Below are 105635 nucleotides of genomic sequence, written 5' to 3' on the forward strand. Positions count from 1 at the left end.
GAAACAGCATTCTCCATACTGAAAAATTAGCATCACCACACTGGACTGAATCAAGAGGTCAATGCTTCCTTGTGAAAAGATGCTATTAATCCTGATTCAGGCCCTTAGAAGACTAAATATCCCACAACTGGCAAACCTGTTACCTACTAAGGCAAGGAGATAGTTGGAAAAGGCACACTACAACACCTGGTTAGCACAACTCACAGGTATCTTCAGCAATGCATCCAATCTAATTAATTATTCTTGTATTAATCTTTCAAAGGACAGCATTCTATTGCCTTATTCACTCTCAGTCTCTCTGGGATTTCATGAAAGCTCACACTTGAGAATGCATATAACTGTAAAATAACTTTCATTCCTTTATTCAAACTTCACATATACAGTGGACAAAAAGACATTTTAAAATAGATCCATATAATTATATGGATTTTTGCAACATATCAAATTCAGATCAAAATTAAGATATACACTGTATTCCATAACCAAGCTAAAGCTTAAGTGTATACTTCATTTTTGTAATAAAACCCATGAACTGCTCTGAATACTGGAACATTCACCAGTCAAATTCCACTGAGTTGGGAAGGCATTGACAGCAATTTGGAGATTCAGAATCCCTCTTTACAGGGGCTACACAACCACACTGTAAACAAGTACCTGAATTAGGCAGTTTCCCTTCTATTATTCCAAACAGCCTTCATTTTACGAAAGCAGTTGCTGTAAGTTGCAATGGATACAGGAAGATTTAGACCAGTGTTTTTCAGTATGCAGGTTGCCAACCCCGAATGAGTAGGAGATCATCAGCAGTTATCCTTACATAAAGGACAGCCAGACCCTAAACTCAGCTCATCTTCAGAGTCCTGATGTGGATTTGCTCACGGTTGGGTGTCTTTCCTCAGGTGCTACTAGCACAAGCACTCTTCATGCAACTGCAAAGGACCAAAAGTTTGAAACAAGAGCCAGAAGAGCGACAGAGGATGTGATTTTAAGAGAAAAGTTGGAGGGAACTTCCATATTCTCATTATAAGCCAAAAGAGAGCTCCACAAAACATCCAGTCCCGATGGAAGAGATAACAACAGCTAAATGCGAAGTTCCAATGTTCAAGTTAGCACATTTCCAGTGTAAAAACATTCCCTCCACCAGATGTTAGTACTGCCTAGTCAGAAACTAACAACTGATTCCATACACCACTCTTAAAAAATAATACAGCTCTTTTTCTAAAGACTTGGAAAGTACAGGTAATAACGTACTGAAATATAGATTAACAGGTCAACACTTTACAAAAAAAGTTATAAGACTTAAATAATCCCTTTTTAAACTGCTTAACACATCTGATAAATATCTTGCATGTCAATCTGATATATGCTGTACCATTTGGCTTTTGAATCCCAAACCTTTCCATAGGAGATACCACACCTAGAACACTGTCAAATAAATAGTGAAACCCAAAAGATGCTGTCTGTTTTGAAGCGTGAAGAGTAACAGTACATTACGCAAGATAATCAGCATTACATATACAGGGAATGCCATTCTGGTTGAACAGATTATGAAGCGGTATTCTCCATGAAATACTAGGCACAAGAATAAATCAATTAGACAGTTTTTTCTGTCTAACAGACAAATCTAAAATTAACATTCTTGGCAATACAACATTGTAACTGATATGCTTCTCAATATTTAAGAGCCTTAATTGCAAAAATTATAAAGTGATGTTTATATTTGTGTCTGACAAGCAGTTACAGTTCTGGACAGATTTCTTCTATGCTGTGTGTTCTACCTTCCAGGTGGTCACGAGTAGCATGTGCTGCATAAGAAAGATTACAGAAAACAGATAATGCTTCACACTCACCAAGTATTTTCAAAACATAAATATCCTCCCGAAACCATCTTCGCTTCTCCAAAGGCAATGCTTGCGAACCCATCTCAGCAATGTACAAGCCTTTAGTTTGAGAATGCAAAAGCTTCTAAAATAGTTAATTCACCCTCATGTTTTGAAGGAACAGCTAACACCACTGTTCAGCATACCAAGCAGGAATACTGTCCACCTCTGGAATTGGGAGGATTTAACCGAGCAGTTAAGAGAGATCAATTTGCAGAACTAACATATGAAGTTCCTGAAACACAAGCAAGCATAGTACTTTTCAGGTCAAATTTCATTTCCAGCCAAGACACTTCAACATGTTTAGCACTCATGTTTTAAACTCACGTTTAACAGCAAGAAATCAGAGAAAGCTCCTTGTCATTAGTGCTTTTCATATGAATAAGCCCACTATATAGTATGGATACATGCACCTGAAAGTTTAGTGACATAAAGCAAAGATAAAATAAAACCGCGTCAAGATTACTATAATCTTTAATAAAGGCCAGGTAGGCTCTGGCATGAGTTAAGACTTTGTAACAAGGGCAGTTTAACAAGCAAATAGTATAGCTAACAAGCAGAACCAATTTGTGTATGCTCCCAGCCTTCTCCTTACTCATCTTTAGGGTGATGCTCACCATGGTTAAAACACAATGTATTCTGTATCTACCAAGGGCCAAGAGGGCACACCCAGTCAGCTGACAGCTAAACTGATAAGCAGTATCTGAGCAGGGTTATCATAGCAATGAATGCTAAATGAGCCAGAGAGAAAGAACAATAGCTTTACTGCTTGTCAATTTAACTGCTATAGATCACACCCTTGTATCTTACGCCTTTGTGTAACAGAAGACAGGTCTGCACTGAAATCATGCTTGAATTCACCTATATCAGAAATCTTTCCGTCAGTGATTTTAAAGAGAATTTCTACAGGAAAAATATTTTTGAAGAGGAACAAAGGTCCCTTTCGCTGGCAAAGTCTTTTTACGTTGTTTGTGGAGTCATAAATAGGGAGTAGCCAGAGAAATTCCAGTGAGGCTGAAATGCTGAATCCCAGTGCGGTCTGCTACAATTTTAACTCTCTTTTCCACCAAAAAGATTGGCTGCTAGAATCCACATGCATGGGATAAGGTACAGCTACTCGAGGCAAGAAAGGAATGACTCATCCATTTAAAATGCTTGATAGCCCACAACAGAGACGGGCAAAAATATACAAACAGTTCTCACCATTACTGACTGGACTGGCCATCTTCACTTCAATCAGCAAGAAATCTCAGTCTGTAACCAAGAAGCGCAACTTACGTTAGCGGATCTGGTGGTATCTGACAGAAGCCTTCTTAAAAACCTAAGTCTTTAGCCCCTTCTTCAAAAGGGGAGTGTAGAGATTAAGAGAGTACTATTAATTTTACTCAAATACAAAATGGACAGGATCAAAGGGTAGAAAGAACACTGGATAACAGAAGCACAAAATTTTTAAGGCATCTTAATGGACAAAAAATAATGCCAAGTGAGAAGAGGGTCTCAAATTGCCTGAAAAACAACCCAGGACCCAGTGGAGCCCTAGAGTCACAGCAGACCACTAAGAAATGCCTCTTATGTCACATCCTTACCTGGAATGATCATCAGTACTATAGAAGTCATATTATTCCACTGGAATAAAATGACACTGCATGTCAGCTCTCCCTTACATAGATTGACAGTCTCAGACATAACAGAGGTGAGTAGTACCCACATCACCAGAGGATCTCCATAACTTCAGAAGAGCTGAAGTTGAATGGAAGAAATTGTCAAAAAGTAGCTCAATACAACATGCAGAAAAAGACATTTCCTTTGCAGTTCAAAGCAAGTATTAGAGCTGTTAGACAGTTCAACTGTGAAGCCAAAATAAGCCATCACAAAAATCAGCTACATCACCCAATACACCAAGCAAAGAAAACGCTCCTTCTCTGCTCTACAAGAAAGCACTTTAAAATACAATGATTTGAAGTTGAAGAGCTCTTCGAAAGCTATCCAGATGAATAGTCTTTCCACATGCTTAGTCCTAACAGGGAAATCTCAGGTACAAGAAAATCCATAGCACTTTGATGCACTTCCGTGAAGGAAACAACCAAACTGAAACACTGTTTTAAATACTCAGCTCCTTAATGTGACCAAAACCACAGCATGACCAAAAGCACAGACTAGCAAAAAATCCAGGTAGCAAGTATTAAAACCAGCTATTGGAGAAACATTCTGTAGCTCTAACATCCATTTAATTAATAGTTATGAATAAGATTCTTCTGTGCTCTCAGAAAAGTAATAACTTTTTTGAGATGGTATCTCTTTATTTCAGTAAAACTTTGGCATTACTAACACAGCTATGTTGCTGCATCATCTCAATGCAGGAATCTCTTAAAACACAGGCAGTGGCAGAAGACAGGTTTATTAATTTTTGTCCATATTCCATCATCCTTAGACCAACCCTGCCACAAATAATCACATGTGATTGGTCTGAGGGCATTCCATTCACCAGCTGCTACAGAAGTGAGACCAGTACTTAACCTCAGAAGAATTGGTTAAGTACAGAGACCAAAAGCTATGACAGTTGACACAGATTAGGAGATAACGAAACACTATGGTTTAAGCAGAATGATACAAAACAGAAATGAAGAATTGAGTATCACATCAAGTTAATGGAAATTATTTCTATATGCCACAGTGTGGAGTTGAACCAGTTAGTTAATGGGTTGATAAACAGGCAAACAGTTACATTTATGTAATCCATTGGCCATGAGCAGTCTAAAATTGATAATTACCAGTTGTGGCTCTGAAGCTGGTTATGAGGCAAGGTGGAATGGACTTCAACAATAGAGACTGAAAAATGCTGCAAAGGTGTGCCTTCTTTCCACTGGCGAATGCAGCTGGGGAGCGGAGTTGCCTCTGTTTTACAGCAAAGTGCAGACAGATGGCAGCTTCAAGCCATGGAGAAAGGTCATAAGGTTGCCTATTGGAGCCCTCCTTTCCCCTGGAGAGTGAAGTTCTAGTAAATAGCCATTATACGGCATATGTTAAGTTATGAAGTCGGTCCATTAACGGGTCTCAGACATGTACCAAATGACCCTTTCGGAGCCATTATAAAGGTATTAGTGCTCCTGTAATAAATAATGGGACTAAAACGTGCAATCCACAGAACTTAAAAACATGTAACTTTGCAAATCACCTTTTTATTGCGTGGAATTTTAACTCATTTTAGAAGAGTTCCTAGTTCACATGGCTGTGAAGAGCAAATGTGAATCAAGTTAAACCCATGCAGCATCTTCCCAAGTCTGCAGACTGTATGTCTCATAGCTTTGCCAAGCAATGGATGAATGAGGCTTACAGACTTCATTGCCACTAGTCTCATGAGCAACAGATGTCAGTTTTTTCTATTGCCAAAAACTTGTTTGAAGTGCTGTTACACACAGAGATGGGCAGTGAACAGCTCTAATTATTCACCAGAAGACCACCACAAAAATCAAAGACTTATTATATAGTCTACCCTTTTCACCCATAGAGAAGCTTAAAGATGAAAGAGAAGGTGTCAGCCTTTATAGTCTTATGAGTTTCAAGAGACAGCCCTGAAGCAGGTTCCAGGAACAGCTCCCAGCTAAAAGTCCCAGGCTTTCTTCCAGTAGCTGCACTGAAAGCAGAGCTGAGGGTCTTATCCCACGCTACAGAAATGAATATTACTGTTTAAGGACAAGTGCATACTGAAGTCCTAACAGCAGTTTTTTACAGTAAGACAGGCAGAAGTTCTTACGTGGGAAGTTAGATACATTTCTCTCAGCAGGGAGAACGCATTCATGCTAGCTCCCCTTTGCTGGCTACAGGATGGTTTGGGAGCAAAACAGGAGCTGAACCACAACATCAGTTCAGGCTCTCCTGCATGGCCACAGCTTTAAGTGCTTTGCACAAAGACAACTCTTCCCTTAGAAAGGATGATGGCAACTTCACTACCAAGAATCAGTTATGCGGGGGAAACAGTACAAAGCAGAGGTGTTTGCTTTTCTGCTGTCACAACAAACAAAGGCCTACATGCTATTTAGCAATACCGGTTGGTTTGGTACCATGCTACCTATCAAGACAGCATGCAGTAGGTGCACACTGAGCATTACTCATACTTGAGTGTACTAATTTCCCAACAGTTGAAAGGGCCACCGGTACTCAAACATGCTTTTTGATTAATCAGTAGCTCACCATGTTCAGTAGCTTCTGTATTCATTGTTTCTACATCTGCAGCATCATGCATCTCTTCATCCTCATCATCATCCTCTTCTTCACCATGTAGTTCTTTTGCAATAAGCTGTCTTGCCAGTTTGATGTTTCGTCCTTCATTGTAGTGCATTTTTCTCTTCATTTCGAACTGTTTCTTTTTCTCTGTGGGCAAACGCAAATATTTATTTCTTCCCTTTATAAAACAACTTATTTCCTCTCTTCAGAGAGGCATGAACTGCTTCCCAAGTCAAATTTATTCCTACCTTGCAAGTCCACTGATTATATGACCGAGAAATCACTGAATTAACATTATTTTCTTCAAGTGGAGTGTTCTTTTAAATAAGTCTGACAAAAAGGCTAGTAATTAATGGACTGAACAGCTGAAGCCCTTCTTTTAAAAGAACCTGTCTACAAGTAAGAGCAAATCTTAACCAAGAGAAGCATCTAGTAACAGCATACAAAATTCCAGACTTTCACACGCCTTGTTTCTAAGTAAACCTAAGGACAAATTGAGATGCACTGGTGGGACAGAAGACAAATTTTTGCAGATGTCTGACTTGCATCTGGCTAGCTACCAAAGGCCGGTTATGAGAGATATATTTACCACATGTAGAGGAAAAGATTTTCCACTTTCCCCATGGCCTGCAGCCTAACTTTGCTCCGTATATTAAACATTAGCAGGTCTAGCAGCAACGCATTGTAATTAAAGTAAACTTTGTTTATTGGCAGCCCCAACACTTTTTTTTTTTCTTCCCTTAGAATAGTAAGGTTACATGCTCAAAGTTGGGGCCAGGAAAGATGAGAAGCAATAGCTAGCTAATGCAAGCCCGAAATCTTAGAAGTATCATTGTTTGGTGGTTTCCACAAAATGTTCGAGCCCAAGCCAACACAAAACATCTGTTGAAGATCCAATTTGCTTCAGAAAAAATGTATACTTCCTGCTGGATCCACCTATCAGTTGCTTTGAAATCAATAGAAATATCACCCATATGTTTGCAAGCAATTAGTAGCATCTTAATTGCAGCCATATTCATTGGATCATTAAGTCTACCTGAAATACATTCAGATTAAAAACGACCCCCTCACCCCAAAACCAGAAGAGCTTCTTATTTGAGAAGTCTAGGTTTCTTAAGAGGCATTCCCGCATCTTAAGCTTGTATATAAAGGGGGCAGCCAGTAACAACAAATTCCTGTTTATATGTAGATCCCAAACAAAACAGATCTGATTAGAAACAAACAGCATATTTGCTCAATCTTTTACTTACCCTTCAAAGAACATTTATCTCCATTTCCAGATCACAACATTCTTCTGACAGTACTTGTTCTTCCCAAATATTTCTTACTGAAAATCTGCTGAAACCATTTGTAGAAAGAAAAAAACTCAAAACCAAACAAGTTATGCCTACCTCGTTCCTCAGGTGTTAATTCTTCATCCTCTTCCTCCTCCTCACTGCTTTCCTCTTGCTTTGCTATAATCTTGGGTCCTTTACCTTCAGCTGCAGCTGCCAGTCTACATAAATCATGCAATACAAAATGCAGAAACAGCGAGTTTTTCACTATTTAAAATACACAAAATTTCAGAACACTCATACAACCAGCTTTGTTCATTAGCTTCACCACAGTCATGTGTACTATCAACCTGAAAGAGGTCTGAAACACCAGATGCACACACAAACACTGAAAACTACCTAATTTGGCAATAGTAAAAGCTTGATTTCTAAATAAACCAGCAACACCTTTCCATAAAGAAAAACTACTCCAGGAAAGAGAAAATTATCTTAACATTTAATCAATTTTCTATGACAATACTTACTTTTTACTTAACACATCTGCTTTTAAGGGCTCGTTTGACTCTGAATCACTCACTGCATCCTCATCATCTTCCCCTACCATGCTTGGAAGGCAAAAAAAAAAAACCAACACACAACAGCCTTTATCAATAATTTGCTGCTTAAGATTTGCTTAACAGAACAGTCAAAATCTTACAACACTATTAAAAGACTCCTTTAATACTTTAAAAACTTCCCAAATCTAATTTAAATATTGATACGGCAACTTTATATTCTAGTACACAGATGTTAACTGAAATACACAGATGTTAACTGAAAAAAATAAAATCAATACAAGTCAGACTTATGCCATTCAAAGCCTAAAGCCTGCTAGACATAAACCTTCTAAAAAGTGACTTTGTCCTTTTTGACAGTTCTCCATGATAGCTATAAGCCTTTATTTAGAAGCTTTGTAAATCTGAACACGTTGCATATAACCAGTAGGCCTGCACAGTCTGTCAGGCAATCAGCTACAGTAAATACTATATCACCCACAAAGTCAATTTTGCTGTAAAACTACTATGTCACTTGGCATCACTTAGGACAGCAGTTTAGCAAGCCTACCTGTGATAAGGAGTACTTGGCTCATCTATTTTCATCAAGCCATAATCTTTGCCTGCTGGGTGGTACGTAGCTATGATGTTCATCTCATCCCACTTCTGGGATTTTTTACTGAAATCAGAAAACAAAGTTAAGTTTTCTTATATTCTAAGAACAATTAGTTCTGTTTGGCCACAGAAGGAATGTTTGCAACCTCTTTTGATCTCTACTGCCTACTAAGCACAAAGAATATTGTTATGACACAAAGGCATTTTCTAAGTATGGATATCAAATACTGTTCTATACATACCTTAGTGAAGTCGTGACAAATTAGCAGTGCAACTTAATTTTCATAACAATACACAACAGATAAATAAACTCAGTGATCTACGAAGATGTATTCTTATTCATATACTCAGAAAAATATCGGTCTTGTTCAATCACTGTCTCATTAACTGTCTGCTCGTTACAAGTTACTGTAAAATCATTCTTCTTCCTATTATAACCCACAACACTTCAACAAAACCAAGGAACTTCCACTTCACCTCTGTTCAGTGAGCTGCTATGACTATTAGCAAAACTGTTACATAAACAATACCAACCAACAAAACTTCCTGCAGTAAAATAAATAGCACTGAACAAGCTGGTTGTTAATATTTGTCATCCCAAATTGGCATCATAATTACAGCAGTGAATCAGTTCTGTTTTAAGCCAAGAGTTTCACATTTTAAACAGACAGGCGCCAGTGATGTGACATTATTTAGAAATGCCCTGATTAATCAGAGAATGTACCATTTCATGCACATTATTTGCCAAAACAAAAGCCCACCCAGACTGAAAAAATACATAAGCCACAAAGAAAGCAACTGCCTTGTAGCCAGAAGTCACCCCTCCACTGATCTAAAAGCCACAGAAATGTTTAATCAACAGAAACTACCAGGTTCCCCATTTTCTCCAAAACAGTTATTGCAAGCTTCATACAAGGTGGTCTTTCCCTTAGACTAAACCAATAAATTTAACTTTAGAATAGTAAAATAATTCCACTACTTAGTATTACCTTATGCAGTAACATATTCCTGTTATGAGTTATTATTTAAGGAAGTAAATGTTACAGGGCTTTGTGGGTTTGGTATTTGGTTTTGGTTTCTTTTCCTTTTGGGGGCAGACAGGACCCAACCAGGGGGCAGTTGGCTAGAAGACTTTAACTTAACTACTCATTTAAACACTGACCTTTCCAATAACAAATTTGAAAAACACATTCAATTTCAGTAACACCACAGCTCTTGAGCAGAATGTAATCCATAAAACAAAACTGATTAAGCTAAAGTCCAAGCACAAACTAAATCTTACATTTACAGAGGGCACTGCATAATACAACAGGAAAAAAAAAAACACTAAAGGGATAAAAAGAATAGATGCAGGAGCTGATGCTGAATCCTACATGCCACAGATTTACACTCCAGAAAAAAAATACAAATTAAGTGAGCTTAATCCCAGTAGCATATAGTAACCAATGCCAAACTCTCATGTTTGAGGCTTCAGATCTATTTTATCATTCTGTTCAAACACAAGGATTGCAACCTAAGCGGACAACACGTGAGTCAGATTGCCTACTCTGGCAGGGTGGAGAGTCATGAGCTTCATGATGACAAAGCTAAAGCTCTAGCCTAGGAATGCCAGTTATTCAAACCTGTCTATTTAGGAGTCGGAAAATATCAGCTAAACACCTGCTTAAAGCTCATCTATGACTAACGTAAGATGATCATATGGTTACATAGTGAGCACATGAGAATTTTTACTAGCCATAGCAGTTGCACAATGGTATGCAGCCCCTATAGACAGAACTTAGTTGAAGAGGAAATATGATAGATGGGAGAAACTGTTTCATGTTCACCGCACTTGCCCAGAGAGCATCAAGATTTGTTGCCTGGGCTCACAACTCAATACCTAATAGTAATATTGGCAACCTTAGAAGAATCTCTGGCATATACTGCTCTCAAAATTACACAGCCTACAGCTTGGTATTCAGTAACTTACAAATACAAAACTGAGGCAGCTTTTAGTGGTTGAACTTTTTGCATTTATGTCTTTAAACTCTGATTCCAACACTAAGAATCTCAACTGTGGAACACCTCCCAAAGCACAATTTAAAATTCAGCTAGGAAAAAAAATAATCATTAGAGGCAAGCAGACAAACATGTAATTTAACCCTTTTGTGTAAAAAACCATCATAGGAGAGTGACTAAGTGCTCTAAAAACCCACACCTCCCTTGATTGTCTCCAATTTAGCATGCTCAGGCATGCCAGGGCAGCATAACATTAACGACAGAGCTCAGGACCATCAGGAAAATGCTTCCTGACAGCTCTTCAGATGTAGAAATAGGAAATCTATTCTTCTCCAGAAAAATCAGATTTGAAAAATCTCAGAAGTGTTCATTTGTATTCTCTCACATCTTTAAATGTACGTAATCATTTATTTTCACGCCACACCTTGACTGGCAAGAACTTTCTGCAGCAGTAAAGGAACACCTCTCACTCTTCGTTTGCTCCTGCCATGGTAAACTCTTCTCTTGCCTGTTCCAACACAAGTGCTTGTGTGCACACACACACAGTTGCTTAGTTACTTTATAAAATATCACATCAGCCTGCTCAAAGGCTCTTACAGGAGCCTTAAGGCAGAAAATACCGTATACCAAAAATGCCAAGAATGTATCTACCATTAAACCATGATCTCAGCTCTCAGGATGCAGTTCCAGTGGTGTCCCAATTTCACAAGCTTCCCTCTTGTATCATATTTTCATTAAGGACGTTTTCCAAATAATTTTACCATCACTAACAACAGTCCAAGGTTAATAATGATGCAAATACATGAGAGCTCTACTGAACATGGTGCTTTAAAAGATGACAGCTGACACAATAAGCTCTTTCATCTTGCAGCTATTTTTAAAGGTATTCAGATGTGAATTTCTATGTTCGAAATAGAGAGGCTGCTGATAGAGGTGCATGAAGAAAACAGGTACCTGTATTTATACACTAATTTTTAATCTTCAAGGATAATCACAGCTGTACTATTTATCATTCTTTTAAGTATAAAATTATTTTGCTGAAGCCAGAAATAACACTGATTTAATGAAGCATTGCCAATCAAAAATAATACCTGCACACAAACCAGCTTTAAATATCCTGTACGGATCTTTCCAGGAAATTTTCTAATATCCATTAACTCGCAAGGCAATTTCAGAATTCATCTAATTGATTTTATTGACTCACATGGGTAAACGGGAAATAGAAGCTGGACTCCTGCCCACTCAACTATTTCACAAGAAATTACTGTATACTATAACCAATACACCATATACAGAGCTCATCAGCTTGTACTCTTAATTTTCTGATCATTCTTGAAGATGGTACAAAAGAGACTGCAGAAAGTGAAATAGAGGCTACGGACAGCCAGTTTTACTTTATGTCTGATGTGGTAGTAAACACCTTATACTACATTATATTAAAACTAAATAATAGTAAAAAAAAAAAAAATCACATTTGTGTAGCATATTGCTACTTACATTCAGATCCTTCAAAACCATCATCTCATTCTTTCAGTTGAAATAATTTCTCCCTAGAAAGCAGGACCAGCTCACACAGGCAACAGAGCAAACCAAAAACTTTTCATTCTTACCTTGTTGACATTAGACTATATTTGTGACTTAACTTGGCAAAGAGAAAAGGAATATTACTGTAATACTAAAAAAATAACTGCACGTTCATTTTATCATTATTCCTCTCCTTGCAATACCGAGTGAGGTCCCAAACACAGAAAACTGTCAGAAGCCATGTTACAAACACAAGAGCTCTGGTCAAACCCTGATTATCATAATGTGGTGGAGTCTCAGAGCAACGTCTGGCAGCACCTACTAGATGCTAACAGCACGGGAAGTGTGAGAATTCTCACCGGTCCAGCACAGCTGCTGGCTGGCTAAAGACCGCTTCTTGCAAATCTGGACTAACTCTGAATGTTACAATTAAACCAAGACTACCTTGTCGTTCAAAAACACAAACCACGTGGGCAGGCCAGTGCACATCCTCCAGTGTGACACCTTCACAACGAACCTTGCACAACCAAGAAGGCATCTTACTTATGTTTCAATCCAGGAGAGGGCCTCTCCCCAGGGAGACGCTTCTGGTTACAGAGAAATGAGCTACCAGTGAGCAAAGCGAGAATAAATCTCCCATAGCAACGTGTATTTCCCAAACTGTAACCATCCTGGCCGCGACTGTAAAACCTCTGTTTGCCTTTAAGAGCGAGCACTTACGGACCGTACCGCTTCTGCTGCCGTCCCGGGAACGGCAACGAGCCACACCGGCTCCTTCGGCTGCCCCGCTGCGTCCCTGGCAAGGCTGCCACAGGAGCTCCGCGCTCTCCCCGCTCCGGCAGCCCCGGCACCCCCTTCTCAACACCGGCCCCCCTCCAGGAGCTGCTGCCGACACCTCCGCGGCGCGGGCCCGCGCCCCCGGGCCGCCCCCCCGCCCGCCTGCTCCTGACAAACGGCGGGGCCCGGAAACCCCCAGCGTAGCCTGGCAGCCTCCGTCCCCCGGGACCTCGGACGAACGCGACGGCCGCAGGGGAGGCCCCGCCGCCCGCGGGGCTCGGCACGGCCCTCACCCGTGCTCATCCTCGTCGCGGGCCGGACTGGCCCGCCGCGCCCCAGGAGCCGCTCCGTCCGCCGAGAGCTTGCCGCCGCCCTTCTTCAGGATGCCCTTGATGGGCCCGCGCCCCGCCGCCGAGGCGGCCGGCACCGAGGGCGCCTCCATCGCCGCGCCACCCGCCCGCCCACTCGCTTCCGGCCGCCGCCGCCGCCGCGCGTCAGAACCGGCGGCGCGGAAGGGGCGCGGGCCCGCCTCCCGCCTCAGCCCGCCGCGCCCGCGCCCCCTGGCGGCCGGCGGACCGCCAACCCCGGGCGGCTGGGCTGGCGGCCCCGAAGGCCCTTGGCCCGGCGTGTTGGGCAGAGCGGCCCGCGCGGGCCCGTCACAGGCCTCCCGTGGCGCGGGGAAGCGGCAGCGCGGGCTTCTGCCGCCGCAGAGGAAGGCCGGCGTCCCTCGGCCGGAGCTGCGGGCCCGGGCCCGATCCGGGGTGACCCCGTGTCCCCTCCTGGGGGCTCAGCGCCCACACAGCCACCGCGCCACGGGCTGCCCGCACGGCTGCAAGGGGAGGTGGGCTGCAGCACCGCCGGCCGCACGAGGGAGAAAATAGGAATCTGATGAGCCAGCGATGAAATATCTGCCCAAAAATATGTGACACACCTGGGAGCCGCCGTGTAGCTGTCAGCATCCTGACCTGTCCATCCACCATCCCTACAGCCTGAGGGTGCGGCTGGAGCGTTTGGTGTTGGGGCGCAGGAACCGTGGCATTAGGGTGTGAAAGTGTAAAGGGAGAATAGGCTGAACACGGCAGTTGTTCCTGCCCCCTGCCAGGCCTCCCTCCAGCCCAGCCTCCTCCGGCTGGTAAAGAGCTCCCTGCTCAGCTCCTGGAGCCCTCCCAGTGCACGAAAGTGCTTTGCTGCACTCCCACACCGAGCAGGCTCCTACCACAGTAAGTGTAGAATGATTCCTGCAGGTTTACGGTGTTCTAGATCCACATCCTTGTTTCTCCATGTCAATAAAAGCAGCAGGACATGGGGGTCACTGCCAGCCAAAGCTGCGACATTGGTTTGCTGGCATGGTTCAGAGGATGGGGGAAGCCCACACATCCAATCCCAGAGAACTGAACAGACTTCCAGGCTCCTGGAGCAAACCGTTCCACTTCAGACACAGTTGCTTATGTTGCATCGTATTCCTGCTCTGGAGGTGCCACGGCCTCAGAGGAGGGGCAGACCCCGTGCACTGATCTCCCCACACCTGCTTGAAAAGCTCATGCAACTAGGAAGGTACAAAAGGCCCGAAGCGGATATTTTGATTCCATTTTTAATGAGCTGCATCAATGCTATTCAAGCACAGTTGTCGCAGTGCCTGGTGAGCACCTGCCAGGGCAGGTCCAGTGCCCAGCAGGCTCTCGGCACGTACAAAAGCAGTAAGCTGGATGTCAGGCAGAGCCTGCCATCTCTTAGTGTTTGGAGAAAAGTCTCCAGAAGAGAGGACAAGGGAGCATCCCCATCTCTTTCTGTCTGCTTCAAGGCACTCTCAGAGCTGACCCTTGGGAGAGCAGGCCCAGCCTCACTAGAGGCAAGAGAGGACACATACAGACACTGGGGGTGGAGCGATGATGAAACATTTTTAGACTTTAGATACAAAGAGCCAGATCTGATTTCTAGCAAGGAGACCTTCTGACCTGGCAGCCACATACGCCTACAGCCCCACACCAGAGAGCACTCAAGACCCCCTCTCTCAGTTCCCAGGCTGCAGGACCAACCCACTGTGTCTGGATGTCGCCGCTGGTAAGGCCATGCCCGCAATGTAGCTCAGACACCGTAAACTCCTAGCAGGCCCAGAAGCATCAAGACAAAAAAAGGAAACAAACCTGGGGGGGTGTGATGGAAGGTTTTTGCCCAGGACTAATACCCACACATCACATCTCATACCCTTTCCCATCGACATACTGGAGGACTCACAGCAACAGCAGAGCTTCATGTCTGCACTTCAGGGTTTCTTTTCTTCACTCGTTAGTTTTGAATGAGTCAGTTACTCTGCAAAAGTCAGAGCGAGATTAAAAAGGGGGAAGAACGATAGGGGGAACGACAGCAAGGAGTAACTCAGGACTGGCAAACTAGTGTTAGCGAAGGGATTATTACATTTCTCTGCTATGTAGAGAAATTCTAATGGGTAATAAAGCAACAAAGTTCATTGCTGGTCCGGTGCTGTGTGCCAGTAGTTACATCTCAGGGGGACAGTTATCTTGATCCGTGGGCATCATTTTGTCAGTGTCAATCTTGTAGGACTGCAGAACACTCTTCAGGTGCTCCACGGTTTCTGGGTGCATCTCAGGAGCTCTTGATATAATCCAGGCATAGTCAATGTGGAAGAGCCAGAGGATGTTAGTGCAGGAGTAAACCAGAGAGTAGTTTTCATAGTCAGTGGAGATGACCCAGTATGGGGCAGAAGGCATGACTAGGAGAAAGAAGGGCACCATGTATGCGATGTACAACCAACTCTGCACAGATCTGTGGCACCAGAGCCATGGCTCCTCGTGCTGTTCCCACTTTTGCTGCTCCTGAACTGTGTAATTGTGGTCAGTACAGGGAGCTATAATTTATAAAAGCCTATCAGGACTCCTACCTGTGCGAGGGTGCTCGCTGGTGGGATGGGCTGTATGGCTGAGAGCTGACACTGGCGATCTGAAGAGCACATATCACCATCTCGCTCCCCATCACCCACTGCTGCAGAGTGCCCTGCCTCATGGAACCAGCCAGAACCCAGGTGCTGGGAATCAGCATGGCTCAGCACATCCACCAGCACCAGCCACCCGGGCCAAATTCTGTTCTCCATCAGGCTGCTGCACCAAAGCATCTGATCTGATCTGATCTGATGAGGGACAGCCACTTCAGCATCAAACCATCAGGCAGAAAGTGGGATCGAGTGCAGTAGGCCGGTGTAAGTGCCCCATGATTTATTTCTGGTGCAATTAGGAGTGCCAGGTGCGGTTCTTTGGGGTCCATGTTTGGCAAGGACGGTTGGGGTTGCATGCACTGCAGGTGAAATGGCTGCAGGTGATGCCTTAGAAGTGCATAATTAAGTCTGGCTGTGCTCATGAACAATAATTGTATCTTCTTTGCAGCTACTCTTGCTCCACCCATTTCTCCAAATAACCCATTTGTGTGAGTGTTATGAAACAACCAAGGAAAAGGTGCGAGGGAGCAGAGTAAAAAGGGAGCCAAGGGGAGACTTCTGCTCACTTTCTACTTCTTTTTTGGCTGTGGACAGAGGAAAGTGCTGTACAAAGTGAGTAAGATGCACTGTGCTTCAGCGGGGCCCTGTCATGCATTACATTGACAAGGAAAGAAAAAGCAAAAATCCCCATATTATTAATGGTTATTAAAAGGTGCTTGTAAGCAGAGGCAGGGTGGGCTAGTAGCTATACCGCTGTGTTCAGAAAAACAAGCCTATTCCTAGCCCTTGCAGCGGCTGTGGGGCTACCTCCCCCACGTTCCTCCCTCCCTGTTCGCATCTGTGAAACAACCTAGAGGGATAGTGATGCTGCTGGTCTTTCTTGCTTTGAGATCAGCTGAGTGCTCCACCACTTCAGGCGCTGCTGCTGTAAATGTACAAGTATGACCAAACCCCTGCCTGCTGGTCACAACACCTGTACTAACCCTTGGCCATTGTCCCATCATGCTGCACTGAAGTCACCAGGGGAGCTTTGCCTCTTGCTTTGCTAGTTTTGCACCCCTGATGACCTGGCAGTGGTGTGTGCTCTGTGCAGGCACTGCCCTCCCACGATGGGGTCAGCGGGTACTGGGAAAACAGTGGGGGCTGCGACCCTCCCAGCTGCACACTTACACCAGTTAAAGCGGACGCCCAGCTTGGCCGGCTCCTTTACATCCATGTGCATGAGTTCTCCTTCGACTTCATTGATTTTGCCATTGGAACTAAGGGGGAGAACAAGGTGAGAAATAAGGAGAATGTGAAATAACTTTTTTTTTTTCCTTCTTCCACTAAATCATCCCTCCTGATGCATCCACCTGCCAAGAGGTGGCTGAAACATGTACCAGCTAACCACAGCATCCCTGGAGGGACAGCTCGCCCCTAGGGACGGCTTCAGCAGCACCCGGGGCACACCAGGTCCTGGGCTAGGCACAGCAGGGCAAATGCTCTCCCAGGTTAAACCACTCCAGCACCCCAGGGTGCCTCTGTCCCTGTGCCCCTGGCAGCAGGGTATCTTCAGTGCCGTGGGACAGTGACCGAGAAGAGGGAGAGCAAGTTCACTCTGCACAGAATGGGAGGATCCCAGCACTGATCTCGGATGTGCCAGGGAGCAGCTCGACTTCTGCTGCTTGTGGAAGACCTGTGTTCACGTCTGTTTAATCACCTGCATTTTTTCCAGGTCACAGCACATTCCTCTGCACACAAATTACCTGCCCCTGCTTGGTATGCCAGGGTTTGTTTCACTGCTGGTTCAGACCACTGGCAAGCAAGCCCTGTGACTCAGGCTGCCTGTTCTATAATTGCATTTTCCCCCAGATGCCTCAAGACCTGGATGCTGCCTGCAGGGCAGGAAAGTTTCACGCTTGTCTGTGGAACAGGGACACCCAAGGAGGGAGAAGCTAATGCTGCCAGCAGCAGAGGTCAGGGGGCTAATGCTGGAGCCATGCACAGTGCACACCTGACCCAAAATATTCCTGACATTTCAGGGTCCCCGGCTGCTGCCGTGGTGGCACGGTGGTCAGATGAATCCCCTGCAGCTTAATGCAGGCACAAGTGAATGGCCAGCTGTTTGCCAGGCGCTGCCCTAGCAGTGGAGCTGCAGAGACAGCGCTGTGCAGTCAGCGAGCGGCATGGACGCTTCTCTCTGCCGGACACCAGTGATGTGTTGCTACGTTGTTGTTATTGTGAGCCAGAACAAAGTCCCCATCCATGCCAGGAAGCGCAGGGGACAGCGCTGCCTTCACCACTCACTCCCTCATTCATTCAGCCACTTGCAGCAGCAGCCCACGACAGCCGGGGCTGCTGGTAGAGACAGATGAATTAATATATGCATCTGTCCATGCGAAAGGCCAGGAGGGCTCAGGATAATTGCAAAATATCATGTATAATAAAGGGAACAATCAGTGGATTCACTTTGCTCACTGATTTAAACTGGCAATGATTGCCGATCCCCTTACACAGTAGTTACTACCGGTGCAAGGTAAATGCTCCAGAAAAAGGCTGACAAATACTTGCTTAAGTAAGAATGAACGATGTGCTTCACCCTCCCTGCCCCTTTTCATCGGGTACCTTTACTCCAGAGCAGAGAGGAGCACAGGGCACCGGCACCTCTCAGAACGCAGGGGCATCAGGTGGTGGCTGTCGCCCCATAAACGAGCCCTGTGACTCCCCAGGGACAGGACCCAGGGCATCCAGCTTCTCAGCCATCACCAGGGATCCTGAACCAGTCACGGGGGAGAACCAAGCTATTTCACACTGGAGTAACCATGTGCAATTGTTTCTCATTACTCACCTCAGACGAGAGAGAGGGCTGGTGACGACCCCCAGCGAAGTGCTGGCAGAAACCAGAGACCCACACCTCTGCCGTAACCACAGCAAAGCCCATTATCCCAGAAGAGCTACTGTGGCCACAGGGTGCCTCCCCCAGCACCCCCGGACCCAGAAACAGGCAATTTAGAGAAAAATTACCCCCCGGATGGCAAGTGAGGTGACAGGAATGCCACTGCTGCAACGAGGACATGGCCTGAGCACAAACACTTACAGCATCTCCTTGTTGATCACTTTGAACTTCCCGTTCTCCTTCAGCGAGTAATTTGCCTGGATGCAGCTTCCTTTCTCGAAGCTTGAGGGCAGCTTCTCTATCTCGTACCATTTCCCCAAATACTGATAGAAAAAATCCGAAGAGACGCTTTTAGCACAAGAGGGCTGAGGCAGAGTGGCCTGGCTCATTTGCCGCCACAGTTTTGCCTGCTCAGTTTGTTTGAGTACCCATGTCGGTGGCGCAGGAGGCTGCGGGGGGTCAGCGGGGCCACAGACCCACACTGGCAGCTCCGGCACAGGGTGCTGAGACCAGACCTGCCGACCCCTCCCAGGCACCCAGCAGTTTGCCATCCTCCTGTGCCCCCTTAGCCTAACTCCCTACCCGCTGTGAGATTCTTAGAAGTTTTTCACACCTTGTTGATATCGAAGTCTTCTTGCACTGGTGGATCTGGGCATGGTCCCATGTGAAACATTTGGCCTTTCCCAAAGCCGAGGAGGCTGAGCAGGACCGAGAGCTGCACTGCTGTGCCCAGCATGGCTGTGCCGGGATGCAGGCGGGAAATGGACCTGGAGAGAATGAAAATGGCTGAGCTGGGTGTGAAATATGACAAGAAGGATAGGACATGTGCAGCAGGGCACCCTGGGGGCACAGCAAGGAGAAAAGGATCATGAGAAGAGCACAAAGGCACTGTGCCAAAGAAGTCCCCAGCCCAAAACAGCCTGAAACCCTGTGTGTGCTCAGGCTGTGCCCAGCAGCAACACAGGAAGCAAGGCAATGCCTGGTGAGAGCACTTGTACCCATCACGCACATCTGATACCTAGCAAGATGCAGGGGTGATATATGCCCAAGGACACACAGGAGCATTGTCATCTGTCCAAAGCCGAAGGAAGGGGAAGCTATAAGATGCTGGAGCACAACGAAAATGCTCCAGAGCTGGGACAGAGCCTGGGCCCTGGGACGTGGAAGCAAGCAGTGTGGGCATGCAGGAGCCTGCAAGGCAAGAGGGACATCCCCACGTGTGCCAGGGCTGGCTGGCACTGCAAGGCGGTGGGAGGGACAGTGCAGCTCCCTCCGGGGGCGTCTCTGTGTGCCAGGATGTACATGGCACTGCAGGGTGGGGAAGTTGGTCAAGACTCAAATAAAACATGAACTGACCCCCAAAAGCATGCTGCAAGAAGGGAAAGGACGCATTGAACTGCGGAGCAGAGGCAGGAGCTCTGTTGCTCACCCCCAAGCAGCCCCTGGAGCCGGGATGCTGCCCATGCGCTCCAGGTTCTGCTTGGGGCAGGTCGGCACCTACAGACCCTGCAGCACGGGGCTGCTCTACTTCCCTGGCCAGAAACTCCTCCACAGGAGCAGTGGCAGCATTTTCGCCAGGCTTAAAGGAAAAGCCCTATCTGTCTCCAGCCACACGGCATGGGCCCCGCTGCAGACACAAACACAGTCCCCATTTTGAATCTCTTAATTCAGAAACGTACCTTGGCTGACGAGGTGCAGTGATGCTCTGCAGAGGAGCAGGGCTGCAAGGAACAGCTCTGTGGTGAGCTCTCCGCCTCGTCGTTTTATAAGCGTGCAGGGATCATCATTATTCAGCACTAGCACAAGCCACTCCCTGGTCCTCGACGTGTTTTGTTTTTTTGGCAGGCCAGTCAGCTGCTTTAGATCTGCAGCTGGTACGAAGCTGGAGATGGGCTGTGACTTGGCGGCTCACCCAGGCGAACAAAGGCACCCCATGTGTCTGGGTGTCGATCCGCAGCTGCAGAGCTCTTTGCTGTTTGGCCACTCACAAGAGCACCCGGACCTGGGTGCAAACAGCAGGGGAAGGGGAGAAGTGCCGCAGCCTTTGAGAGGGGTTGGGGACAGCAGCAGCTTCCATCCTGCTCCCCTTGGCCCAGCAGCAGTCATCACCACGCTCCCAGGAGGGGATGTGCAACCTCCTTTGCCAGGGGCCACTTGAGCCCTGGAGACCCTCCGGGCCACCGCAGTGTCCTCGTCCCCATCACTGTCACTCACAGGAGTACATGGGGAGAATTAAGTAGCAGGAGGCTTTGCAGGCTCATCTGGGGAGCTGCAAGAACTCTCAGCAATTTCTCCTCTAGACTTTTAAATCTCGCTACAAGGAAAGATGCCGGGGCAATTAGTTCTGTGCTGACCTGGCGGTTTTTCCAACAGGTGCCCAGTAAATGACTTTGACAGCAGAGCAGCCACCTGTGAGGGCAGCCAGTCCCAAGAGTTATGCAAGGAAGGATGAGTAATAGACAGGATGCTCTCTGTGTTTAATTACATTTTCTTTTAATCTAATCTCTGTTGAGACTTTCACTCTAGGTGTGTTTTTACACACTGCTCCATGTGCCATACACACACACACACACACACACATACTCTTGAGCTCCTGGCTGCCTAAATGCCACCAAGAGCCACAAGTAGCTCAGTCCTGTCCCTTACTGGGGCTGTGCTGCCAAGGGGTGCCCTGAAACTTGGCCACAGCCAAGGTGCTCCCAGGACCTCAGTGGCTGAGCATGGTTCACCCAATGCAGACCCAGAAGCATTGGCCAGGGGTGATAGCTCAGGGGAGTCCCCGCTTCATGGCCCTGCCAGCAGCGCGTGGCACGGGACAGGGGAGCACGCAGGGGCTCTCCCTGCCTGCACACTGCTCCCTCAGCGGTTTGGCAGCCACTGTGTCTGTGTTCGTGACGGGTTTTCTCTGGCTGCCTAGGTCAAAGCCAGAGGTGTCCTGCAGACCCTCTGCAAACCTCACGTTCATCTGCATTTCTTGTTATACAAACAGGTTAGAAATCAGAAAAACCCTGGACAGACACCCTGACCCGAACGGTACAAGTGCTGCCATGCTGCAGTGCACTGTGGAGGTGGGATTCCCACACACAGCAGGCCGGCAAGCTCAGTTTTTCTCCTGAGCTTGGCTGCCTGCATCCTGCTGAGCAACCAGAGGAGAAAGCAGTGCAGCATGGCCAGCCTTGGCGGCAGCACAGCATTTGATACATGTGCATGAGGACAAGCATGTGGAGGTGTGCCTGTGTACATATCTACATCTGCATGTGGAGCACTCCCCTATGGGATGGAGCGAGGACGCTGTGACTGCGGTGGCAGCATTTTGCCCTTGGAAGGAGCAGTTCTGATGAAGCCCTGCCTTTTGCCCTGCTGCAGCAGGAGGGGCTCATGCTCCCTCTGGCCTTCAGGCACTGCCCAGCACCCAAGGGCTGCCCTGCCAGAGACATGCCTGGGTGGCTGGGCACTGCAGTTTTGGCTCCTGGCACCCTGCGGCCAAAGTCAACCTGGAGCAGTGAGGCATTCACCTGGCCATGCTCCACAAAACCTGCCGCAGGAGCGTGCATTCCCCTGGGGTATGGCCAAGGAGGTGATGAGGAGCCAGGAGCCACCAAGAGCTGACACCCCCCCAGCGAGAATGACATGTGGGGTGTGCTTTGCTGTATCCATCAGCTCCCTCGCAGCCAGCACCAACAGCGGTGGAAGCAAACCTACGCCTCGGAAGCAGATGCAGAGGTCCCACCTCCAGCCAAAGGCAGCACCTTCAGAAGGCCAGGGGCTGCAGCCCATGGAGCCCCCATGGAGCCCTGCTCCTTCCCTGGCTGCACTCCCATGGGTGCCAAGGCTGTGAAGCACAGATGAGGAGAGCTGACAGCTGGCTGCTGGGACCTGTCTCCAGGAAAACACTGGCTGCACCTTCCCCAGGGGCACATTTCTGGGCTCTGCCTGACCACAGCGGGAAGCACCCAGCCATCTGCTGCTCCTGTGTTGGAATGGAGCAGGCTCAGGCTGCTGCAGCTGCGTCCCTGCTAGGGGCCACCAGGCCAGGACATGTTCAGCAGCCACCACATCCCCCGCACTGCCAGGACCCTCCTGTCATCCCACCTCCAACACTTACTGGCACTGCTCGCCCGCACGGTCCAGGGCCCTGCTCTGTGTCCTGCCTGTTGTTAGCCTGGAGCAGAGCTCTGCTCCTGAGCCCACCCACCTTCAGTGCACACCAGAGCAAGGGTTTGGGGAAAAGCATGACCTTATAATTGCACCTAATTGCGGGGTGGGGAGAAGTCATCTCCACCTAGTAAGCAGTTCATACCCTGGAGCAGAGGAGGGGAGACACATCAAAGGGCAGGAAGCTGGAGCAGGGGTAGGAGGACAGGACGGAGGAGAGCTGGGGAGAAACCAGAGCAAAGCAGAGGGGCACCAGACACACTCCAAACACTTCATGCAGGAATGAAGCCTCCCCCACATTTCTGGGTGATGAGGCAGCTGCAAGGCAGGCGTATGGGGCGGATGCACAGCTCATGGAGGGTGAAGTGCTGCGGGGGCTGGAGGTCAGGGCAGCGCTGCCTGCGAGGTGCGGATGGGTGTACGGGCAGCGTGTGCACACTGGGAGGTGGGAGTGGGTGCAAGGCACGCACAGAGTGAGGTGGCACGAGCTACACAGCATGTCCAGGGGTGGGCAGGTGAGGCAGCCCTTTGTGCCAGGCACATACACGCTGAGGCTGGTCGCACTCCGTGCACGGGGTAAGGCAGCACTGCATTCGGGTCACACATGGATGGGGTATGTTGGCCGGCATTTTCTCATGTTACTCGGTTGTCCATTTGAGAGGCAAAGTTTGGCTGGCCCTAGGGAGAGGAGCCAAGGGCATTGAGTGCTGCCAGCAAAGAAAACCCCTTTGTTAGAATAAGCTGGAGCTGCAGATAAAACCCATCCAGCTGAGGGCTGGGACAGGGCAGTGCCACACCACCTGTGAAGTTCTACCAGCAGCCAACCTGGCTTAGTGCAGAAGTGACGTTGTCCCATTGCACACCCCAGGCCACCCTGAAATCAGGCACCTATGTAACAGAGAAGCTTTAGCTGGCCAGGCCTGCTGGGGACCTGGCTCCCCAGGGAAAGGCTGTCTTATCACACTGTGTCCCCAGCTGGGAGTTCAGCAGCTGCAGAGAAGCCCCCTGCAGCTTTCCACCTGCCATGGGATGGGAGAGCAGCCAGAGTGATATTGTCCTCCCAACCCTGTGGTGAGATCCTTGACATTACTTAGGACTGGCAAGAAGCTGCCGTGGCTCTCACAGGAGGAAAAGGCTCTGGCAGAGGCACTGCAGGGGCCAGGAGCTCTGGGCATACCCTTCGCTTGTGCAACACCGCCAGCTCCAGCACTGAAAGCCACTAGCCCGGGGCTCCCTGCCTGTCCCCACGAGGAAGCTCTTTCTTCTCCAGATGGTGTCGGAGCAACCCAAATACAGGGAGAGCTGCCATGGGCATGGCCATTTTGCACCATTATGCATGAACAGATTGTCTTCAGCTCTGCTGCCTTTGAAGCCTCGCTGCTGGAGCCTCTCTGTGGGACCTGCAGTGCTGAGTGCCATATACTGGGACCCAGGATATCCTGGGAATCCTGAGGTTCCCACCACGGAGACGACGTCGTTTGCAATGACAGCTGTTCCCCACTCAGGAGGTGTCTTCCCTCCCTTTCTCTGTCTTTTCCCCTGTGAGTTCATTTTTGTTGTTTTTCTCCCTCCTCTAAAGGAAATGGGGCTTTGGCTTTGCCAGACTAGTTGTGACATGTGTATAAAAACAGAAATGAACTTGCAGGAAACAAGACAGAGAAATGGAAGGCAGGTGGGAATTTTCCTCTGTTTCTAGGAGTGGCAGAAAGTGCTTTGAAATCTGTTTATGTAAAATGGAGTAACATTTCAAATTACAGTTATGACACCAAAGGCAGTAAACAGACTTTGGGAAGTGTGAACTGGACTATGGGATACAGGAACTCAGTCCAACAAGGCATGAAAGATGTTGTGATTCATGTATATACAATTAGTGAGTAGCTCACCACCTTGGGAATTACCCAATTGGGTATTCAAAACACAAGAAAACAAAAAGAGAGAGATTTAAGAAGTTGGAAAACTAAAAAAGATATTGCTATTTAAGGGACAAACCCTGTCATGCAGGGCCGGCAGTGGTTCTGCCTGGGCTCTGAGAAAGGCTCCCTGACCTGTTTGGCACTGCTGCTGAGGCCCAAGTTCCTGGAGAAAGGAGCCAGAGGGATCCCTACTCTTAGGAGAGCAGAAAAAAACAAAACAGAGAGAAAGAAGAACAAGGACAAAGAGGTATAAGAAAGAAGCAGGCAAATCCCTGCAAACAGAACTACGTTGCAGAACCGGAGCAGTGATTGAAATCTGGTGCAGCGGCGTCTCCCCCCTGCCTGTGCTCGCCGTGAAAACCAGAGTCCAGGCAGTGCCCTTAATCCCGGCTTTTCAGCACCAGAAGCGCCCCACACCAAGGTCCTCTACGCTGCTAAACAGGGTAAAAAACCTGTTGTTGTTGCACGTTGCTGCTGGGTTATTCCCACAGATGCCAGGCACCCCATTTCGCGGGGGATAGCTCCCACATTCCCCCACACACTCGTGATGCCTTTTTCTGGACCTCCTCGGCAGCCCCCAGCACACTAATGCATATTTTAACCACTTCAAAGAATGTCATTAAACATTTTTTGAGAGTGCCTTCTGCAAAGGGACTTTCTGTTCCCCCGGAGGAGGCACGGTGATCTGTTCCCAGCACCACCAGCTCCATCCAAGAGACGCCCGACTAAGGCTATTTAAAACCCACAGCCCTATTCTCTGCAGCTAAACCATATTTCAGCGCCTTAGCTCAGGAATGCGTTAATGCAGTTGCACAATTATATTTTCTATGACCTATATACAACCTACACCTTCCTCCTGACATTGATTTACGTGTGCGTAACTGCAGCTCCACTCACGGAAAGAAAGGACAGGCTCTATTGCATTAAGAAACACTATTAAGAAATCTCCTGCAGATGATGCCATCCTGCCAGCCCAGCGAGGAGCCCCTCAGCAGAGACGTGGGCTCTCCTGCTGCGGGAGCACTTCGGAGCCAGCTTCAAGTCAGCAACCCACATCAGCTACCAGGAGTGCAGGCAGGAATCATGCACAGACTCTGAGGGTGGCCTCAGACCCTCAGATATCCCCCACTCCTATGGACAAAGGCAGTTTTATATATACACCAGGAAGATCCGAGGGTGGCACTTTAGCCCTGATGGACTTCACCAGCCAGCACAGCATTTCCAGCCCTTGTCTCTGAGCCCGCCCCCCAGTCTCACACCACAGGTCAGAGGAGAATTTTAAGAATCCCTTTCTGAAAGAGCGAGTTCATCGCTCCGCAGAGGCTGCAGAGCGCGAAGACACTGGCATATGTGTTTGGCCCTGCCCATGAATAGCCACACTGAGGGTGCTGAGCCCGCGCATGCCTTGCCTTCAGACACAGGCCTAAGTGTTTGCTAGACCAGAGTTTATGTTACACAGAAAATAAACAACATAAATGCAGTGGTCAGTGCTCTGACTTTGATTCAATACGTAGTTACAGTATGAAGCTGCACAGAGATACCATTCATGGTGAGTTTCATTCCGCCAAGTTGGGAGATTTTAGGAATGATTAGTTTAGACGGTGTTAAAAGTTCTTTTATCTGTGCTGCACCCCAGAGACACTAGCCAGGCATGTATTCCAGTGTAAAGAGACTGGACTGAGACAGCGGATGCGTTATCCAATTACCTTGAATGTTTATGCCAACAGACGTCATAAAACCTTGCATTCCCAGGCATGCTTGCAAAACGGTTGTTATCCATGGAACGGAGCAAAAGCTTCTCACACCTACAGGAGTGTAGGAACTTCCTTGGGATGCAATGGATCCACCTGGGGCTGGCTGAGTCTGTGAGCACCTGTGCGCAGGCAGAGCTGGAAGCTGGCTCCTGCCCGTGCCTGCAGGAGGGAGAGCTGCCTGAGCCAGGGGCCGGAGCCGGCCGTGCCCCCAGCGAGGTGGGGGCTTCCTGCTCCTCTTAGTGCTGCAGGTGGGCAGGGGCCACCTGGCACGGGTGTCCCCAAAGCTTGAGGGAACCAGGCAGGTTACGCGTGGCTCAGGGGTGGGTGGAAAAGTGCCCGTGGTTGAAAAAGAAGGTCCAGATGTGCTTTTGGGTATTACAGAGTCTTAGGGGCTCACTTGCTGATAAAGGTGTGCGGCAGAAGAGTGTGTGCAGGGAGGGGATGAGGCTGGGCCTTCGTGTGGAGGCTGAGAGCGTGTGAGGAAGATGGGGAGGAGAGGGGCTACCTGCATGGGCATGTGGCGCAGCAGCAGTTCTTGGCAAAAGCACCATCCCCATCCCCATCCCAGTGCGGGCCCCAAGAAAACTCAGTGCTGGAGTACCTTGTTATGATAGACAGACCACTGCACCCCCCCGCTGACTCTGTCCTGCACCATCTCTAAGCCACCTCGTGCCGGAGGCAAGCCACCGCACTGTCTCATCCTCTGTAAAGGTGGCTGTCACCACCTCAAAGCCTTTCCCAAGTCCCCAGGCAGATTTTCTGCAGGCACTTTGCTAATGTGCCCCTTGGCCGTACTGGAGGACTTGAGCCCCATCTTCTCTGGAGGGCTGCCAGGGTCAGTACCTGTGCAAGCATTCGTGCACTGCCTTCTATAGGAAGAGAACCCATATAGTCATACTCCAGCCACCGACTGGATGTCTCTGGTGGGACACAGGGACTGCCACATCCCTCCCTGCAGCTGATGGTGGAGCCATCGGGCCTTGATAGAGTGCATTCCCTCTCCTGCCAGCTCCCTTGTTAGTCAAGCTTCCTGGAGCACCAGTTGCATCTCATCAGAGCTGGAAAGGGAAGGTGCTTGGCTGTGCTCCAAACGCTTCAACACCCCCGGGAAGGAAACGCCAGGGCTCGGGGTGGTGGCAGCCTGCTGGCTGACCATCACAGGAACCCTCCTTACAGTCCCACCAGGAAAACGACTCCTACAGCGCTTGACCCCACAAGGTCACAGGTACCACCAGCACCCCTGGGAGCAGTTTTGCTCTGCCAGGGGGGCCCTGGAGTTACATAGTAAGAGACAATGTAGAGCTTTCACCCAAGCTGCAGTTCAAGGTCCCCGGGCAAGGTGCCGGTAGGGTGATGGTTAACCTTGGTGCCCATTTAAAAGCAGCACAAGTGTTAATGTCTGCCCTCAGCCCTGGCACCTTCCTCCCTGGAGCTATAAAAGTTCAGAGGACTTTATAAGTCACTTATAGCAGCTTTCATGCAGAAGACTGGAGATGCCACATTTTTTATTCTGCCACAAGAAGTAATTTGGCCTGTGGGAAGGGAGATAACACCTGTTCTGGCTTCAGTTACACAACAAAATGAGTGAAACAGTACTGCATCGCATCACAATGTATACTTTTTGGTTTTCTCTTTTCCAGCATGGGAAGGGCTGTGGCAAAGATGGCTGGAATGGTAAGGGAGCTTGGTGCAGGCAGAGGACTTGTTCAGGACACTTAACAAGGCAGTGGCAGTGCCAGGACCAGAAGTGCTGGATCACAGTTCTAGGCAGAAGTCTTCCTGTTACATCATGAAAACAGACCAGCTCTTACCTGGTTACTCTGCGGAATGCCCTCTCTACAATCAAAGCAGAAATCCTTTCTTTCATTTTACCATTTCTACTTGTATTAATGTCTTGGCAAACACCGTGAAGGAATATCTGCTAGACTTAGAGGTGACCAGAGCTGCTCTGGCTGTGCGCTGGAGCTGGCAAAGACTGGGGGACGTCACTGCTCTTCACAACATCATCTGCCAGGTCCTGCATGAGAAAGCTTTCATACAAGGGGCCATGCTCAGGGGGTGGACAACCTTGTGCCATGCTGGCTAGGAACAGGCAGGCACAGGGGAAGGCAAGAGCGAGAAACTGGTGATAGGCAGACCAAATGTCACCATGTGCTCTTTAAAGCAAACCCATAAAACTCATGGTATCGGAGCTAATTTCATGATGCAAGGGCTACGGAACTGCGTAGCTGGCAATGGCATAGCAGTAGCATCGAATCTTAGAAACCCTCACTCTTTAAAAAACCAGATTTTTCCAAAAAGCCAGAAAACTTCAGGATCTTTCTCCACATCAGTTCCCTAGGGCTCAAAGCTGCTTGATGGTGGGGGTTTCTTCATGAAGGATAACCTGATAATGGTGTATTTTGTCAGAAGAGACTAGAAAATGCCTCCCTGGCCATGCCTAGGGGACCAAAGCACAAACAGCTTCTCTGTTAAGGGCAGAGGAAAGCGATGCTACACATCCACAGGCAAGGGGGTGGGCAGACCCACCCGTTACTGCTCCGTTGGCAAAAAGTGCTAAGGTAAAGCACCCTCAGGGAACCAAATTAAACCACCCTGAGGAAAGTGAATTACCGCATTTTCACTGCACCATGTAGGTGACCACCACACCTGAACACTGACTCAGCCGGCCGCTGTGCCCAGAGCTGCCTCCTGCAGCAGCACGCTGGTGCCACCGGTCAGCCCCACCGCCCACACGCCTGGGGCAGGACTGTGCTCACAGCACAGCTCGTCAGCTCCGCGCACACCTCTCCCTACATCCTGCTCCTCTACCAGGATGCCACAAGAGAAGGCACTGCATGCTGCAGGAGACCTGGGCACACGGCTGTCTTGTGCCTCCCCAGAAGCTTCTGTCAGGGCACAGGTATTACGTCACATCACCGTTTTGAGGTAAAGACACAGGTCTGCTCTCTTCCTCAAAGACTGCCAGGGAGAGGATGATACGGCTGTATCAGTAGCATCCCTGTGGCCCTTCCAGCACTGCTGAGAATGAATTAACTGTATCTGGCTCCAGGCCAGGCTCCGGAGGTGGAGCTGGCTCTCTTACAAATGCTCGTGCTATTTGTAGCATCTCTCCAAACCCCAGGGCGCAGGCTGCTGGCTGAGAAACCTGCTGGTATCGATTTTGGTTTGTTTCTAAGACATTTCTCAGCATTGTGGTTGCAGAAGCAGCTGAAGACTCATGTTTCAAAACCCCGAGCAGAAAGGCAGGTGCTGCCGTTGCTATTTACACAGCACCATCACACTCCGGGGGCCGGGGTGGGAGGGGAGGTCTCCGAGCTAGAAAAATAAAGCCACACAGGGTTTCCTAAGACTTAAAGTTTTTAAAATCCCAAGCGAGACTCCTGTTCCCGGTTGCGCTGGGTGGCAGTGTTGCAGAGCTGGGTGCCGCTGAGCAGAAGCAGCCGCAAGCCTGCACAGGCACCCTGCTCCCCTGCCCTACCCTGGCTGCTGACAGCACCTCTCCGCAAAGCAGGACCTCAAGCAGCCTTCCTGACCTGTTGTGGCCATGGTGGAGATCTTTAGCACAGCTTCCTAACCTTTGTTTGACATGTTGAACGCTTAATTTTTTTCTAGGTGATAGTGCTGATATTTTTTCCTGACTTTTTTCTCAGGGAAGACAAGGAGCCCCAGGGGAAGCAGCCCACCTGGGAGGCACTGTGTCCCCACGCAGAGACCTTTGGGAGCAGGGAAAGCACCAGCGGGGAAGCAGAAGTAAGGCCCTGTCAGGCAGAGGAAAGCTGCCCCGGGCGATCTCCCAGCCTGTTTTCAGGGCCATTGCTGTGTGTGAAAGCGCTGCCATGGCTGGCCTCCTTTTACCAATAACACATCTGGCAGGGGGCAGTTCCTCAGCTGCAGGTTCAAAGCCAGACATGCAAGAAGCGCTTCTCAAATCCTAAACTTTTCCTAACACCTATCACCTCCATCCCAGGTGTCAAAGCAACAGGTTACATGACAATGCCAACAGACCACAAATTAGTCACATGCACCATCTGGCCGGGAACAGGGATACCCATCAGCTTGAGCCCACCAGGCAGGGGAGAGCAGCTGCTTTGCTAACACTCTGGCACCCCTTGAGCACTGTGCTCAGTAACCAGACAGCACCTATGGGGTCACCACCTGGGCGCAAAGTGGCACATGGAAGTATCCTGAAGGTTAACATTACCTAAGAGAAATCACATCCCACCGCCTACAAATTTTCCTCCAGATGTTGCATGTCGCCCATCAGCGCAGCGTAGTGTCACGCGTAGTTCCCAGGAACACTACACAGCTCACGTTTGTGCAGCACATCTCCTGGGCAGCTCTGCAACTGCTTTGAGATCTTCAGCCGCATCAGAACAGCAAACCTAGGACATCAGCCACTCATGACAGTGGTAAAGACTTCTGAAGCCCAGAGGAAGCAGCGTACATCCCCCTCCTGTGTGTAGCTCACTGCAGAGATAAACACACACAGGACTATCAATGAGGGATCTCCATAGCAACTTGCTGCTTCACCACTTCCTCTGCAGCTCTTGCCACTCAGATGTGACTTCAGGTTTCTCTTGGCTTTTAGAGATGATCTTTATTCACTTCACTTGCAATAAACTTTGTCTTCTAAACTCTCCTTTTGCTGCTAGTGGAAGTTTCATGTTGGGGCTAAACCAGGAACCACAGGTAACATGAGGTCTGGGGGACACACTGAGACTTGCCACTGGTTTGGGACTTGATTTTTTGGTCAAGACAGAAAGAACCTGAAGAGATCTGGAGTATTCAGACTCACAGTGCTTGTCCCAAGGGGCCCCAGGAGGCCTCTCGCTGTGTTCAGCTGAACCAGAGCAAACATGACAAGCAGAAGACCACCTCTTGGTTTCCAGTGTCATCATAAAGAACTATGATCTAAAAGGGAAAACAGAAGCACTTTACAAAGGCTAAAGGGTGCACCAAGGAGCTGGACCATTGCTGTCTTCCAAAGCATTGTGAGAAAAGTGCAAAAAAGTAGGATGTGCCACAGTCTCAGAAGCTGGCCCTTGGGGGAAAAAAAAAGCCCCAGGCACCTTTGGCAGTCCAGCTCCTCCTAGGATACCACAGCAGCAACGAGCATGGATTCCCAGGGGTTTTCACGGAACTTCCATCTCCTTCATCCTCTGGCTTTGAAGCTCAGACAAATGGAACTGAGATTTCTTCTCTCCGTCACTCACCAACAAGACAATGATCATGCCTGCATTAATGCAACAGTATGGTGCAAAACAAGGGTCTGGCTGCCTCAGAAAACAGAGTTCAGAACCAAGTTTCCACTGGACACTGAACAGCTGCTGGAAGCTCAAGATGGGAAAGGGACCTGCTCGGTCACCTTAGCTTTGCTTGGCTGGCTCAGAGTTCACACGATCATCTACACTGTACCAAAAACACTTGACACTTTCTCTTCCTGCACCACTGCTCTGCTCCTCTTTCCCCCAGCATCCACCCAGAGCTCCACACCCAGGCAGAGACCAGAGCAGGCACTGACAGCTCACCTGAGCGCTTCTCAGGGGGCAGAGGAAGGGGCTGGGGCTCACAGGCTGTGAAATCCTAACCCTGACTTGGCCACAAGGTCCTTGCGTGGCCTTTGACACTTCTTGGCTCCCAAGTCTCCCTTCTGTCTGTGAGAAGGGCTAATCCTTATTACCAGGCAGCTGTAGCACTTGGATGAGTTACATGCAGAGAGCACTGAGGCGATGAATAATATGCAGCACCACTCTCTCAATGCTGTCATTTGAGGGACACCACGTAAAATACAAACACCGATGGGGTGTGTGTTTGCAGAGAGGCCTCTCCAGCTGCCTTCTGCTGATGAAATAGGTCATGCCGCCTGTTCTGCTCCAGGCAGTTCTCACAGAGCCCCCACAGTACCACTACCTGCTGAACCACCACCCTCCTTAATTACCGAGTCCAATTAAATCCCAACCTCGGATTCAAAAAAGGTGGGAAAACCAATGTAGAAATGAGCACCAGAGACACAGACATGTGCTTTACAAATCTGTTTATTTTACTCTCTGTGCAAATCAGAGCTATTTAACATTACTCACATTTCACAGTGCAGGGAGCAGAAGTGATTACAACACTGCTTAAGCTGCTGTTCAGCGGGATCGTTCTGGGTCCTGGATCCCAGGCAATCTCCACGTGCCAACGATCTGGAATAGATAAAGAACTGCACAGCCAGCATTTCCCCGAGTTATTACTTGTAATACAAGCTACCTCCACAGCACCTCCAAGGGAAGCCTGCTTTCCTCCTCAGGCATCACAGCATTCACAGCTGCATGCAGACTCCAAGCATTTACAGCCAGCAGTATATAAAAAGTCTATGGCACAGTTTCCAAGTCAGAGCTAGCAGAGACAGATGAGGAAAGAGCAAACGGTAAGTTCTTTTCATAGCCACTTAATTTCACACAGGACAAAACAGAACCAAGCTGGTCCCTAGAGTAAGAGGGTAAGGTCCCAGCCAGGCCAGCAGCACCCAGGCTGTTCCACCAGCGGTCACCACTGGGACAGAGGGAACAGGGCATGAAGCCAGGCAGCCCCAGCACTTGGAAAAATAATTGAAATCCTGTATCTGGCCAACAGGAGATACCCTTGGGGGTACTGCGCAAAAGTAGCTCATACCAGTTATCAGGAGGTTCTCTGAGGAGAAAATCACGTACAACATGGAAATTTCATTGCAAAATATTAGGAAAAAAAAAAAAAAAAAAGAAACGTGTCACTTAAAGCACCCTTCCAGAGCTCATCAGGCCACACTGGCTACATAGAGTCCTGTCACTGTTCAAGTGCAGAGAGGATGAAACCAAGAAACTGATGTGGGAAAGCAAGAGCAGCTCCCTCTCCAGCAAGAGGAAGCCTAGCATGGGGCAGTGACCTGAGGGAAGCAGGGGGTGGCTGAACAGTGTCGGTACCACAGCTGAGTAGTTCAGGCACCCGGTACCTAAGGTAGCAGTTTGAGCAGCCAAATTTGTTTGCTACATCAGATTTAACCCTGTTCCACAAAGTTTATGAACAGTGGGTGGAGAGAGGCTGCAAGTCCTAGCATTCACAGGGACTGACAGAGGGAAAGCTCATACCTCACTCATTATTAGGAGGGCTTTTCCCTGCCCAGCCTGTCTACACTTACTGGCTCTGGCACCTCTTGGCCACAGTGCTGGGAGGGAAGAACCTGTCTTTGCAGTGATCTGACACCCCCAGCTAGGTAATGAGGCTGTTTAGAGGCACTGTTGCTGTTTTCCTGGAGGGAGCAGTCACAGTGCAGCACAGCTTCCTAGCAGTATCATGGAAACAACGGAAGGCTGTGACTGACCCATTTTCAATCAATTGGAAAACTCTGCTTTTGTCTCCCACTTTGGTTTATCCCTTCGAGACACCTCATAGAAACAACTTTGCTCTGCTATTAGCAGCCTGTCCTTGTAAGGAAAAGCAGGAGCCCATTAATGAACCACATTTATCACTGGGAGAACTCTGCTGACCTAATTACACTAGCCACATATTTGACCCATTATGTTAACCTTCCTCTGCCTCCTTCACAATTAAAAGGAAAACACCTTTCCTCTTTAATCAGGACAGCAGGGAATACGAAGAGCAAGAATTAGGGGAAAAAAAAAAAAAAAGCCATGCTGTTCTCAGCATCCCACAACACTAGACTTGAAGCCATAACCTGAAGTGAAAGCACATGCATCTACAGGGGAGATGCATCAGCAACGGGTGCAGAACAGCCCTAAGCCAGCTCTAACCTGTGCACACCTACGAGCGCTGGAAGGATGCTGAAGGACAGCCATTTACAGGGTGGCTCCGGGGATGTAAAGCCAGTCAGCAATGGCGGTGGGCAGGTGAGTCATGACTTGCAGCCTCACCCACCAGTAGGTCTCCATGGGATTGTAACAGTTGTTTGGGCACGGAGAAGTAAGTGCATCGGTGATGTCATTCAAGACCAGAGACATGTCCTTCAGGCCACTGTTAACGAAGGACTTCATCAGGGCCACGTGATGAGTGAAATACTCCCACCCGTAGTCCTCCTGCACAGTGTGGCTGGCTCCGCTCCACAGTGCCTCAGCCTGTTTATCGATGCTGTCTGCCGTCAGGATGCCTGTAGCTGCCACGAAGTTACTGGGCTCAATGAGGATGACTCTGACACCCCAGCGGTACATCTCCTGCCGGAGGCAGTCCGAGAAGGCTGCCACCCCAAACTTGGAAACGCAATAGCAGGAGCGGGATGGACTCGCCATCCGTCCCAACATGCTTGTGATATTCACCACACGGCCTAGAGAGAAAAGAGCAGGGAGAGATGATGGGCTGCCAAAGAAGCAGGCAGAATATCCCAGTAAAAAGGTGCTTCGTTGGATGATGCTGATTTCTAAAATCTGAATCTTGAAGAGGCATCTAAATCCCTTGTCAAGGAGCCCTTCTCTCCTGACTCAAGCAAGGCTAGCACCTGCTCTGACCTCCTGCATGGATGATACACATGCCTGCCTCTGTATTAAAAAGGGTTTACAAAGCATACAAGACATTTTCCTCCTAATTTCTAAGCAGGGAACTACCCAGACCTTCCGAGGCTACTAGCTGTGTGCTCTCACATCAGTGTGCCCACTCCTGCGTCTTGCTACAGAAGCGTTCACATTCCTGGCTAGCAGTGTTACAAGCTGGAAAGCACACAACACAATGTGATGCCACAGAAGCGTTCTGGTTCTTCCTGTAAGTATGACAGCTCACCCGCAGCCACTCTGCCCAACACAGCTACACGCCTCTAAACCTGAGCTGGAAGGCAGAGAACCAGTAGAGGTTTCTCTGAACCTGCAGCATGAGCAGCAGAGCCTGCTCATCCAGCTGGCCAGCCAGGAGTACCTAGAGAACTACTTGCCTGGGACAAATGGAGAGACCTAACATGCTGCTGTCTATGGGGCGGCAAAGAGCAATTGTCCTAACTCCCACCAGCAGCCCATGCCAGCCTGATTGCAGAGCTGTGGCAGCTGTGTTAGATCACGCACTGCCTAGGGGCAGCAACAGCAACGGTCACTCCTCCGCGGGTGGCTCTGTCCTTCCTCAAGACAAGATGTGTGCAATTATGGTTTCAGATGCAAACAGGCTCTTGAAATCTCACCAGCTATTTTTACAGAGAGGATTTTCACAGCCGTGGAGCATGACACTCTTCTGCAGCTTGAAATTTTAGCTGAGAAACAAGTGGGCGGCTCTGCTCTCTCATTCCAGACCTAAATGCAACTTGGAAGAGCTGTGAGAACCACCTGCTGACCTGATGGGTAAGCTACCTTTTGCAGTGAGACAGGGCTTATTTAGCGGTACTTCCTTCCCGGAAACAGTATCTGAGCAACCTTCTCAACATAACCCTTTTTGTCCTCACAGAACACACAGCTGTGCCAGCATTCTCCCACACGTGTTAAATAAAGCAGCTCTTCAGAGTTCTGCTCATACATATCTTTTTTTTTTTTTTAATATAAACCAGAGACTTTTGCTAATACTGTTGTCTTGTAAGATATCTAAAATGGCTGTTACTGACTGTCATTTAATCCACCACTACCACTTTGCAATCACCTGTGAATTACATCACATGAAGGAAAAGATTCAGTTACCCAAACGTAAGCATTTGGTGGACTCTGCGGGCCAGGATTATCTTGTCTGGCCTCCAGTCAGTTTTTCTAAAGGTGGCCTGGAGTCCTGTGTTGTATCTGCCAGCACTGCCAAAGGTCTCTGATACCCTGAGATATTTAAGACAGCACCTGCTGTGTAGGTGCCTGGACTGCTCCAAGAGTGTCCTATACTACCAAATAATTACACAGCATGTTGAACACTGCTGTCTAGTTTGCCTGCATGCCCTAGACACCCTCCTTGGACTGCACAGGCATTCCTTCTAGCACAGACTGAGTCCCGATTTTTAGCTGCATCGCTTTGCTCTGCTGCAAAAGCTCTCTCTGAGTCTTGCCACGCTGCCCAGCATTACCTTTAGCTCTACGAATGAGGGGCAGGAAAGCCTTTGTCACTCTCACAGTGCCCCACAGGTTGATCTCTGCCACCTTCTTGTAGTTGTCTAAACTTGCAAATTCCACCTCTCCAAAGGTCGAGACACCAGCGTTGTTCACCAGACCCCACAGACCTGCCAACAAACACGTGGTTAAAAAGCAGAACAAGGAAGAGTGCTGCAGAGAAGAAGCTTTTTCTGTTGTTCAAAGTAACCCAAGTGCCTGACAAAGAACTGAGACCTTTTGTAGAAAAAAAAGTTGTAGAGAAAAACCCAGCAAGGAGATGAAATACGCTCTTGGTATACCAGGAGTGAAGCCAGTGAGGCCTGTTTGGAACATCAGGGAGTGATGGGGCCAACCAAGCACTGACTCCCTGAATGTCTCTTCTAAGGTCAAATGCTGTCCTGGGGCTTTGTATGGCTGGATCTGGCTGACCCTCTTTTATGCCTTCTGTCGGTCCCAGGTTTGTCTTCACTCCCTGACTTTATGATGGCTTTTACAGTTTGGAGGGGGATGGACTTTCCCTCAATTAAAAAAAAAAAATAGAAGGAAGTGAAACAAATATCTTGGATTTCTAAACCCCTTCACAACTCTGACTCACTGTTTTGGAGACTGGATGGTTTGATCTACAACTTCATGGCCCAGTTAACAGCTGCTGCATTTTAGTCCAGGTACTGGGTTTCCCTCAATCCTAACTATAGCAGAAGATGGCAAACTGACAAGCAACCCTTAAAATTACTAGAAATTAAAAATGTGCATGCAGTCCTGTGACAATTAAATTGACTGCACTTACCGAGAGCTTCTGCACTGAGCCCTTTACATCCTTACATGTCCAAGACTTAGCAACTCACTGAGGACTTGACCCTTCAAAGTGACTACTGCAGGAGTCCCAGTGGCAAACATCTGTAGGACTGAGTCCATACTTGGTGAATTTGTTGAAGCGCAGGACTATGCAGCCATAAACTGCAGGAGGAACAAACAGAAGAGCTGGAACAAGATAACAGAGTTGCTCCTCATTAGATGTCCTGCCATACACCATGGCCCAATAAATACAATTGGAATTTATCCTCCTGGTGCATTTAAAAACACCAACATGCCCTTGCTAGACTGACTTTCTACCTCACACTGGCCCTACTAACCCTGCCCCATTCCCAGCTAAGTTTGTTTTCCCTGGAGGCTGCTGACCAGCCAGGTATAACAGATCAGAGAAGGTCACGTCCTGCCCAGAAAGAAAAGTGCATTAACCACTCTGTCATGGTCTGTCCCAGAATGGATTTACCTATTACAGCTGCCACCATTCCTGCACCTCCCAGCACTCACATGGTGATCCTGGCACTCCTTTTGTCCAGCAAACCGGTCTTTGTCAGACAATGATGGATATTGCTCCAGTCCACTGGCCTGCAGCTCCGTCCTTCTCAAGAAGGACCCTTTCCCAATCCCCACCAGGCCACAACAGCCCCAGGGGCTATCTGTGATAACAGCGAAATCATGGCCTCCAGCAAAAGCCAAGAAAACATCTTGCTCACCTATTCTTACTTCTGGTTTTTTTAAATTCAAGTTTCTAAATGCTGCAGTCAAGTAGTTCTGCTCCTGCTCTGCCCAAGATCCCCTGCCTGTGGCTGCTACACTTACTGAAGCTGCCAGCTTTAATGGGTCAAGAAAACTGAAAATTCACACTCATCTGGCAGCCAAGTACAGCGTATCAGCCTGAACAGGGTCCTCTGCACTGCTGCAAAGCAGGCTGTAATCACTAGCAGGAGGACCTGATGGTGTAATTTCAACAGTAACATGAAGCTATACAGAGCAAATTTGACAGGGGTTTACCAAAGACCACAAAAGACTTCAACTGTCAGTCCCAAACTGACCCCTGCAGAGTATTTCTGATTCTAAGTTTCTGTACAACGATTTCCCATTTCTTGGGTTACAAAGATTCAGGGACATTCACAAAAGCATTCACAATTGTTCATTCTTGGAATTTCATTGCTCACGGATCAGGTCACATTTCATACAGAACAAAGCGCTGATAGGTACCCGGTCACAGCACTGTTTGCTGGACAGCGGTGTGTTTATTGAGCAGAGTCTTATCACTATTATTTCTTTAGTGTCAACAATACGGTGGGAATGGTGTAAGATAGAAAACAAACAGGGGCACTCCTATCAGAATGAGTTTAGCCTTATGTACACAGCACAGGGAAGAGAGGTATCAATGTACAGCACAAGAACAAGAATGTTCTGCACTAGCTCCCCTGGTGCCACACTCTGTGCAACAAGCACCTCCACGCAAGGCACCTCAGTCTCAATAGTCTATCGAGCGCTATTTATTGGCAAGCCCCAAACCTCGGTCAGTGATGGGCCTAAAAAGAAGCCTTTGCTGCTTTGCACACTGTGCAAACAACTACAGGATAAGGTTCTCAAGAGCAGGAGGAACCAGTCCAACTTGCTGATCAAGGATGCAAGACTTCTCTGTCCCTGCTACACACATGGTTTTGCAAACACTGCTGCATTTATAGGCACAACAGAGCTGCTTCCTTACAAGCTTTCACTCAGTGGGAAATGGCTCCGTGGCAGCGCTGCTGTTGCTGGGCTCTTCAGGAAAAGCTTGAGAAGCTGTGCAGTGTGTGACGAGGGCTGCGTGATTATGTAGGAAGAAAAATCACGCAGAGAGAACATGTGTGGGATCAAAGCTTGTACGTTACTCGGTTACATTTCATATGCTTGTTTTAGAAAGAAGGGTGTGCTCATGTAATTTGCATGAAGATTAGAGCTATTATTGTTTACTAGCTTTATACTTGCCATATATGGCAGGTATTTATACTGCCCATGGCAGTTTCATCCAAGCCTCAGGAGAAGCAACCACCCTCCAGCCACAGGACCCTTAAAAGCCCTGGAGCCACAGATGTGAAACCTCAGTCCGCCCTTAGCCTGTGTCTACAGCTGCTGTCCAGCTTGCAGCTTGCACAGAGGCTGCAGAGGAACCTATGCAGGCCAAGAGGCTTCACAACCTCACCACATGGGAAGAGGTTAGGTGGTGTCACACCAGGTTCTGACTATGAACTCAAATCTCACTGCCAAACCACTTCCAAGAAGGAAAAAGGCACACAAAGCGTTGGACTTACATTTAAGGTGGCGTGTGGATTAAGGTGGTCTATGACAAGCCCACCTTGGATCCTGCCTCACATCACCTCTGGGATGTTGTATGGCAAACTGAAAGCATGGACTGACCTGGCTGAAGAACAATCCAAGTCTGGGGGCAGGCCAGTTTTGTGCTCCAGCTCAGCACTCAGTTACACAAACAGGTTGTACCAGCACAGCAGAGGGGACAGCAGTAAGCAGCCAGGGCCTGTCACCTCATCACTAGCAGGGTCACTAGAGAAAGGTCTGTGTGAGCCAGAATGCAGCAGCAGCACCAGGGAAGGACCAGGCTCTGGCCATCCTGTGCCCTTCACAGATAGTCAAGGAGGAAGAGACAGGCTCTTGTACACTTACTGCCACTCACCAGGTTTTACGGGATGTAGAATTACAGCCTAATCCTCCAGCCAGTCTTGGGCTCTTTCCATGTGGCTGCCACATCAACGTCGAGACAACTCTCCTCACCAACATGTGTTCAGCACTGCCTGACTGCCAGCCACACACTGTCACAGGCCTCCAGGCTTGTTAACCTTCTTTTGGTGGCGCAGGGAGGGAATGACCTGGCCAGTGCATGGCCAGCTCTGTAGGAAGGATGCTGTGAGCACAGCAAAGAGCCAGCTGTGCTGGAAATACAAAGATCCCTATGTACCTTCCTCTGGCTCCTTCAGGGTCCTCTTCACAAAATCCACAGCCTGAGCCACCTCCTGGTCACTGCACACATCCATCTGTAGCACTTTCATGCGATCTGACTTCATGTTCTTCAGCTCCCTGGCTCCATCTCCATTCTTATCCTGTTCATGAGAAAAAAAAGATGTCCTGCTAAGACAGACAAGGAGCAGTTACGCAGCTTGGGGCCAGGCTTGTTCACATGGACAAGAAGCAGAAGCTACTGAAATGGCACACAGTGGTGTAAACTCAGTGCACAAATAAGTACACGAGCCACATGAACCAGCGTGCAAGTCACAGTCATCTTCATCTTCTCTCCAGCACAGCCCCTACGTCTGCATCCGTGACCCATTGCTCCAAAGGGCCACAAAGCCCCTGCTGTTAGCTCCTTGCATGATGGGTTTCACATCCTTAACACTACGAAATACTGTGCCAGCCTGGGATAACCGTGGGTGACTCTCCACCACCTCAGTCTCCATGCTCTGCAAGTAACATAGCAAACACTTGCACAAAAATCAGAGTCAGATTTTCTAGGCTTAAAAGCAAAAGGCTAATTAGGCACTGTCCTTCTGTCATCCCAAAATACTGCCTGGCTTCTAATGAAATAGTATTGTCAGACCACTTTGAAAACAAGACAGCAGGGACACCTTTGGCATGCCTAACAGCAAAGAGTCTGATGCTACAGGATACAGCAGGAAACATTTACAGCTGAACTATATCATAATACTACTTTGCTCTTACTACACAGTGGAACAGGATGCACAGAAATTCATGCACAGTGGACATCTGCCACACAACAACAAGATTACAGACATAAGGCATGAAAGGAGGAGATTCTGGCTGAGGAGGTAAGAAGAAGTCTTCCCCACTCCCCCCACATGACCGGCTCTGCTTTCCTTTCTATGCTTTTCCTTTCTTTCCTCTTCCCCCTGCCCCTGCTGCTCTATCATCAGAGATTCTGTTACTATTGTGGGATTTTTTTTTGTTTAGTCAAACATAAACACACTTCAAATTCCAAATTTTACCTGGTCACCTCCAGAAAGGATTGCTGCCTAAGCCTTACAGCCTTGCTCAGGTGGTATATAACAAATAGAAGTGAAAAAAGCACAGATTAGCCACGCAGTCCACAGCAGGCTCAAGATTTAATTCACCAAACTACTCCCTGAACCACAGGCTCTGCCTCATTAGGGAGGAAGAAGTTATGAATTGGTGAGTCACCATGCCTGGCTGCCACTCTTCCTTTAGCACTTGACACCAACTCCCCCAGCACAAGGGCAAACAAGGCAAGCAACGCTCCCACAGTCACCTGCTCAGCTGCCTCTGCAGCCAAGCTGACGTAAAAAACTTATAACCACTTAGTTCTTCCATGCTTATCTCAGGCTATTTAATAAATATAGTATACAGCGTCTCACCTCCACCTTCAGTCCAGTAAACAATGACATGTAATGAAGGAAAAGAGTTGAAATGCCCATCGTTGCTTTGAGTAAAACAGGGTAGCTCTCTTGAAAAAAATCAATATATAGTTACACTGGCGTTACAACAACAGTAGGAATGAGATGCTGAAATCATTTCACAACTGACTTATTTCCAGGTATCAGAAAAACAGCAAATAGAGACTTGAAGCTTTCCTAACGCACACCAAACACGGTGACATGCCGTGTCCAGCCCCCTTATCTAGCCATGAAAAAAATCTCTGGAAGTGGCATTACAAGAAGTTAATAACATAGTCCCCAAAATATTATATTCCCTTTGAGACAGGTAAGGGTTGTGTGATGCCTCACCATATTTCTGGAAGATGCTCTTGCATCTCACCAAGTTATACAAAGCAACTTGCAGCTACTTAACAGTGAATAAAGTGGAGCTAATTCAGCTTGTAATGAGAGAGATTCACTGTATCTTTACAGAAGCAAAAAACTTAACTGTATACATATCAATTGTCATTTCAGAGCACTGAAAACACCTTTCTCTACATGTATTTTTATCTTCCATAATCCTTAAAAAGTAAACAAGAAATATTTCCACTGTTTTTAGAAACAAAGTCATAGACCAGCAACTTAAAAATCCAGCATAAGTGGTTTGTATTAACCATCTTGAAATTAATTTTCCCGTATCACCAATACAACTCAATCTGCAAAGTTACCTTGCCAGCCACAATATATTCACTGTTGACATAACACTGGTTTTGGAAGACTGACTTCAACACACAGTATCAATTGGAACCACTTTTCATAGTTGCAGCCACCACCTCAGCCACCACTTAACGGTAAAACAAACTGCTTAACTCTCATATCCAGAAAACCTCTTTACAAATGAAGCACCCATGTACCTTCATGGAAAGAAGTGAACATCATCTTATGCTCTGTGGGCTTCAGGGGCTGTAAGCACGTTCCCTGTTCGGACAGCCGCACGGCACTTCCCCCTTGGTTTTTAAACAGTAGATTTGCCAGGTGGGAAAATATCTGGAGCGGCTCCCACGGAAGCAGCCAGGCTGTCCTCCCTGGGGTGGTTTTCATGGCCTTGGGACTCATCAGCAGGAGCCACACAGCAGCACGAGCCAAGGGGGGGGGGCTGGCAGCAGTGACTCAACTGCTCCTGCAAAACCTCTCTCTCCTCCCTTTGCTGTCACTTTTTTTCCAGCTGATTTTTGTCCTCTTAGAGGATCTCCCAGCTTCCCCTTCCCGGTTCCCTCAAGAGCTGAAAGCTGCCCTGCTCCAGCCCAGCGGGTTGCCCAAGCACTCTCCAGAGAGGCCTTTGGTGGGACTGGGCTGTTTCCTGCCAGATATCTCGCTTCCCCCAGTTATCCTGCCCTCGCAGCCCTGCACGGCTCTGGTTGCCCACCCCACCCGCTGCCTGGCCGGGGCTGCCCCTGGGTGGGGAGGCAGACAGACACACAAGCCCTCTCCGCCCAGCCAGAGCCTCGCTCCAGCGTTCAGCTGCCTCCTCTTCCCCTCACTCTTTGCTCCCCTGCTCTGGGACAGAGGATCCCAACGAAGCTGGTGCTGAGCAGGCAGACCACAGAGGGGCTTGTTAGCGGATAGTCCTGAAACAGACCAAGCTGTGGCTTTTTCTCAGTGAAGCTTGTAGGATTCAGGATTAGGTCCTGGCAAGCACTTGGGCACTCGCAGCGGGATGTCAGCGGGAATCAGGAAGCCATGAGCACAATGCTGAACAGCCGTGGATCCAGTCTGCCTGCTCCATCTGTGTCAGTTCCACCACACCCTGCTGCTGCCTACGCACCCGCTCCCTCCCCGCACTTCCTGAGCAGAACACCTCATACTGGTCGTTACTGGATTCCACCTAACTGATTTCAGACTCCACCCGACACATCAGGATCATTCTGAACCCTATTCCCCAAAGGGCCTGCAATCTTCCCTGCCTGGCACCGTGCCCATTTCTTTCCAAGTGAACTCCCTATTCCAGGGAGCACTTCCACGAAAGTCTCCCTGGGATTTAACAGCAGTGACAGGCTTAGAGAGTAAGTTTGCTCATGAGACTTATCATGAGGGCCTGCGTCAAAACCCTTACTCAGGATGCATTTATTACTTCCCCTTTAACCACTCTGCTGCTTGGCCAGAATGACACAGCACAGCCTGTTCCCAGAGAAGTTAAGACAGACAGCGTGTATCACACCAAGATCTAGATACCTGTAAAATTGACAAATCGGCATGTTGCAATCTCATCTAGTGCACCAAAGGTGAGCTGCCTTCCAGAGGTCTGTCTCCTTTGGGAAACAAGTATCTGCCCTCTTCCCGCCTGCTGGAAATCCCCTGTCCTCCAGGTGCTCCTGAAAGTATCACCCATGGGGCAGAAATGACAACGGCTCATCCTTTAAATACTTTTCAGTACATTTTGTCAGGCTTGGTGAATGTGAACACACCCATTTATGTAAACGTTCCCTGTTCTTTCCCTTTTCTTGCCTGCAGTCCTCATGAAAACTGCTGGCAGTAGGCATCTGAAAACAACTTATTCATTTTTTCAGTAAGATCAATGAAAATAAGACAATGACCATTTCAACTTTTTCTGTACTTTCTACTTTTTGGGTTATTTTGTAATCAATTTCTGTGTGGTTTTCCATCTTATCCCTAATATATTAAACTGAAACCTTCTCTGTGAACTCACTTGTCCTTGCTAAACTAAATCCCTTTTGCACTTGATCCTCTCCAGTTCTAGCCCAGTATTCTTGTTATTCTGTAACTTTATTTTTGACTGTCTGATCATTAAAAAGCTCTTGATACACCTGACAGTGTACCACCACATATTTAATACAAGAGTGTTCTGTGGCAGTTAGTACATCAGGGATCCTTTAATTCCCTGTATAAAAGCATACAAGTAAGTGATGATAGACTAACTACGTGTTAACTAATAGCCTGGCATCTGCTCTACAACTGTCCCCATACCTGCTCTTGACCCTGCAGCCCTCACTTCTCTCATGACAGGGGAAGTTTCCTTGCACTTGTCATGCACAGTTAGATGCACAATGCCAGTTACCACAGGGTAGCTGCATCCTTAGCCCCACCACACGTGCGCTCCTTCACTTACCAGCAATAATCACTAATATACTCATACCTTGTTCTTCACAAGTGATCTGACCTAACAGCTCCCCTGCCTTCACTGATGGATCCAAAGGGAGGAAACATCATCTTTTTCTGTAGTCACTACATGCTTCCTTTTCTTAGAGTAGTCAGCTCTAGATCTAGAACCATTTTCATCCCACGCGCATTCTACCATTAGGTTTTCAGTAAGCTCCTGCTCATCAAATTTTAAATCACTAGGCTATTATCTCCCTCAACCATGTAAAATACAAGGCTGTTAAATGAGGATGCTGGCTCTCCCAAGAACCGTAGAAAGCATGTGGCTGTTATATTTTTGCAACACCTATCCAGGTAACTGTGTTACCACCAGACCCTGTCTTTCAGATGTACCTAACAGCAGAAATGACAACACTAATAACCTGCCAGGGAAGCAGGGGGAAGCCACAAGTGAAACCCTGGGGCTATGAGTCCAGGTCTCCTGAAAATTTATTAACACATAGAACAAGAAAAATCACATGCTCCCACTCTCTACCCCTTCAGGGTCAAGTGCTCAGTCACTTGCAGAAAGTCACCGGCCGATCAACTATGATTGCTGATGCATTTTCCACTTCCACACAAAACAGGTATGGAACCACAAGAATTTTGGCTGAGTAAGAAGTTGGCAGGCCAGATCAGAGGACAGGTGACCAAGAAGCAGTATTTTTTATTCCATCAATAAAACAGGAGCATTTAGGTTTTTTATGTGGCTTCAAATGAAGCCTGGCCCTCTCTGCTCTGCACTAGTATTCTGCCTTCTGAACAGCTCTCTCAGACCGCCCTATCTCCCCCCTCCTTTCTGTTTCCTACACCTGCTGCTCTGCAAAGTGAGTGCATGACTTGCTATCACCAGAGACAGGCATCCCAAAGCAGCGTATGACATGATTATTGAAGGATTTACAGAGCCTCCACATGGAAATTTCCAAACAGTGGCAATTTTCCAGCAGGACTCTTTTGTTCTCAAGTTACACAATGTGTCAGCTGATAATAACTTTCTCTTCTGGTGTGGTGGAAGAACGTAACCTCCGCTGAGATCACACAGGCAACAAGGGCCACCTTTTTCATTTGTTCTCACCCTCCACACTACTCAAGAATCTGTTGTCATCACTCCTTGAGCATCTGTGCTGAAATGGCCATCTTCAAGTGGAGAAGAAGTGAGTATGAACTGATTTTGAACAATTCGGGTCAGAAATTACATGAACTTTGACTATCATAACAGCAAAAAAGCATAGTAAGTGTAAAACCCGAGCTGAGATGGAAGTGAAGCTGCCCAAGTTATAAAAAAGACTGGGATGATGGGTCTGCAACCCCTTCTGATACAGTGTACCTAAAGTGATCTCTTACAACAAGTGATACCATCTGCCAAACACAGGTGACAGGATGAGACCTACAGACACCAGAAAGGTATGAGAAATTTGTTTATTCAGCTATCCAGAAACCGAATAGCTCCTACAGAAGCTATAGAAGCACAGTTAGAAGACATTTTGGAAACAGAACCTGAACAAGGCAGGGGAATCTACTTGGAGAGATGAGTTTGAGAAGAGCATCCTCAAAGGAAAGTTACAGAACAAACAACAGCAACAGAGATGCCAGGGAACACAGAAAGCCATAGTTCCATTGCAATCTTGGACTATCATATTTATTGAGTGTGTTGCCATATTGTTGAAAGGCTTCCAGCAGTAAATAGTGCCCTACTGTGCAAGCCACTGGACAGCCACGCAGCTGACAGACAACCCCTGCCCTAAAGAGCTCAAAATTACAGGAATGGTAAGATGCAACAGGCAGATGAAGCAATGGAAGATGTAACGATCCCTGCCCACTGCATTTCTCTCAGGTCTTGGACAAGGGTACAGTGGCTGCAGATGAAGATGCTTTCACTTGAAAAGCATTTTTCTCCTATCAGAGAAGAATTTTGATCAATATTACTACTCACCATGAGCAAGCATCCAGCAAAAACAGTAAATCCCTTCGCATGAAGCTGTTTTGCCAAAGCATGTCCAAAACCTTTGTCGCAACCTGTTACGAGCACCGCCTTCCCTTCAGCCTGTGTGGGGAAAGACAGAAATATGGTTATCATCAGATATTGCAATGCTGCAAGCACCACCAGCAACATAGCACAGGAGCAGCTTGCAGCCCTGCAGCCAGGGCCACCCAGTGTTTAGGAGATACAATTCCAGCTGCAAGTCACAGCGGCCACGTACCTAGCTGCACACTAACCTGGCCACAGCCTAAACCCAGCAATTTCAGCGGAGCTTCTGCTGGGTCAACCAGTGTAAGTAAACAAGGCGGCAAGATTCCTGCCTAGAAACACAACCAGCTCCCAGCTAGTGTGAAACTAAATTTATTCAGTTGCTGCTCTGCAGCTATTTGTGTTGCCTTGATACCTGGAGTAGAACAGTAACTTTCTTTCAAGTATCAGCGACCAAAGCAGAACAGAAACATTTCAGAAGAAGTTAGTGATTTACCAGCTCATAGGCATTGTAAGAGCAGCATAAAAAACATCCAAATGATAGTATGTCTCTTGCTTGAACTGCACAGCAGCTCCTTTAACTGCAGAGTGACTACTGTGCTCCCCACCTACTCCCACTCCATGCAGTACTTTCCATGCTGTATTTTAGCATGTGGGAATGTGACTACAGGTTAGGGTTTCCTTCTGAAACACTGCAGTCTTAACAGGAACAATTTATCAAATCCTACAGTTCTGTCCTACATTATTGTTATATTTTGACTGATGGATAAATTCAGAGAAAAGATTTGACACTCCATCTGGTATGACGCAATGGGCTTATGATAGATCTGAAAACAGAATCACAAATCCTGAAGAGAAGCCTGTAGCAAAACATTGCCCATTCACCCTCTTTTCTTTGTTTGAAAGCCATCTCCTCACCACAGCTGTGAAGCAATGAACTCCTAATGCTTCACCCAACTAGCAGGCACTCAGCTGCAGTGCTACACATTGCTCCAAACCCAAACCACATCCATAAGGCAATAATATGATATGGTAATAAAGATCCAGAGAACGCAATAAGGAAGTGAGATCACTTCCACCTCTGTGGAGGTGTCTGCAATATACCCTGTTACTATATTAAAAACAGCTGGAATATGAACACCTGTATTTTATTCTACTTACATAGGAATTGCACTGGCTCATTCAGCCACTTTTTCAGACATAAATGGGGCAATCACCAGTGTTCTCTGATCTCATTTTGCTGACATTCATGGTAGTGAAGTAGCAATAAGGAATAATTGCAGGGTGATAGCAATCAGAGAATTACTGCACAAACTCAAGATAAGCCTAAGCAGAGAGCAATATACAAATAAGCTACACCCTATCCTATAACTCGTATTGAGTTTATTGCTTTCAAAGGGGAATCATGATCTGAAGTTGAAATGAGAACTGATCAAAAGTCTATCTTACAATCACCCACATTAACACCAGTTCCTTCACTCAAATTGCACCCAGCTACAGGGTAGCTCTGGTAAGGCTCTGAAGGTAGCTACAGCTAGACAAAACATGAGCAAGAATTAAATATACAATGCTCAATCCTAATTTAATTTACAACAATACAACTCCCAGAGAGATAACGATCAAGTCAGATCACAGAATTTGCCAAGGTTACCTCCCACAATAATTCAGCAAGCTAGCCCACAGAAAAGAAAGGATTTGACTTTTTTCTCTGCCTCCCCTCCCTAGACCCTTTGCCTCTGAATCCTGGAGACAAAGAACTTCCCAAAAGAGCAGAAGCTGTGCAGGAAATAAGGAGCTGCAATCAATTCCAAAATCCAACCTTCAACCATCATTAGCTCCTTCATCTGCTGATCTGATAAGGACAGAGCTCAGCTGCCAGAAAAAAAAAGCAATTTGCTGGGCTGCGTTAATGTGTGCATCTAATTTTAGCTCTCAACAGCTGTTTTGTTTTCTCTGGTTAAAAGAAAAAAACAGAAACAACAAATCAGACCACCAAGATGTAGACAGTAAGGAGGAGGTTTACAAATCCTCTCAGCTGTCTATAATAGGGAGAAAAGTGAGGAACAACTTACAATGTAAGAAAGTTCCTGTGATTATTTGTTAATTATTTGCCATTATCCTAATTTCTATAACAAAACGTGTGATTACAGCAGCATGGTTCATAATAGACTGAGGCCCCAGCAGCACTAATGAACATTTAAAGACCCCAGGGGTGTAACAGATCTTACATCTGTAGCTTCCCCTTTGTGCCATGCCTGATGGGCAGACAGCTCCCAGGGATGAGAGCAGGAAGGCAACCCCATGCCCAGCCAAAAAGATCCTATGCCCCAAAAAACTCTGAACATGGAAAACCCCAGTCACCCTTATAGTTTGAATGTCCCCAGATAAGGCCTAATGGGTCTCGTTCCCAGAGTTTGATAAGGTCAGTCTGCAGCTCACCATTGGATACAGTGCTGAGACAGGCGGCGAGGACTAGCTATCACCTCTCTAGCAGGCATCACAGTGCCCGTAATCAGCATTCTGAGGAACTTCAGGTGCCAACGGTCACACAGTGCTCTCAGGAAATACTGCACAGGAGACGGCACTCGTGTACAGTGCTGCCAGGGCACCCGGGACCTGTGAAGACTGCAGAATAACTTCTTGTACTGGAGGTGCTGCTGTGGCATCTGGGCAGGGCAGCGCTGCCTGTATCCTCACTGTGTGACCCACAGCACCGTAACACACGCTTCACAGCTTAGCCCCAGCGAGGCAGCTGGATTTTAACCTGCTGCCAGCTCAGCTGCACAAGCCTCACTAGCTTTTTCTACTAGGATATGATTGCTTTATCAAATAGCAGAACTTATTTTACTCATGCAGGTGATCTATCAAAATTATACACATTTATTGCAAAAGAAGCTAAGGAAAGGGAAGCTACCTTTTTTGCCTCAGTCTCTCTGGACAACGCGGAACCTGCCCTGCCTGCCCAGTATCTTTTACTGTGTCACTTGTTTTCTGCATCCCGCTCCATTTTATACCCTCCCCGACCATCTGCTTGCTATCAAACAGATTAATTCACAGATGAGAGCAGATGCGCAGTAAACTTCACTTGATCCCCTTCGCTAGAGCCAGGAAGTTGAGATTTTCAATCCCAGGAAAAGAAATTGAAAATATTCACTAACGGGAAGGTATTTTCTCAGGTGGGACAGGGATGGGGAACATCAGAGGGGCAGGGTGGATGGAGAAAGACTGAAGTGGGGGGTTGCAAAGAGGCCAAAGCTGTTATCTTGCGGTCTCAGAGGGGCTGGACTGAGCTGGAGGCCCAGGAGCAACATCATGTTCACTTGCAGCTTCTTCCCCCTTGCTGCAAAGTTGTCTGGGGCGTAAGCAAGAGCTGTGTTAGCTCCAATTCAGTGAAAGAACCCCGGACATTTTGTGTTATTTTGTGTTCTTTCTTAAAAGCATATAAAAGAGATTGATTATGCAATTCTGCCCCAATCACAGGACTTTTTTTTTTTTCTCCCTTATGCACATTTCCAGGTTTAGAGTGCTGGAACACAATCCACGCACCCACTGTCTCGTGAATCCCGTGAGGCAAAGCGGGGTTCCGCGGCGGCGGGCCCGGCAGCCCGCTGCCACACCGGGGCCGTGCCCGGCTCGGCACTTGGCCTCCGTGGCAGCGCCCGCGCGAGCACCCACCAGCCCGGCCGCCCCGCCGGGCAGCGCCGCCCGCTACTGCCGCAGCCCCGGCCCGCTGAGCCTGCGGCCGGCGGCACAGGCGGGCCGGGAGGCGCGGCGCCATCTTGGGCCCCGGGGCAGCCTCCGCCGGCCGCCCCCCGGCGAGCCCCAGCAGGGGCCGAAGCCCGGCCCCTCACCGCGGTACTCACGGGCAGGGCGCGGCGGGCCCGCCGCGGCAGCAGCAGCAGGAGGAGGCGACGGCCCAGGCACCGCCCGCCGCCCGCCAGCAGCAGCGCGGCGCCCAGCAGCAGCAGCGCGGCGCCCCGCATGGCCGCAGCCTATCGCCGCCGCCGCCCGCGCCCGCCCCGGCCCAGCCCCCGGCCCGCCCCCCGCCGCACCCCGGCTGCCGGGGCACCGGCCCAGCCTCATTCAAACGGCGGCAGCGCCAGGCGGGCCCGGCGGCTCCAGGTAACGCGCGGGCGGCTCCCTTCCGCCGCCCCGGGGCCTCCGCGGGAGGGGGGCGGCCGGATGGGGAGGGTCGCGGCGGCAGCGGCAGGCTGGGCTGTGGCTGCCGGGCCGCCGGGTGACCTTGCCCGCCCGGGAGGGGGACACGCGATGGGGCAGGGTTGGCCGCGGCGGGGGGCGCCGGCATCTTCCCCCTGCATCCCGCCCCGCTCACCGCGCCGAGCGCCGTGAGCCCGCGGCAGCCGCGCCCCCGCCTGGGGCAGGGCCGGGCCGCCCCCCGCGGTGTGACCCGCAAAACGTGGCGTGGGCAGCGGCCGGGCGCGCCGAGTCGGTGAAACCCCCCGGATTCCTGGCGCGTACCGCCGGCGGCCAGCGCTGCGGAGCCCGGGCCGCCAGCTCGGGCCTCCCCGCCGCCCTCCGTGCGGTGATCCCGGCGGTTTCAGCCGGGGCCTGTTCCCCGCAGGCGCCGCCGCGCCCGGGCCTGGCGCACACAGCCTGGCGGACAGGCACCGGCTTTACGCTGCTATTAAGAAGGCTGCAGTTGAAGCCTCATTAGTTTTTTGTGTGCTGGATTGCCTTTATCCAAGATAAATACGACCGAAGCTAACTTTCTCAGCTTAACTCTCGTTCTTCAGCTTTTTTCACCCCGTAGTGAGTTTAATGGTGATTCCCTGTGCGTAGTCCGGTGTCGGCAGCCACTTAATTACAAATAAATATGTTTTTAATCACGTGGCCTGTAGGAGCTGTAAAGCCCAGGGATTGTTTTGGAAACGTGTAGCATAACATCACCCATGACTTCAAGTGAACTACGTGAAATAATTTTAAAGTAAAACAGAACTTCAAGTAATGTATTTCATCTAAGTACCTTAATTTTTAGCTGTTGCAGAGAATATAGGTAAAGATGCATTAAAGAAGGAGAGATTTAAATTTCCTTTAAATGCCTCCCAGCTTGTCAGTTTACTTATAATCTTTTTCCTTATTTAAAAGCATTTTGGGATGGTTGAAGGTTGAGCTCTTTATCTCCAGTGTGAGGGACTGCAAGGGGGAAAGATGAGTTCCTTTGGACTTTATTTTCTTGTTGAAATACATCAAGTCAGCATGACTTACGAAATAATTGAGCAACTAAAACAGAGGTGCTATGTTGTATTGCAGAGTTAAAGGAGAACAGTCTTGCTGTTGGTAGAGCGTGTTAATTGAAAGCATGTTGGCTACCAAGCTGTCCCGGCCTCTCCTGAACTTCTCTGTGAAAGCCCTGAATTTCAAGGGCCCACGGAATGGCTTCAGGTAAGTAACTTGGTGGAGAAGGAGTGAGGTCTTACACTGAGGGCTCATTTGATTTCAGTGGGACAGTTTATTCACAGAATCTCAAGATGGCTGAGGTAGGAAGGGACCTCTGGAGGTCGTCTGGTCTAACATCCCTGCTCAAGCAGAGCCTCCTAGAGCTGGTTGCCCAGGACTCTGTCCAGACAGCTTTTGAATAGCTCCAGGGATGGCGACTCCACAACCTGCCTGGGCAGTCTGTGCCAGTGCTCAGTCATTGAGCTGAGCACAGAGGAGATGGACTCTCTGCGCAAGGAGGGGTTGGCAACTTTTTTTTTTTTTTTTACACTTGGACAATTATCTCCAGTCAAAAGGGGGTTGAGTAAAGCATTAATTCAGTGTCAAGCAAGGATTTATTCCTGAATATCAGCAAGTAGACTTCGTTGCAGTACAAGAAACTGTCATATGTTTCTATCACTTCATTAAAGAGGCAATGAATCACATGAAATGAGAAAGTTGAGAGGGAGGGTTTTAGTGAGAAATGGAGGTGGGCTGAGTAATGAAGCTAGGTTTTTTTGCTGAACATGAACAGAAAATTTCCTGTCTAATTCAAATTCCTAGCTCTGAAAAAATACCTTTTATATTGATATATGATGAGAACCCTACTAGCCCAAACTTGGAACCAGTTGAGGGCTTTCACTGGCTTTGCTTTAGAGCAGGGTTCCCGAACAGTGGTGCGTGAACAGCTGTTTAAAAGTGGCTTAGAGCCCGCTAAGTGAGAACTGCCACCTCCAGTGTTGTTCTACTGCTGTTGATAGTGGTGTCCATCACCATCAAGGATGGCTCCCATGACAGGCAGTTGTAGAGACTGAAGATAACCAAGCTGTTAAAGATTTCTTATGCAAACAGCTGTAGACCTTTTATCTCCTGTTTACTCCACACACACCAGCAACTAAGTACCATGCACACTAAGTACCTCTGTCTCACCTGGTTCCTGCCCTGCCCTGCCGATGGGATGAGGAGGAGGGCTGGAAAAAAGGAAAAAAGGTTAACCCCGTGGGTTGAGATGAGAACAGTTTAATAATGGAAATAATAATAATAATAAAACATAATCATAATGAAAAGGGAGACAACAAAGAGAGAAATAAAACCCAAGAAAGCCAAGTGATGCACAATACATTTGCTTACCACCGACTGATGCCCAGCCAGTCCCTGAGCAGCGATCAGCCCCTCCCAGCCAACTCCCCCTGGTTTATATGCTGAGCATGACATTCTATGGTATGGAATATCCCTCTGGCTAGTTCAGGTCAGCTGTCCTGGCTGTGCTCCCTCCTGGCTTCTTGTGCACCTTCCTTGTTGGCAGAGCATGGGAAACTGAAAAGTCCTTGACTTCAAGTAAGCCCTACTTAATGCACTGATGTTTTAGCTGTTGCTATTAACATATTCTCACAGTAAATCCAAAACCACAGCACTGTACCAGCTACTAGGAAGAAAATTAACTCCATCCCTGCCAAAACCAGGAGAACACCAGAGCTGCACTGGCAGGAATCTGCTGTGGCCTTAAGTATACAAATGATTTATTTATTAACTTAAGAAAAAAAAATTCAACATATTCTTTTTTTTCTTCTTTTGTTTTGTGTGTTTGTGCTTTGTGCATCTTGTACTCGGCGCAAGAATGTGTTGTATTTTTTGAAGCACCCACAAGCTGCTAAACCTTGAATGGAAATCCAACTGTTCATCTGAAAGACAGTGTTGTCACTATACCAGTATCTGAATGCATTGAAGTAGCATTTATATACTTGGTTCTTCAAGCTGAGGACTGCCTTTTTTGGTGTAACTGAACAAAACCAAATGCATGGTTATAAGCACAGATTCAGTTCAAGGACCATTTGTGCATTTAAAAAGTCTCAGTTGCGGTCTCTAGAATTCAGTCATGCAGAATGACAAAAGTGGCTTGTGGTACATTAGTGTACTGGGCAGGGGCTAACATCGCATACGCTTCGTAGCTGTTTCCTCTGATGGCATTCCTGCTGATCAGCAGCCAGCATCTATTTTATGCCCTTGCCTTCAGGTCAAGGTAGGTAGAATGTCAAGTACTTATTCTGTAGAGGTTATTGTGAATGGAGTGCAGCAAATCTGTTCTGCAGTGAAATAACATGACCAGATATGACACTGAAAAATAAAACCCAAGTTCTTGCAGCTAAAAAATGTTATGAACATTTCTGGGCACTGTGCGGCACACTAAGAAGCTTATTGTTGAGGTAAAAGTTCCAAGCCAGGATTGCAGGTCAGTGGTGTTAACACAGACTTTTCCTGCGGACTGACTTTTGCAGCAGTTAAATTAGCAGCTATTTCAGGAGCAGATTGGGCTTGTGACACTCAAAGTTAGAAAAAGAGCTAAACTGTTGCAGGAAGGTGAGTGGATACTGTTAGCTGAATATAAATCTGCTCCTTTCCCATCTGGTTGAAAGCCTCTGCCCTAGCAGACCCTTTTTTTAGCCTTGTTTTCCCAAGACTCAGAGGCCAGAGTGTCTGCAGATTGCTGTTCAGTGTAGCACAGGTCACCCTGGGAGTGCCTGGGATGTCTGAGCAGGAGATAATTGTGAATGATTATGCAAATTTACTTAGAAGAGCAGCCTGGAAGATTAGCTGTGCTGAAGGATAGATGTTGTTAGAGGAGGCAAAGGGTAGGGGAAGGCCAGAAGGCTCTGGGAGGGCAATGCAAAAAAAATGCCCAAAGCAAAAATGAAAAAGCTGATATAGTCCAGAGAGGTGGCTGTCGAGGCCAGAGGCTAGGGTCCTGAGGTCGCACTGGTGTGTTGTCTAGGCCCAGTCTTTGTGAATGATGACAAGACCTAAGACAGCATGATGCTACTGGTAGCATAGCTTTTCTAAATAGAATCTCGCTCCCTGGAAGGCATTGTTGCTTTGCTGTGGTCTGTCTTTGTAAGCACTTACATAAGTGTTTACATAAACCACAAGGTTTACCTTCCTGGGAGTCAGACATACTATGCCAAGGAGCTTCAGATGTGCATGGCACGTATTGCTCAAAGACACAGTGTCTCAAACAGTTGCAAAGGGGGGATATAAAATCTATGAGTATCTAGTGGATAGACACTGCAGAGTAAGAAGCGTCACCCAAGATGATGGAAAGGTGGAGCTGTGTGTAAAAGCACTGAGACAGACCCAAGCAAATTCAACCTGAGGCTGGATATCAGAGACAATGCCACAGCAGAATACTTTCATCAGACAAAAGAATAACTTCCCATACCCCAGCTATGTGCAACTCTTAAGTGAGAGTGTTGTTGCTGTTGGAAATAGAAACACCATACTGCCTGTACAAGTGTATACCACCACTTGTGGGTGGCGGGAGCTCTGTGCCAGACCAGGAGCTATTTTAGAATTCTTGGTAATATCCAGACAGCTTCTGCAGCTGGCAATAGCACTAAGGTCTTCAGAGAAACAAATGTTTCATACTGTAGGAAACACATAGGCTCAGACTTAGGAGAACTGTAGACTGGATTCTGTCATCTCAATTGACAATCTACATCATGTACATAGGCAACACTACATTAAGTGATGTGTAATTTTCATGTGTGTGCTGCAGCACCAGGATATGGATAAGTTATTCCATGCCTGATTTTTCTGGTTGTTTTTTTTTTTTTTTTTTTAACAGGCCAGTGCAAAGATTTTGCTTCCCTCTCTTGTCCCCATATGACAGCCGCTCTTATGCAAGTGAAGTTGATCAGGTGAGTGTGATTGTGACTTCCAGGAACTAGTTCTGCTAAGCTGGGGTTTTAAAATCCATGAAGCCTGGTGACCAAATTTGTCTTTCCAGTTTGCCAGAAAGACTCTGAGCTGGACCTCTTGAACATACTCCACATTCTTTCCTAGCATAGAGCTTCCATTGACGTAGCACAGTACATGCTGCTAAGGATGGAAATAAACAATCAGACTACTGGGTTTTTTCTATTTTTGGAACTCACACAGCAGATGAAATCTTCCACCTTAGAGTGGAGGGAATTTGCATGACAAAATCTTAATAAAGCACTCTTGTGTGGAGTATGGTTGTGTAAAGAGATGTAAATAAACCATAAGTCCTCATCTCTTGATCTGGAGAGTAGTCCTCTTTAACAGCCCTCTGCTTGAAGGTGCTAGCTGGCCAGGAAAGGTGCCAGGCAAAGGGAAGATGGATGTTTTGCCCTCTTGTCTGTCTTGTGGCACAGTACTCAGCACTGTGACAGTACTAGAGCATGTATATCTAGCTCTGTAACCCTAGGACAGCGTCTCAGAGTAATTTAGATATGGCCCTTGCATTCCTGCTGGGCTTCCAGTGTGACCCTGATCAGTCCCTGTGTATGCTGGAGAAAAACCAAATTTCTAGTTTGTCAGATAAGTTGGAATGAATTGTAAGTAATTACCTAATCCCACCCACAGCAGCACCCTGCTGCATCTGTACTTGTTGCTGCCGGACTGTTTGATACACCAGGCAGTTTTTAAACATGTCACTTAACTGCTGCCTGCGTTTGGGTTAGAAGAAGGGGTCTGAAGAAGGAAGTAGGTATACTTCTATTTAAGTTGTAAGTTGGAAAAATAAGACAACCAAAAAACAAAGACTGATGACCAACTGGTCTTAATTTCAAATATTAAGCCCACTTAATTCTGCTTAGCTTTTAAAACTCGTTACTGGAGGGTTTATGTGCTAGAGAGAAAGATGAGCAAGCAGTCAGTGAGGTTGTCCCATATCCTTTCTTCAATCAGACGATCTTCATCATGTTCTCCTGCCTGCTTTGAACGTGTAGGAGTGTTGCAACACAAACAAACCAGTAGGCTGCAATAAGGCTTTACCGTTGGTCAGATGCTACTGTCTGTGCTGGACCACCTCCCTCCAGAGACCAGACCCTCTTCCCCCCCCCCCGTCCTCAGGGCTATTTAACTACTTAGCAGAACGAGCTACAGCTGCATATCATCCATGTCAATCAACCCACTGCCTCTGAGGCGAGGCCACAGCTGCATGTTATCAATGCTAATCAACCCACTGCCTTCATTCCTTTACGTAGGAACAGTTCCTACTGAAAGGAAAAAATGTCTTGGGAACTGTCTGATGTATTTTCAGATTTTAGGATTTATGTGAACTGCTGGATAATGGTGGTTTGATTGGTCACTTTTCCTTGGGAGCTTGTTGCCTGAGGTGCTGAACTTCTCTTTGTGCTGGGAGGACAGTGCTCCTGCCTCACTGGAGTGAAGTCTGTATGAAACCTTCATTTCTTGTCTTCAGGAGGCACTGGGTGGCGGTAGCTGGCAACGAGTGTACAGAACGTCCCTGGAACGGGCTGCTCCCGGCCAAGGACATGGTTTTGTTCTGTGCACTGCAAATCACTGATTTCAAATACTCTATTTCAGTGCATTTTGTTCTGTTTTGTTTTGCAGATTGGCAGCAGAGCTGTGCTTATAACAGGTTGTGACTCAGGGTTTGGATTTGCCTTGGCCAAGCACCTGCATGCCAAAGGCTTCGTTGTTTATGCTGGCTGCCTGCAAAAGGTAGGGAAAACAAAAACTCTATTCTTCACCTGTGGCACGTGTGCAGACATGTAGCAAATCCAGTCTTCCTTCTTTACTTTGCACACCTTTCTGCCGAGGAGTGGGAAGGCGGTTGGTAGCCCAAAGGGAAAGACACGGGTTCTTGAATTTTATAGAACATAACCTGGTCTAGACCAGAACCGGCACTAAATGGTATCTAGGCAGGTTCTTATCTGCATCATAATGTTGAGGTTTGTTCCATATCTGATGGACTGGAACCCAAATCTAATTTTATGTGCTTATTCATAAGCAAGTTTTGGGATCAGGTTGAGTCTGGACCTCTGGCCCTGCTCTTAGACTGTACATATTTATGCAAGGTTTATTTTGATTAATTGTGACATACAGCAAGCTACCAGTGATATTTATAGCATGTGGTAGGAGTGTATTTTTCTATATTTATGAGTATAGCCATGCCTCAGTGTGTATTGAGGGTCTTCTGAAACTGCTGTGAAGGTGGTAAGAGCTCCCCTAGTGCGAATACGAGCAGAATCAGGCCACAAATAGCTTAGTGATGCAGTCTTGGTGCACTCTCCAGGGGCGTTCTGTACAGCAATCAGAGATGCCTGGCCACGGAGAATAGGAGAGGGCTTTAGCTTCTCTCTCTTTATGAAGCATTGCGTTTTCTTAACTGCGTGGCCATTTCCCAACAGAAACAACAGAAACTTCTTGGGATATCCTGGGATGGGTCAGTTATTTTGATCCTTATCTTTTAGCTCACTCATCAAGATGCATAAATGCATCTTGAATAGATATATTATTTAAAGAGAATTTGCCAGGTGTTTTTTAATGTTATCAATACTCGTTCTGCTATCAATTTTTCCATTATGATGAAGTTTTGCTTAAATTACTAGTTTCTTTCTGCTGCTTTTTTTTTCAAGAGAGAAGTTTGTGTTTCGCTAACTCTGTCCGTTGTGGTTTCACCTTTGGATCAAGGGTTTTTTTGTTAACCTGGGCTCCCTCTACAGGCTTCACAGCAGAACAAGACACAAACTGCTGCTTTTCAGAAGGTGTCAAGAGAGGGTAGATGAGTACTTTTTTGGCAGATGTTTCTACTCAGCTTTTGTAACTGAAGATCAACATTAGAGAATATAAGAATGCTGCAGACTTAAAAACCACTGTTTAGAATAATAGCCTGTCTCTGTGTTGACAGGAACAAAAAATTTCAGAGCTGCAAAGTTACTTCTGGGTTTCACTTCCTCTCTCTGAGCTGCCAGAAAGACCTGATTTTCAGTAAACATGTCTTTAACTGTCACTGAAACCTCCCTTCCATTTTGGTGTCTTCAGTACTCATTCTACTGAATGCATCTTAGTGCAAAATCTTGGCCTCTGACAATTTTAGCATAAACTGACATGCAGCAACATGCCAAGACTTTTAGGCTTTCATCAATATTTATTTTCTTGCCAAAAAATCAGCAGAAAGCTTTGCTATATAACTGTGTAATTAAATACTGGTTCTTTAGCTGAACTCACATCCCATGTTCCCAAATCTGTGTGACACTGGCAAGACTGGTAACAGCTGTTGTCATCACAAAACCACCATAAAATGCCAAAGCTCCTTAGTTAACAGGTTGGCTGATGTGTCTTCAGGCCATATACTTTATGTAGAACTGCTTTGTAGAACTAAAACAAGTCCAGAAGACTGAGCTGGTTTTTCATTGTGCCACAGGTTTCACTAGCAAAACCATAATCGGAATTCTGCTCAGAGTGTACTTATTGCTGTACTGATTTTAGGGGCAGAAAAAGCCTGGTGTGTTTTTAGATGCTAGGTAGAAGTGGAGGCAGAAATAAGAAGTATCATCTTTAGCTTGGGTATGTTTGACCTAGCCCTGACAGAGACGAAATGACTATGAAACTTGGGTGTTATTTTCATGCGACTGTTTTTCACAGCACACCTGCACATCGGAAGGATACTCCAGCTTGGGGAGCCATTGTGACCTCAGGATATACACTGTTCTTAGGAACATTACATCCTTAATGCAGATTAAAAGTGTGTGCAGTGCTGACTCCTCATCAGGAAAAGTTTCCTAGAGTGGCCAGATCCTGAGCGCCTGATTGTATTTTTACTGAAGGAAACCTGAGAGGTGCTTAGAGTCACAGCTGAGGAGAGCCCAAGGATGGTTCTGTGCTAACAGTGTGCTGTTTCACAGTTTCATCCTAACATTTTCACTGGCAAATATATTCATGTGAGAGTTGTGTTGATGCTTCATTGCCAAAAGACAGCAGTAGACTGGATCCGGTGAACGATCACGCTGCAGCTGTCTTATTTTTATCTCTCTGGTTAATAGCTGGAGGAGCCAGCTGACACAAGATGAAGAAGGTATTTTTCCATCAGTATCCGTTACCAGCAGACATATGTGATGCTTGTCACGGCTGTCAGGAGTGTCGTGGAACCCCTGTTTGCTTTGCTTTGTGTGCTTAGGCCTGTTGTGGTTGGCAGGGGGATGAGAAGGCAGAGGTTATCTGAGCAAGCCAGCATGCAGGTCAGTTACCGTAGGCCTCAATTGTATGAATTGTATTTTGATTTTTTTGTAGTAGAGAACAAAACAAATCTGTCTAACTGGTGAAAATTATTTTGGATATTTAAATAGCCAAAAATACGTAATTAAGTGAAATGCATTTTCTTTCAGTTTTTGGACTCAAATTTGGCTGACTGCTTGGCATCAATGCAAAGCTAATACTGTACAGATTGCTTAACAAGAGCGCTCAGAGCCACAGGGTGTTACGTAGCACTTCAGGGGCACACTGATAAAGATATAAGCTGAAGCACATGAGCCCCAGAGGACAACCATGGAAAGCGGAAAATGAGGCAGTGGTGTGCTTTTTCAATATGCAGTAGTTGGGTCCTCTTATCCTCTTGCCGTGGGGATTGTGGACCCTGGGGTGTAGCTTGAGAAGGTCCTTCCATTGCTGTGTATGGGCCTGGGGGTTGTGGGACAGGCAGCGTCCTGTGCCAGGAGAGCATGACACAATCCTAAGGTGCCTGACTTAAGTACACCCATCTGCCTTTTCTGAAGAGCCAAGGGAATGACCCTGCAGGTCCGGGTGAATGCCTCGAGTCCAACACTTGGCCAGGATCCCAGCCCCAAGGGTCCCTGTCCAAGCTCTCAGCTAGCTGCACGTGGCTGGGAGGCCAGGAGGGATGTTGACTTGCTGAGCCAACCGTGTAAGGGAGGAAGAAGTGGATGCTGTGATGGTCCCAGTAGAGCTTATGGGGCCTCTGAGGCTGGTGTGTTGCTGCGGCCCAGAGATTTTTTTTTTAGCACCTTGCAGACCTGGGGTCAGGGAAGGAAGCTCCTTGGCTTTATTGTTCTTCCTCTTCCCATTAGCTATACCTGCTGTTTTCAAGGGACTTGCATGCTTGCATTTGCTGATTCCCTGTTGGCATTCAGTGCTTTGCCATGCACACTGCCTGTGGCACCACAGCGCTTTTGAGTGAGCGGGAAACTTAGCACACAACTTTTATTTTCAATCGCCATAAAACCAAACACCACTAAGCTATGCATGGGACTTTTAACTGCTCCATTTTGTATGCAGCATGCTTCCGTGTGAAGAGAGTGCAGTAGATGCCTTCTCTTTAGGACAGGCACTAACTGGTATTAGCAGTCTGTGGTGGAATAAGGAAGGGTGGAAAAGAAGACAGAGCAGGCATCAGGTACTTAAGTTAGTGAGCTGTCTGTAAGTGCAGTGGATAAGCCCAGGAATGAGAAGAGCCAGGAGGAGGGTTTTTTGGAAGACAAGTGGCACAAAGATGGGGACGTATGGGTACCCTCATGCGGTCTCTAAAGCATGGTGTCTGAAGGGAATTCTTGCTCAGGGGGGCAAATGAGCAGCCTCGGTTCAGACTGCAGAGATGAACATCATCTTGTTGACAACTGACTGCTGGCAGTCTCTGACGGGGAGCACCTGTGGCTTGAGGTGTTTAGGACAATCTAATGTCATTCAACAGTCAGGAAACAGCCCTGCTGTGAAGAACTGGCCTGTTCCAGGTCAGAGGAAAAAAAGTGTGTGTGTTCAAAAAAGCCTCATCTGCCAGGAGTGAAGAGCACTCCAGTTTTTGCCAGCTGATGCTGACACAGTAAGTGGAGCTACCTGGAGGGTTGAGTGTTGGGGAGAGAAGAGCTGAGCAGCCGTCAGATGATCCCGTGGGACACGGTCCGTGTCTAGCCTGTTAACGGGGGGTAAAAGACTTCCAGTGAGGGATGATGTTGAGGGGACAGAGGAAGTTTCTTACAGTAGAGAATGTTCCCCAAAGGTGATTTTTCAGAGCTAGACCTCACCGTCCTCTACAAAAGTACCCTGGAGTGGCGAGCACAGTCCAGTAGCTTACAACCATGGCAGCACTTCAGGGGTGATCCCAAACTCACGGTAATGTCCCATGTCTGTGTCACGGAAGCACCATAGCCAGGCTCCCTGGCTGTGATGGGACTAGCTCTGGGCATGGCAGCCTTGTTCACAGCATCTGGCCCATGTGAAAGGTATCTCAGGGGTTTGCTGCAGTTAACCGGATGGGATGTGAGTGGGTGTGTATATACTGGGGGAATCTTGTTCTGAGGTGGAAAAAAAGGAGAAGAGATAGAAAATGGGAGAGAGAAGAATCTCATGGGGCGAGGCAGAGAAGAGAGCAAGATGCTGGAAAAGAAGCTGGGCAGAATTGATAGCAGGCAAGGTGGACAGGCACTTGATGATGGGACTCTGTAGGAGTCCCTTGGAGGCAGAAGGTAGGTTTCCATGCAGTGGGAGCTGTGTGTATTGATCAGCTGAAGGGAGAGAGCAGTAGGCAGGTAGTCCCTCCTCTAGTACCGTCACTCCCAGAGCTGGCAGTGTGACTGAGAAACACGTGCAACATACATGTGCAGCCACTCACCGGCTGTTCTATACCGTACCTCCACCAAGCTATTTGCTGTGCCACATACGCAAGCCAAAGTGAGGATGGCAGCACATTCCCACCACTGTGGCAGTGGGGCATAGCTTCATCTCAGGAGCTTGTACTGGGCAGGGGTTGCCTTGCTGGGGCAGATCCAGCTTTGGCTGCTTTCTTGGTGGCTGAAGCAGTTTGTACCAGCTGAGTCGGCGGCAGGTCTCGTAGTCAGATGGAGATGCTCAAGGAATGGTGTTCTGCAGGAGCAGCCCTGTCTGTTCCTCTTCCTCTTAGAACTGCAGGACTGTCCTGATTATTCTGTGACTGCCCTGTGCACTCTGTTTTGCTTGATTTGATGGTTGCTATGCATTTGATATTCTAAACAAGTTCTTTGGCTGGATTCAAACCAGTGCTTTCCTTCCCTCCAGGACACGGGAGGTGGTGGTTCCAAGGATCTGGACAACATGAACAGTGATCGAATGAGAACTGTCCAGCTTAATGTCTGTGACAGCAAAGAAGTGGACCGAGCAGTGGAGCACGTGAATAACAGCCTGGAGGACCCAGAGAAAGGTAGGTGCATGCAGAAGTTTCTAAGGACTTCGGTGGCAGAAGCTCCCTCAGCTGGGCTCTGAGAGCCTTTTCAGGGCATATTTCAAAAGCTGAGCATGTGATTGAAGGCCACAAAGCTTTGAGAAGCAGCAGTGCAGAGCAAATGGCCTGTTAAATGTTGTGCAGTATCAGAAGGCAGCTTCCCACTTAAGATGGCATCTACAAAGAAAACTGCTTTTTTCTCTGCTAGCTGCTATAGGGACATGAGCAGAAATCAGGGTGGTTCAAGGCCCTGGGATTAGCACTTTATTCCTGTGACCTGAAGTTGGTAGTGACTCTCTTTATGTTGTAAAACCTGCCCTGAGGATCGGGGATTAGCAATGGCAATGTCTCCCCCAAGCTTTCAAAAGGCAAAGGAATGGAGAGGTTTTCCAGAGGATTTCCCGCGAAGCCAGCCGTGTCGTTAATGCCATTGCAGATATTACCATACAACTTTCAGAGTTCAGGGGGTTGCTGTAACTGACTTTCTTGGCCTGCCTACCTCATGCTGCTGAGGTGATGACAGCAGATTCTGCTCCAGTACTGTGAAAATCCCAGTTGCTCGTGCACTCTTGAAACTTTTCCACCCTTTGGTGAGCTACATTTTTCCCCTTCAGAACATCCACACTTCAGCACATGAAGGTTATTTAAAAGCAGAACAATCAGTAATGTTTTATTTTGGATTTTGCGTAAACCTATTTCTTTTACTTTTCTTTATATATAATTTTTATGTAAGGATCTTCTAAATAAATTGAGTTTTCTAGCCCTGTATTCTCAAGCATAGGCCAGGATGAAGTTGCCTTTTCTGGGCTGCTTCTGAGAATGCAGATCTGGACAAGTCAGTCAACAGATAAGAGTGAATTTTTCTAAACAGCAGAGCGAAGCCATCCCAGATGTTTTTTAGTCTGTTTCCTGTGCAATTAGAATATTATATAAAGTGAATTAATTTAATTCCAAATTCCTTTTTTATCTTTTTCATTTCCAAATGAGTTGGTAGCTTTGCTTGTTGCCATCTTGGTGGCAGCAGAATAAAAGGGAGAGGCCGTGGCATGAATGCCCAGCCATGTCTACCCGTGCCCACATCCCGATTGTCAGCATTGCAGACATTCTAGTTCTTGTGGCGACACAAGGGACTGTACTTTGAAAGAATTACTCTTTTGTTTCTTACAGTGCCTCTCCTATTCTTATTATTTGCATTTAGGGATTATATGTCGCTTCTTTTAAAATATTACAACGGACAAAAAGAAAATGGGAAGGAGAACAGCTTAGACAAGGCTGAAGTTCTCTGCTGGCTCAGAACATCCTGGGAAGCCTTATTCATGGTATTTTGTGGTTGCAGTGTTGGGCAGTACAGGCAGACCCTGACGGCGGTTATATTTGCTCAGGAGACTGAAGTTCACTCTGGACTCTCTTCTGTCTGGCTTCCATCATTACAAGTTGTAATGAAAAGGTTGTGTGGTTCAGTAATGTATTAGCAAGGTCTTTTCCAAGCTGCTCTCATTAGTCTCACAGAGGGAAAGCTTTCTGCTTGATTTTGTTTTCTAGGGCTCTGGGGGCTGGTTAACAATGCTGGGATCTCCACATTTGGGGAAGTAGAGTTCACCAGCATGGACACCTACATGGAGGTAGCTGAAGTGAACCTGTGGGGGACCGTGCGAACCACCAAGGCTTTTCTCCCGCTCATCCGGAGGTCAAAGGGTGAGTGATCTCCTCTTGACTGGCACTCCCTGGAGCAGGTCCCTGTGTCTTGTTCTGTTAGAGGCCAAAAGGTCTGTTGTGCTTCTCTCCTCACCATTGGCCACCTTCATACCTTTGCAGACGGGATGTGACCCACAGCATACACACAAATGACAGATTTCCTAACTGCTGTGGGTTACACAGCAAGGCAGCAGTCCTGAAAACCGGTTATTATTTCTCTTTCCCATCTGTACTGCCTTCTCCTGCAGCATCCCACTGAAGATCTAATCTGTCATGCCTTCTTTTACCTGTTCAGAAGCTGCAGCTCACCACAAATTCCAGTGCCAGGAGCAATCTTTCCCTCTATACAAAAACCAGCTGTGGCAGTGCTGGCAGGGTGGGCAGCAGCATGCACTATGACCTATTTCTTCCAGGGAAGTTGTCAGCCGTGTGTTGTGTTACTTCGGGAGTTTGTAACTTACAGGAGGTGGGGTTTGTACAGCAAAGGAATGCAGACCTCGAGCTTGCACAGGTCTTGGCATAAAGGAGCAAAAGCTTTCCTGTACTGGGGCCAACTACCTGACTAAATGAGAGTGGTTTTTACTGTTGAGGCATCCACAGAGATAACAATGTTGTTCTGTGCTGTGTGTGGCCCAGAGAGCATTTCTTCCACCATGTAAGGGTAGCCACTTCTGTGGCCAGAGTTGCTCTTTCTAATGCAACTTGGCAGTGAGCACTGATAGAAAGTGCAGAGAGCTGCAACCTGTGATTAGGCCGCAGCATCCCCACTCTCTTACCAGCATTCTCCCCAGCCAATATGTATGGCTTCTGGAGAGCAGAAAGACCCCAGCTCTGTCCCTGGAGCTATAATCCAGCTGTCACACAGAAAAGCGTGCAGTGCACTTAGACTGCTCTGCCCCTTAGTGGTACAGGAGCAATCTGTTCCCTTTCAAGAGGCAGACACTAAAAGCCACCATTGGGCTCCTGGATTTTCTGCCTTTGACTTGCAAATAAAGAAGCTCAGCCTTGGTGCTAGAGGCTTTCTTTGCTGCTGCTTCTTCTTGTCTGGGCTCAGCCCTGATTGCTGCCGAGCAATCCTGTTTCCCACCATGCAGGCTCTGTCCAGCCTCTTCCATGTTTCCCGCAGCACTGAGCTTTGTGTGTCACCACGTGCCTGTTCCTTCAGGTATTATGAGCCGGGGAGCACAAGCAATGGGCTTGTTCTCCCACCTGAAGGCCGTTGCATAGGACAGCGGTGCTCAGGTGAGCCGCGGGCAGATCTGCCAGGCAGCCCTTCCAGATGTGCAGTGGGCGGGCGGCTGCATGTTCAGGAATCTGTTGGGTGGTGCGTGTCAGGTATCTGCTCTGGATGAGGTGCCACCGCTGAGCTGTGCTTTGCCTGGCCTGTGCCTAGGTCGTGTGGTGAACATCAGCAGCATGATGGGTCGGATGGGCAGTCCTGCCCGGTCACCGTACTGCATCACCAAGTTTGGCGTGGAAGCCTTCTCTGACTGCCTGCGGTATGAAATGCAGCCCCAGGGCGTGATGGTCAGCATCGTGGAGCCTGGCAACTTCATAGCTGCCACCAACTTGTACAGCCCCGAGCGAATCAAAGCCATAGCTGACAAAATGTGGGATGAGCTCCCTGAGATAGTGCGCAAAGACTATGGCAGGAAGTACTTTGATGAGCAGGTCAGCAAGATGGAGACGTACTGCAACAGCGGCTCGACAGATACCTCGCCGGTCATCGAAAGTGTCACCCATGCGCTCACCTCCACGACCCCCTACACCCGCTACCACCCCATGGATTACTACTGGTGGCTGCGCATGCAGATCATGACGCACATGCCCGCTGCCATTTCAGATCGGCTCTATGTTTATTGAGGCCTCACACTCCCAGGCTACCCAGGTGGGAAATTTGTTTTAAAGAGAGCATCGTACACACTTCCCATTAGTCCTTTTTAAATTTTTCTAACCTCAATTCATAGTACTGTATTTTAGCTCTAAAGGGTTCATTTAAACATCTGACATAACCTAAAGGGCAGTAATCTGCAGGGGGTGCTTCATGGGCAGGAATACGTTATGTTTGTGCAGGAACGTTGATTCTTTGCTATTTATTTCATGTAATCCTTTTTTGGTTTTTTCACCTCAAATACCAGTTATAATAATTATTTAAACTACAATTGCTCTGAAATGTTTTCAGAATAATTTCTGCTGATGGCTGAGCACAGTCTTCACAATTCCTGCCTAGGATGCAGCCTTCACACCATAAGAGTCCCTCCATGCTGTAGCAGCAAACTGCTGCCTCCTCGTGACAGAGCGTCCAACAGGCTTTTCTAGGCCTGGTTACAGTAGCCCAAGCCAGAGCAGAAACTATTTTGATTTGGGGATCAGAACTCAAAATGCTCGAGATGCTGAAACTGAGCAACTGACCCTGTCCCTTTGTCTCTTTGAACTATGCTGATGAAACCTTAGAGAAAAGGAACCAGTCTGCTTTTTTTGCATGCTTTCTTGCAAAGGAGTTCAATGATCCAGGGACTCAATCCTGCAGACCTTTCCCACAGGAATTTCTTATTCATATGAGCATTCCCATGAGTGTGAGCAGCTTTACGCACAGGACTGCAGGCGTCAGGATTGGCCTGTAGTAACATTTCTCTTCCACAGTAATTGCACATCAACTCCAGACTTAGTTTGGAGAAGAGTTTCACTCCAGCTCCTATAATTTGTGAGGATCACTGCTGAGTAGAGGGAAGCAAAGAGGGTTATAGTCACATCAGTGAATGTTATTTTTACCAGGGACCTCCGTTACACTGAAGTATTTGTACGGCATCTTGCACAGAGGGGCCTTAACCCTGACCAGGGTCTCTAGGCAGAATTGTGGTGCAGGTGATGATAACAATAGTAACTTTCATTGAAGGATTCACTGAGCTGAAATGCATCTAACGACACAAATCTAACAATGTCCATAACAATAAAGTTAACTTCAAGAGCAGTTTAATTTCCGTGATGGTTGTTTACATGTCTGAGAAACATTTGTTTTGTACTGTAAGAAAAGAAAAGGAAAAAAAAAAAAAAAGAGCCTTTCGTGGGGAATGCAGAAGGAGTTACTTTTTTTAAGCTTGAAAGGCAAAAATAAAAAGTAATTAAAATAACCATTGTTAGTGAAGTTAAAAAGAAGGGATCTCATGTGCTCTAGTAACATACCGTGACGTGATCAAACTCCTTTGGCTTAATAAATGTATACGTGAATGGTAACAAAATTCAGAGGCTCCCTTTCTTTATTTTTTACATATTTAGCGTGAAAAGCTCCTATTCTTTAGTGGTGAGTTTTTTAATTTGGTGAGGTTCATGCCTATTTTATACACAATGCATTCAGACTCTGATTTGCAGTCTTGGGTCTTACATGCCCATGTTGGATAGTGGAGGACTTTATAGGAGTACCTCTCGTGACAAATATGCCTAACCACTGGGTTCTGCGTATTCACAGCTCTTAAACCTGCATCCGTACTGGACTCCCGCAGATTACAAAGGATTGTTATGGATTATTCCCAGGGAGCACGAAGAGAAACTGAGCTCTGAAGAGGGGAGTGGGATGGCAGTGATTCAGTAGGGCAGGCACACAACGGGTCACTGACAGACCCCAAATAAAACCCTGGGAGAGACTTGCTGGCTTACAGACTTTTGTGATCTTCTTCAGAGTCCTGGCAGTGGTAGCTGCATCTTGTGGTGCAGGGCGTATCGCCTTGTTTTCCAATACATGGACATCTCTCTGGTACAAAACATAAAGAGTATGAACCACAAGAGCCCCAGCAGGCACAGGGACTAACTGGCAAGGCAGAGCAAAATACCTTGGATAACAGTGTTTGCTGCAGATAACACAGCGGAAAGAGAAAAACCTTTACAAGAGAAGTTCTTCGTCTAAAAATTTAGTCCCAGGCTGTTAAGTAACGCAAAAAGTCACGTAATTCTGCTTGCGATGCTAGCTCCCAATTTTACATATACTGCTGGGTTTTAATACAGTGAAGTTAGATACGGAAGAGACTGCACAGCTGAGTTATCTCGGTTTAGCTCAGAGGCCCCTGAGAGCAAATGTAGCAGATGTTTAATAGTGCTGCATTCATTCCCAGTCAGGAAGATAGACTGCACTCACATCTACACAGCGTCTCTTCGGGAGGCTTCTGAACTCTTGCGTGAGGTGCCCACAGGAGCTCTGAAGCTGTGCCCCTGCTCTGGGGGCAGGGGAGGTGCGACCGCGCCGCTGCTGTGCAGTGGGATTCTAAGGGGAGCGTGTGGCTGCCTGTCATGGGGAGGCGATGGCTGGGGTGCTCCTGTGCGTCACAGCTGTTCCTACGTTTCTGTGTGAGTTTTCCTGATGCTGGGGATGTTCGGTAGCTTATTTGTGGGCAGGAGGGCACCAAGCTGGCTAGTTTTCCTGCTGGGATCTTGGCAATCCCACAATTTCAGAGTTTGCCCTGAGAAGCGCATTAAAAGCTAATCCCCTCTCGTTTTGCGTGACCGTCCTTGCGAAACTGCACTCTCTAGGTCCTGCCTGCACGGTGCCACCACCGCTCCTGGAATAGTTTCAGCCCACCAAGTTTATCTGAAAACTAAAAAGAACAAAAGCATAGCAAGAGGACTTGGCTGGGCACCTAATCCTCTGCACTTCCAGAGCTGCCTTGCTGGGAGCTTCTGGCCCCTCAGGAGGAGCTGGGGAGCCTGGAGGGGTCCGTTTGCAGGGGAGCCCACCCCTGGGGTCTAGACGGATCCCAGCTGGCTGGAGGGAAGGCTCTCTTATCAAATTTCTTGCCAGGCAAAGACAGTTGGTGATGATGTTACAGATCTCACCGTGCAGCATCCCTTGGGCAACCTGGAGTTAAAAATAACTTTCCGTTGGGTGGTGGGAAGCAGCAGAAATGGGGTAATTTTAACTACAGCTGTTACATCTTGTTCTGAGCCTTAATGAGGAAATCATGAAGTCCTACACACTTCAGAACTTTTTGCTCCTAGTGATGAGGGAGGGCGGTTAATGCTGTGTTCGAGACCAGCATTTAGTGACCCCGCGCTGCCACATTGTCTGGATGAAGTGCAGGAATTTCCCAGTTAAACAGAAAATAGTTTCACAGCCAGCGAGTTGCACAGCTTTGGGAGACCACGGCTTTGGGATCCTGAGCCCGTGCCTGGCAGAGGTCTGGCCCAGGCACCCTCCTGGGTGTCGGCCCTGTGAGTCTGTCTGAGGCTCGCAGTCCTGGGCTGGCAGCTCAGAAACAGGACAACAGAAAACAGGGAAGAACCGTGCCTGTTCAGGCACTACGAAATAGCAGTTGGGTTAAGTATAACAATTAAATAGATACGCAGTTGAAGATGTGAGCGGCTCAGTTGCTGAGCTACAACGTCAAACCCCCGTCTGTACTGAGGCTGGGCTGAAGCCAAGGGGCCGTGCTGCAGAGCGTGTGTGCAGCTGCTGGCACTTCGTAGACTATGTCTTTGACAAGAAAGTATCTTCCCAGCAAACCAGGAGGGAATCATAAGCGTAACTCACAGAAGATCTGATGACACTTCCCTGGGGAGATACCAGTCAGCGGCATGGCACTGGTTTCTTTTCTCTCTTTCACAAGAGCGATGTAGGGCTTGGTGTGCAGCCTGGGGGTGCTGCGTATTTAAACTTGTGCTTCCCCGTGCAATGTGACGCGCTGGCCTGGTACCACCACAGCAGCGAGTTCTTCCTCACTCTGCGTGAGTGCAAGAAGCAGGACATGCCAGGGCCAGGAGCAGCCTGTGCACCAGTCACACAGATGGCAGGTAGCGCTGGCAGTGCCACCCCCTTTTCATCACCACCTGTCACCTGGGCATCACAACCCTCACTGGGCAGTGGGTGGAAGGGGTGCTGTGCGCGTGCCCTGATTTCGGCAGTGAGCTGGGGCGGCTCACGCTCGGTCAGCAGGATAGGCTGGCTGGCTGGCTGACTGACTGGAGCAGCTCAGCGTCACTCCCTGCCAGCAGGGAGGGTGGCAATGGCAAACGCGCGGGTCCAAGATTGGCCTGTGTCACCTGGGTGGGACTGCCACCCACAACCAGGCCGTGCAGGACACGCAGCGGCACAGGTGCCGTTCCGCAGCCGGTTAGGGACAGGTGGAGGTAGTCATCTACCACCTTCTACCTTCCAAAGGGCCTCAGGACTTCAGGACTGCCTGGAAAACCCCACGGATCAGGCTGCTCTGCTTCCATATCCAGAAGGCATCTCTCTGCAGTCCACAGGAAGCGTAGGGGCGAGGAGTCTGGCTAAGATGCAAGTTGCCATCTTAAAATAATTTTTGCTAACAGTGTTTTGTTTGCTACTGAACGTGGTTATTCAAAGATGCCTTTTTATCAAGCTCTGTCTCCAGTCACAAATGAGTGTCTCTGTCTTTCTGGGCCTCTGCCACAGTAATGGACTGGAAGACAGACTGGACCTGGCTGCGGACTCCTCCAGTCATCCTTTCCCCTTCCTTCCCTAGCACAAAGTTGTGTAATTGTGTGATTTGGGACACCTTTAGCAGAAAAGCTTGGGAGACCTGTCCTCACCTCCCACATGAGTCCTGGGGGCACAGAGCTCTCCCAAAGTGGGGACGCTTGGGTTTCACAGCCGTGCAGCAAGCGGGTCATCCCACCCACAGAGCGGCTGGGATCTGCCTGTGGTGCCGAGGAGCTGTGGGAACCTGGGAACCACGGCCTCACTTCAGCCACCCCAGACACAGCCAGGCCTCGGCAGGGACTTCAGCCCATCCTCCCTTCGCATTTCCAACAAGTTTCAACGTGCTGGCCCCTGGGGTGTTTGCTCCCCTCGCCACTTACCTCTCCATCGTCGTGCGGGGCCAGGCACTGATAAGGGGTCATGCCTTTCCCAAAGGAAAAGAAGACACAGACGACTAAAATCCCCCTCCTGGGCTTGCACAGGTGTTCATCCTCGAGCACAACCTTACTTTATTTTCCAGCCAGAATAGTAAGTTGGGAAGTAACAGGAGCCGCTCTCCTCCTCTCTAAATACCCGTGCACCAACCCCCCCAAAAGCTTCTTGCTGGGGCTGGAGGTGAAAGTGTAAACGTTCCCATCCTCATTTCTCCCTCAGCTGTGAATGCCAGGGCAGTGGTGTAAAAAACACCGTAACATCTGGAGCAATCACTGCGGTGGCATTTCTGCCTTTGTCTGGAACAGGATGGACCGTAAACCTTGCAAGATAACATGTTCCCACAGGGACTTCGAGCCAGTTTTTCAGGCCTTAGGAGTCTGCACGCTGCTGGTGCATGTGAACCAGCCCACCCAGGGCTGCACAGAAAGCAGCAGATTTCTGTTGTACCTAAAAACACAGTGAGGTTTCGCTGCTTCCCCTATCGTCAGATCTTGGAGGTACTGGGGGAAACCTAACCAGGATCCCAACCACAACGCAGTGAAATTGGGGTGTTTGTTGTCACGAGATTGAAAGCATAACTGGTCTAAAAGACTAGGAAAAAATTCAAATTGGTTCAGCAGAAGCTTTGCATTCTTGTTGGTATATCACCTCTGGATCTGCAGTGAGTTTAAAATCACTGAGAAAGGTATTACGCCCTGATGGATCATCAGGACCTGACCAGCCCCAGCAGGGATCCCCTGCCCTGCCCAGGATCCTATTTCAGCCCCACCTGCAGCTCCTCAGCCCCGCCGAGGTGGGGATGGAGGATGCTGGTCTTCAGCCCCACTACGCTGGATTGACTCCTACAACTCCTGCCTAGCCTTCTCTGGTGGGCAGAGCCCGTGATGCTGCTTGGGGTAAGGGATGGATCTGCTCCCATGGGGATGCCCCTGGGGGCCCTGACGCTGCTCCTGCTGAACCTGCTGTGCTTGGGAATGGTCCCAGTGGTGCCAGGAGGTCACTCTCTTCCTCCTTGTTTTGCCTCTGCTTCTTGACCCTGCTGCTGCTTCTGACTGCTGAGAGGTCCCTGTTGTCCCCTGTAGCTGGTCAGTGTGCCTCGGGCTGGGTGCTGGCATGCAGCAGAGGGTGCTGGATCAGCAGGAGCGGTGGGAGCTGCTTTCCTCTGGCTCACCAGCACTTTCCCTGAAGCTCCTCTGGATGCCACCCTGCTCCCTGCCTCCCTGAGCCCACTCTGTGGGGATTAGCTGCGCTTAGCAGAGACTTCTGCAGATGAGGGAATTGCCCTCCACCCCACGGAGACAGGGTATGAATTCCCTTCGCTGTTGCTGCGGGAGAGCTCTGCCTCCCTGTGTTACTTTCAAGTTTTCTGTAGCACCAAATCCCACAGCAAGGAGCAACGTGCTGTTCTTCCAGCTCACCTGCTGTGGAGCAGCACTTCCCACGAGCCACACCACCGCCATGCCTGGAAAGCAGAGCCCTGTGCTGGAGAGAGGGGCCAAACCCTTGGCATGGCACAAACCAGCCCTGCCTGCTCTGCCGCTGCCTGCGCAGCGCGCCCAGGGCTGCGGCCTTTCCCCTTCCTCCTCATCCCGCTTCCTTCTGAGCCCACCCTTTGTTTCTCAGCTCCTGGGTTAATTGCTCAGCAGATCAATGCAGTTCCAGCTGTGTTCTGGCCCTAATCTGCAAGGGGCTTGGAGGGGAGAATGTCCCAGGGGGGCAGCAAGTGGCTCCCAGCCTTCTCTCAGCAGTGGCCGTGTTTCTGTCACAGTACACGTGGCTTTGTGCCAGACCAGGCTGACCCCCCCTCGGCACCAAGGGGCTTGCCAGCGTGGGGGGAGCCGGTGTGTGGGGAGCCCTGGCACGCACAGGGGAGGCCAGCTCCTCCATGTGGGGTGATGCGTTCAGGAGTGGGGATGTGGTGGCCCAGGGGGTGACGGCAGGCACAGGGATGTCCCTGTCTTTTGCAGCATCCTGGGGCTCTGGGGGTGCCAGGTCTGTACTTCGTTGCTGAAGAGCGGACAGAAATGCACAGGCAGGTGCGCAGGGTCTTTCAAAAGATTTCAGCTTGAAAGATTTCAAGCTACTCAGCTGTAGCTCCCCAACCAAAACCGCTTCCGTGCCTGAGGGACAGTGACCGTCCCTGGCTGAGCTCTCTGAGCACGCTGCACCAACACCCGGGGAGACACCCACCGCGAGAGCTGGTGGCCCCTGCACCAGGGAAAGTCACTGCCAGGGATGGCAAGAGCACCTCGAGAGGTTGGTGGACATTTTTTCCCTTGTTGTTCTTGAAAGCAAGTTTCCCTCGCAGACTCGGCTGGCCGGGCTGTGGTGCTGACGGGAGGTGTGGGTGGGTGTGCCGTGGGGGCAGCTCAGCGCAGGGATGCGGTGGGGTGCCAGGGGTGCTGTGGGGGACTGCGTGGCACCTTGGGGAGGCTACAGGGGCACAGGGCAGCCTGCCACAGGATGGCTGTGGGTGTGTGTGGCCGAGCAGTGCGTTGCTGTGCGCTCCCAAAGGGTTTGGCAGTCTGAAGCAGTGCGGTGGTGGCAGGGAGCAGGCTCACCCTGGGAACAGCTCTCCATGTGCCGTGCTTCCCCCTGGCCGGAGCAGCCCTGGGAAGCTCCGGGCTCACGCTGTGCTAACACCAGAGCCTCCCACTCTGGCACTGCCAGAAGCCACTCGGCTCTAACCTGCTGCTGGAAACAGCACAGTGCTGCGACCTGGGCAGCTGCCGCAGGGCTGTGGGGTGGTGAGTGGGAGAACAGGCTGTCCCCAAGGGGCTGGCCCTGGATTGAAACAGGGCCCTTCCAGCCACCTGCCATCTGTGCACAGAGGGGAGCTGCCAGGGCATCCCCAGCTCCTGGGACAAGCGTGCAGCAAAGCCCCTCTTGTGCATCAGCTTGGCTGTCCTGTGTGGAGGAGGTTGTGGGAATGGAGTAGACAGATACCCAGGCTCCTTGGCTCTAAGCATTAAGCCATTGCTCGTCCCTCTCCCCTGTGCAGCCCAAGGGGGGGTTTAGCTTGCCTGCAAGCCCAGGCTTCCCCTGGACCCCCAGCACATGGTGCTTTACCTTGTTCCCTGCAGTCCCCCCACAGATGTGATGGGTGTTGGTGCCGCAGCCCAGCCAGGTGCCACAAATGCTGGGTGTCCTGAGCACTGGGTGGAGGTGAGAGACTGTCCTCAGGCCCTGAAAAGGTCCTTTTCAGCCCCGGCAGATGAGAACAAGGGGAGATGCCTCCACCAGAGGCAATTCAGCCGCCGGCACAAAGCGCAGACAGAGCCAAGCTGCACGCTGGTGCTGCCGGCCGTGCACGGGCTGGTACCGCACCGCCGCGCTGAGCCCCAGCAGCTGCCGGCCACCCTGAAAGGCTCTTTGTGGCCCTGGCTGCTGAAGCCGGACCCTGCGGCACTTGTCTCTGCTCCTGGTCCCCCATTTGTGGCAGGATCCTGCACACAGATGCTTCTGTGGCTTTCTGACCGGCTGCAGTCATGCTCTGGTTTGCACCGTAACTGAAACCCCTGCCAAAATCCTCCAGAAAACCCTCAGAGTTGAGAGTGGAGCACCAGCAACACGCATTTTGTTGGGTTTGCTCTAGATTTGGCCACTCTCGAGCTGTGCTGGGCAAGACGACTGGTGTGTCAGTGTCTGCAGTGTGATGCTCTCCCAGGACCCGCACCCCATCCAAATGCCACCCATCCCACGTGGCGCTGAGGGTCATGAGCTCCACTCCCTAATGAAGATCTGTGCCAGAGCAGCTCACGCTGCCCTGAGGTCAGTGTCCAAGAGATAACCCGGCCCTGGGTGTACACTTGCACACAGCTATGCCCAGCAGCGTCTGGGCTTCGCTTTGCTGCTTTGTTTGGTCTTTCATGGAATGGAGGATTTGCTATTAACGCTGGTACCTGTGAGTAAATAGGGCCTTAGGTGGTCCCAGGCTGGGCTCAGTGGTGGTGTGTGCCTGGCACGTGCAGGGAATGGCACCAGGGAAACAGAAGCGGGGCAGGTGCCCTGGTATTTGAGAGTAACACCGGGTATTTTTCTTTCCTATTCCAGGGAAATGGTGATTTGCAGGACTGCATTTTATGGCTGCTGTTTCCCCTCTTCTATAATTCTTCAGAAAAAAATGCAGGCATGCTAACTCCATCCCACAGATGGAAAAAAATGCACCCAAATTCCCGGACCAGCAGACAGCCAGCCTCTGAGGGTGAAGGACACATGACACAACTCTTGTGCTGGGCATCTCCAGGGGATGCCCACCAGGCTGAGCTCCTGCTCCTGGAAAATACCGCTCCGGTGCTGCCTCCCTCCCATCCATCCACCCAGCTCTGAGCCAGTGGAAATGGGACTGCCGAGATTGCCGAGATCTTTGAAATGTGCTTTGTGAGAGGATTCATCCTGGTTTGATACAACAGAGAGAAAAGGAATCCACAAGGAATCCCAGGGGCTTGCAGATGCCTGTTAGGCTGCAGCGAGGATGAAAGCAGATGAGCTTTTTTTGAGGACTTGGCTGAAGCATCTGTAAGATCCACTCTGAGCAGCGCTTTGAGCTGGGCTGGTGCTTTGATCCCGAGCGCGGTGGGAGAGCTCCCAGGAGCTCCTGGAGTACTGCAGTGGCGAGCAGTGGGCATCAGGAGGTTTGGAGCTAACAACAGTGTTCCTGAAGCGATTGCAAATGTTTTGAAGGATTTCTGTAAGTGAAAGCAGCAAATGGGCAGGGCTGGATTTTTAGCCAGCTGGTAACCAGGTGGTGGATGTGTCTTAAGCTGTAACCACACCAGTGCGCATCGCACCCCCGCAGCTGAATATTTAAAGCATCACGTTCCTTAAAAGACCTAATTTTGGAGGTGATACGAGTGCTGTTAGTGGCAGGCAAAACCTCCTGAAGCTTCTGCAGCAGCAGCAGCCCCTGAGCAGCCAGGGGAAAATGCAGGCATGGCTGCTTGGAGATGCTCCCCCCAGGCTGGGGGGCTGTGCCCTGGGGGATGAGCTGTGGGTCACCTAGCTCAGGCTGTGACCCCTCACACAGCCGGTTCCTTGTCACCCTCGCGCCCTTTCCGGATCAGCCCTTTTCCAGCCTGATTACAGGCCTGCCTGGAAATACAGACGATTCATGGTTTCAGTGTGAGTCACAGAAGGTTTGGTGGCTTTTCCCTCCGTGCAGCTCCAGGCTCCCAGGGCTGAGGCGGTTAGCTGGCAGTGGCAGCCTCTCGCCCCGAGGAAGCAGATCAGCAGCCCTTGTGCTTGTGGAGAGGTCTGGATGTGTCCTGAGCAGGCTCAGGGCAAGCAAGTAAGAATCCCAAGCATTATTTTGAAGACTTTTCCTCTTTTTGGGGAAAAGAGATCACTGAGGTGGGTAGTGGGAAGGCTGGGCTGCCCTGGGACCCCCAATATGGGGGTTCTGCTCCTGGGGGCCCGTGCTGGGTGCTTGGTGTGCTCCATCTCCTAGCCCTGAGCGGGCAGAGCAGCTCCACTCTCCCGCAGGGTGCCGAGACCAGCCAGACTCGCTCCCCTCTGCTGGCAGGAGTTCCTGCCGCACCGGGTTTGCAAGGAGAGGTGGGTTTTTAATAAAACAGACTGTTACAGCTAGGGGACACAGACAAGTGCTATGGGAGGCGAACACTTCCTTGTGTCTGTCAGCTCAGTGCAGGACCTCAGCTCTCCCTGCAAGCCTTGTCTGATGCTGCTGGGGACAGAAGTGGCAGTTGAGGTGACCCTGGAGGTCACGTAACATCTGGGAGGTGAGGGGAAACCTGACTGGGCTACAGACATAAAGCGCTTCAGAGAGGGAATCTTACCTGTGTGGTATGTGCTGCTGCCTTTTATTTGCTGTGCAGTGTTTGGGAAGAGCCCAGTGCTGCGCCAAGCTCGGTCCCCCCACGCACAGGCTCTGCCATCAGACATGTCCTCTGCTCCCCATCTCCTAAACCAGGTGCCCAGCCAGCCACGGGCTCGAGCACGGAGTGCCCACGGGGCTGGGATGGATCCTGATGCTCCTGCAGACCAGCTGTGCTGGATGGGCTCTCCTGCACCGTCTGCTCAGGTACGGCTGTGTCTGGGCCCAGCAGTGTTTGCAGCATCTCCCAGCTCTGCAGCAGGCAGTGGCTGTGCAGGACTCCAGCCATCCCCCACCCTCGGCTTTGTGACCCTCCCTGTCTTTCCACAGCCCACCACCCTGCTGTGAGCCTCCTCCCGGAGCCGGAGCCCAGCAGGGATGGGTGTCTCAGGCTCAGCTGGCTCTCCTGAGCTCCCTGCTTAGCTCCTACCACCTTCACCAAGGCTTCTGCACCCTCCGAGGCTGTTCCCAGCCTTCAAAAATGCTGAAAATACCCCTCAGTGCCCAAAGGCTCAAAGAGCCTTGCAGCAGTTGTAAACCCTGGGAGCTGGCTTCTGTGTAAAACACTATTATTTTATTTTGTTAGTACTAAAAATAATTTGGAAATGCCATCAATGAATAGCTATGGAAGCCTGTTCCAAAGCAATGCGAAATGTCTCGGGCTGAACCTCTCCAGTAGGCACCACTGATGTCCTGCCTGGGAGCCCAGTGACCACAGCACCACTTCTCCAGCTTCGGCATCGGTTTGTAATGTCAACATAACCCCTGGTATAATAGCAGCCTTGTCATTTATGCTTATGTATCAGTCTGTTTATAATATCTCTAAGCAAGGATGTTACTTATTGGGATAAAATGGGCTATCCAGAGAGGCTGAGGCCTGCACAGGGTCAGGAGGAGCGCGCGTACCCATTTGATAATTCCGACACCGTAAGCCTCCTAAAAGCGAAGGCTGTCAGTACTATTAGCAGGCATTACTGCGCAACGGAAAGACAATTACTGCGGGAGAACCACTTCTCCTGGGGTTAATGATTCACCAGCACATGTCAGTGCTATTAATCCCCAAGGGAGCGGGGGCAGGTGGCCTCATGAACGCGCTATTCCCTGCTCGAGCCTTGCAGTGATGCTGGTGATGCTGTGGGGAGGTTCTCCCTGGCTCTGTGCGTCTCAGAAAATACTCCGAGGGGGTGCAGGGCTGCTCTGCAGCTCCTGGGGGGCTGGCGCTTGAGCTGGGCCACACTTTGGGCTTTTCCAGTGATACCTGCTACCTTGTGATGGGAATCTTCGCTTGCCCGGCAGGGTCTTTGCCATTGAGCTTTTCCCTGCAGCAACAGCTGTGCTGTGCAGAGTCGGGTGAGAAGCTCAGCACATTCACTGACCTTTCAGGTGTCTGGGAAGCTCCTAGACCCTCTGTAGTTCCCCACAGGAGGGATACAGCCAGCCTTCATAGACAAAGCATCTTGGCCCCTCCTCTAACAGCAGCACTGGCTGCATGGCAGCCCCTGTGCTGGCTGCTGGGCTTTGCTGGGGGCAGTGGCTGGGCTGGCTGGGGATGCTCCACCTGCCCTGGCAGTCATGGGCTGTCCTGGCTGCGGCAGCCAGGTCCTGCACCACGGTGTTCTGTGCTGGCTGGTCCATCACACACAACGCAAGCTGGTGCGGGCCACGGAGCAGTCGGTTTGTGATGGGGATGTTGCCTGCAAAGCTCCCTCTGCTCCTCAGCAATACTCTCAAACTCCTGTGCCTTATATTATGTAGTTTGTATGAAATCATAGGTCATTTCTGAGCATAACAGGCACAATTAAAGGTGTGATCGTACACAGATGAGCTTACACTGTGGCTGCAAACTGAGGAGATTCTCTGTCCCAGCAAAGGCTTGTACATTGGATTTACTGTCTGCCTTTGCAGAGGGGAGTTTTGTAAGAAAGAGAAAAAAAAAAGGCAAAAAAAAGCGTGCCTTTTCCCCTAAGCTTAAAAAGCCTCAGAAAAAATCTGTGTTAGTTTGTTATTTCTTGCCACACAATATTTGTCTGACAGTTGTAATCACTGCTAGTACTTCCAGTGTGTCTTAAAGCTTAATTGACTGGACTTTTCCATTAGCAATGAGATAAAGCAATGACCTTCTTCTTGCCTTAACAATTAATTTACCCCATAGCAGCTTGTGGCACCTGCTGCCTCCTCTTTCAGCTCTGTGCGCTCAGGAAAGGCCATTTTCTGGCTGCACCGTGCTCCTGTGAGCCTCCACGAGACGCGGCACGTACAGCGGAGCTGCAGCGTGGGTGGTGATGGAGGTGAGGAAACCTGGGGGAGGAGGGGCGGTGGAGACCAGGGAGGCAAGCAGCGACACAGGAGAAACGTAAATATGAGGAGTTAAGCCAGCACAAATCCTTCTGCCAGAGCAATCCACCCAGCAAGTGGAAAAGTGCCTGTAGGCTGGTTTTTAGGGTTTCCCTGGCAGAGTGCCATCAGGGCAGGTAGGGAGTTGAGGTGCTGCTGCCCAGCCCCCCACCCCCTCCCCCCGGCACAGGTCAGCTGAGGGCTGGTCATGCACCCTCCTCGCCCTGTTGCCAGAGATGCTCTTGCTCACCTGAACCCCTGGGGTGACCAGGTGCTCACATGGCCCCGTCAGCAACTCTATTTCAGGGCGCCCTTGGTAACAGCAAAGCCAAAGAAAGGGGGCATTGCTCTCTAGCATGCTCCGAAAGGCAGCATGCCATTGAAATTCATTACCCTCAGACTAGTTTTAGCCCTCCTGCAAAATACATTTTGTGTCTAATCCTGGTAACGCGATGTCTCTTCGCCACCAGCCTGGCAGTGTGTCTCACTGCCAATGAGTAATGAGAGAAGCCTCGCTGCAGCGGCGCGAGCAGCCCTGCTTGGCGGGCACATATGGCACCCTTTTTTTGGAGACATATTTTCCCCCATCAGGTTGTTTGGAGCTTCCTTAACCTGAAATCACCAGCACTTGTTTTACAACACTTCATGGGCCAGGTGAGATGCCACCTCTCTGACTCTGTAGCTGGATGGATGTGCCCCAGGGATGATAGACGAGGCTGAGCTTGGGGTCCAGGCTGGCTGTCCACAGCGTGGGGGCATGCACGGGGCTTGCATCCCTTCAGGAAAGCCTTCAGCCTGTGGTCAGAGGTCACTGGCACATCTGCTCTCCAGAATGAGCTACGAGAGCTGTGTTAGACCAGGACAGGGTTCATTTCTCCTTGTGAGCATCTATAGCCCATTTAAATCGATTTAAAACAGCCTGCAGAGAGGAGCATCCCTCCATGCTACTGGCAAAGCAGCCAGTGCTCTGCTGGCCCTGTGTACAGAAACCCAAACAATCTGCATTTCTTCACCAAAGGCAGGCAGAAGAAATATTGCTTATGAAGAACCTTTGCTGAGCAAGGAAAGACAAACTTCTATGCATTGTCTCAGGCTGGTGGAGTTACCTAACGAGAAACCAACCCTGAGAGAGGCTGCAGAACCAGCAAAACCGCTGCACGCCCGGAGCTGCTGCGCTCTCCATGCCCTGCACCAGCCCTTGCCCCCGGCTGTGCAGCATCCCCAGCCTCCAAGCCCCACTGCTGCCTCCCGGGGGCTCGCCAGCCCTGCTCACTGTCCCTTGCCCTGAGATGATCCCAACCAGATTGCTATTTGCTTCACGTTTTGGAGGGGGGAGGAGGTTGTAGCATCCGCCTTTCACTCTTGTCCTTGTTCCAGAATGAGTCACCGGGATGAAGGAGCTGAGCAACAGGCAAGAGGATAATTCGCCTTGTGATGGTGATTCAGCCTCTGCGGGGTGGTGACAGAATGAGCAGAGCTATTGTTTCTCCCCACTAGCTGATGACAAAAGCATTCTTGCCCCTCTTATGACATTTCATCGTAGAAGAAATATGAACAAAGTGATGTGTAAAATAGTGATGAGTGATGCCCCTGCTTCAGAGAACACCTTCTGGTTCTCAGAGAACACCTTCTGGTTCTCAGCCTACCCTGAATGCTGGGCAGCTTGCTGTGCAAACAGCCAGACCCCTCCTGCCCAGGGATGCTGCTGTGGCACTGCCAGCCCCAGGAGCAGCTCAGCATGCACAAGGGATGGAGCTAGCCCAGCACACAGAAGGGATGGGAGCCAGCTCAGTGGGTGCAGATGGAAGGCCACCCTGCTGCGGCAGCCTGGGAGTGCCACAGCAGCTGCTCCTGCAGCCCGCATCAGCGAGTTCCTGCATCTGGATGTCACCCAGCCACCCTACAGGCACACATCAGCATCACCTCAGTGAAGTGGTTCAGCAGGGACATGGCACATTCACGTTCCGTGAAGATGATCTGGGGTTTGAACAGCTTCCCTGTGAAGGATAGTTCAGTAGGTTAGGACAGGTGGTGGTTTTTGTTTTGTTGGGTTTGTTTTTATTTTGTTTTGGTTTTTTTTTCCAGACTGCAAAAATAAATGGTCCAGGGAAAAATATTATAGAAGTCTGCTTGATCGTGAGAGCTGTGACAAAGAGGGAATGGTTATCCTCTCTCTCTTCACGTATGAGTTTTGGGGACATCAGGTGAAAGTAGCAGAGGCCCACTCACTGCAACAAATGAGGACTCATTTACAAAATTTGTAGTTAAGCTGTGAAACTCACTGCTGTGTGGCGTAGAGGATGCTAAAATTTTACAAGGGTTCAAAACACGATTCATTGGATTTATGGAAGAAAATACCCGGTGGTCACTAATTCAAATGCAAACCCAGCATTAGGAAGTGCTTGAACCAAGTGTCAGCAGACATGGGGAGGACCGGCAGGAGTCGTCTGCAGCCCCCTTGGACACTTTTCCCTTGGCACACACTGGAGGGATGCACCACTGATCCAACTTGCTGTGACTGTTTCCATGTCCCTTTGCTCACACGTGTGAAGTTTATATGCTTATGCATAAGTAGTATGTGGACTTTCAACAAATGCCGACTGATGAGTTACTACTCCAAAATCCAGTATGGCAAAATTAATAGGAAGCTGAACTGGGAAAGTGTAAATCAGCTTTTACTGGCTTTAGAATTTTCTTCTCCCGGTTCTTTACATCTTACATTTGCATTTGAGATGGAGTCCTAGGAGCTGCGTGTAAGATTAATGCATGATTGATAGAAGCTTCAGGATAGTCAGGCAGCAGTAATAACTGTATTATTGACAGTGAGCATTCATAGGCGTATAGATCAGCTTGGAAGGATTAAAAGACACATCCTAGAGGGGTGGATACAAGGAAAACAGGGGCAATCAAGTAAGTCAAGCAGAAAAGGTGTAGCTTTATTGGCCCTTTACAATCACTGTCTCTGAGTCTCCTTCAGTTCATAATTACTGTTACCAGAAGATAACAGCTATTAGCAGTGACTACAGATCCCTGGGATCTTTGAAGTCCTGAACAATAGACCACAGGAGGTGCTACGAGGCCTTCCTCACCTTCCCCCTAGTCTACAGCACTCCTGGGTCATGCAAACTGCTGACGGCTGTTTCCACCAGCGGCACTCCCCGTCACCTTTGGTTGCGGCTGCCCTTGTTATAGCTTCGAGGAACAGGCTTAATTTTGGTAGAATAAAAATAATTTGTTGCCTGATCATATAAAAACAACCATGAGGAAGGCAGTCCCTGTATCTGCCTGGGCAGAGAGGAGAGGTGAGCTGGTTCGGGCAGTGCCAACACCCCGTGAGGGATCTCTCTCACCTCCTGGCCCTCTGGTTCAGCCCTGTGGTGGCAGCAGCCCACAGCCCGAGCTGAGTTCGCCTTGGCCATGGCTTCGTCTGAGTGTGAAACAAAGCGTCAGGCTCATCCCCAGATCCAACAGGCACAGCGAGATGCAAAGGGCACAGAAGGCCAGCACTTCCCTCTCAATTAAACTTGCAACATAATAATAAAATCTCAAAATCAAAACCAACGTGGCTTTTTAATGCAAGTGTGTTTTCCTTAATTACCAGCAACTTACAAAGAGATTCCTTCTGTACACAACAAGAGCCATAGATAGATTTTAATTTCTCCATGAGATAAAACTACCGTTTAACTATTCACCATGTGGTTTTGCTCTAATTTCATACCATTAAGGTGTTAGAACATGGCAGCCCTGGTTTTGCACACCACATGGGCACAAGCAGATGTTTTCTTGGCTTGCCCACTGCCAGCTGATTTCATCTGTTTTGTCTAGGGCTTTGCAGCACCAGTAATAAATGACTCACTCTGAGCATGGAGTGCTTTCCATGTGCAGAAACCACAGGAAGGCTGGAGCTCTCCTTTCCTACGTACCTGACACTTGCCAGCTGTTGCTCAGGACCTCTTGCACTGTTTTTGCACAACACCCTTGTTACAGCCTAGGAGCCTGCAGGAATGCCTTAGCAGATGAGGATATTGCTTTGGTGTCTTTGCAGGTGTTCTCCAAATTAGTCAGCTCTGAACATGAAAGCAGGAACAGCCTCTCCTTGGATCACAGAAAACAGATCAGGAGGAAATTCATGGATCCTCAAATGTGGTCGCTTATTATCTGAAGCCACCAGCTGACGTAATCCCTTTCATAAACAGCAGGGTTTGGCCTGTGCTATTCCTATATGGAAGCCGCTGCAGACACCCACAGTTCTGGTGGATAGAAACCTTGTTTTAGAAGAAAAAAAAAAAAAAAAAAAAGAATCACAGCCTGAGTTTTAATTGTGGCCAGATGATACCAATTTGTTCCTCTGGCAACAGGAGCCTAGACAGCTCCTCTCACTCCCAGCTGCTCAGGTGCCCATTAGTATATAATTGCTTCTGCTCTCAGCTTCCTTTTTATAAGTGAAGGTAGGATAGAAGTGGGGGTTTGTTCAACCACCAGTCTGTTGTCTGGGTGAGTACATGACGGGGTGACAGCAGCATCGTGCAGTGCTTATAAGTACTGGGAGGTAGGAGAGAGGGTTCTGCAATAGCTGGGGGTGGGACTGCTCCATCTTTGTGTAAAGAACAGGCGGCAGAGGGTTTCTGACCCCTGAAACAGTGCTTTGCTGTAAGCAAAGAAAGGTTGCTCTTTGAATGGTATAAATACAGATCTCCTGTGTGAGTGAATTGGTTTTAGACTTCATTACTTATCTCCTCTTGCTGTGTCCTGCAGGGTGGTAGCAGGCACTTAACTCCAGTCTTGTTTTCCACTTCAGCAGAACTCAGTATGTCCTGAGATGTGGAAAGACACTCTGAAACAAGTCCTCTGGGTCTCTGGGAAGCCTCTCCCCTGCTCCATCTCTGGGGCTGGCTTTGGCTCTGTTTTGTGCTGTGTTATCTGCTTCCTCAGGATCCCATAAACCATGCCATAAGCCTGCAGATGCTTGGTGTACCTCTGCCTGCCCCGTGTTGCATCCCAAAAACTTTGTGAGCCTGCTGGGTTCAGCTCCTTGCCAGGAAAGAGCTGCTCTCCCTGGTGAGGACTCCAGGGAGCTGCAGCACAGCAGTGCTAGCAAAGCCCCTCTGTGTCCCAGAGAGCAAGGCACAGGGCATACAGCTCCTTCTCGAACATTGCATGTCTTTGCTGTATGCAGGGCTGGAGCTTGTGGGCAGAGATGTATTGTAGTGCTAGGGTTCTTCCTTGCTTGAGCCTCTTCTGCACCTCCCTGGACCAGCCAGGTTCCATCTTTCCCTGCTCAACCCTGCAGTGCCCCTGTGCTTCGCCTGGTCCTCCTCCAGCCCCTGCACTGGGCTGCCCGTGTGACACCTCTACCCCATCCTTCCTGGGGAAGCAGAGGTGTTAAGGAGATAGAAAACAAAACACTCATCCCCAGCATACGGTCCCAAATCTTGAAAACTAGGATAACCCAAATGTTTTATTGGATGCTACTTACCCATCACAGCCTGGACTTTCAAGCTGAATCTACCTGTGCTTTGCCTGGAAAACATTCTCCTAGCCTTCTGACTTGGCGTGAGTTCATGGCTCTGCTGGAAATCCTTGCAGTCAGACTTGCAATTCAATATGCAGGCTCCTAGCTCTCCAGGGTGGTTGTTGGCCAGCCTCCCCTGGTCTAGCATGCTGAACTTCAAAATTTTCCTTTTGCCTCTGATGTGGTTATTTTCCTGCTTAACTGTTGGTTCGCAGCAGCCTGTGCCTTTTCCTATAGTCAGCATTGTTGTTCTAGAGAAAAGTCATTGAAACAGTTTCCTTCCTGCCGACCTGGAAGACCTTTAGTTCTGCCCCGCCATCCGTGTGGCACAGCCTCACTTCTTTCCTTCTCTTGGCTGTTTGCTCAGCCAAAAATCCTGGTGTTGTTTACTGAATAACTGTTGCTGCGAGCCCAGCGCTGCCCACTGCTCCACCTTTCCATCCAGCCCTGCGCTGTGCAGCTTTGCAGGGTTCCCTCCCCCACCAGCTGGATGTGGCTGTGGGGATTTTTGTTGTGCTACCAGCAAGTCTGTTTTCCTCTTTGTTTTGGGTTCAGTTTTCCCTGAGCTGTGCAGCACAGAGCTGCTTGGCTGGTGCTGCAAGCCACCCCTGTGGTCTGTAGCTGCCTGCATTTCTGCTGCGTAAGAGGTTTCCTTGCGTCTGTGTTATTCTGATTTTTCCCTGCTCCTGTTGCTTTGCCAAGAGCCTGCCTTGCCTGAGAAAGCAAGAGGCTCCCCTTTTGTCCTGGGAAGCAGGGCATGGCAGGACACTGGGGACCCTGCTCGGTGCTGGAGCTGGCTTGGCTATGGGTTGCGGGTGACCTGTGAATCGGCTGAATATGGACAGGTCTGCGCGTGGATGCTTGCTAGGAGGTGGGCGAGCAGCCGTTGGAAGGGGTCTGGGCTGTGATACGGCTTACTGCTGGGTAGCAGCCTGGCTGCTCCTGGTAGCTCCCAAACTGGGGCAGGAGCTCACGCCTTTGGCAGCCCACACTAGTTAGCATTCCCATTTTTTTTTTTTATACCCTCTTCATTGAGATCTCTAGGTCTTATCTTTGATTTCTTCATGCTATGTGGGCTTGTGCTTCAGTTTCTAGTAGGTGGTATAAAGCTGGTTTTTGCTAAAGTGCTTGAAAGTTTTGAAACATTGCAAATACTCCCGCTGCCCAGATGTGAAGCACTGGTCTGTACCAGCGGGTGGGGAGGACTGCCCCGAGCCTGATTATCCACTGTGGCTCCATCAGAGGTCTGGCTCACAGGAGAGGGTGTGGAGCATGCTAGGCTGATAGTAAGCATGCTGGAGGATGGAACTGGGGTTCAAAAGCGATGACAAATTGAAGAAATCTGCAAATATATGCTATATTTGTGCAGTAGACTGGTGAAAGCAGAAACTTTACTTGGATTTTGCTGACATCCATTGCTGTCAAATGTCTTCTTGTCTTTGCCTCGACACTCCTGTGTTGTTGTAGGTACTGTCTTGCAGGCAGGGGAACTTGGCCCTGGTGGCAGAATGAGGGCTGCCTGCAGGGTAAATTGCAGTGGGTGGCTTGTTGTGCAGCCACAAGATAGTATGGGTGTTGCCCTCTGCACACCTTTTGGTTTTGCTCTTTTTGCTGCCCTGGTGGAGATCTCAGTGTTTTCTGATACCGGTTTGGCTTTGCTGCAGCTCTCACCCTTCAAAATGCCCTGTTAATTCCAGGTTGCCCATCACCTCCCAGCTCAGTGAATCAGACCCTCATTAGCTCCTGTCCCCTGCTGCTTTTTCCCACTCCACCATTTTAATCCTGCCCTGAGCTGACAAGCGAAGCACACTGAAACAGTGGCTGGGATATGGTCTGGAAATAATGCTTCTCTTTTCAAACCTTCGTTAATTCTTCTCTCATGCCCCCAAACTTCTGCTTATCTTACTGCAGTTGTGAGACCACAGCCTTCCCTATATTGACTCCTATAACCTACTGCCAGAAATTATCCATGCTCTGTAACTTAGGAACACAATGGGAAAACTACATCTATTGTGACTGCAGCCAAGATGCAGGAGAATGATGTCCCGTAAGGCAATTGCATACCGTGTATGTCCGTGAGCTCCTTGGCACACTTTCTGGCAGGTACGCAACCAGGGAATGGGATGGTGGTTGTCCTGTGGATGTGGAGGGCCAAAGGACTGCAAGTGGTTCTACCAGTTGTATACATTGAGTTGTCTTTACTTGCTTCCATTGGAGGGCTCTCAGTCTGGGACTGAGCGTTTTTTTGGCCCTTCTGGCTTACACCCCTCTGAGCAAGCGTCGTTCCTTCTGCTGGCCCCTGGCAAGGAGACTGCTGGCAAACTTGTGTTTGGCAGAGCAGTTAACAACATAATTTCAGCTCAGTAAAGAAATTTCTGGCAGGGTCTGTGGGTGTTTGAACCTAGAGAAGGCTATTAACTCTCAAGTGAGTGGAAAAGTGAGGACTGTCCGACAAGGCTGATCTTGGTGTGATAGGCAAGCTGAGCTTGTGTTCTCCCAGATGTTACAGCCGGGTCTAAACCAGCATCCTTAAACTTTGGAAGAATCTTTGTCCACATTAAATCTTTAACTGGCCCCTTTATCAGTTTTGAGTTTACCCTGAGCCTTGCATTTAATTGCTTCCACACGTCTATTGGCTTGCAGTTGTATATTGCTCAAAATCTCACTGCAAAAACCAGCATGTGAATTGCTCAGCTCAAAGGGCTTGGCTCGTTCTCATTCAAAAGCAAGGTGTGCTGACGAGCATCGCTGCACAGGGCAGAAACCTGGGGAGTGGCAATTCCCTACTGATGGTGCTGTGAGGCAGGAGAGGGGCAGTTCCCACTGGAGGGGATGCTGAGTTAGAGCCCTGAAGGAGCAGCCTCGGGGAGGGAGGGGCGAGTGGAACACTGTGCTTAGATTTGAACTTTGCAGGTTTTTGTAGAATTTTGTGGCTCAGATGTCAGATGGTCACTGATTTCTGCTCACTCGATGTTTTAGAAGGTATTGCAAAAAAATGATTGTGTACAGTGCTGCTTTGCTTACAGAATAATACTGGGTATTGATGTAATAGTGAAAAGTCTGTTTCAAAGCATTCTTTCAGCATCCTCTTATGTATCCTTATTGCATGGAGAATCCACTGATGGTGCCTCTGTGCCATGTGGCATCCTGTTCCAGTGCATGCATTCATTCCCATGCTTCTGAGTTCCCATTCTCATTGATGTCTAATGTGTGAGGTAGGAGAGAAGAGGGAGAAGGGAATAGATAAGAATGAGGAAGAAATTTTGCTCTGTTTACTTTCAGAGTTTTGAACAGCCTATACATAAGCATTTTTGAAGAAACCTAGAATGTGTGAGCACTAGTTGTCAGCAAGGAAGAGTATTAATAGGCGATTGCAAAATATTTTTTCCACAGGAAAGGGCCTCACAGCCTGAGGAAATATTTCCGCATTTTTCCAATGGCTCTGGTCACTTAAAACAGGTTTTCTATTTTATGCAGCTGTGGTCTGGCATGTTGTATGATAGGGAAAATTTTCAAGTTATGGTTTGCAGACACTGGGTTATTAAATAAGTCCTGTACAGACAGAATAATAGCTGCCTGTGTCTTTTTTATTTTTTTTTTCCTGAGTTGGAACAATTTCTTTCTTGGAACAGCAGGCTTTGGATGTCTAGGGTTTTTCAAAATGCAGGATGATCCTGTCTTCTGTGATGTGTGAAGACATGCAGTGAGTATTTTCACCTCTGCTCTTAGCACACAGAACAAAGTGTAAAGGCTCCTGGATTTTGTCTTCAGTTGACTTCTGCAGAGGTCAGGTAGTCAAGCCCTCTAATCCTTTTTGTGCCTCTATGCCTGGGACACCTATCTACTTCCCATGTGTCCTGAAAATAAGCACTGCAGAAATTGGAATTCTTGTATCAAAGGTATAAAGAGCAAACAGCTGCTTGTGCTGGTCTGGGACCAGGCACGGTGCCTGGGAAGGGTGGGTTTACACACAGCAGCAAAGCGGTGTGTGTTCAGACCTGATGCTGGCAACGTGTGTCATGCTTGTAAGGTGCAGAGCAGGGACTTCTGGTTCTTAATACTGAGCTTTTATTTTACAATTTGATGAACATAACTAACTATATTCGATGCTGTAGCCAGCAGAAAGTAGTTGAATGCAGCCTGATTATGGCCAGATGATGGCCAAGCCCATGAAGAGCAGATATGGTTTGCATAACACTACAACCTGCACTGACAGTTCTCACGTTGGACATAACCACAGCTTCAGAAAATGTTTCATTCCACCAAAAAAAAGACCCTAGGCAGCAATGTAGAACTAGCAGACCTGTATTGATCCATGGCAGCGAAGCTCACCTGCCAGCAGGCTGGTTTTGTTTGTGCTTTGCTATGGCAGATATTTGCTCCTGATCCTCCTTCCCTTGTGTTGGGTTCCTGGGTCCCACCCTCAGAGCTGCACAGATGTAATAGCACTAAAGTCTTGTGTGGAAGAAAAATCCAAGGAATGAATAAGGTAAACAGGAATACCTCTAAATCTTTATACTAACCTCTAAATCTTTATACTAAAAATAACTCCCTCTTTTGCTCAAACTCAGAGGAGAACTTCCCTGGCTGTCAGTGGGGCTGATGTCTGTCACTAGAACCATTCTGAACCATTTCCTTGGGCACGGACCCTCACCAGGGCCCTGTGCCTTTGCCCGCAGGTTGGGATATGCAGTGGAGGTAGCACCTACCATCTATCTGTAATGCCACATTCACATATAGAGAATGGCAAAACTGTGCACTAAAACCACTGAAAAATCCAAAGCAAAACATCCTCAAGGGTGTCCAGTTTCACTTGGTGTCAGAAAGGCACTTTCTAAATCAACACCAATGCTGCTTGTCTAGAGAAAAAAAGAGCAAGTTAATTATTCCCTGCCTGACACAGAACTGGTTTTGTGTGATCTGCAGATTCTGATTCTTGTCTCCTTAATCTGCCTTTTTTTTTTTCTTCTCTCCACCCACACAAAGCTTCTTTCTACCTACTTCCAGCTCCTGCGTGACGATACTGGTTATTACCTTCATTCATGGTGCCAGGCTCAAAATATTCTGCCACAGCCGATGGAAGCAGCGCTGCTGTGCTGGGCACCCAGGGAGAGCAGCCCACAACCCAGTGGCTGTCCTGACCTGCTGCATGACCACGGGCATGGACAACCAGTGAGATCTGTCCATCCACCAGCACAGGGCATTGCTGAGTGGCCTGCAGGCAGCACAGCTGTATTGCCTTAGACAGGCAAAACTGGCAAAAACCAAACTTAATTGACTAGCAGCCCAGGAGAAAGATTTATTTTTGTGGATACTGTTCAGACTTCATCCTGGAGAGTCCTCCTGACTTTGCATGAAGACTTATTTTGGTAAAAATTCTTTAAAACACCTCAGTGTACTTTGTGTATCATTACCTGGAGGAGTGTGCTGGTATCTGCACAAATATACACAGGTGCAGCAGCAAGCAAATTTCAATATGAATAAGATTAATATACTTTTTCATATGTGAACTTTTGCTGAATTTAATTTTTCAGCCAGAGGGGTATACATTAGGTTATGGTTTGGGCAAGCCAGATAAAGCCTTTACTGTGGATTATATAAAGGCTTTTTCCATGAAAAAGCAGTGTCAGAGAAGGACACTGCCAACAGATCATTCTGCAGCTATTTTCTGTGCCCAGAACAGCTGAGGCCTGTCTTATCTACTGTGTACAGCAGTTCAGAAAACATGTGTCACCTGGAAAACAAGCTTAAGATACAGGATGGTCAGGCCAAATTCCAGGAGCAAGATGCTGATGGTCCTGTACCAGGACTTTTTGTTGAAAGAGCTGTCTCTACCTCTTTGCTTCCAGAGAAGAGGTGTAATGCTGCTGGATTTACACTAAAGGACAGCCTTGTTCACAGATGCTGAAAATCAGGTGGAAAGGGGACTGAGGGGGGAAGCAGACAGGCAGCAAATGATACTGCTATAGGAACACAGGTGTACAGTCTGTACTGCTGCTGTTGGCCCCAAAGAGCTGTGTTTGGATGGGGGAGATGTTCTGATGTGGCAAAAAGACTAGGTCAGACTGGACTATGGAGTGAAGCTGGGTCTTGACTGAAATTTGTCCTGACCTGGGTCCTAAGCTGGCTTTGACCACCTACTCAGTGGTCTCTAAAAGCATCCCTCTTCAGAGGTGATGAACCCCTCGGCTCCTTCTGGCTTTAATGGCTATGTGGGGTTTTGGGACAGTTCAGGTAGTATTACTGTGTACTTAATGATATGGACTTTCAAGGTGCTACTTCTAATTATCTCTATACTGTGAACCAGTATGGTCTTGTTCGTTTTTAAGTCAACTGATAGAAAAGCTATTGTATGTACTCATGAGGTCCTCATTTTTGGTTTGTGCTTCCAGTAGGAAAAAAATAAGGAAGCTTTTGGTGATTGAACTCAAAGCTATTTCTCTACCTGTTATCTTCTCACATGCACTACAGACCAGAGTTGAGTCACACTAATTTTTTTTTTTTCCAAGGAACTGCTGCTTCAGACAAAAATTAAAAGGAGATCTGGGGCTAGGGCTTGAAGTTATTAATGAATTTACATATGAAAACTTTTCTAATATCTTTCCACATCAAAAAAAAATCACACTGGAGAAATAGGTCACTTGATGAAATCATTGTGAAATTATTTGAATAGTTTCTTGTTCTCCAGGAGACTTAGTTTGACATTGTACAAATATTTTTGATATTAATGCAGCTGGCACAGCATTGGAATAAGCACACAAGAAGGGAAATAAAAGAACAAAGGTGCCTTGATGAAATATGCAATTCTGTAAATACAATTACTACAGGAGACATAAATATGAAATGAAACTTATCAGTAAATCCGTGTTTTATTATTTTGCGAGATAGTTCTTTTACTGAAAAGGACAAATGTATCAGTTTGTTACCCAGATGTTTCCAGAGGCCTCTGCCAAGGTCATTCCTGCTAAGTGCAAGACAAGTGGTGCAAGGAATTAATGGGCAGCAGAACAGAAAAATGCTGTGGTGTTTGCAGGGGGGACATGATTACCCCAGACAAACCCTTGCTCGGCCCCACATGCTGCATGTGTGTCTGCTTACTGGCTCCTGAAAAAACCACATTTACTGGGAGAGAAACATTTGCTTTATGTAAATGCTGCTGTAAGTGAGAGGAAGCTTGTCATCTGTTTAGAAACAAAGCTACAATTTCCTTTTTTTCCCTACCCTTCCCTGATAAAAGCACAGGCCTGTTTGGGGAGAAGAGGGGCAGTTTGCTTCGGCTGCTGGTGCTGCAGGGATGCCCGCCTTCCCCTGGTGTCCTGTCCCCAGGGAGCCCAGCCAGAGCAGGCAGGACCTTCCAGCCCTTGTCCCATGACAGGCTGCAGCAAGTACATTACAGGAAAGCAGAGAGGTGGTACCTGCTGAATTGCCTTGTGTTACTCCCCCTGCCAACCCCTGTTGAAGTGTTTTGGCCCTCCTGAGCTCCTTGGCCTTTATGTTCAAGGGCTTCTCCTGAGAGGGGGGTGCTGCTCTGCAGCAATGGCTGGGACAGCCGTGTCCGTGCTCTGATGCTTCCTTAGCTGTGTAGCTAGCACTCGGTGAGGTCTGGATGTAGTGTCACAGTGGGAACTTGTGTCCTGATCACTGCTGCATCATTTCTAAAACTGCTGTTTCCCTGGCTGTTTGGCAGTTTCACTGTGAGCACAAGGGATCAAGACTGTTAACCAGCAGCAACTGGGGCATTACCAAGAGACAGGATTCAGGAGGTGGAAGACTTGTCCCAGATTGCTGTGTTTATAGTTTGCAGGAGCAGTGCAAAAGCTCTGCGCTGCCTTGACAAAAACCAAACTGGTTGAGCAGCGCTAGGTATCCTTGTAGCTGCCTAATAGAGCAGAGGTGCTGATTTTTTAATTATTGTTGTTATTTAGCACTTCATTATAGCGTGTTCAGCCTCTAGAAGTGTTAGTGCTGGTGGAGCAAAACCCAAGGGGAATGCTCCTCCTTTCACCATTGCCACAGCACTGCTGGGACAGGTGCAGGACCGTGTGGGGGCACACAAAAGGGCCCCACTTAGATCAATCTCCTTTCTGCTTATGAATGTTTTCTGTAGGACTGAGCTTTCTGGGCTCGGTTCTGTAATTCTGAATTGCAAAGGCACATCCGTGACTACGCTTCTGCACGAGGCTGAGTTATGATAGTACAAAGGTTCTCAGCCACCGGCCTGACACAAAGCACTTCACCGGCGGCAGGCAGCAGCAGCAGGTTTCAATGAGCTCTGCAGGCTCACGCAGATGAGGTGATGGCTACAAAGGGGGTACAGCTTTAGGGTAGGAACCCGACAGTCTGTATGACCACATTAGTTAAACAGCAATGGGCAACAACTGGTACATACCTACAGCAAGGCATGAGGGAAGGGGTAGGTGGGTAAATGTGTTGGGAAGGTTGGTCTTTGAAGGAGACACAGAGGTCTCTGCACAGTTCCCACACTTGTTCCAAACCAAGGACTGTTAATTTTCTGGGTATGTAATTAGCCTCGCTGTGAAAGCTTAGCAATGGGTATTTTACCATGTCCCTTGGAAGCCTGGTTCATTAGTTTATAATTTTAATTAAAATTGTGCTGCTTAATTTCTTTGAACTGTATTGACTTCACTGGAGTGGTGCCATTATCTTGCAGAACAGAAGGACACACCTGATGCTGGCTGGCTCCAGCCACTGCTGTGTGCAGTCCCTAGGGAAAACCAGAATGCCCAGGCACTTCTAGTACTTAGGGGCATGTGCTGTTTCTGGGAACATTTTCCTGATATGTGGCCATTGCCACCTCCTGCCCCCAGCCACTACACCTTTGGGTCCCATTGCTGTTCCCACCCCAATGGACAAGTCATTGACTTCCTTAGTGTGTGGTCAGTGGTGGACGAGGCAGGTTAGAGGTGCAATGGGCAGTATGACAGGCTGGGTTTGTGCAATCCCACTATGTGTTGCTGGTTGTGGAGATGGGAGGGAAAATGAGGATGCCAGTAAAGAATCCCCCTTACACCTTAACAAGTGGTGCCTGGCTGATACCCAGCTACATCAGTCCAAAACTTTGCTGGATATTAACAGGGGCGAGATGTATTAAGTGCCCTGCAGAGCTTGAACAATGACATTAAGCTACAAGTGAGGAAAGAGCCTGTGCCAAGAGATTTTATCTTCCATGAATGAGCTGGATACTGAAGGGCTCCTGGCTTTCATGAAAGGCAGGAAACTCAAGCTACTATTTTATGAGCCAAGAGGTCTGACCATGGTAAAGCAATGTCTCTGTCAATATCTTGGCTAGACAGTCCAGAATGTGTCAGGACAAGGGTAGTGACTAATGCTGCTAGAAATGCTCCCAAATTTCTTGGGAGCTGCTGCTCCTGGGGCACCTGCTGTCACCCACTGAGGGGTCTGTCCCAGCAGTGGAGCATCTCGGCCAGCTCCCAGCTTCTTCCCAGCAGCGCTGCAGGTACCATGGCCGTACAAGCACTTTGGCACAGTTTGAAGTGAAACTCTGCCCAGACGTGGGTGGAGAGAAGCAGGCAGTGAGAGAGGAGTGGTGTGTTTCTAGGGAATGGGATGACTTTGCTGGTGTGGGTGTCTCCACGTAACTGCACCACCACCTGTCCTGTCTGCTGCTGTTCCCAAATGAATCCCTTTTGATCTGGAGATGAGTTTGGCTTCTTGAACCTGCTGCCCCAGCTGCTAATGCATGCCAGGCGTACCCTGGCCAGCCTGTGCTGCTGCTGTCGGTGGCTGAAATAACAGTTCCCTCGCTTGTGCCTGTTTTCTGCTCTCTTTTAGAGAGGAATGAGGTCTCCTCTGTTTTTCTTTTGCAGCCTGAACTATCCAGCCATTTAGCGTTTGCTGAAGCAGGCTGGTTTCCTGGTGGTACCTTCTTTCGTGTCTGTTGAAATTAATCCAGCTCTCTTGAATGTGGGTGGCAAAAGCAAACTTTACTACTTGTGCCAGAGATGCAAATGAAATATCAAACTCAATGGCAGACTCTTAAGGACCTGTGGTAGTAATGCCTCTTAAGGCTCATCCTGCCTCTGTCAACACTGCTTTTCATCGCCTCCCTTGTAGCCAGTTCCTTCCTACTTTGTATCTTGTCTTTAAGCAGAAGCATCTTCAGTTTACTAATCTCCCTTTGATGGCATGTCAGCTGCTTCACTGAGGTCTGAAGGGATGAGCTCTAAGGGGCTTCCTTTGGCTTTCAAAGGAAGGAAGAACAAAGTCTGACAAAATTTCTCTTTGCAAAGGCCACAGTTAATGTTACTGTATTTTTCATTATCTTTATTTCAAAATTTGTTTTAAGATCTAGCTTTCTACTGCAGTTAGACTGTCGGGCCTCGACCTTTCCTCATTACTTCTCCCTGAAGTATAGATACTGTTTTGCGTTTCCCTAGTCATATGGTAACACCCCAGATGTGCTCAAATACTGCTGCTCCTGCGGCTTCACGTGTCAGTCCACTCTATGTGAAACTGTACCTTCCCCCATCTCTGGGCTGAAAAAAATGGCTAATTACAGTATTTATCATATTTATATTATTATCCATCTTGCCTTTTACCTCATATCCAACATTATTTTCCTATTGGAAAAGCAAGGCGAAGAGTTAACTTAGCTTGGGGACATTTCGAGATTAGCATTTACTCCAATTTCTCTGTAAAAAGACCCTCCCTTCTCCTTTCTTTGATCTGCTCTTTCTCATGTAGCTGGCTAAAGTTTTTTGTTTAATACCTACTGTGAGGTGTCATTTGGTCTGAGGGTTTGAGGTGCTAATCAAATGTTTTTTACTGGTCATGTGTTGGTACCTTTGCTTTAATTCCCTATTCCATTCCACCTGGAGTCTCTGTGTGCTCCAAGTACTCTTCTAGGGTGGTGAAGTGGGGACCTGGGCTTGCAGTGCTGCTCCACACCTTATCCCTTTTTTATGAGATGCAAATCCCAGAGCAGTTTAAGAGCTTTTCTTCCCCTTTTGGTCCATGATTCCTCAACCTAACTGATTTCTCGTTTCCTAGAGTGATCAATTTGCCTTTTGGAATTGGGAATTTGGAATCAGACCTATGGTTTAGCGGTTTGGTCTAAACTAGTATGTGCTCAATTGATAATAATTTATTTTTATTCATTCCCTTTTCACAAGCTGTCACTGGCACTGTATGCTGGAGCAATCGCCTTCACATGTCCCTCTCAAGAGTTACGTACATCTTGTGGCACTGCGGTCTCCTGTCTCTGTGGTTTATTGCATTCCCTTCACGCTGCCTTCATAATTGTCCTCATCTTTGTCTCTGCTTCCCAGGCAGATAAATCCCTGCTCTCCTGTTCGCTGCCCTTGGCTGGTGGCTGCTTAACTCGTTCACTTTCCTGCCTCCATCGGCTCTGCCCTTTCGTTTAAGGCTCAACAGTTCATGGTCCATCAGCTGAGAGTGAAGCTTAAATAGGAAAAGGCTTATTCACGTGGATCAGGTGATGGGGCACTCCTGCAAAGCCTGGCCTAGGGAACAAAGCATTTTTGAGGCTTGTCCAGTTGCCTGTAAGGATGCAAAAACCACCTCCTGTGCAATTCCTTCCCTTAACAGAGAGGATTCAAACATCCTCACATAGCCATGGCGTGCATGTGATTATGTAGGCACAGTTCATGGCTGCTGTGCCCTTGGAGGAGCTGGCAGAGAGGATCACAGCTGGTTTTAGCTTCCCCTCTATCAGCTTTTGCTAAAAATTAATAGCATACGAGCTTTCTCCATACTCTTAAACTTGGGCAGCCAAAGCCTCCCCTTGTTGCAGTTTGCAGATACTCACATTCTGGCTAATTATATAATTGAGATCTTTGCAGTGATTTAAAAGACTTCTGACTAAGCTGTTGGCATAAAGGAGGAAAACTGAAAGCCAGAGTCAGGGGGAATCAAGAATTCAACAGAAGCCTTTGAACCAGCTTTTGATTTACATATGAATAACGTTGATCTGCAAAGGGAATTGTGTCCAGCCATGCTCATCAGAAGCACCAGGCAGGAACCAGTTCCTTGCTGGGAGCGCTCCCCCAGTTCCTACTAGGATTATTTTCTCTACCATGCTTTCATGACTTTTATTTCTGCCTGGTTACACAGGATCTCGTCCAGATACAAATTCCCTTGACCTCAGGGACATTGAACCACACAGTCCAGAGTGACTGTGGTGTGTAGAATAGGGATAGATGCATTGTCCTGGAGGTCTGGGAGGTACCACATACTGATGTGAAAGCAGAGGCAGCAAGGAAGATGCTTAAGTGCCGCAGTGCCTGTGCTGGTGGTGGGACCATCCTGCAGGGATATTGCTCTGCTGCTCAGGGACAAGGTGGTGCCTGTGTGCTGGGCACTGACCTTATGACTTGCCTCATCTTCTGTGCAGCTGGTTGTCGACTCTTACTCCTGAAGGTGTTGGAGATGAAGGATTTTGTGGGTTTTTACTTAGAGGAGGCACTTGAGCATAACATATAGCCTATAAACTGCTTAGGAGACTCTAAGCTTTACTTACTGTTCCTTCTGGGGTAACTAGCGTCATGTGCCTAGTCTGACTAATGCTTTTTAAAATGCAGTAGATTAAAGGTGAATGTGTTGTTTTGGATTTACCAATGAAGTGACAGCATTTCTAACTGCTGTTCCCATACAGCTCGTCAAGGAAGATGAACACTTCCTCTTCCTGAAACATGCCAGTCATCCCTGAATGTGACAACAGCAGTTCAGTGATTACACCCCTGCCCTCTTCACACGCATCCATAAAACACACATGTATACTGTTGCCCTAGCTTCATGTATTAGCAAGTGTGAGCTTGAATTTTTGTATGTAGGTGTTTTTGCTTTTCTATGATTTTTTTTTTTCTGAATATTGCCTAGAAGGTGTAGTCAGTAGGTCAGTGGTTTGCATTGTTACCCGGCCAGATTAAAGGGGGAACTAGCCAAGGGTGTTTCAAGGAATGTATAAGAAAAGAAGACTTGTGAATAGCCTGCCTTTCCCTGCACAGGCTGGCAATCCGCCCCTAAAGGGGGCTCTGCAGGCTTTGCACGCCCTTGCTCCTGGCTGCAGTAATTCCAGCATGACTGTAACTGATGTTGAAATTATACTTTAATTCCCAACGGTCTGTGCAAGCTTTGTTTGCATCTGGGTGCTGCTCCAGATCCCTCCGATGGCATAGAAGGTAATAACCAGTGCTTTCAGGCTGCATCGGGACCCTCCATACTCACTTGGCTTCTTTCCTTTCTGATTGCTGTCACCTGCATTTTGCTGCTTTGAAACTTATCTTTTCCACTTGCCCCAAAATATTTTTCGTACTGATAGCTTTTAACTGAACTAGGTTTTGATTTGGGATTTCTTGCTTAGGTTGGAGGGAGAAGTGGGGAGCTATTCACTGGCCTGATTTTCACCTGTGAGCACTCTGCTCTATGCCTGTGGTACACTGCAGAGCATCTCATCCCTGTCTTGCTGGAGCTGGTTTAGACCAACCCCACATTCACAGCAATTTATATTTAATCTGCTGTCCAGTTCTAGTGCTTCTGAGCCACTTCAGTCCATGTGCCTCCCTCTCCTTCCTATTTTGGGCTCCTGGGTGTGCTTTGACGCTTCTGTATAGCTCAGCCTTCCAAGCTTCAGCTTACGTGAAATCCCCAAGACAGTCAGCTTATGTCACCATCATCCATCAGGGACAGCCACAAAGAAATCTGCAGCTCAGCAGAGCTGTTTTGGCTCCTGTTCCTGTGGGAAAGGGGCAATATAAGCTTAGTGAGGAGGCAGGCACACTGCCGAGTTGCCTATGCAACGTCATGGCTTTTGAATGAAAGAAAATAATGTAAAACCCAGATTTGTTACAAACCCCACTTTTGATGGGGTGTTATATAAAGCAATTATTTGCTGTTGTGCTAAATTAAAAAATTAAGCGTTGTGTACAGATGTGGTTGTTCTCCTCTTAATGATAGGAAGTTACTTAATACATGAGATGATGTGAAACAGTGTCCTATAGAGCTTGCCTGAGCATACGTCCAGGGTACTGGATACAGACAATGTGTCTCCTGCCTCTTTCTTTGGTGGAGCTCGGCCTCATCCCTTTCTCCTTCTGGCAGGGCTGATGGAGGTTACAAGTAAGCAATTGCAGCTCTATCTCTTGTTCTGCCAGAATTTTGAAAGGCTGTCATCTGAAGGGCTGTCTCGCAGAAAGGCTAGCAACTTCTGTGTCCAGCTACTCATGGCTGTCCCTGCCCCACGGCAAGCTTGGGGCACCATGCCCAGATCATGGTCACTCATTTCAATGGACCTTGCGTATGACTCTGCTGGGTGACCTTGGTCAAGCCACTTTGCCTCTCAGGTTACCTCTTTCCTTCTCCTTGCCCTGTCAGTGGAGAGAGACAGGACTGCTCCCACAGTAAAGAAGTGAGAGAGCTCAGAGGTTCAGCTGGTCCGGTGGGCTCCTCAGCAGGTACCAACCAGAGCAGAAAGAGAGCACAAAACCAAGGCGTTGTACATGGAATCTTCTGCCTGCACTGCCCAGTGCAGCAGAGACCTGATCCTTCATGAGAGCAAGCTGCTCCTGCAAAAGTGCTGATGGAGTCTAACACCTCGTGTTATCAATCAGATAGCTATTATCTGCTGCTTGATCTCTTCTGGCCCTTACCAGATCTATGTGTGATTTGCTTCCTAAGCAGCCTTGTGCCATGCCGTTAAATAACACAAACATTTTGTGCTTGAGGAGCAGGGTGCGGGGCTGCTCCTAAATGGCTGTTGTTCTGTGTTGCAAATTAGCAAGATTGCGATGGGTTTGTAATCGACAATTAACTTGCCACAGAGGTTGCAAGAGAAACCTTCAGCCCATATCACAGGCTTTTCTGATCCTTTTCACAGTGCACTAAGCCATAGCTGCCGATGCCTTGCAGAGGCACACACACACATAGATTTTTTTTTTTATTACTTTTTTTTTCTTTTTTACAGAAGCAGGGCTTGAGGTTTCTGCAGGGCTTTGTTGCCCCAAGTAGAAGCCACCACTTGGGAGTGCAGAAGAGAACAGCCTGGAGTTAGCGGAGCCCCACAGAAACCTGCTCCGTGCCCTGCCACCTTTGGGTGCGGACCTGGCTCCCCCCACCCCAGCGCCAGGCTGACCTCCCCTCACCGATCAGGGGATGAGAGGCTACAGGAGCTGTTCCCAGTAGCAGTGAGGTGCAGGCAAACCTGAAGTCCTCGCAGATCCCACGGGAAGGATCCCAGCATGCCCACTGCCTTCCTAACCTATCCTGGCATTTATCTTTTCCTCATGGTAGAAAGAGCACCTAAAAATACACCCTGGACCTGAGCCTCCACCCAGGGACCTACTAAACTTGTGTTGAGTTTGCTTTTAAAAAGGTTTGAGGTCTTTTTTGCCCTTTCTGTGCTGTGCTGCTGTAATAAAACCCTCTCCAATAGCTTCACATTGCCCAAGGGGTTAGAGACCTCTGTCCAAAGGAGCTTGTCAGGCTTGTTGCTTAGGGAATGTGCCATCCCTGGAACAGGGTCGGTGCTCTGCCCCTCCAGTGAAGGGAAGGACTCCGCTGACCAGCCAGCTGCTTGTGCAGATAATTGCAATATTGGGGAGATACAATTAGACTGTTTATTTCATGTTCAGTTATGTTCGAGCCCTTAGAGACATCTTTATTATGTCAAATTAAAATTAAATCACTGATTTTGGGGAAATATTGGCATCTAAAAGCTATGTAGGACTTACAGGGTTTGTCTATTTAGTAGTGCTTGATTTATTTGTAAAGGCTTGATCTTGTTAAGCCAAGAAGGAAGCACAAAGTGCATCAACCACAAGCAAACAGGGTGTAGGAGCTGCGCAGGAGTTCATACTCACTTCACATATTGCTGGTAATTGCCTGCTTCATTTTTGCTGGTGTGTCTGAGGTATCCTGGGTGTGAACTGGCTCAGCTGGTGGATGACTGAGGACACCTATGATATGCCTGAGAAGGGGCAGGCAAAGAGGTAGTTCTTCTTGGGGCAGGGCCTTCCTTTTGGTACCCATAGCAAGGGGTGCTCGCACACATGGAAGTGGGGATACCTTTCCCACATCGGAAGTACTTCTCCAGACGAGTACTGCCCTCATCCCTTCCTGCCCAGCACTGGGAGTCAGGTCCGGTTGAAGTGGATCTGGCAGACTTCATGGAAGTGAGAAAATATTTCAATTTTTACCTTAACTGTCCTGAAATTTCAAGGTATGAGGTGTCGTAGCTGTCCAGGGAGCTGAAAGAGACTCTCTGCATCCACTAACTACAAGTTGGACCAGTGCCGTACGCAAAAACTCCACCTGAAATTGTGCCAGCAATATGTTTGAAAGCAGATAATATTGCTCCTGCAGAGGCCAACAGGAGATAGTGGATGTGAGCACCCTAATCAGCTTTGGAGCATGGCACTTGCTATTCACTGTCTGTACTTTTCAAATGGCTTTGGAAGTAAACTTTCATTGTTGATCACAGTTTTTGTAACCTGCTCTCCCTCTGCTGTCTTCCTGCCTGTTCCCATATCAGCTCAGATGTTCTGACAGCTCAGAGACTAGTGTTTTACTTCTGTCATTCCAGTTTTTCTCGTGTATTGTTAGATCAAGATGGTTGTCTCTGTCTCTTTTCCTTCATTGAATCTGCTATAATGTATAAGCAGCACTGACAGAAGGGCGTTACCTTATCTGCAAGTATTTATCAGCAGAGTTCTCCCTTACCCCAAAAGCACAGTAACTCGGTGCCATCCGTGGATGTCTCTGCTGTGGTGAGAGCAGGGTTTCCATCACTGTGACAGCCACAGACTGCAGGACATGCCCTAGGTCAAATGCCCCAGTGTAATTCTCTCTTTAAGTACAGATCTCCAAAGGAGATTTGCATCCCACTACACAGGTTTTCTCTTGGATTTTGATGTTTTCAGGCAAGACAGCATTCCCCATTTTTGATGGAATTATTTTTGGAGAGGGATTCAAAGTACTGGAGTTCCACACCTGCACTGTGCAGAGGACATGTTACCCCAGCTTTGCAGCAGATCAGGTTTGCTGTGAGCATGGGTAAGAGCAGCTCAATCCCATCTCCAGACAGCCAGCACCCATGAGATCCAAACTCAAAGCAGGATGCAAGTCCTTAGGTACCTTTGGCTGATAAAACAAACATGAATCCACTCTGATTTACTCACCTGTCTCCTGCTCATGTCAGATGTGAGACTGGAGCTGCAGGAGCAAATGCACCATGTCCACCAGATGCTATGTTGCATGGATACTGACTTAAAAAAAAAAAAATAATCTCCATTTGAGTCCTGTAACTGCTGCTTTATCCCCTCCTTTTTGGTTTTTGTGGGCTTTGGAGTTGGGGAAGAACTTGCTGCAGGAAGAATGATGGGGGGAAAGTATCCACTCTTATCCTTCAATTTACTTTTGTCTTGCAGTAAATAAACGATAGGCTGCTGCTGTCAAATAAGAAGGGGCAGTATATATTTAGTGTGTGTAGTTCCCGTTTGATAAGTGTCTGTCCTGGCTCATGCTACTCAAGTAAAGTCACCAAATCAATGTCTCTGGTTTATCTCCTTGTTTCTTCCCTCTGAGGGAAAACAACATTGTAAATTTTCATGGCTCTTGAGGGAGGGTGGTGTTGGTGGTATTGAATTCCCTGGTGATGTAGCAGCTTTTCGGACTTTCCTCATCCTCAGTGGACAGCGGGTCTGTGCACTGTCCAGTGCCAGGAACTGACAGCTGCAGCATGCCTGTTCTCTGGCTGGAGAAGTTCACCTGAATATTTAACAGTGCAGTATTTCATGGCACATTTAGATGGGGCTAAGCAGGTACGACTCCTTTGGCTCTGTGGGGTAGGTGCCTTGCTCCGGATCCAAGCTTGGGTGTTTGTTTTAAAACATTATTAGAGTTCAGGTGAAATTGCTTCCAGCTGCTTTCACAAACCCCAAATATTGCCAGGGGTCCCACATGATGCCCCTTTTCTGCCAGACTGTGGCCTCCTATAGAGAGTTCTTCAAAGACCAGTTTCAACAAAATCAAATTATTTTGGGGTATGATAGCCTCTCACCTTCTTAAATTTCACTGTGCTTGAAAGAGTTTCCTGTAAATAGATCCCATCCTTCAGAGGAGCCGTGCTATTCTGCAGTCCTGATTGAAGCCAGCCCTTGCCAGGCTCTGCTCCATTAGCAGTTCTTGGACAGGCAGTGCTTAAGTAACTTATGTGATAAAACGTCACATTTCTTCACCCCACCACCGCTTATGCTGATATTCAGCTCCTGCAGGAAACCATATGGCTTCCAGAAGCCTACCCACATACCTGTACGTGCCTACGCAGTCCATGAGTCACATTTACTGTTTGGATGCCCCCTGAGTCATTCTGAAAATCTGTGAAATTTCCACATCTATTTTCCATGCAGTCTCTTAAGAACTTAGACAGTTATGCATAAGCATTTGCATATGTATGGTTTTTCCTATTCTGCTTTTAGTTTCATGGGTGGTAATGCAATGGCACTTATTTTGAGGAAAGTTGGATCTAGGTGATTGCAGAGCACTGAGTGCAGCTGTCTCAGGCTATGGGACCAGATGAGTAAAGCCAGAGCCTTTTGAAAGAAAGGCTTTAGGGGCAGAAGTCCAACACACAGAACCACGAATGTGGCCAGTTGCTTTAGCCCTTTCTTGTTGCTCTGGTAGAGCTGTACCTCTTCGCTGTTGACCCTTGGTGGGTTTCTGTGTCCAAAGGTAGCTGTTGCACTGCCTTCAGTGGGATGTGGGCATCCCAGCGCCTTTGCTGTGCTAAGGCCTGGTATGGATGGAGCATCGCTCCAGCGTGTTCTGGGGACTGACCCAGGCCAGCAAGGCTCAGGGTAGAAGGACAGATGTCTGGTTTTGTGCTGTCAGCTCCTTGGTTGCATGGACTCCAGCCTCAGACAAGTCTATCTGCCCTTTACCAGTCTTATTACATGGGAACTCTGCTTTCTCGGCGCAGCGCAGGCAACGTGTAAACTTTGCCTGTTGCTTTTTGCTGATGAAAGTAGAGAAGAGATAGCTCTTCCATCCATCTTCCTCTACACAGGGCCAGCACTGAACATCCATTATAGCCCAGATTAAGAACAGCAGCTCTGAGGTTTGCTGCTGTGGCAGCTATGAATGATGTAACCAGCCTGCCAGAAACAGCTATTTTTGCAGCTGTACCCCAAATGCTAGTAGCGTTAGGTGTCTCACAACTAACCTAAGGGGAAGGAATGTGTAGATACACAGTTCTGCTGTGGAGCATGAGAGTTGGCTGTTTACATTAAAAACATCTATGACCCCCTCATAAGCATTCCCCAGTCTAATGATAATTCTTTGGTCTTACAGAGCCAGAAAAAGTGTCAGAGACTACGTGTGAGCATTATGGATATCTGGAAGAAGCATGTGAGATTGCAGAGAACTTCTTGCTGTAATTTAGTGTGGTAAACTTGCCAGAAATGTTCATTAGGGCAGACAATCTAGCTGCCTCCCCCACTGTGAGAGAATATGTCGCTTTACTCGTCTGCCCAAAAACGTTGCTCAGTGGAGGCAGGGACTTTCCTGGTGTTACTGTACTGTTGTGAAGTGTGTCTGACCTGGAAAGCTGCAAATGGGCACACAAAAGCATTGCTAATTTAGACCCCTCCTACCCTCCATTCAGATTGGTACTGTTTCAAAAAACATGCCCTGTGGAATTTTAAAAAAGAAAAAACCCCACAGATATTTTGATAAAGCGTGCTAGTAAACATGGATAACTTGCTGTATAGTATTTAGTCAAGCAATATTGATAACTGGTAGTGACTGAAAGGACTTAAAGCCTGATGGCTGCTCTGGAGTAAGTTTGTTTCAGCCCATTTCCCAGAGGGCAGGGGTAACGACAGTAGGCAGTTTTGGTATTTCTGATCAGTAATCTTATCTGAGACACCTTAGAGTGTCTCATTTGCATCCTTCCATGGAAATGTTCAGGTGCTTTGTAAGAGACCTCGAAGAAAGCTTTCCTCTGGCTGCCTGCACAGCATCCGTCCTGGGAGATTACAGAGTTCAGGAATGGCAATAAAGCCTTTTAAAAAACTTTAAAAGCATTTTTATTTTTATTTAAACCCCAATTTTAATATTATTTCAGGGAGCTGCAAGGTATAGTACATATAAAGAGGATAGGAGAGTAGAATGCAGAGTTAAAG

At 48.3% G+C, this 105635-nt stretch overlaps 4 protein-coding genes and 2 long non-coding RNA genes across 14 annotated transcripts; 2 read left to right on the forward strand and 4 right to left on the reverse strand.

Moving 5' to 3' along the window:
• Window positions 1-335: 335 nt before the first annotated feature.
• On the reverse strand, window positions 336-13301 carry PPP1R2 (protein phosphatase 1 regulatory inhibitor subunit 2). Of its 6 annotated transcripts, none has more exons than XR_008825169.1 (8): window positions 13116-13301; window positions 8480-8587; window positions 7900-7980; window positions 7493-7596; window positions 6069-6248; window positions 4649-4857; window positions 3081-3131; window positions 336-1802 (listed from the first exon to the last, which is right to left on the reverse strand). XR_008825169.1 is itself a non-coding variant. In XM_056358434.1 (7 exons), exons 1-6 carry the CDS (start codon window positions 13262-13264, stop codon window positions 3127-3129), a joined length of 627 nt encoding a protein of 208 aa, XP_056214409.1. In that variant the 5' UTR covers window positions 13265-13298; the 3' UTR covers window positions 336-2112; window positions 3081-3126. The 6 variants fall into 6 exon arrangements, 3 of the variants coding, with proteins under 3 accessions (XP_056214409.1, XP_056214407.1, XP_056214408.1); XR_008825170.1 differs by having other exon boundaries at window positions 336-2112; XR_008825168.1 differs by having other exon boundaries at window positions 336-3131.
• A 1098-nt stretch (window positions 13302-14399) lies between these two features.
• APOD (apolipoprotein D) lies at window positions 14400-30797 on the reverse strand. Of its 2 annotated transcripts, none has more exons than XM_056359066.1 (5): window positions 30674-30797; window positions 19261-19414; window positions 18849-18970; window positions 16943-17031; window positions 14400-15553 (listed from the first exon to the last, which is right to left on the reverse strand). In XM_056359066.1, exons 2-5 carry the CDS (start codon window positions 19381-19383, stop codon window positions 15318-15320), a joined length of 570 nt encoding a protein of 189 aa, XP_056215041.1. In that variant the 5' UTR covers window positions 19384-19414; window positions 30674-30797; the 3' UTR covers window positions 14400-15317. The 2 variants fall into 2 exon arrangements, with proteins under 2 accessions (XP_056215041.1, XP_056215040.1); XM_056359065.1 differs by lacking the exon at window positions 30674-30797 and adding an exon at window positions 20327-21183.
• Window positions 30798-32489: 1692 nt separating this feature from the next.
• On the reverse strand, window positions 32490-50812 carry LOC130158063 (D-beta-hydroxybutyrate dehydrogenase, mitochondrial-like). 3 transcript variants are annotated; one of them, XM_056358387.1, is made up of 6 exons: window positions 50675-50812; window positions 46776-46886; window positions 40258-40399; window positions 36461-36613; window positions 34242-34768; window positions 32490-32657 (listed from the first exon to the last, which is right to left on the reverse strand). In XM_056358387.1, the coding sequence occupies exons 1-5, from the start codon at window positions 50792-50794 to the stop codon at window positions 34287-34289; spliced, it is 1008 nt and encodes a 335-aa protein (XP_056214362.1). In that variant the 5' UTR covers window positions 50795-50812; the 3' UTR covers window positions 32490-32657; window positions 34242-34286. The 3 variants fall into 3 exon arrangements, with proteins under 3 accessions (XP_056214362.1, XP_056214361.1, XP_056214363.1); XM_056358386.1 differs by having other exon boundaries at window positions 32490-34768; XM_056358388.1 differs by lacking the exons at window positions 46776-46886; window positions 50675-50812 and adding an exon at window positions 41687-41877 and having other exon boundaries at window positions 32490-34768.
• On the forward strand, window positions 50797-68153 carry BDH1 (3-hydroxybutyrate dehydrogenase 1). Its single transcript, XM_056358384.1, has 7 exons — window positions 50797-50933; window positions 52083-52214; window positions 55867-55939; window positions 57621-57731; window positions 63057-63198; window positions 64762-64914; window positions 66308-68153. Exons 2-7 carry the CDS (start codon window positions 52132-52134, stop codon window positions 66775-66777), a joined length of 1032 nt encoding a protein of 343 aa, XP_056214359.1. The 5' UTR covers window positions 50797-50933; window positions 52083-52131; the 3' UTR covers window positions 66778-68153.
• A 6058-nt stretch (window positions 68154-74211) lies between these two features.
• LOC130158362 (uncharacterized) lies at window positions 74212-81888 on the forward strand. Its single transcript, XR_008825262.1, has 3 exons — window positions 74212-75550; window positions 75833-79900; window positions 81324-81888. It is a non-coding gene; the product is annotated as an uncharacterized LOC130158362 (long non-coding RNA).
• Window positions 81889-82001: 113 nt separating this feature from the next.
• LOC130158361 (uncharacterized) lies at window positions 82002-86103 on the reverse strand. The gene is made up of 2 exons (XR_008825261.1): window positions 85423-86103; window positions 82002-84211 (listed from the first exon to the last, which is right to left on the reverse strand). It is a non-coding gene; the product is annotated as an uncharacterized LOC130158361 (long non-coding RNA).
• Window positions 86104-105635: the final 19532 nt, after the last annotated feature.

Source organism: Falco biarmicus, chromosome 13 (genome assembly GCF_023638135.1).
Source record: "Falco biarmicus isolate bFalBia1 chromosome 13, bFalBia1.pri, whole genome shotgun sequence".
Classification (NCBI taxonomy): Eukaryota; Metazoa; Chordata; class Aves; order Falconiformes; family Falconidae; genus Falco; species Falco biarmicus.

Excerpts from the sequence above, each read along its gene's own strand:
- APOD (XM_056359066.1), bottom strand. The coding sequence starts at position 19,383 with ATGCTGGGCACAGCAGTGCAGCTCTCGGTCCTGCTCAGCCTCCTCGGC. Across the intron at positions 18,971-19,260 it reads AAGACTTCGATATCAACAAG|TATTTGGGGAAATGGTACGA; the intron begins GTGTGAAAAACT and ends TTTTTCTATCAG. Across the intron at positions 17,032-18,848 it reads GTGATCAACAAGGAGATGCT|TTCCAATGGCAAAATCAATG; the intron begins GTAAGTGTTTGT and ends TCTCCCCCTTAG.
- LOC130158063 (XM_056358387.1), bottom strand. The coding sequence starts at position 50,794 with ATGCGGGGCGCCGCGCTGCTGCTGCTGGGCGCCGCGCTGCTGCTGGCG. Across the intron at positions 46,887-50,674 it reads GGGCCCGCCGCGCCCTGCCC|GCTGAAGGGAAGGCGGTGCT; the intron begins GTGAGTACCGCG and ends TTCCCCACACAG. Across the intron at positions 34,769-36,460 it reads CCTCATTCGTAGAGCTAAAG|GCCGTGTGGTGAATATCACA; the intron begins GTAATGCTGGGC and ends TTTTCTCTCTAG.
- PPP1R2 (XM_056358432.1), bottom strand. The coding sequence starts at position 13,264 with ATGGAGGCGCCCTCGGTGCCGGCCGCCTCGGCGGCGGGGCGCGGGCCC. Across the intron at positions 8,588-13,115 it reads CGCGACGAGGATGAGCACGG|TAAAAAATCCCAGAAGTGGG; the intron begins GTGAGGGCCGTG and ends TTCTGATTTCAG. Across the intron at positions 1,803-6,068 it reads TACAGAAGCTACTGAACATG|CACATGCTACTCGTGACCAC; the intron begins GTGAGCTACTGA and ends TTTCTTATGCAG.
- BDH1 (XM_056358384.1), top strand. The coding sequence starts at position 52,132 with ATGTTGGCTACCAAGCTGTCCCGGCCTCTCCTGAACTTCTCTGTGAAA. Across the intron at positions 52,215-55,866 it reads GGCCCACGGAATGGCTTCAG|GCCAGTGCAAAGATTTTGCT; the intron begins GTAAGTAACTTG and ends TTTTTTTAACAG. Across the intron at positions 63,199-64,761 it reads CCTGGAGGACCCAGAGAAAG|GGCTCTGGGGGCTGGTTAAC; the intron begins GTAGGTGCATGC and ends TTTGTTTTCTAG.